This window comes from Stegodyphus dumicola, chromosome 8, assembly GCF_044657685.1.
Source record: "Stegodyphus dumicola isolate Sdum_Otavi_A_Nest chromosome 8, ASM4465768v1".
NCBI classification, from domain to species: Eukaryota; Metazoa; Arthropoda; class Arachnida; order Araneae; family Eresidae; genus Stegodyphus; species Stegodyphus dumicola.
The window spans coordinates 35,330,576-35,474,754 of record NC_140775.1 but is presented as its reverse complement, the minus strand read 5'-3'; the positions used below and the strand labels follow the sequence as shown (position 1 = coordinate 35,474,754).

At 33.7% G+C, this 144,179-nt stretch overlaps 1 protein-coding gene across 1 annotated transcript; it reads left to right on the top strand.

Moving 5' to 3' along the window:
- The first annotated feature begins 25,700 nt into the window (after window positions 1-25,700).
- Window positions 25,701-130,231, top strand: LOC118200504 (uncharacterized). Its single transcript, XM_085821736.1, has 6 exons — window positions 25,701-25,865; window positions 59,971-60,062; window positions 78,885-78,990; window positions 90,528-90,632; window positions 99,994-100,196; window positions 126,299-130,231. Exons 1-6 carry the CDS (start codon window positions 25,724-25,726, stop codon window positions 126,470-126,472), a joined length of 822 nt encoding a protein of 273 aa, XP_085677862.1. The 5' UTR covers window positions 25,701-25,723; the 3' UTR covers window positions 126,473-130,231.
- Window positions 130,232-144,179: the final 13,948 nt, after the last annotated feature.

Sequence of the window (144,179 nt, the reverse complement as noted above, 5' to 3'; positions counted from 1 at the left end):
AAACAGAGCAGCAGCAAGGTATTTTGGTCCACTACCTACCGAAAAAATGATACATACTTGGCGACTGCAGGAAGATCAACTGAAGACTGCTAAAAAACAAAAACATAACCTTCAATGTCCAGCTCCATCTTGGCCTGAACTTGAAAATGCCGTAAAAATGTGGGTGATAGATAAGAGGAAATCTGGGATAAGTGTTTCAACCAAAAGATAATCAATGAGGCCAAAGGATTTGCAAAAAAACATGGGAATCAGAACTTTTCATGGTCTGAGTGCTGGTGCTACAGGTTCATGAAAAGGCAAGGCTTATCAATGCGAACAAAAACAACTATTGCACAGAAAATGGCAGCAGATTATGAAGAAAAAACACTAGCATTTCATAGGTTTGTTATAAATGCATACAAGAATCTTTTGAGCTTCGTCAAATAGGAAATATGGATGAATTCCACTCACATTTGATGTACCATCCAACAAGACTGAGTATTAAAGGGTCTAAATCAATAACCATAAAAACCACAGGTCATGAAAAACCCAATATACGGTAGTTGTAACATGTTGTGCTAAAGGCACAAAGCTACCGCTGTTTTTCATATTCAAAAGAAAAACCCATCCGAAAGAAAAACTTCCAATGGGTGTAATTATTCATGTTCATCCAAAAGGCTAGATGGACGAAGCTGGAATCAAACTGTGGTTACAGAACGTATGGGCAAAGCGACCTAGTGGAATGTTAAGAAAACCCTCTCCTTTGGTTTTGGATCAGTTCAGTGCCCATAGAATTGAAACCATAAAGAATAAAGCGAAAAAATTAAAAACCCAGATAGCTGTCATTCCTGGTGGACTGACTATCCAATTGCAGCCTTTAGATGTATCCGTGAATAAGCCATTTAAGGAAAAAGTACCAGAACGATGGAACAAGTGGATAGGAGAGCCACATCACGCCCTCACACCCTCAGGTAGAATGAAGCGGCCCTCTATTTCAAAAGTGTGCGAGTGGGTAAAAAGATCTTGGGAGGACGTAAAGGCTGAAGTAATTGTTAAGTCCTTTAAGAAATGCGGAATTAGAAATGCTCTTGACGGAACAGAAGACGACGCATTATTCGAAGAAGGTGATACTAGCAAACTAATAAACCATTGCAGGAGTTTATCATAGTCCCACTTTCATTTTTAAACATTTAGTTATTTATTTTATTTTATTAATAATTTACAGGGCATACAGTAAGGGATGCAAGCTCTTGAGTTGACCCAGGGCACTGAAAACTCTAGCTACGCCTATGACCCCAGGGCCCATATTTTGAAGATCACTGCTTTACATCATAAGTTACGCTCTAGACTGCACCCCATCAAAATATTAATATCACTCTTAAGTTAGTATTTTTTCATCCTAATTTTTTACTTCTTTAGACTAATGCAGTTGGATGGATAAGACCATTGAATATATAGTTCATTCCAAGTTCTGTATATAGAAAATGCATAGATAGTCGTTTTTTTTTTTTTCCCCCATACATAATGTGGATACATAATATTTTCATTAGCTCTCGAGTTCTTTGCTGTATTAAGTTACATTACGTATTCTATCCATTTGTTATCTGTCAAAATAACGAATTCAGATTAATTAAAAAAAGATTGCTGATTTAACATACGTGCAACATGCATTACCGATAGATAAGATATGTTGGTCTTAACCGAGAACTGTTCCTTTCATACTGCTGTTGGTAATATATTGCTGAAAAATATATTTATTTACAAATGGCTAGCATTTGACTCTTAAGTTATTAGCTGTCATGCCTCTCAATATTTCTTCTTAGAGAATTGACACTGTTAAGTTCAGAGCAGATGTTTAAATGTTCATCTGTATATTGTCCATAGTCACAAAGAGAACATATTGGAGAATTCCATAGTCTTATCTAAAATAAGTAAACACTAAGGCAATTATATGTAATCAAAATGTGGAATAGTACCACAACTATAGTCCCAGAAGAATCTTGGACATTATATGCATTGTTTAGGGGACATGGAAGACATTTACAAGCTTTTCTCTTAGCTTTTATGTACAAATCCGAGTCATGAATTTTCCTAAATTACATGTTTGCCAAAAAAAAATATGTGCCATATATAAATGTATTGAATTAATAGCAAATAAGTGATATGGTAGTAGCTCTTTTCATTTATCTAAAGGGTTGTTTTGCTTATTAATGTTATATTTTCGCAACATACTGTTGCGTACGTACGGGTTCACAATGGATTGAATGTACGAGTCTGATGAAAAGTGAATAAAATTTATTATTATCCCAAGAATAAATACAAAATGTTTAAATTTCCTCAGAGATATTCGTACAATACAGTCAAAAGTCTTTAATCCGGACTCAACGGGACTTCGGCGATTCCGGATTATAGATCATCTGTTTAAATCTGGTAAGATGGCATGCAGAAATTATAAAATTAAAAATATGAAACTGTAATTTATAAAATAATGAGCAATTATGATCTAAAGGGTATCAAAATTTACAAAAGAAGAAGCTTAATATTTATTTGTTTACTTTATTAAACATTTCTTTCAACACACGCATGCATAAGACATACATTACACGCATTGCCGAAATTAGAAAATTGCAACCAGAAAACTATTTGATTTGTATTCGGGATATTTATAATGACGAGAAATTTGATTTAAATCATATCAAAAATAGAGTACATCGAGATGAAATACAGCATTTAGTAAGGAATTATAAGCCGAATGAAATAAAAACATCTGCCCTGAAGATAACGATAGTGCTGACAGATCAACTTCCAGTACATTGCGCGCCACGACTTCCCTCCCCCCGCGCAGAGCAGCGTAAAATTGATAAACAGGTTTCGGAACGGTTAAATAAACAAAGGATATGCCTTTATCCATTTTTTGTAGCAATTCCACTTTTTGTTTGATGGACATCGAAACATACTTTCGTTTTCTAGATCCTTTGGGAGCTCCAGCATCGGAAATTCTATTTGAAATAATCGAAAGTTCAAGCTTACTTTTATAAAATTGCTCTTACAGTCTGCAAAAAATAATAAGCCGGATCCAATTCGAAGATTAAGGAACAACGCAATCATCAACATTAACTGAAACAGATAATTAGATAATTTTAGCTTATACCGTCCGTTATACATTAAACGTGCACGCAAAAACGTATTCTGTGCTTGCGCAGACGCATATGCGCAGTCGTAAAGGTCTTGCGCGCACGCGTAAACGCCTATGGGCAGATAGACTTTACCTTTGAGGTCCGGATTATAGATCATTCCGGATTATGGGTGTCCGAATTAACGACTTTTGACTGTATCACAATATCTCACAGTATTTATATTTTAAACTACTAAAATGTTTAACAGAACTCAATTCAAAATAGAGAAAACCAATCCGATCTCACTACGAATTCGCTACAATAAACCACAAAAATTAAGTAAACAACAGAATTGAGATGTTTTCCTCCGGCTTTTATAACCATTTTTTAAATCAAGCACGAAAATATTCTGGTATTTTCTCAGTTTTTCCAGAAAGCAAATGCGTACAATTACGAGATATCTATTTATTAAATGCGCATGCACCTGTATTTTTAATTTTTTGGCATAGCTTTCTCTTCAAATAAGTGTCGTGCTGCATTGCACGTGGATATAAAGCAATTTTAATTGATTCTACTAAAATTAGCTAAATAAATACAAAACCCGGAACAATAAATTGAGTGATTTATAATTCCATCAAATGGCAATTTTTATCCTTCCATTTCCTTTATAATGCAGCATGATATTGAAAAAAATTAATAGCTTCTATTTTCATGATTTACTCATTAAAAAAATTCATAGTTATGAAAAAGAGCTAGGAGGAAGTAAATAGAGCAAGATCAAATATGGAATTAGCAGAAAGATAGCTATATTTATACATAGCTGTAACAGCTGTTTGTATACCGTATTTACTCACATACAACCTTGTGCTTATTTAAGTGGTCACATAATTTTCCCTTTCCTCAAGAACTTCATTAAATTTTGAAGTGGATTCCTCTGCTAAGTGGTTGCTTTTGTTTATTAATTGATTTGCTCAAGGATTTTGGGTATGTGGGCTCTGGTTGATAAGTAGTAATAGTGAAGAGCTTCTAGAAAATGAGAATATCTAATGCTTTTGGTGGCAACGGTAAAGATGGCAATGACTTGGAAGTTGTAGCAGATGACAAAGACAAAAAGCAATTCCAGCAACATTAAATATTTGAGATCTAAGAAATAACAGTTAACAATAATAAGAGCAACTGTGATTTAGGACACATAGAAGTAGAAATGAAAATATCTTATTGATATTGTAATATTAAAGTTACTATTTATTCTTAGTGGATTGTAAACTAAAAATATTATGATAGTTACTGACAGTTTATTCATGAGTATTTTTCATTTTTTATGTTCTTACCATAACCACATCCTTTGGAAATTAAAATATTTGCACAGTTTTTCACTCTCGAATTTGTACACTAAAAGTTTTGAAAAACAAAGGGAAAATATGCGAGTAAATATGATATTTATTATTTAGTTATTGCTGATCATAATGTAGCAGCTTCATTATTGGCTAGTTATCACTTAAAAATTGATAATACCAGTTAATACTTAAATGTATAAAATTTCGATACTTTCCAATTATCCACTTCCCTTCCTGAAAAGTCACTAGCTGTTGCTGACAAATTTTTCACCAAGCTAAAATGTAGAAGACAATAAGTATTTTAAAAATTGGTAATTATGTAAAACAGTAATCAGTACAGTCAAAAGTCGTTAATTCGGACACCCATAATCCGGAATGATCTATAATCCGGACCTCAAAGCTACAAACTTTCTGCCAAGCGTCGCGTTGGACCTTTACAGCTGCGAATATGCGTGTGCACGTGCGCAAAATACGTTTACAATGGACGGTATAAGCTAAGCTAAAATTATCTAATTCAGTTAATGTTGCAGATTGCGTTGTTCCATAATCTTTGAATTGGATCCGGCTTATTATTTTTTGCAGACTGTTAGAGCAATTTTATAAAGGTAAGCTTGAACTTTCGATTATGTCAAATAGAATTTCCGATATATATTTACTAATATGTAAAGGATCTACAAAGCAAAAGTATGTTTCGAAGTCCATTAAACAAAAAGTGGAATTGCTGCAAAAAATGGATAAAGGCATATCTTTTGTTTACCTAACCATTCCGAAGTCTGTTTATCAATTTCACGCTGCTCTGCGGGGCGCTGTGAATTGGAAGTTTATCTGTCAGCACTATCCTTATCTTCAGGGCAGATGTTTTTATTTTATTTGGCTTATAATTCCTTACTAAATGTAGTATTTCATCTCGATGTACTCCGTCTTTGATATGATTAAAATCAAATTCCTCTTCACTATAATTTGTTTCCGATAGCGAAGAAGGTAAAGTAAACAAATAAATATTAAGCTCTTTTTTCGTAAATTTTGATACCCTTTAGATCATAATTGTTCATTATTTCATAAATTACTGTTTCATATTTTTAATTTTATAATTTCTGCATGCCATCTTACCAGATTTAAACTGATGATCTATAATATGGAAAAATCGATAATCCGGAATCGCCGAAGTCCCGACGAGTCCGGATTAACGACTTTTAACTGTAGTAATAACTAAGAATTATGTAAAACAGTAATCAATTAACAAAGTTAAAAATGCAAGAAATACCGTATTTGACGGCACACTTTTTTTCCTAAATTTTTTCTAAAAAAAGTTATCTGCGTCTTATATGTGAAGGACACAGCTTAACTTTCAATACGGAATGCTATTTTTAGCCCGGATAAAGGTCTAGACACACATAACGTTTTCTACATCTGCCATAATTATTTTGCGCATGCGTGGAATATCTGTCGCCAAAAAGCGCCAAAGCTCGAAGCTGATGTTGAAGTTCGAACAGGTTCGACGGTCACATTACGCCTATGGAGCCTTTCCTTCTTTACATAGACTTTCTTTGACTCAGCCAACACACGTGTCGGTATCGGTGCTTAAAACTATTTGTTAAAAAAAATACTCTGGAAAATATGACTACAGGAAACAAGAGATTAAGCTATACAATTCAGTATAAACTAGGAGTGTTAAACTATGCCAAAGTACATGGAAACAGAGCAGCAGCAAGGTATTTTGGTCCACTACCTACCGAAAAAATGATACATACTTGGCGACTGCAGGAAGATCAACTGAAGACTGCTAAAAAACAAAAACATAACCTTCAATGTCCAGCTCCATCTTGGCCTGAACTTGAAAATGCCGTAAAAATGTGGGTGATAGATAAGAGGAAATCTGGGATAAGTGTTTCAACCAAAAGATAATCAATGAGGCCAAAGGATTTGCAAAAAAACATGGGAATCAGAAGTTTTCATGGTCTGAGTGCTGGTGCTACAGGTTCATGAAAAGGCAAGGCTTATCAATGCGAACAAAAACAACTATTGCACAGAAAATGGCAGCAGATTATGAAGAAAAAACACTAGCATTTCATAGGTTTGTTATAAATGCATACAAGAATCTTTTGAGCTTCGTCAAATAGGAAATATGGATGAATTCCACTCACATTTGATGTACCATCCAACAAGACTGAGTATTAAAGGGTCTAAATCAATAACCATAAAAACCACAGGTCATGAAAAACCCAATATACGGTAGTTGTAACATGTTGTGCTAAAGGCACAAAGCTACCGCTGTTTTTCATATTCAAAAGAAAAACCCATCCGAAAGAAAAACTTCCAATGGGTGTAATTATTCATGTTCATCCAAAAGGCTAGATGGACGAAGCTGGAATCAAACTGTGGTTACAGAACGTATGGGCAAAGCGACCTAGTGGAATGTTAAGAAAACCCTCTCCTTTGGTTTTGGATCAGTTCAGTGCCCATAGAACTGAAACCATAAAGAATAAAGCGAAAAAATTAAAAACCCAGATAGCTGTCATTCCTGGTGGACTGACTATCCAATTGCAGCCTTTAGATGTATCCGTGAATAAGCCATTTAAGGAAAAAGTACCAGAACGATGGAACAAGTGGATAGGAGAGCCACATCACGCCCTCACACCCTCAGGTAGAATGAAGCGGCCCTCTATTTCAAAAGTGTGCGAGTGGGTAAAAAGATCTTGGGAGGACGTAAAGGCTGAAGTAATTGTTAAGTCCTTTAAGAAATGCGGAATTAGAAATGCTCTTGACGGAACAGAAGACGACGCATTATTCGAAGAAGGTGATACTAGCAAACTAATAAACCATTGCAGGAGTTTATCATAGTCCCACTTTCATTTTTAAACATTTAGTTATTTAATGTATTTTATTAATAATTTACAGGGCATACAGTAAGGGATGCAAGCTCTTGAGTTGACCCAGGGCACTGAAAACTCTAGCTACGCCTATGACCCCAGGGCCCATATTTTGAAGATCACTGCTTTACATCATAAGTTACGCTCTAGACTGCACCCCATCAAAATATTAATATCACTCTTAAGTTAGTATTTTTTCATCCTAATTTTTTACTTCTTTAGACTAATGCAGTTGGATGGATAAGACCATTGAATATATAGTTCATTCCAAGTTCTGTATATAGAAAATGCATAGATAGTCGTTTTTTTTTTTTCCCCCATACATAATGTGGATACATAATATTTTCATTAGCTCTCGAGTTCTTTGCTGTATTAAGTTACATTACGTATTCTATCCATTTGTTATCTGTCAAAATAATGAATTCAGATTAATTAAAAAAAGATTGCTGATTTAACATACGTGCAACATGCATTACCGATAGATAAGATATGTTGGTCTTAACCGAGAACTGTTCCTTTCATACTGCTGTTGGTAATATATTGCTGAAAAATATATTTATTTACAAATGGCTAGCATTTGACTCTTAAGTTATTAGCTGTCATGCCTCTCAATATTTCTTCTTAGAGAATTGACACTGTTAAGTTCAGAGCAGATGTTTAAATGTTCATCTGTATATTGTCCATAGTCACAAAGAGAACATATTGGAGAATTCCATAGTCTTATCTAAAATAAGTAAACACTAAGGCAATTATATGTAATCAAAATGTGGAATAGTACCACAACTATAGTCCCAGAAGAATCTTGGACATTATATGCATTGTTTAGGGGACATGGAAGACATTTACAAGCTTTTCTCTTAGCTTTTATGTACAAATCCGAGTCATGAATTTTCCTAAATTACATGTTTGCCAAAAAAAAATATGTGCCATATATAAATGTATTGAATTAATAGCAAATAAGTGATATGGTAGTAGCTCTTTTCATTTATCTAAAGGGTTGTTTTGCTTATTAATGTTATATTTTCGCAACATACTGTTGCGTACGTACGGGTTCACAATGGATTGAATGTACGAGTCTGATGAAAAGTGAATAAAATTTATTATTATCCCAAGAATAAATACAAAATGTTTAAATTTCCTCAGAGATATTCGTACAATACAGTCAAAAGTCTTTAATCCGGACTCAACGGGACTTCGGCGATTCCGGATTATAGATCATCTGTTTAAATCTGGTAAGATGGCATGCAGAAATTATAAAATTAAAAATATGAAACTGTAATTTATAAAATAATGAGCAATTATGATCTAAAGGGTATCAAAATTTACAAAAGAAGAAGCTTAATATTTATTTGTTTACTTTATTAAACATTTCTTTCAACACACGCATGCATAAGACATACATTACACGCATTGCCGAAATTAGAAAATTGCAACCAGAAAACTATTTGATTTGTATTCGGGATATTTATAATGACGAGAAATTTGATTTAAATCATATCAAAAATAGAGTACATCGAGATGAAATACAGCATTTAGTAAGGAATTATAAGCCGAATGAAATAAAAACATCTGCCCTGAAGATAACGATAGTGCTGACAGATCAACTTCCAGTACATTGCGCGCCACGACTTCCCCCCCCCCCCGCGCAGAGCAGCGTAAAATTGATAAACAGGTTTCGGAACGGTTAAATAAACAAAGGATATGCCTTTATCCATTTTTTGTAGCAATTCCACTTTTTGTTTGATGGACATCGAAACATACTTTCGTTTTCTAGATCCTTTGGGAGCTCCAGCATCGGAAATTCTATTTGAAATAATCGAAAGTTCAAGCTTACTTTTATAAAATTGCTCTTACAGTCTGCAAAAAATAATAAGCCGGATCCAATTCGAAGATTAAGGAACAACGCAATCATCAACATTAACTGAAACAGATAATTAGATAATTTTAGCTTATACCGTCCGTTATACATTAAACGTGCACGCAAAAACGTATTCTGTGCTTGCGCAGACGCATATGCGCAGTCGTAAAGGTCTTGCGCGCACGCGTAAACGCCTATGGGCAGATAGACTTTACCTTTGAGGTCCGGATTATAGATCATTCCGGATTATGGGTGTCCGAATTAACGACTTTTGACTGTATCACAATATCTCACAGTATTTATATTTTAAACTACTAAAATGTTTAACAGAACTCAATTCAAAATAGAGAAAACCAATCCGATCTCACTACGAATTCGCTACAATAAACCACAAAAATTAAGTAAACAACTGAATTGAGATGTTTTCCTCCGGCTTTTATAACCATTTTTTAAATCAAGCACGAAAATATTCTGGTATTTTCTCAGTTTTTCCAGAAAGCAAATGCGTACAATTACGAGATATCTATTTATTAAATGCGCATGCACCTGTATTTTTAATTTTTTGGCATAGCTTTCTCTTCAAATAAGTGTCGTGCTGCATTGCACGTGGATATAAAGCAATTTTAATTGATTCTACTAAAATTAGCTAAATAAATACAAAACCCGGAACAATAAATTGAGTGATTTATAATTCCATCAAATGGCAATTTTTATCCTTCCATTTCCTTTATAATGCAGCATGATATTGAAAAAAATTAATAGCTTCTATTTTCATGATTTACTCATTAAAAAAATTCATAGTTATGAAAAAGAGCTAGGAGGAAGTAAATAGAGCAAGATCAAATATGGAATTAGCAGAAAGATAGCTATATTTATACATAGCTGTAACAGCTGTTTGTATACCGTATTTACTCACATACAACCTTGTGCTTATTTAAGTGGTCACATAATTTTCCCTTTCCTCAAGAACTTCATTAAATTTTGAAGTGGATTCCTCTGCTAAGTGGTTGCTTTTGTTTATTAATTGATTTGCTCAAGGATTTTGGGTATGTGGGCTCTGGTTGATAAGTAGTAATAGTGAAGAGCTTCTAGAAAATATGAATATCTAATGCTTTTGGTGGCAACGGTAAAGATGGCAATGACTTGGAAGTTGTAGCAGATGACAAAGACAAAAAGCAATTCCAGCAACATTAAATATTTGAGATCTAAGAAATAACAGTTAACAATAATAAGAGCAACTGTGATTTAGGACACATAGAAGTAGAAATGAAAATATCTTATTGATATTGTAATATTAAAGTTACTATTTATTCTTAGTGGATTGTAAACTAAAAATATTATGATAGTTACTGACAGTTTATTCATGAGTATTTTTCATTTTTTATGTTCTTACCATAACCACATCCTTTGGAAATTAAAATATTTGCACAGTTTTTCACTCTCGAATTTGTACACTAAAAGTTTTGAAAAACAAAGGGAAAATATGCGAGTAAATATGATATTTATTATTTAGTTATTGCTGATCATAATGTAGCAGCTTCATTATTGGCTAGTTATCACTTAAAAATTGATAATACCAGTTAATACTTAAATGTATAAAATTTCGATACTTTCCAATTATCCACTTCCCTTCCTGAAAAGTCACTAGCTGTTGCTGACAAATTTTTCACCAAGCTAAAATGTAGAAGACAATAAGTATTTTAAAAATTGGTAATTATGTAAAACAGTAATCAGTACAGTCAAAAGTCGTTAATTCGGACACCCATAATCCGGAATGATCTATAATCCGGACCTCAAAGCTACAAACTTTCTGCCAAGCGTCGCGTTGGACCTTTACAGCTGCGAATATGCGTGTGCACGTGCGCAAAATACGTTTACAATGGACGGTATAAGCTAAGCTAAAATTATCTAATTCAGTTAATGTTGCAGATTGCGTTGTTCCATAATCTTTGAATTGGATCCGGCTTATTATTTTTTGCAGACTGTTAGAGCAATTTTATAAAGGTAAGCTTGAACTTTCGATTATGTCAAATAGAATTTCCGATATATATTTACTAATATGTAAAGGATCTACAAAGCAAAAGTATGTTTCGAAGTCCATTAAACAAAAAGTGGAATTGCTGCAAAAAATGGATAAAGGCATATCTTTTGTTTACCTAACCATTCCGAAGTCTGTTTATCAATTTCACGCTGCTCTGCGGGGCGCTGTGAATTGGAAGTTTATCTGTCAGCACTATCCTTATCTTCAGGGCAGATGTTTTTATTTTATTTGGCTTATAATTCCTTACTAAATGTAGTATTTCATCTCGATGTACTCCGTCTTTGATATGATTAAAATCAAATTCCTCTTCACTATAATTTGTTTCCGATAGCGAAGAAGGTAAAGTAAACAAATAAATATTAAGCTCTTTTTTCGTAAATTTTGATACCCTTTAGATCATAATTGTTCTTTATTTCATAAATTACTGTTTCATATTTTTAATTTTATAATTTCTGCATGCCATCTTACCAGATTTAAACTGATGATCTATAATATGGAAAAATCGATAATCCGGAATCGCCGAAGTCCCGACGAGTCCGGATTAACGACTTTTAACTGTAGTAATAACTAAGAATTATGTAAAACAGTAATCAATTAACAAAGTTAAAAATGCAAGAAATACCGTATTTGACGGCGCACTTTTTTTCCTAAATTTTTTCTAAAAAAAGTTATCTGCGTCTTATATGTGAAGGACACAGCTTAACTTTCAATACGGAATGCTATTTTTAGCCCGGATAAAGGTCTAGACACACATAACGTTTTCTACATCTGCCATAATTATTTTGCGCATGCGTGGAATATCTGTCGCCAAAAAGCGCCAAAGCTCGAAGCTGATGTTGAAGTTCGAACAGGTTCGACGGTCACATTACGCCTATGGAGCCTTTCCTTCTTTACATAGACTTTCTTTGACTCAGCCAACACACGTGTCGGTATCGGTGCTTAAAACTATTTGTTAAAAAAAATACTCTGGAAAATATGACTACAGGAAACAAGAGATTAAGCTATACAATTCAGTATGAACTAGGAGTGTTAAACTATGCCAAAGTACATGGAAACAGAGCAGCAGCAAGGTATTTTGGTCCACTACCTACCGAAAAAATGATACATACTTGGCGACTGCAGGAAGATCAACTGAAGACTGCTAAAAAACAAAAACATAACCTTCAATGTCCAGCTCCATCTTGGCCTGAACTTGAAAATGCCGTAAAAATGTGGGTGATAGATAAGAGGAAATCTGGGATAAGTGTTTCAACCAAAAGATAATCAATGAGGCCAAAGGATTTGCAAAAAAACATGGGAATCAGAACTTTTCATGGTCTGAGTGCTGGTGCTACAGGTTCATGAAAAGGCAAGGCTTATCAATGCGCACAAAAACAACTATTGCACAGAAAATGGCAGCAGATTATGAAGAAAAAACACTAGCATTTCATAGGTTTGTTATAAATGCATACAAGAATCTTTTGAGCTTCGTCAAATAGGAAATATGGATGAATTCCACTCACATTTGATTTACCATCCAACAAGACTGAGTATTAAAGGGTCTAAATCAATAACCATAAAAACCACAGGTCATGAAAAACCCGATATACGGTAGTTCTAACATGTTGTGCTAATGGCACAAAGCTACCGCTGTTTTTCATATTCAAAAGAAAAACTCATCCGAAAGAAAAACTTCCAATGGGTGTAATTATTCATGTTCATCCAAAAGGCTAGATGGACGAAGCTGGAATCAAACTGTGGTTACAGAACGTATGGGCAAAGCGACCTAATGGAATGTTAAGAAAACCCTCTCCTTTGGTTTTGGATCAGTTTAGTGCCCATAGAACTGAAACCATAAAGAATAAAGCGAAAAAATTAAAAACCCAGATAGCTGTCATTCCTGGTGGACTGACTAGCCAATTGCAGCCTTTAGATGTATCCGTGAATAAGCCATTTAAGGAAAAAGTACCAGAACGATGGAACAAGTTGATAGGAGAGCCACATCACGCCCTCACACCCTCAGGTAGAATGAAGCGGCCCTCTATTTCAAAAGTGTGCGAGTGGGTAAAAAGATCTTGGGAGGATGTAAAGGCTGAAGTAATTGTTAAGTCCTTTAAGAAATGCGGAATCAGAAATGCTCTTGACGGAACAGAAGACGACGCATTATTCGAAGAAGGTGATACTAGCAAACTAATAAACCATTGCAGGAGTTTATCATAGTCCCACTTTCATTTTTAAACATTTAGTTATTTATTTTATTTTATTAATAATTTACAGGGCATACAGTAAGGGATGCAAGCTCTTGAGTTGACCCAGGGCACTAAAAACTCTAGCTACGCCTATGACCCCAGGGCCCATATTTTGAAGATCACTGCTTTACATCATAAGTTACGCTCTAGACTGCACCCCATCAAAATATTAATATCACTCTTAAGTTAGTATTTTTTCATCCTAATTTTTTACTTCTTTAGACTAATGCAGTTGGATGGATAAGACCATTGAATATATAGTTCATTCCAAGTTCTGTATATAGAAAATGCATAGATAGTCGTTTTTTTTTTTTTTCCCCATACATAATGTGGATACATAATATTTTCATTAGCTCTCGAGTTCTTTGCTGTATTAAGTTACATTACGTATTCTATCCATTTGTTATCTGTCAAAATAATGAATTCAGATTAATTAAAAAAAAGATTGCTGATTTAACATACGTGCAACATGCATTACCGATAGATAAGATATGTTGGTCTTAACCGAGAACTGTTCCTTTCATGCTGCTGTTGGTAATAAATTGCTGAAAAATATATTTATTTACAAATGGCTAGCATTTGACTCTTAAGTTATTAGCTGTCATGCCTCTCAATATTTCTTCTTAGAGAATTGACACTGTTAAGTTCAGAGCAGATGTTTAAATGTTCATCTGTATATTGTCCATAGTCACAAAGAGAACATATTGGAGAATTCCATAGTCTTATCTAAAATAAGTAAACACTAAGGCAATTATATGTAATCAAAATGTGGAATAGTACCACAACTATAGTCCCAGAAGAATCTTGGACATTATATGCATTGTTTAGGGGACATGGAAGACATTTACAAGCTTTTCTCTTAGCTTTTATGTACAAATCCGGGTCATGAATTTTCCTAAATTACATGTTTGCCAAAAAAAAATATGTGCCATATATAAATGTATTGAATTAATAGCAAATAAGTGATATGGTAGTAGCTCTTTTCATTTATCTAAAGGGTTGTTTTGCTTATTAATGTTATATTTTCGCAACATACTGTTGCGTACGTACGGGTTCACAATGGATTGAATGTACGAGTCTGATGAAAAGTGAATAAAATTTATTATTATCCCAAGAATAAATACAAAATGTTTAAATTTCCTCAGAGATATTCGTACAATACAGTCAAAAGTCTTTAATCCGGACTCAACGGGACTTCGGCGATTCCGGATTATAGATCATCTGTTTAAATCTGGTAAGATGGCATGCAGAAATTATAAAATTAAAAATATGAAACTGTAATTTATAAAATAATGAGCAATTATGATCTAAAGGGTATCAAAATTTACAAAAGAAGAAGCTTAATATTTATTTGTTTACTTTATTAAACATTTCTTTCAACACACGCATGCATAAGACATACATTACACGCATTGCCGAAATTAGAAAATTGCAACCAGAAAACTATTTGATTTGTATTCGGGATATTTATAATGACGAGAAATTTGATTTAAATCATATCAAAAATAGAGTACATCGAGATGAAATACAGCATTTAGTAAGGAATTATAAGCCGAATGAAATAAAAACATCTGCCCTGAAGATAACGATAGTGCTGACAGATCAACTTCCAGTACATTGCGCGCCACGACTTCCCCCCCCGCGCAGAGCAGCGTAAAATTGATAAACAGGTTTCGGAACGGTTAAATAAACAAAGGATATGCCTTTATCCATTTTTTGTAGCAATTCCACTTTTTGTTTGATGGACATCGAAACATACTTTCGTTTTCTAGATCCTTTGGGAGCTCCAGCATCGGAAATTCTATTTGAAATAATCGAAAGTTCAAGCTTACTTTTATAAAATTGCTCTTACAGTCTGCAAAAAATAATAAGCCGGATCCAATTCGAAGATTAAGGAACAACGCAATCATCAACATTAACTGAAACAGATAATTAGATAATTTTAGCTTATACCGTCCGTTATACATTAAACGTGCACGCAAAAACGTATTCTGTGCTTGCGCAGACGCATATGCGCAGTCGTAAAGGTCTTGCGCGCACGCGTAAACGCCTATGGGCAGATAGACTTTACCTTTGAGGTCCGGATTATAGATCATTCCGGATTATGGGTGTCCGAATTAACGACTTTTGACTGTATCACAATATCTCACAGTATTTATATTTTAAACTACTAAAATGTTTAACAGAACTCAATTCAAAATAGAGAAAACCAATCCGATCTCACTACGAATTCGCTACAATAAACCACAAAAATTAAGTAAACAACTGAATTGAGATGTTTTCCTCCGGCTTTTATAACCATTTTTTAAATCAAGCACGAAAATATTCTGGTATTTTCTCAGTTTTTCCAGAAAGCAAATGCGTACAATTACGAGATATCTATTTATTAAATGCGCATGCACCTGTATTTTTAATTTTTTGGCATAGCTTTCTCTTCAAATAAGTCTCGTGCTGCATTGCACGTGGATATAAAGCAATTTTAATTGATTCTACTAAAATTAGCTAAATAAATACAAAACCCGGAACAATAAATTGAGTGATTTATAATTCCATCAAATGGCAATTTTTATCCTTCCATTTCCTTTATAATGCAGCATGATATTGAAAAAAATTAATAGCTTCTATTTTCATGATTTACTCATTAAAAAAATTCATAGTTATGAAAAAGAGCTAGGAGGAAGTAAATAGAGCAAGATCAAATATGGAATTAGCAGAAAGATAGCTATATTTATACATAGCTGTAACAGCTGTTTGTATACCGTATTTACTCACATACAACCTTGTGCTTATTTAAGTGGTCACATAATTTTCCCTTTCCTCAAGAACTTCATTAAATTTTGAAGTGGATTCCTCTGCTAAGTGGTTGCTTTTGTTTATTAATTGATTTGCTCAAGGATTTTGGGTATGTGGGCTCTGGTTGATAAGTAGTAATAGTGAAGAGCTTCTAGAAAATGAGAATATCTAATGCTTTTGGTGGCAACGGTAAAGATGGCAATGACTTGGAAGTTGTAGCAGATGACAAAGACAAAAAGCAATTCCAGCAACATTAAATATTTGAGATCTAAGAAATAACAGTTAACAATAATAAGAGCAACTGTGATTTAGGACACATAGAAGTAGAAATGAAAATATCTTATTGATATTGTAATATTAAAGTTACTATTTATTCTTAGTGGATTGTAAACTAAAAATATTATGATAGTTACTGACAGTTTATTCATGAGTATTTTTCATTTTTTATGTTCTTACCATAACCACATCCTTTGGAAATTAAAATATTTGCACAGTTTTTCACTCTCGAATTTGTACACTAAAAGTTTTGAAAAACAAAGGGAAAATATGCGAGTAAATATGATATTTATTATTTAGTTATTGCTGATCATAATGTAGCAGCTTCATTATTGGCTAGTTATCACTTAAAAATTGATAATACCAGTTAATACTTAAATGTATAAAATTTCGATACTTTCCAATTATCCACTTCCCTTCCTGAAAAGTCACTAGCTGTTGCTGACAAATTTTTCACCAAGCTAAAATGTAGAAGACAATAAGTATTTTAAAAATTGGTAATTATGTAAAACAGTAATCAGTACAGTCAAAAGTCGTTAATTCGGACACCCATAATCCGGAATGATCTATAATCCGGACCTCAAAGCTACAAACTTTCTGCCAAGCGTCGCGTTGGACCTTTACAGCTGCGAATATGCGTGTGCACGTGCGCAAAATACGTTTACAATGGACGGTATAAGCTAAGCTAAAATTATCTAATTCAGTTAATGTTGCAGATTGCGTTGTTCCATAATCTTTGAATTGGATCCGGCTTATTATTTTTTGCAGACTGTTAGAGCAATTTTATAAAGGTAAGCTTGAACTTTCGATTATGTCAAATAGAATTTCCGATATATATTTACTAATATGTAAAGGATCTACAAAGCAAAAGTATGTTTCGAAGTCCATTAAACAAAAAGTGGAATTGCTGCAAAAAATGGATAAAGGCATATCTTTTGTTTACCTAACCATTCCGAAGTCTGTTTATCAATTTCACGCTGCTCTGCGGGGCGCTGTGAATTGGAAGTTTATCTGTCAGCACTATCCTTATCTTCAGGGCAGATGTTTTTATTTTATTTGGCTTATAATTCCTTACTAAATGTAGTATTTCATCTCGATGTACTCCGTCTTTGATATGATTAAAATCAAATTCCTCTTCACTATAATTTGTTTCCGATAGCGAAGAAGGTAAAGTAAACAAATAAATATTAAGCTCTTTTTTCGTAAATTTTGATACCCTTTAGATCATAATTGTTCTTTATTTCATAAATTACTGTTTCATATTTTTAATTTTATAATTTCTGCATGCCATCTTACCAGATTTAAACTGATGATCTATAATATGGAAAAATCGATAATCCGGAATCGCCGAAGTCCCGACGAGTCCGGATTAACGACTTTTAACTGTAGTAATAACTAAGAATTATGTAAAACAGTAATCAATTAACAAAGTTAAAAATGCAAGAAATACCGTATTTGACGGCACACTTTTTTTCCTAAATTTTTTCTAAAAAACGTTATCTGCGTCTTATATGTGAAGGACACAGCTTAACTTTCAATACGGAATGCTATTTTTAGCCCGGATAAAGGTCTAGACACACATAACGTTTTCTACATCTGCCATAATTATTTTGCGCATGCGTGCAATATCTGTCGCCAAAAAGCGCCAAAGCTCGAAGCTGATGTTGAAGTTCGAACAGGTTCGACGGTCACATTACGCCTATGGAGCCTTTCCTTCTTTACATAGACTTTCTTTGACTCAGCCAACACACGTGTCGGTATCGGTGCTTAAAACTATTTGTTAAAAAAAAATACTCTGGAAAATATGACTACAGGAAACAAGAGATTAAGCTATACAATTCAGTATAAACTAGGAGTGTTAAACTATGCCAAAGTACATGGAAACAGAGCAGCAGCAAGGTATTTTGGTCCACTACCTACCGAAAAAATGATACATACTTGGCGACTGCAGGAAGATCAACTGAAGACTGCTAAAAAACAAAAACATAACCTTCAATGTCCAGCTCCATCTTGGCCTGAACTTGAAAATGCCGTAAAAATGTGGGTGATAGATAAGAGGAAATCTGGGATAAGTGTTTCAACCAAAAGATAATCAATGAGGCCAAAGGATTTGCAAAAAAACATGGGAATCAGAACTTTTCATGGTCTGAGTGCTGGTGCTACAGGTTCATGAAAAGGCAAGGCTTATCAATGCGCACAAAAACAACTATTGCACAGAAAATGGCAGCAGATTATGAAGAAAAAACACTAGCATTTCATAGGTTTGTTATAAATGCATACAAGAATCTTTTGAGCTTCGTCAAATAGGAAATATGGATGAATTCCACTCACATTTGATTTACCATCCAACAAGACTGAGTATTAAAGGGTCTAAATCAATAACCATAAAAACCACAGGTCATGAAAAACCCGATATACGGTAGTTCTAACATGTTGTGCTAATGGCACAAAGCTACCGCTGTTTTTCATATTCAAAAGAAAAACTCATCCGAAAGAAAAACTTCCAATGGGTGTAATTATTCATGTTCATCCAAAAGGCTAGATGGACGAAGCTGGAATCAAACTGTGGTTACAGAACGTATGGGCAAAGCGACCTAGTGGAATGTTAAGAAAACCCTCTCCTTTGGTTTTGGATCAGTTTAGTGCCCATAGAACTGAAACCATAAAGAATAAAGCGAAAAAATTAAAAACCCAGATAGCTGTCATTCCTGGTGGACTGACTAGCCAATTGCAGCCTTTAGATGTATCCGTGAATAAGCCATTTAAGGAAAAAGTACCAGAACGATGGAACAAGTTGATAGGAGAGCCACATCACGCCCTCACACCCTCAGGTAGAATGAAGCGGCCCTCTATTTCAAAAGTGTGCGAGTGGGTAAAAAGATCTTGGGAGGATGTAAAGGCTGAAGTAATTGTTAAGTCCTTTAAGAAATGCGGAATCAGAAATGCTCTTGACGGAACAGAAGACGACGCATTATTCGAAGAAGGTGATACTAGCAAACTAATAAACCATTGCAGGAGTTTATCATAGTCCCACTTTCATTTTTAAACATTTAGTTATTTATTTTATTTTATTAATAATTTACAGGGCATACAGTAAGGGATGCAAGCTCTTGAGTTGACCCAGGGCACTGAAAACTCTAGCTACGCCTATGACCCCAGGGCCCATATTTTGAAGATCACTGCTTTACATCATAAGTTACGCTCTAGACTGCACCCCATCAAAATATTAATATCAGTCTTAAGTTAGTATTTTTTCATCCTAATTTTTTACTTCTTTAGACTAATGCAGTTGGATGGATAAGACCATTGAATATATAGTTCATTCCAAGTTCTGTATATAGAAAATGCATAGATAGTCGTTTTTTTTTGTTTCCCCCATACATAATGTGGATACATAATATTTTCATTAGCTCTCGAGTTCTTTGCTGTATTAAGTTACATTACGTATTCTATCCATTTGTTATCTGTCAAAATAATGAATTCAGATTAATTAAAAAAAAGATTGCTGATTTAACATACGTGCAACATGCATTACCGATAGATAAGATATGTTGGTCTTAACCGAGAACTGTTCCTTTCATGCTGCTGTTGGTAATAAATTGCTGAAAAATATATTTATTTACAAATGGCTAGCATTTGACTCTTAAGTTATTAGCTGTCATGCCTCTCAATATTTCTTCTTAGAGAATTGACACTGTTAAGTTCAGAGCAGATGTTTAAATGTTCATCTGTATATTGTCCATAGTCACAAAGAGAACATATTGGAGAATTCCATAGTCTTATCTAAAATAAGTAAACACTAAGGCAATTATATGTAATCAAAATGTGGAATAGTACCACAACTATAGTCCCAGAAGAATCTTGGACATTATATGCATTGTTTAGGGGACATGGAAGACATTTACAAGCTTTTCTCTTAGCTTTTATGTACAAATCCGAGTCATGAATTTTCCTAAATTACATGTTTGCCAAAAAAAATATGTGCCATATATAAATGTATTGAATTAATAGCAAATAAGTGATATGGTAGTAGCTCTTTTCATTTATCTAAAGGGTTGTTTTGCTTATTAATGTTATATTTTCGCAACATACTGTTGCGTACGTACGGGTTCACAATGGATTGAATGTACGAGTCTGATGAAAAGTGAATAAAATTTATTATTATCCCAAGAATAAATACAAAATGTTTAAATTTCCTCAGAGATATTCGTACAATACAGTCAAAAGTCTTTAATCCGGACTCAACGGGACTTCGGCGATTCCGGATTATAGATCATCTGTTTAAATCTGGTAAGATGGCATGCAGAAATTATAAAATTAAAAATATGAAACTGTAATTTATAAAATAATGAGCAATTATGATCTAAAGGGTATCAAAATTTACAAAAGAAGAAGCTTAATATTTATTTGTTTACTTTATTAAACATTTCTTTCAACACACGCATGCATAAGACATACATTACACGCATTGCCGAAATTAGAAAATTGCAACCAGAAAACTATTTGATTTGTATTCGTGATATTTATAATGACGAGAAATTTGATTTAAATCATATCAAAAATAGAGTACATCGAGATGAAATACAGCATTTAGTAAGGAATTATAAGCCGAATAAAATAAAAACATCTGCCCTGAAGATAACGATAGTGCTGACAGATCAACTTCCAGTACATTGCGCGCCACGACTTCCCCCCCCCCGCGCAGAGCAGCGTAAAATTGATAAACAGGTTTCGGAACGGTTAAATAAACAAAGGATATGCCTTTATCCATTTTTTGTAGCAATTCCACTTTTTGTTTGATGGACATCGAAACATACTTTCGTTTTCTAGATCCTTTGGGAGCTCCAGCATCGGAAATTCTATTTGAAATAATCGAAAGTTCAAGCTTACTTTTATAAAATTGCTCTTACAGTCTGCAAAAAATAATAAGTCGGATCCAATTCGAAGATTAAGGAACAACGCAATCATCAACATTAACTGAAACAGATAATTAGATAATTTTAGCTTATACCGTCCGTTATACATTAAACGTGCACGCAAAAACGTATTCTGTGCTTGCGCAGACGCATATGCGCAGTCGTAAAGGTCTTGCGCGCACGCGTAAACGCCTATGGGCAGATAGACTTTACCTTTGAGGTCCGGATTATAGATCATTCCGGATTATGGGTGTCCGAATTAACGACTTTTGACTGTATCACAATATCTCACAGTATTTATATTTTAAACTACTAAAATGTTTAACAGAACTCAATTCAAAATAGAGAAAACCAATCCGATCTCACTACGAATTCGCTACAATAAACCACAAAAATTAAGTAAACAACTGAATTGAGATGTTTTCCTCCGGCTTTTATAACCATTTTTTAAATCAAGCACGAAAATATTCTGGTATTTTCTCAGTTTTTCCAGAAAGCAAATGCGTACAATTACGAGATATCTATTTATTAAATGCGCATGCACCTGTATTTTTAATTTTTTGGCATAGCTTTCTCTTCAAATAAGTGTCGTGCTGCATTGCACGTGGATATAAAGCAATTTTAATTGATTCTACTAAAATTAGCTAAATAAATACAAAACCCGGAACAATAAATTGAGTGATTTATAATTCCATCAAATGGCAATTTTTATCCTTCCATTTCCTTTATAATGCAGCATGATATTGAAAAAAATTAATAGCTTCTATTTTCATGATTTACTCATTAAAAAAATTCATAGTTATGAAAAAGAGCTAGGAGGAAGTAAATAGAGCAAGATCAAATATGGAATTAGCAGAAAGATAGCTATATTTATACATAGCTGTAACAGCTGTTTGTATACCGTATTTACTCACATACAACCTTGTGCTTATTTAAGTGGTCACATAATTTTCCCTTTCCTCAAGAACTTCATTAAATTTTGAAGTGGATTCCTCTGCTAAGTGGTTGCTTTTGTTTATTAATTGATTTGCTCAAGGATTTTGGGTATGTGGGCTCTGGTTGATAAGTAGTAATAGTGAAGAGCTTCTAGAAAATGAGAATATCTAATGCTTTTGGTGGCAACGGTAAAGATGGCAATGACTTGGAAGTTGTAGCAGATGACAAAGACAAAAAGCAATTCCAGCAACATTAAATATTTGAGATCTAAGAAATAACAGTTAACAATAATAAGAGCAACTGTGATTTAGGACACATAGAAGTAGAAATGAAAATATCTTATTGATATTGTAATATTAAAGTTACTATTTATTCTTAGTGGATTGTAAACTAAAAATATTATGATAGTTACTGACAGTTTATTCATGAGTATTTTTCATTTTTTATGTTCTTACCATAACCACATCCTTTGGAAATTAAAATATTTGCACAGTTTTTCACTCTCGAATTTGTACACTAAAAGTTTTGAAAAACAAAGGGAAAATATGCGAGTAAATATGATATTTATTATTTAGTTATTGCTGATCATAATGTAGCAGCTTCATTATTGGCTAGTTATCACTTAAAAATTGATAATACCAGTTAATACTTAAATGTATAAAATTTCGATACTTTCCAATTATCCACTTCCCTTCCTGAAAAGTCACTAGCTGTTGCTGACAAATTTTTCACCAAGCTAAAATGTAGAAGACAATAAGTATTTTAAAAATTGGTATTTATGTAAAACAGTAATCAGTACAGTCAAAAGTCGTTAATTCGGACACCCATAATCCGGAATGATCTATAATCCGGACCTCAAAGCTACAAACTTTCTGCCAAGCGTCGCGTTGGACCTTTACAGCTGCGAATATGCGTGTGCACGTGCGCAAAATACGTTTACAATGGACGGTATAAGCTAAGCTAAAATTATCTAATTCAGTTAATGTTGCAGATTGCGTTGTTCCATAATCTTTGAATTGGATCCGGGTTATTATTTTTTGCAGACTGTTAGAGCAATTTTATAAAGGTAAGCTTGAACTTTCGATTATGTCAAATAGAATTTCCGATATATATTTACTAATATGTAAAGGATCTACAAAGCAAAAGTATGTTTCGAAGTCCATTAAACAAAAAGTGGAATTGCTGCAAAAAATGGATAAAGGCATATCTTTTGTTTACCTAACCATTCCGAAGTCTGTTTATCAATTTCACGCTGCTCTGCGGGGCGCTGTGAATTGGAAGTTTATCTGTCAGCACTATCCTTATCTTCAGGGCAGATGTTTTTATTTTATTTGGCTTATAATTCCTTACTAAATGTAGTATTTCATCTCGATGTACTCCGTCTTTGATATGATTAAAATCAAATTCCTCTTCATTATAATTTGTTTCCGATAGCGAAGAAGGTAAAGTAAACAAATAAATATTAAGCTCTTTTTTCGTAAATTTTGATACCCTTTAGATCATAATTGTTCTTTATTTCATAAATTACTGTATCATATTTTTAATTTTATAATTTCTGCATGCCATCTTACCAGATTTAAACTGATGATCTATAATATGGAAAAATCGATAATCCGGAATCGCCGAAGTCCCGACGAGTCCGGATTAACGACTTTTAACTGTAGTAATAACTAAGAATTATGTAAAACAGTAATCAATTAACAAAGTTAAAAATGCAAGAAATACCGTATTTGACGGCACACTTTTTTTCCTAAATTTTTCTAAAAAAAGTTATCTGCGTCTTATATGTGAAGGACACAGCTTAACTTTCAATACGGAATGCTATTTTTAGCCCGGATAAAGGTCTAGACACACATAACGTTTTCTACATCTGCCATAATTATTTTGCGCATGCGTGCAATATCTGTCGCCAAAAAGCGCCAAAGCTCGAAGCTGATGTTGAAGTTCGAACAGGTTCGACGGTCACATTACGCCTATGGAGCCTTTCCTTCTTTACATAGACTTTCTTTGACTCAGCCAACACACGTGTCGGTATCGGTGCTTAAAACTATTTGTTAAAAAAAATACTCTGGAAAATATGACTACAGGAAACAAGAGATTAAGCTATACAATTCAGTATAAACTAGGAGTGTTAAACTATGCCAAAGTACATGGAAACAGAGCAGCAGCAAGGTATTTTGGTCCACTACCTACCGAAAAAATGATACATACTTGGCGACTGCAGGAAGATCAACTGAAGACTGCTAAAAAACAAAAACATAACCTTCAATGTCCAGCTCCATCTTGGCCTGAACTTGAAAATGCCGTAAAAATGTGGGTGATAGATAAGAGGAAATCTGGGATAAGTGTTTCAACCAAAAGATAATCAATGAGGCCAAAGGATTTGCAAAAAAACATGGGAATCAGAACTTTTCATGGTCTGAGTGCTGGTGCTACAGGTTCATGAAAAGGCAAGGCTTATCAATGCGCACAAAAACAACTATTGCACAGAAAATGGCAGCAGATTATGAAGAAAAAACACTAGCATTTCATAGGTTTGTTATAAATGCATACAAGAATCTTTTGAGCTTCGTCAAATAGGAAATATGGATGAATTCCACTCACATTTGATTTACCATCCAACAAGACTGAGTATTAAAGGGTCTAAATCAATAACCATAAAAACCACAGGTCATGAAAAACCCGATATACGGTAGTTCTAACATGTTGTGCTAATGGCACAAAGCTACCGCTGTTTTTCATATTCAAAAGAAAAACTCATCCGAAAGAAAAACTTCCAATGGGTGTAATTATTCATGTTCATCCAAAAGGCTAGATGGACGAAGCTGGAATCAAACTGTGGTTACAGAACGTATGGGCAAAGCGACCTAGTGGAATGTTAAGAAAACCCTCTCCTTTGGTTTTGGATCAGTTTAGTGCCCATAGAACTGAAACCATAAAGAATAAAGCGAAAAAATTAAAAACCCAGATAGCTGTCATTCATGGTGGACTGACTAGCCAATTGCAGCCTTTAGATGTATCCGTGAATAAGCCATTTAAGGAAAAAGTACCAGAACGATGGAACAAGTTGATAGGAGAGCCACATCACGCCCTCACACCCTCAGGTAGAATGAAGCGGCCCTCTATTTCAAAAGTGTGCGAGTGGGTAAAAAGATCTTGGGAGGATGTAAAGGCTGAAGTAATTGTTAAGTCCTTTAAGAAATGCGGAATCAGAAATGCTCTTGACGGAACAGAAGACGACGCATTATTCGAAGAAGGTGATACTAGCAAACTAATAAACCATTGCAGGAGTTTATCATAGTCCCACTTTCATTTTTAAACATTTAGTTATTTATTTTATTTTATTAATAATTTACAGGGCATACAGTAAGGGATGCAAGCTCTTGAGTTGACCCAGGGCACTGAAAACTCTAGCTACGCCTATGACCCCAGGGCCCATATTTTGAAGATCACTGCTTTACATCATAAGTTACGCTCTAGACTGCACCCCATCAAAATATTAATATCACTCTTAAGTTAGTATTTTTTCATCCTAATTTTTTACTTCTTTAGACTAATGCAGTTGGATGGATAAGACCATTGAATATATAGTTCATTCCAAGTTCTGTATATAGAAAATGCATAGATAGTCGTTTTTTTTTTTTTTTCCCCCATACATAATGTGGATACATAATATTTTCATTAGCTCTCGAGTTCTTTGCTGTATTAAGTTACATTACGTATTCTATCCATTTGTTATCTGTCAAAATAATGAATTCAGATTAATTAAAAAAAGATTGCTGATTTAACATACGTGCAACATGCATTACCGAAAGATAAGATATGTTGGTCTTAACCGAGAACTGTTCCTTTCATGCTGCTGTTGGTAATAAATTGCTGAAAAATATATTTATTTACAAATGGCTAGCATTTGACTCTTAAGTTATTAGCTGTCATGCCTCTCAATATTTCTTCTTAGAGAATTGACACTGTTAAGTTCAGAGCAGATGTTTAAATGTTCATCTGTATATTGTCCATAGTCACAAAGAGAACATATTGGAGAATTCCATAGTCTTATCTAAAATAAGTAAACACTAAGGCAATTATATGTAATCAAAATGTGGAATAGTACCACAACTATAGTCCCAGAAGAATCTTGGACATTATATGCATTGTTTAGGGGACATGGAAGAGATTTACAAGCTTTTCTCTTAGCTTTTATGTACAAATCCGAGTCATGAATTTTCCTAAATTACATGTTTGCCAAAAAAAATATGTGCCATATATAAATGTATTGAATTAATAGCAAATAAGTGATATGGTAGTAGCTCTTTTCATTTATCTAAAGGGTTGTTTTGCTTATTAATGTTATATTTTCGCAACATACTGTTGCGTACGTACGGGTTCACAATGGATTGAATGTACGAGTCTGATGAAAAGTGAATAAAATTTATTATTATCCCAAGAATATATACAAAATGTTTAAATTTCCTCAGAGATATTCGTACAATACAGTCAAAAGTCTTTAATCCGAACTCAACGGGACTTCGGCGATTCCGGATTATAGATCATCTGTTTAAATCTGGTAAGATGGCATGCAGAAATTATAAAATTAAAAATATGAAACTGTAATTTATAAAATAATGAGCAATTATGATCTAAAGGGTATCAAAATTTACAAAAGAAGAAGCTTAATATTTATTTGTTTACTTTATTAAACATTTCTTTCAACACACGCATGCATAAGACATACATTACACGCATTGCCGAAATTAGAAAATTGCAACCAGAAAACTATTTGATTTGTATTCGTGATATTTATAATGACGAGAAATTTGATTTAAATCATATCAAAAATAGAGTACATCGAGATGAAATACAGCATTTAGTAAGGAATTATAAGCCGAATAAAATAAAAACATCTGCCCTGAAGATAACGATAGTGCTGACAGATCAACTTCCAGTACATTGCGCGCCACGACTTCCCCCCCCCGCGCAGAGCAGCGTAAAATTGATAAACAGGTTTCGGAACGGTTAAATAAACAAAGGATATGCCTTTATCCATTTTTTGTAGCAATTCCACTTTTTGTTTGATGGACATCGAAACATACTTTCGTTTTCTAGATCCTTTGGGAGCTCCAGCATCGGAAATTCTATTTGAAATAATCGAAAGTTCAAGCTTACTTTTATAAAATTGCTCTTACAGTCTGCAAAAAATAATAAGCCGGATCCAATTCGAAGATTAAGGAACAACGCAATCATCAACATTAACTGAAACAGATAATTAGATAATTTTAGCTTATACCGTCCGTTATACATTAAACGTGCACGCAAAAACGTATTCTGTGCTTGCGCAGACGCATATGCGCAGTCGTAAAGGTCTTGCGCGCACGCGTAAACGCCTATGGGCAGATAGACTTTACCTTTGAGGTCCGGATTATAGATCATTCCGGATTATAGGTGTCCGAATTAACGACTTTTGACTGTATCACAATATCTCACAGTATTTATATTTTAAACTACTAAAATGTTTAACAGAACTCAATTCAAAATAGAGAAAACCAATCCGATCTCACTACGAATTCGCTACAATAAACCACAAAAATTAAGTAAACAACTGAATTGAGATGTTTTCCTCCGGCTTTTATAACCATTTTTTAAATCAAGCACGAAAATATTCTGGTATTTTCTCAGTTTTTCCAGAAAGCAAATGCGTACAATTACGAGATATCTATTTATTAAATGCGCATGCACCTGTATTTTTAATTTTTTGGCATAGCTTTCTCTTCAAATAAGTCTCGTGCTGCATTGCACGTGGATATAAAGCAATTTTAATTGATTCTACTAAAATTAGCTAAATAAATACAAAACCCGGAACAATAAATTGAGTGATTTATAATTCCATCAAATGGCAATTTTTATCCTTCCATTTCCTTTATAATGCAGCATGATATTGTTACGAATTTGGTATTTAAAAAGCTAATGTTAGTTCAATTAGAAATTAAATGGTTTTTTTTCTCGCGCAGTGCAGCGCGTGACGAATATTAAAAGAAAGCTAAGCCGGAAAATTGAAAATACAAGAGCGCGTGCATTAAATAAATAAATACCTCTTTTTGATTTCGAGAAAGTACTGGAAAATTCTAGCGCGTGATTTTAAAATCTTATAAAAGGAGGAAAACATCTCAGTTTGTAGTAGTTGCTTAGTTTGTTGTTGTTTAGAAAACTACTGTTGTTGATTGTAGCGAATTCGCGGATTAGCGTTCTTTAGCTGTTTTGAATTACGTTCTATTGACATTTGAGTAGTTAAAAGAAAACTACTGTGAGATATTGTAATACTGCATGATAATTTGAGAAAATTTAAGCATTTTTGTTGTGATAATAATAAATTTTTGTTCATTTTTCATCGGACTTGTGCATTCATTTCATAACGAACCCGTACGCACGCAACAATTTTTGGTGTCAGAAGTGGGATTTGAATGCCAATAACAAGAGCGATGGAAGAAGAATTGAGACAGCTCATTAGTGCTTTTGCTGCATTCCAAGAAAAGATGGAAGCTGGCCAAGCATCATTTAAGGAAGAAATGAAATTGGGCCAGGAATCCGTTAAGGACGAAATGAAAGCCGTTCAAGCTGGTCAAGAAGAAATGAAAAGAGAAATTACTTGCATAATAGAAAATAAATTTGAAGCTATGGAAGGCAGAATTGACGCAGTTGAAAATAAAGTTGGACATATTAAAGAAAGAGTTTCTTCGGTGAAAGAAGAAATAGAAGAAAGAGTTTCTTCTGTAAAAGAACAAATTGATGAGAGAGTTTCTGCAGTTGCCAAAGAAATGGATACTTTAAAGAAATTCGTAGCGTCGGCAGGGAGCAGGAGTGATGATTTTAAATTCTTACCAATGCCTGCTCGTCCACCTCTGAAGCTATCCACATATGATGGGAAGACCTCCTGGCAGGTGTATAAGACACAATTTTCTATCGTGGCGGATGCGAATGGATGGGATTCCCAAGCTAAGGCCTGTCATCTCGCCGCTTCTCTAAGAGCCGACGCAGCGGATATCCTTCAGACTCTTCCCGAAAACAAAAGGTTAGATTTCGAAGCTCTGTCCGGCGCCTTGGAGTTGCGCTTTGGGAAGAAGTGTTTAAAAGACTACAGCAGGCTCCAATTAAAATCTCGTCAACAGAAGCCTACCGAAACACTTCAGGAGCTCGCCGCGGATGTTGAAAGGCTGTCCCATCTCGCCTTTTCGGAATGCCCGACAGAAACAAGGGAAATCCTGTCCTTGCAATACTTTATCGACGGCATCCGAGATACTGAAATACAGAAAGCTCTACGAATGGCGGATGTAAAAGATTTAAAAAGTGCTCTAGGTTACGCCATGAAATTTGAGGCAGCCCAGCAAGCCACTCGTCGAGACTGCCACCCAGTCAGAGCTGCTCAAGTCCAGGAGCCAGGGGATCAAGTCACCGCTCGACTTGACGATTTAACTAGACAACTGAACGCCTTGAGACGGAATATTGGTGAGAAGAAACCGACCGTTAAGTGCTGGAACTGCGGTGCTGAAGGACACATACGACGAAACTGCAAAACACCCCAGGGTACTGATGTTAAGACCGCTTCTAACAAGCAGCAGGGAAACTAATTAGTGGCCATCTCGCAGGGCGGAGGTTGCCAGATAATGAAAAGCCCCCGTTTAAAGCGCTTCAGATTTCTGCAGTGAGAGGCGGCAGTAATGGAAGTTTCATAATAGGACATATTAATGGAGTTCCGTGCAATATGACTATAGATACAGGAGCCAACGTCACCATCATCCGAAAAGATTTGGCTCAACAACTAGGAAACAAACTTATCTGGACGCCGCCCTGCGTTACCCTCCAGACTGTGTCCGGTGAGAAGATCGACATCGACGGAAAAGTAAATGTTAACATCACGTTTGGAAGTGCCGCTTACCATCACACGGCATATGTAGCAGAAATCACTGATTCTTGCATACTCGGATTGGACTTTCTAAGGAAATACAATTTTTCCTTGGATTTTAAAAATAACGAATTGCATTCTACATCTGAGGACATAGCGTTATTTCTCGTTAATGATGAAGAAGTTAAATCTGTCCATAAAATCATAGCACAAGACTATATTACAATACCGGCAAGAACAGAAATTTTACTTCCTGGATCCATAGCCGAAAATAGAAATTTCCGCTACGGCATCATAGAATATCCCAATAACTGTAATATCCCAAAAGGAGTATTAGTAGCCTCAACACTCGTCGACCTATCCAGAACGGTTATCCCGGTGAGAGTCGCCAATGTAACTGAAAAGTCAAGAGTTATTAAGAAAGGTGAAGTGGTTGCAACATGTACTCCAGTAACCAGCGTTGAAAAAAAGAGTAACATCCCAGAATCCGTGTCCTCAGAGAGCATTACATCGGAGTTATTGCAGAATGCACAATTAAACGATAAAGAGAAAAATGCTGCCGATCGCGTCATTAAAGATCTTCAAGCTGTTTTCTCCCGCTCGTCTTCTGACGTGGGTCGAACTAGTTTGACACAACATAGAATAGATACTGGCGATCATCCCCCGATCAAGCAACATCCAAGACGTCTACCGTTTGCTAAACAGGAAGAGGTGCGAACACTGTTAAAAGATATGGAAGAAGGCGATGTCATCGAGCCTTCAGCGAGTCCATGGGCATCTCCCATCGTTCTCGTCAGAAAGAAAGACGGCTCAACAAGATTTTGCGTTGACTATCGCCGGTTGAATGAGGTTACGAAGAAAGACAGTTACCCTCTTCCTAGAATTGATGACATTCTAGACACTCTTTCTGGAAGCAAGTGGTTCTCAACACTTGATTTAAAGAGTGGGTATTGGCAGGTAGAAATCCATCCTGATGACCGAGAAAAGACGGCATTTACTACGGGACAAGGACTTTGGCAGTTCAAAGTGATGCCGTTTGGACTGTGTAATGCGCCGGCAACATTCGAACGTCTTATGGAGACTGTTTTGAAAGGCCTTTCTTACGAAGCCTGTCTGATATACCTGGACGATATCATCATCGTCGGAAAGAGTTTTGAAGAGCATCTAGAAAATCTTAGAAAGGTGCTTCAGAAACTGAAAGAGGCCAATCTGAAGCTGACTCCCGCTAAATGCAAATTGTTTCGAAAGGAAGTGACTTACCTGGGACATGTCATCTCTGCAGAAGGTGTGCGCACGGATCCTGAAAAGGTATCAGCGGTTAAATCCTGGACGCGTCCCGAAAATGTCCATCAGCTGAGAAGCTTCCTAGGGCTTTGCACCTACTATAGGAGATTCGTGAAGAACTTTTCTTCCATCGCAAGACCACTTCACAAGCTGACAGAGAGCAAGCAAAGATTCTTGTGGACAAAGGAATGCGAGGATGCATTTAACAACTTAAAGGAAGCTTTAACATCTGCTCCAATCCTGACGTATCCTCAGCTCGACAGACCATTTATTCTCGACATCGACGCGAGCAATGAAAGTGTCGGTGCTGTTTTGTCCCAAGAAATAGACGGCCAAGAACGTGTAGTAGCTTACTGGAGCAAGTGCCTGTCTAAACCGGAGAGGAATTACTGTGTCACAAGGAAAGAGTTGCTCGCCATAGTCAAAGCTGTAGAACATTTCCATCATTATCTATACGGGAGAAAATTCCTCCTCCGCACGGACCATGCCTCATTGGCGTGGCTTTTAAATTTCAAAAATCCTGAGGGTCAAATAGCCAGGTGGATACAGAGACTCCAAGAATATGACATCACTATCCGTCATCGTAAGGGATCATCACACGGAAACGCCGACGCCCTGTCTAGAAGACCTTGCCAAGAAAACTGCCGATATTGTTCCAGGGTGGAAGCGAAATACGAACTGCTGACTCCGGTCGCAAGACAAATTACAACATCAACATCGGCTGCTCGAGACCCGTGGAGTGATGATGAAGTCAGGAAAGACCAGCTGGAAGACCGCGACATTAAACCCATACTTGATTTAATAGAGTCATCAAACAGAAAACCTACATGGCAGGACATTTCTATCTGTAGTCCTACAACAAAACAATACTGGGCACTCTGGGATTCACTTCACATTCGAAACGGCGTCTTATACCGGAAATTCGAGTCGGATGATGGGAAGACGTTCCGATGGCAACTGATACTTCCGAGATCCCGGATTCCTGATGTCCTCAAAGAACTACATAACAGCCCTACAGGAGGTCACTTTGGAATTATGAAGACCTTACAGAGAGTTCGTGAGCGCTTTTACTGGAATAATGCAAAGAATGACGTGCAAAAGTGGTGCCGATCTTGCGATGCCTGTGCAGGTCGGAAAGGACCGAGGAAACGCAGCCGAGGCAGACTGCAACGTTACAACGAAGGTGCGCCTTTTGAACGTATCGCATTTGACATCCTGGGACCTCTGCCACGAACTGCTGATGGCAACAAATACATACTCGTTGTCATTGATTACTTCACCAAGTGGCCTGAAGCTTATCCTATTCCTGATCAAGAGGCAGTCACAGTAGCTGAGGTAATGATACAGCACTGGATTTCCAGGTTCGGAGTGCCTCTTCAGTTACATTCCGATCAGGGAAGGAATTTTGCCTCGGCAGTAATCAAAGAACTATGCAAACTACTTGGCATTGACAAAACTCAAACGACGCCATTGCATCCCCAGTCAGACGGCATGGTAGAGAGGTTCAATCGAACCATCCTTAATAACCTCTCATTAGTGATTTCCAGAAACCAACAGGACTGGGACAAGAAATTACCACTCTTTTTACTGGCTTACCGCAGTGCTGTCCACGAGACTACCGGCTATTCTCCATCACAGATGCTCTTCGGTCTTGACCTTCGTCTGCCTTGTGATCTATTGTTTGGCCGCCCTCCGGATGCTCCTTCATCGTCTGAGGAATATATTCAAGATCTCCAGGCCCGGTTTGAAGTGATGCACAATTTTGCACGAGAGCGAGTCAACTTGGCGACGGAGAAGATGAAGACCCGCTACGACACTAGAGCTACTGAACATCAGTTCCACGAAGGAGACAAAGTGTGGTTGTGGAATCCAACTCGACGAAAAGGACTTTGTCCGAAATTACAGTCACCTTGGGATGGCCCGTACACAGTCCTAAAAAGGCTGAATGACGTCGTGGTTCGGATTCGTAAGTCTTCGAACTCTAAACCTAAAGTCGTTCATTACGACAGGTTAGCTCATTACTATGGCCATAGTACATAATGTAAATAATTGTAAATAGTATAAGACCATGGTCCATTTTTGTTTTTAAATGTGTATTTGATTTGTATTTGATAGCATTTGATTTGTTTTATGTATTGCATTTATTGTTCATGTTGTTTATTATTGTAATGTAATGCTTATTAATGCATTTATGCCACAGTTGTAAGTTTTGCTTCCTGTCCAGGGATTGTACTGCCCGGGACGTGCAGTCCTTGGGAAGGGGGCAGTGTTACGAATTTGGTATTTAAAAAGCTAATGTTAGTTCAATTAGAAATTAAATGGTTTTATTTCTCGCGCAGTGCAGCGCGTGACGAATATTAAAAGAAAGCTAAGCCGGAAAATTGAAAATACAAGAGCGCGTGCATTAAATAAATAAATATCTCTTTTTGATTTCGAGAAAGTACTGGAAAATTCTAGCGCGTGATTTTAAAATCTTATAAAAGGAGGAAAACATCTCAGTTTGTAGTAGTTGCTTAGTTTGTTGTTGTTTAGAAAACTACTGTTGTTGATTGTAGCGAATTCGCGGATTAGCGTTCTTTAGTTGTTTTGAATTACGTTCTATTGACATTTGAGTAGTTAAAAGAAAACTACTGTGAGATATTGTAATACTGCATGATAATTTGAGAAAATTTAAGCATTTTTGTTGTGATAATAATAAATTTTTGTTCATTTTTCATCGGACTTGTGCATTCATTTCATAACGAACCCGTACGCACGCAACAATATTGAAAAAAATTAATAGCTTCTATTTTCATGATTTACTCATTAAAAAAATTCATAGTTATGAAAAAGAGCTAGGAGGAAGTAAATAGAGCAAGATCAAATATGGAATTAGCAGAAAGATAGCTATATTTATACATAGCTGTAACAGCTGTTTGTATACCGTATTTACTCACATACAACCTTGTGCTTATTTAAGTGGTCACATAATTTTCCCTTTCCTCAAGAACTTCATTAAATTTTGAAGTGGATTCCTCTGCTAAGTGGTTGCTTTTGTTTATTAATTGATTTGCTCAAGGATTTTGGGTATGTGGGCTCTGGTTGATAAGTAGTAATAGTGAAGAGCTTCTAGAAAATGAGAATATCTAATGCTTTTGGTGGCAACGGTAAAGATGGCAATGACTTGGAAGTTGTAGCAGATGACAAAGACAAAAAGCAATTCCAGCAACATTAAATATTTGAGATCTAAGAAATAACAGTTAACAATAATAAGAGCAACTGTGATTTAGGACACATAGAAGTAGAAATGAAAATATCTTATTGATATTGTAATATTAAAGTTACTATTTATTCTTAGTGGATTGTAAACTAAAAATATTATGATAGTTACTGACAGTTTATTCATGAGTATTTTTCATTTTTTATGTTCTTACCATAACCACATCCTTTGGAAATTAAAATATTTGCACAGTTTTTCACTCTCGAATTTGTACACTAAAAGTTTTGAAAAACAAAGGGAAAATATGCGAGTAAATATGATATTTATTATTTAGTTATTGCTGATCATAATGTAGCAGCTTCATTATTGGCTAGTTATCACTTAAAAATTGCAAATACCAGTTAATACTTAAATGTATAAAATTTCGATACTTTCTAATTATCCACTTCCCTTCCTGAAAAGTCACTAGCTGTTGCTGACAAATTTTTCACCAAGCTAAAATGTAGAAGACAATAAGTATTTGAAAAATTGGTAATTATGTAAAACAGTAATCAGTACAGTCAAAAGTCGTTACTTCGGACACCCATAATCCAGAATGATCTATAATCCGGACCTCAAAGCTACAAACTTTCTGCCAAGCGTCGCGTTGGACCTTTACAGCTGCGAATATGCGTGTGCACGTGCGCAAAATACGTTTACAATGGACGGTATAAGCTAAGCTAAAATTATCTAATTCAGTTAATGTTGCAGATTGCGTTGTTCCATAATCTTTGAATTGGATCCGGCTTATTATTTTTTGCAGACTGTTAGAGCAATTTTATAAAGGTAAGCTTGAACTTTCGATTATGTCAAATAGAATTTCCGATATATATTTACTAATATGTAAAGGATCTACAAAGCAAAAGTATGTTTCGAAGTCCATTAAATAAAAAGTGGAATTGCTGCAAAAAATGGTTAAAGGCATATCTTTGGTTTACCTAACCATTCCGAAGTCTGTTTATCAATTTCACGCTGCTCTGCGGGGCGCTGTGAATTGGAAGTTTATCTGTCAGCACTATCCTTATCTTCAGGGCAGATGTTTTTATTTTATTTGGCTTATAATTCCTTACTAAATGTAGTATTTCATCTCGATGTACTCCGTCTTTGATATGATTAAAATCAAATTCCTCTTCATTATAATTTGTTTCCGATAGCGAAGAAGGTAAAGTAAACAAATAAATATTAAGCTCTTTTTTCGTAAATTTTGATACCCTTTACATCATAATTGTTCTTTATTTCATAAATTACTGTTTCATATTTTTAATTTTATAATTTCTGCATGCCATCTTACCAGATTTAAACTGATGATCTATAATATGGAAAAATCGATAATCCGGAATCGCCGAAGTCCCGACGAGTCCGGATTAACGACTTTTAACTGTAGTAATAACTAAGAATTATGTAAAACAGTAATCAATTAACAAAGTTAAAAATGCAAGAAATACCGTATTTGACGGCACACTTTTTTTCCTAAATTTTTTCTAAAAAAAGTTATCTGCGTCTTATATGTGAAGGACACAGCTTAACTTTCAATACGGAATGCTATTTTTAGCCCGGATAAAGGTCTAGACACACATAACGTTTTCTACATCTGCCATAATTATTTTGCGCATGCGTGCAATATCTGTCGCCAAAAAGCGCCAAAGCTCGAAGCTGATGTTGAAGTTCGAACAGGTTCGACGGTCACATTACGCCTATCGAGCCTTTCCTTCTTTACATAGACTTTCTTTGACTCAGCCAACACACGTGTCGGTATCGGTGCTTAAAACTATTTGTTAAAAAAAAATACTCTGGAAAATATGACTACAGGAAACAAGAGATTAAGCTATACAATTCAGTATAAACTAGGAGTGTTAAACTATCCCAAAGTACATGGAAACAGAGCAGCAGAAGGTATTTTGGTCCACTACCTACCGAAAAAATGATACATACTTGGCGACTGCAGGAAGATCAACTGAAGACTGCTAAAAAACAAAAACATAACCTTCAATGTCCAGCTCCATCTTGGCCTGAACTTGAAAATGCCGTAAAAATGTGGGTGATAGATAAGAGGAAATCTGGGATAAGTGTTTCAACCAAAAGATAATCAATGAGGCCAAAGGATTTGCAAAAAAACATGGGAATCAGAACTTTTCATAGTCTGAGTGCTGGTGCTACAGGTTCATGAAAAGGCAAGGCTTATCAATGCGCACAAAAACAACTATTGCACAGAAAATGGCAGCAGGTTATGAAGAAAAAACACTAGTATTTCATAGGTTTGTTATAAATGCATGCAAGAATCTTTTGAGATTCGTCAAATAGGAAATATGGATGAATTCCACTCACATTTGATTTACCATCCAACAAGACTGAGTATTAAAGGGTCTAAATCAATAACCATAAAAACCACAGGTCATGAAAAACCCGATATACGGTAGTTCTAACATGTTGTGCTAATGGCACAAAGCTACCGCTGTTTTTCATATTCAAAAGAAAAACTCATCCGAAAGAAAAACTTCCAATGGGTGTAATTATTCATGTTCATCCAAAAGGCTAGATGGACGAAGCTGGAATCAAACTGTGGTTACAGAACGTATGGGCAAAGCGACCTAGTGGAATGTTAAGAAAACCCTCTCCTTTGGTTTTGGATCAGTTTAGTGCCCATAGAACTGAAACCATAAAGAATAAAGCGAAAAAATTAAAAACCCAGATAGCTGTCATTCCTGGTGGACTGACTAGCCAATTGCAGCCTTTAGATGTATCCGTGAATAAGCCATTTAAGGAAAAAGTACCAGAACGATGGAACAAGTGGATAGGAGAGCCACATCACGCCCTCACACCCTCAGGTAGAATGAAGCGGCGGTCTATTTCAAAAGTGTGCGAGTGGGTAAAAAGATCTTGGGAGGACGTAAAGGCTGAAGTAATTGTTAAGTCCTTTAAGAAATGCGGAATCAGAAATGCTCTTGACGGAACAGAAGACGACGCATTATTCGAAGAAGGTGATACTAGCGAAGAAGGTGATACTAGCAAACTAATAAACCATTGCAGGAGTTTATCATAGTCCCACTTTCATTTTTAAACATTTAGTTATTTATTTTATTTTATTAATAATTTACAGGGCATACAGTAAGGGATGCAAGCTCTTGAGTTGACCCAGGGCACTGAAAACTCTAGCTACGCCTATGACCCCAGGGCCCATATTTTGAAGATCACTGCTTTACATCATAAGTTACGCTCTAGACTGCACCCCATCAAAATACTAATATCACTCTTAAGTTAGTATTTTTTCATCCTAATTTTTTACTTCTTTAGACTAATGCAGTTGGATGGATAAAACCATTGAATATATAGTTCATTCCAAGTTCTGTATATAGAAAATGCATAGATAGTCGTTTTTTTTTTTTTTTTCCCCATACATAATGTGGATACATAATATTTTCATTAGCTCTCGAGTTCTTTGCTGTATTAAGTTACATTACGTATTCTATCCATTTGTTATCTGTCAAAATAATGAATTCAGATTAATTAAAAAAAGATTGCTGATTTAACATACGTGCAACATGCATTACCGATAGATAAGATATGTTGGTCTTAACCGAGAACTGTTCCTTTCATGCTGCTGTTGGTAATAAATTGCTGAAAAATATATTTATTTACAAATGGCTAGCATTTGACTCTTAAGTTATTAGCTGTCATGCCTCTCAATATTTCTTCTTAGAGAATTGACACTGTTAAGTTCAGAGCAGATGTTTAAATGTTCATCTGTATATTGTCCATAGTCACAAAGAGAACATATTGGAGAATTCCATAGTCTTATCTAAAATAAGTAAACACTAAGGCAATTATATGTAATCAAAATGTGGAATAGTACCACAACTATAGTCCCAGAAGAATCTTGGACATTATATCCATTGTTTAGGGGACATGGAAGACATTTACAAGCTTTTCTCTTAGCTTTTATGTACAAATCCGAGTCATGAATTTTCCTAAATTACATGTTTGCCAAAAAAAATATGTGCCATATATAAATGTATTGAATTAATAGCAAATAAGTGATATGGTAGTAGCTCTTTTCATTTATCTAAAGGGTTGTTTTGCTTATTAATGTTATATTTTCGCAACATACTGTTGCGTACGTACGGGTTCACAATGGATTGAATGTACGAGTCTGATGAAAAGTGAATAAAATTTATTATTATCCCAAGAATAAATACAAAATGTTTAAATTTCCTCAGAGATATTCGTACAATACAGTCAAAAGTCTTTAATCCGAACTCAACGGGACTTCGGCGATTCCGGATTATAGATCATCTGTTTAAATCTGGTAAGATGGCATGCAGAAATTATAAAATTAAAAATATGAAACTGTAATTTATAAAATAATGAGCAATTATGATCTAAAGGGTATCAAAATTTACAAAAGAAGAAGCTTAATATTTATTTGTTTACTTTATTAAACATTTCTTTCAACACACGCATGCATAAGACATACATTACACGCATTGCCGAAATTAGAAAATTGCAACCAGAAAACTATTTGATTTGTATTCGTGATATTTATAATGACGAGAAATTTGATTTAAATCATATCAAAAATAGAGTACATCGAGATGAAATACAGCATTTAGTAAGGAATTATAAGCCGAATAAAATAAAAACATCTGCCCTGAAGATAACGATAGTGCTGACAGATCAACTTCCAGTACATTGCGCGCCACGACTTCCCCCCCCCCCCCCGCGCAGAGCAGCGTAAAATTGATAAACAGGTTTCGGAACGGTTAAATAAACAAAGGATATGCCTTTATCCATTTTTTGTAGCAATTCCACTTTTTGTTTGATGGACATCGAAACATACTTTCGTTTTCTAGATCCTTTGGGAGCTCCAGCATCGGAAATTCTATTTGAAATAATCGAAAGTTCAAGCTTACTTTTATAAAATTGCTCTTACAGTCTGCAAAAAATAATAAGCCGGATCCAATTCGAAGATTAAGGAACAACGCAATCATCAACATTAACTGAAACAGATAATTAGATAATTTTAGCTTATACCGTCCGTTATACATTAAACGTGCACGCAAAAACGTATTCTGTGCTTGCGCAGACGCATATGCGCAGTCGTAAAGGTCTTGCGCGCACGCGTAAACGCCTATGGGCAGATAGACTTTACCTTTGAGGTCCGGATTATAGATCATTCCGGATTATGGGTGTCCGAATTAACGACTTTTGACTGTATCACAATATCTCACAGTATTTATATTTTAAACTACTAAAATGTTTAACAGAACTCAATTCAAAATAGAGAAAACCAATCCGATCTCACTACGAATTCGCTACAATAAACCACAAAAATTAAGTAAACAACTGAATTGAGATGTTTTCCTCCGGCTTTTATAACCATTTTTTAAATCAAGCACGAAAATATTCTGGTATTTTCTCAGTTTTTCCAGAAAGCAAATGCGTACAATTACGAGATATCTATTTATTAAATGCGCATGCACCTGTATTTTTAATTTTTTGGCATAGCTTTCTCTTCAAATAAGTGTCGTGCTGCATTGCACGTGGATATAAAGCAATTTTAATTGATTCTACTAAAATTAGCTAAATAAATACAAAACCCGGAACAATAAATTGAGTGATTTATAATTCCATCAAATGGCAATTTTTATCCTTCCATTTCCTTTATAATGCAGCATGATATTGAAAAAAATTAATAGCTTCTATTTTCATGATTTACTCATTAAAAAGATTCATAATTATGAAAAAGAGCTAGGAGGAAGTAAATAGAGCAAGATCAAATATGGAATTAGCAGAAAGATAGCTATATTTATACATAGCTGTAACAGCTGTTTGTATACCGTATTTACTCACATACAACCTTGTGCTTATTTAAGTGGTCACATAATTTTCCCTTTCCTCAAGAACTTCATTAAATTTTGAAGTGGATTCCTCTGCTAAGTGGTTGCTTTTGTTTATTAATTGATTTGCTCAAGGATTTTGGGTATGTGGGCTCTGGTTGATAAGTAGTAATAGTGAAGAGCTTCTAGAAAATGAGAATATCTAATGCTTTTGGTGGCAACGGTAAAGATGGCAATGACTTGGAAGTTGTAGCAGATGACAAAGACAAAAAGCAATTCCAGCAACATTAAATATTTGAGATCTAAGAAATAACAGTTAACAATAATAAGAGCAACTGTGATTTAGGACACATAGAAGTAGAAATGAAAATATCTTATTGATATTGTACTATTAAAGTTACTATTTATTCTTAGTGGATTGTAAACTAAAAATATTATGATAGTTACTGACAGTTTATTCATGAGTATTTTTCATTTTTTATGTTCTTACCATAACCACATCCTTTGGAAATTAAAATATTTGCACAGTTTTTCACTCTCGAATTTGTACACTAAAAGTTTTGAAAAACAAAGGGAAAATATGCGAGTAAATATGATATTTATTATTTAGTTATTGCTGATCATAATGTAGCAGCTTCATTATTGGCTAGTTATCACTTAAAAATTGCAAATACCAGTTAATACTTAAATGTATAAAATTTCGATACTTTCTAATTATCCACTTCCCTTCCTGAAAAGTCACTAGCTGTTGCTGACAAATTTTTCACCAAGCTAAAATGTAGAAGACAATAAGTATTTTAAAAATTGGTAATTATGTAAAACAGTAATCAGTACATTCAAAAGTCGTTAATTCGGACACCCATAATCTGGAATGATCTATAATCCGGACCTCAAAGCTACAAACTTTCTGCCAAGCGTCGCGTTGGACCTTTACAGCTGCGAATATGCGTGTGCACGTGCGCAAAATACGTTTACAATGGACGGTATAAGCTAAGCTAAAATTATGTAATTCAGTTAATGTTGCAGAGTGCGTTGTTCCATAATCTTTGAATTGGATCCGGCTTATTATTTTTTGCAGACTGTTATAGCAATTTTATAAAGGTAAGCTTGAACTTTCGATTATGTCAAATAGAATTTCCGATATATATTTACTAATATGTAAAGGATCTACAAAGCAAAAGTATGTTTCGAAGTCCATTAAACAAAAAGTGGAATTGCTGCAAAAAATGGATAAAGGCATATCTTTTGTTTACCTAACCATTCCGAAGTCTGTTTATCAATTTCACGCTGCTCTGCGGGGCGCTGTGAATTGGAAGTTTATCTGTCAGCACTATCCTTATCTTCAGGGCAGATGTTTTTATTTTATTTGGCTTATAATTCCTTACTAAATGTAGTATTTCATCTCGATGTACTCCGTCTTTGATATGATTAAAATCAAATTCCTCGTCATTATAATTTGTTTCCGATAGCGAAGAAGGTAAAGTAAACAAATAAATATTAAGCTCTTTTTTTCGTAAATTTTGATACCCTTTAGATCATAATTGTTCTTTATTTCATAAATTACTGTTTCATATTTTTAATTTTATAATTTCTGCATGCCATCTTACCAGATTTAAACTGATGATCTATAATATGGAAAAATCGATAATCCGGAATCGCCGAAGTCCCGACGAGTCCGGATTAACGACTTTTAACTGTAGTAATAACTAAGAATTATGTAAAACAGTAATCAATTAACAAAGTTAAAAATGCAAGAAATACCGTATTTGACGGCACACTTTTTTTCCTAAATTTTTTCTAAAAAACGTTATCTGCGTCTTATATGTGAAGGACACAGCTTAACTTTCAATACGGAATGCTATTTTTAGCCCGGATAAAGGTCTAGACACACATAACGTTTTCTACATCTGCCATAATTATTTTGCGCATGCGTGCAATATCTGTCGCCAAAAAGCGCCAAAGCTCGAAGCTGATGTTGAAGTTCGAACAGGTTCGACGGTCACATTACGCCTATGGAGCCTTTCCTTCTTTACATAGACTTTCTTTGACTCAGCCAACACACGTGTCGGTATCGGTGTTTAAAACTATTTGTTTTAAAAAAAATACTCTGGAAAATATGACTACAGGAAACAAGAGATTAAGCTATACAATTCAGTATAAACTAGGAGTGTTAAACTATGCCAAAGTACATGGAAACAGAGCAGCAGCAAGGTGTTTTGGTCTACCACCTATCGAAAAAATGATACATACTTGGCGACTGCAGGAAGATCAACTGAAGACTGCTAAAAAACAAAAACATAACCTTCAATGTCCAGCTCCATCTTGGCCTGAACTTTAAAATGCCGTAAAAATGTGGGTGATTGATAAGAGGAAATCTGGGATAAGTGTTTCAACCAAAAGATAATCAATGAGGCCAAAGGATTTGCAAGTAAACATGGGAATCAGAACTTTTCATAGTCTGAGTGCTGGTGCTACAGGTTCATGAAAAGGCAAGGCTTATCAATGCGCACAAAAACAACTATTGCACAGAAAATGGCAGCAGGTTATGAAGAAAAAACACTAGTATTTCATAGGTTTGTTATAAATGCATGCAAGAATCTTTTGAGCTTCGTCAAATAGGAAATATGGATGAATTCCACTCACATTTGATGTACCATCCAACAAGACTGAGTATTAAAGGATCTAAATCAATAACCATAAAAACCACAGGTCATGAAAAACCCGATATACGGTAGTTCTAACATGTTGTGCTAATGGCACAAAGCTACCGCTGTTTTTCATATTCAAAAGAAAAACTCATCCGAAAGAAAAACTTCCAATGGGTGTAATTATTCATGTTCATCCAAAAGGCTAGATGGACGAAGCTGGAATCAAACTGTGGTTACAGAACGTATGGGCAAAGCGACCTAATGGAATGTTAAGAAAACCCTCTCCTTTGGTTTTGGATCAGTTTAGTGCCCATAGAACTGAAACCATAAAGAATAAAGCGAAAAAAAAACCCCAGATAGCTGTCATTCCTGGTGGACTGACTAGCCAATTGCAGCCTTTAGATGTATCGGTGAATAAGCCATTTAAGAAAGGAAAAAGTACCAGAACGATGGAACAAGTGGATAGGAGAGCCACATCACGCCCTCACACCCTCAGGTAGAATGAAGCGGCCCTCTATTTCACAAGTGTGCGAGTGGGTAAAAAGATCTTGGGAGGACGTAAAGGCTGAAGTAATTGTTAAGTCCTTTAAGAAATGCGGAATCAGAAATGCTCTTGACGGAACAGAAGACGACGCATTATTCGAAGAAGGTGATACTAGCGATTATGGAAACAGTAGTGATGACGATATTCTCGTTTTCGATGATGATGATAGTGAAAAGGATTTTTATAGTTTTGAAAGTGATTAAAGTCTAATTTCATGATAGGCAACGTTTTCCTTGCATCTGTGTTTTTTGTTGTTTCTGCTTTATTTTGTATTATGTTTGATTGCTTGCCGTTCATTCATTTATTCATTATTGAAATTTACATGTCATGTTCAAAATAGCTTGCCGTTTATTAACTCTCCTTAATAAAAATATGTTCGGTAATTGCATTCAATGATTGTTTATTTGGCTTTTACGAAACGTGAAAACTAAAAGAAACCACATTTTAAGTTATTGTGGTACTGCGCTGTCGTGCGGACTATTGAAAATTTTTTTCCTTGTGTGTGGCCTTCTAAATAAGGGTGCATCTTATATGGCAGTGCGTCTTATATGCCGTCAAATACGGTATGTGCTTCTTGCCTTTTTTTGTTCTATTCTCACCATGCTATGTTTTTGCTTAACACTTTGACTGCCAATCACGCGCCAGGGCATGACATTTTGTTATCAGCAAAGAGCCAATCACGCGCCAGCGGGTGATGTGGGATGATGTCTCAGAAACCCGTCATGCGCTAGCGCGGGAAAATACTATACTTGTTATTCTTTCTCCAGTTCATTTGGCATTGCATGCAGGGCATTTCTTCTGGTATTGGCATGGAGTGAAAATTAGAAACTACATATAAATAATCGCGATTTCGAATTATTGTTTTATTTTTTTATTGAAAATATAATCTTTTAGTGTGAGATATAAAGATGATAGTGCAGGGCCTTCGCACTTGAAAAAAGAAAAGTTCAATATAAAAAGGCTCTTATGGATGATGAAATAGCAAATTTGTTGGCTGAGCTATCGGATGAGTACCCGAGCGATTTTAGTTATGAAAGTGATGATTCGTTCCTCTGACTGGTACCCGTGATATTTCGGATTCTGATGATGATGATGAACGGATCGTGCAAGAGGTTGCATGTCAGCAGGATGATTCAACAATGGCAGAAAACGTTATTTGGGAAAACGATTCAACATCAATGAAAAAATTTCCTTTCATAAAATCCGAGTGTTTGCTCCAACCTGTTTCAGGTAACAATCCTATAGATTTCTTTCGTCATTTTTTCACTGATTGTATCTTGGAAGAAATAGTTGCTGAAACTAATGATTATGCTTATAAAGTACTTTTCGCAAGGAAAAAAAGAAACATTCTCGCATCAATGCATGGAAGGGCACCACAAAAGAGGAACTCTTGGTATTTGTGGGATTGATCATACATATGGGAACTATACAAATCAACCGTATACAAGATTACTGGAAAACAGATTCAGGATATTTGTTTTCCATGTATTTTTAGAAAATATGAGCAGGAATCGGTTTTTGTTGTTACTGAGGGCATTGCACTTCACAAAAGTCCCAGATCAGAATACAGAGCTTCTAAAGGATTGACTGTGTAAAGTAAGAGATATGATGAATTTGTTCAACGCGCGAGTATCTGAAATATATTACCCAAGGCGTGAGATTAGTTTAGATGAATCGATGATATTGTGGCGTGGATGGCTTATATTCAGACAGTATATACCAAATAAATGTCACAAATATGATATCAAGTTGTACATGATCACAACACCTGATGGTATGGTTCTGAAATTTATGATATATGTTGGATGATTATGGTGGAAAAGAACATGCAAAAGTCATTATGAATTTACTCGAGGGAATGCTGGATGTAGGACATAGTATTTTTATCAACAATTATTGTAACAGCTATGAACTGTCAAAATGTCTTGCTGATAGGAAAACTCATTGCACTGGGACAATCAGAAAGACATTTCCGAAAGGGGTAAATGAAAAAAACTGAAGAAAGGGCAAACTGTAGCAAAGTATGCTAATGGTGGGATGATTGCAAAGTGGCAGGATAAGAGAGACGTCACTTACATTTTCAATGAATATAAAAAGGATATGGCGGAAATAAGAAAAAAAAAGAAGTGAAGAAATTAAATCGAAACCTCTACCTGTAATTCATTATAATAAATTTATGGCCGGTATTGATAAGCAAAATCAGATGCTTGCTTATTATCCTTGTAAGAGAAAAACAATTAGGTGGACCACAAAAATATTTGTGCATATTTTGTAAATAATGATGAACAATTCCCACTTTATCTAAAATAAGTATTCCAATGAAAATACATCACTGTATGACTACCGTTTATCCGTAATATGAAGTTTACTGAAACAGCCATCTGTTCTTCGTGCTCCTGTGTGTGATCAGTCTGAATCTGAACATGTGCTGAGTACACAGGAAGAAAAAAAAAGAGGGAAAAATCCTAAGAAAGCAATGCAAAAGTTGCTATTCCCAAGGGAACGTAAAGATATAATATATGTTTGCAAATTTTGTGAAGGATCTCCTGGGTACTGCTTGGATTTTTCAAAGATAATACACAAATAACATTCTAGATGTATCTGTATAATGTCTTTGTAATTTTCTTGTTATAAATTCCTTTGTAATATGTATAATTGTCTGTAATACATATTGATATCAAAATAATGCGTACTATCACTTATTTTTCTTATTTAAATTTATTTTTTACATTCCACGCGCCAGCGCGTGATATGGCATTTGGGGAAAATTTTGACATGTAGTGCCAATCATGCACTGGCGCGTAATTAAAATATTCTTTAATAAAAGGCTTAAATAATATGTAGGTATCACATAATTATCTTTTATTAATATTTTAAAATCGTATTTCTTATAGTAAGTATGTTGGCATCTGGATACGATTTACTTCCATATGGGTGGCAATGACTATCAATCTAACTCTAGTGACTGGTAGTCAATGTGTTAAGAAAAGTCAGAGAATGAACAAACTCGGCATCATTCACTACTTGGCATTGTACACATACTATAGTTCTTCCCATATACACAAAAAGCTGTTTTTACTTTAAAAACAATTAGAAAATTGCACAAATTTGGTGTTGCACACAAATTTTGATCCACAAAAGTAGATTGTTTATGAAGAGCAACTTCATAAAAGTGAATTTTTTCATTCTCTGCTATTGAACAAGATGCTATATTTCAAAGAAGTGCAGTGTTTTCTTTTTTATCAGCTAACAAACTCCAGAGTCCCATTGCAGTTCCTTAGCAGGGGGGAACACTCAAATTGAAGGGGAGAAACCTGATCAGAAAAGTAAATGTCAAATTTAGAGATGTTAAATCAGCTTTCATCTGTTGTATGCACACTTACCTGAATTGCTACATACAGTCAAAAGTCGTTAATTCGGACACCCATAACCCGGAATGATCTATAATCCAGACCTCAAAGCTAAAAATGTTCTGCGCATGCGCCGCGTTGACACATGTGCATAGGCGTTTACGCGTGCGTGTAAGACCTTTAGGACTGAGCATATGCGTGTGCGCAAGCGCAGAATACGTTTTCGCGTGCGTGTTTTATGTATAACGGACGGTATAAGCTAAAATTATCTAATTATCTATTTCAGTTAATGTTGATGATTGCGTTGTACCTTAATCTTCGAATTGGATCCGGCTTATTATTTTTTGCAGACTTTTAAGAGCAATTTTATAAAAGTAAACTTGAACTTTCGATTATGTCAAATAGAATTTCCAATGCTGGAGCTCCCAAAGGATCTAGAAAACGAAAGTATGTTTCGATGTCCATCAAACAAAAAGTGGAATTGCTGCAAAAAATGGATAAAGATATGAAGAAGGTAACAGAGAGGTTAGTGAAAACGAAAAAATTTCGATTGACAAGTTAGTCGGTATTCTCGGCACAGCAATTACGGAACTTGAACAGCGGAACTTTGTAACTGAACAAGAAATCATGTCTGTTTATAGAATTAAAGAGAAAGTGTTATCACATAAAACGAAGCAACTTAAACAACTTACATTGAAAGAAATGTTTAATAAAGTAAACAAATAAATATTAAGCTTTTTTTTTGTAAATTTTGATACCCTTTAGATCATAATTGTTCTTTATTTCACAAAATACAGTTTCATATTTTTAATTTTAGAATTTCTGCATGCCATCTTACGAGATTTAAACTGATGATCTATAATCCAGAAAAATCAATAATCCGGAATCGCCGAAGTCCCGACGAGTCCGGATTAATGACTTTTGACTGTACATGCATTTCAGCGATGTCATTATTTGCCTATTTTGGCAACATAGTGCATTGTTTGCCTCATGAAGGCTTTTTTAAAGGAAGGGGGGTGGCTAATCAAAAAGAACTAAAATTTCTTATTAAGTGTCTCTCATCTTAAACACCTATTAATTTAATTACCTTCATTTGATATTGCGAAATTATTCTATTTGATACAAATTCTCATTTTTAATACAGCTATATCTTATTAGTTTTTTATTTTAATTGTAATTACTCTGGTATTTTTTTATTGTTATGGTACCAAGAGTCCTGTTGTTATAATGGACTGTGCCAAAGTGATAACCCTATATAAATCTCTTCAGAAACCTATGCTAAATGGCCAACGGAGCTCTTGGTATAATTTAAATAATAGAACCATAATAATTCTTCTAAAAGTATTCATATAAAATGAAATTAAAATTTTCATTTCTTTGTAAAAAAGTATTTTATAAAAAGCGTGTGATTTTTGTAGAAATAATGAATTTATAACTAGATGAAGTTTAAATTTACAATTCAGTTTTATTGGTGATTGTGTACTGTGAACTCTTACTGAACACCATCGTTATATCATTAATACATTGCACATATGGCAAAATCGTGTTCTGCAAATTTAGCTTTCTGTCGAAAAAATGTGTTAGCTATAGTTCAGATTAAAAAAGAATATATAATTTAAATAAACTTAAATATCATTGTACTTAAAAGTAAAAAATTAATGTTAATTAAAATAATTTTTGTTATTCCTTAATAAGTACATAATAGATTTTTTTTTAAAGCTGGTGATTTTTGCTTTGGACTATGACTAATGCAACTTTTAAAAAGTTTCACTGGAAAGAGCACAGAATTTTTCAAGGCTTCTCATAAAATATCGTCTGCTTTCTTCATTTGGGTCAATGTCCATTGCAAAATCTGACAGTTCATGCTTTTTTTTTTTAACTATTTGTTTAAATTCTTGAAAATTAAAGGTGTTTTACCTTCTTTCATGTCACTGTCTACTTTCTTTCTTTTCATCATCGACGTAATAGCTGGCCCACTGGGTTAGGTGCTTTTCAGCCTGTTGGATTCCATTGATGGATTTAAAAATAAATTCGTGAATAAATATAAATAAGAAGCTTAGTACTGTGTCCTCCTGGGATTGGCCACGAAACAAGGAACATTGAAATGACCAGAACATGGAAAGAAGGTGCATTGTGGGGACTGGGGACTGCTGAGACTAAGCGGAACACTTTTCATTATTATCGTACATGTTAGGTATACAGTTATATTAAGGATGTGCTATAATAATCAGGTACAGATGTAAAGATGATCAAATACACTAGACTCTCGATTATCCGCGAGCGGATTATGCGCGCCTGCCACACAATTTTTTTTTTTAATAAGCAAAGAAAATAAAAATCTTCACAAAACTGAGCGAAATGTTAAATTTGCTAAACATCGTGCTTATTTATGGCAAAAATATCCCAGGCCTTCTCAGAACCTTCCCCTCTGATGAGTAAGTGATTTCTTGATTTCTTACTCACCCTTGCAGAGCCCGCTCCACCGCCCTCTCTCATCTTAATCTTACTGACACGTCCACTTCCTCCCACTCGTCATTGTTAGTTTAAGCCTGAGAGTGTTTGCGAACCGGTCGGAGTTAATTTCTTATCTCTTATTGTGTTCAGTGCTTGTGCTTTTTGGTTTTGCGTTTTTCATTACCTATTTAAAATGTCAGGAAAACGAAAGAAGGTTGTGTTGACGATTGCGCAAAAACTAGAATTAATTTCCAAAGTAGCGAACGGCGCTACAAGGCAGTAGATGGAATTGGATTACGGAATTGTGGAAACAACAGTGCGTGACATTCTAAGGCAAAAAGACAAACTGGTGAACTTTGCATCAATGTCGGACAGTGCTTCCGCAATGAAAACACGAAAAACTTATGAAGGTTTCTACCTTTGATGAGCTAGACACGGCACTGACAGAGTGGTTAGCTCAAGTTCGAAAAGAGGGTACGCCTGTAAATGGTCCTATCATTGCGGCGAAGGCAAAATCCATTTTTGAGTTGTTAGGCGTGAAAGAAATTTTCATGCGTCTTCTGGCTGGTTGACTCGTTTTAAGCAGTGACATGGAATTCGAGAAATTAGACTTCATGGGGAGAAACTTAGTAGTGACCAACAAGCAGTCGACGATTTCCACCATGAATTTGAAGGATTTATTTTAAAAGAAGAGCTATCTTTTGAACAAATTTACAGTGCCGACGAATCGGGACTTTTGTGAAAATGTCTTCCCACTCATGCTTTATCATCTGAAAGTGAAAGTAAAGCGGCAGGTCATAAAAACAGCAAGGAAAGGATCACTATCATGTCTTGCATTAACACTACCGGTGGACTTAAACTTAGACTTGTTGTCATTAGAAAGTAAAAAAAAAAAAAAAAAAAAAAAAAAAAAAAAAAAAAAAAAAAAAAACGAGATCTTTCAAAGGCACAAGGATAGAAAATTTGCCCGTTGATTACTTTAACCAAAAAAAAAAAAAAAAAGGATAAATGAACCGAAACATTTTTCACGACGGTTCGAAAAAATCTTTGTTCTTCAAGTGCGCAAACATCTTAAATCGTAAAACCTGCCTGAAAAAGCTCTGCTATTGATCGACAACACACCTTCTCACCCAGCAACAAGCTTGCTAAAGTCTTCTAATGGACAAATTTTTGCAAAGTTTCTTCTCCCAAACGTTACTAACCCCCTAATCCAACCCATGGACCAAAGAGTCATTGCAATAATGAAGAGAACATACGGAACCAAGCTGCTAATGATCTGAAAAGAGTTTTGGAAACACTACACAATCTTAGACAGCATCTACAATGTTGCATCTGCATGGGACTCAGTGAAACTGTCAACTCTCATAAAATCATGGTGAAAACTCATGCCTAATGTTGAAGCCAACAACAACATAACCCCTTTGAGTTGTGAAGAAGAGAATGAAGATGTAGACACGCCCATGGCAACTCTTGCTGATATGGTGAAAACAGTTCCGGACGGTGAGAACGTCGATGCTGAAAACATTAACGAGTGGTTGGAGTGTGACATCAACGAACTTGGCTTCGAACGCCTGACAGATGACGAAATTGTGAAGAAAACGAGGGAAGAGACTGAGAATGACCGAGATCCACAGTGTCAAGAGTGTGCCGAGAGTATCTAATTTCAGGCATAACATCCCACCATGGACAGCGCAGTGGCCGACCACCTGCACTTAACGACCGAGACCAGCGACGTCTGCGTAGAGTTGTCAATGTTCACAGACAAGCAACACTGCATCAAATAACCGCAGAAATCAATGTGGGACGTACGAGGGACGTGTCCGATAGGACAGTGCGGCGAAATTTGTCTTCCTTGGGCTATGCCAACAGAAGACCGACTCGAGTGTCGCTGCAGGCGATGACAGCACGATATCGCCTGCAGCGACTCTCGTGGGCTCGTGAGCATAGGAGAGCGAAGTGAAGGCAAAGGAGAGCCCACTGTGCAGATGCGGAAGACTCACAAAGCGGCTTTGCAACAATTCGACGGATCGCTGAGCTATTTGGAAGAACAAGACGACGCGGAATTGGCCGAGAAACTTATGCTACGAAAAATGCAATCTCGGATCAAGAGAAAATGCTTCCAAAGCAAGAAGCAAACTCAAATGACTGATTTCTTCTAAAAGGTGTAGTTTTACAGTTATGCTTTTGTAATTACATAATACATTAGAGTATTAAAGCAGTACATATGTTTTAATTTTCCTGTGTATCCTTGACGCCTCTCGTAAGTACAAATCACTTTTCTGTTTTCATTAACAAAATTCATTTTAAGTTAGTTTTGAGTGATATACTAAAATATTAAGCGTTAGCTAAACATTTCCTGCTGTTTATTTTACGTTTTATTGTACATAAAACGATTTTTCAAAGTTGGAATGACTGTTTTCTCTTTTGCTATACCCGTTTTTAGCTTTTTTCGGATTATCCGCGATTTTTGTTATCCGCGTCGGCCGCGCCACCCAATTCCGCGGATAATCGGGAGTGTACTGTACATTACAAATTGTGGAATACATTTAATGAGTTCTGGACATTAAGTAAATTAATATATGTAAGGAGCGGGCTGCTGACGGCACAGTGTCCAAGGAAAGAAGTCACTCCAGGCTGTCTCAGCAATGCTTTTAGCGATGGTAGTGCAGTCTCTAATGCGGCTGAACACATATTTATTCTTAATTGTGTTCTTAAAGCATGCCTGCATATTGATTGCAGTTGGTCTTTTTAAATGTGGATTTCAAGTGTGTGAGCAGTCAAACAGATAGTGATCTGGGTCACCAGTACTGTCACAAATAATGTACTATGGTCACTGTCTCTTAGGCAAAATCTGTGAAGATAAGACATATATGGGCCATTCCCTGTCAGATACTGTGTGAGGTGCTAAGAGCTGCTATTTAAATTGTGACTAACTTTTGCTTGGAAATCATACAGTCTTCTGCCTGTGGTGCTTGTCTCCCAGTAGTTTTGCCACTGCTTCATTAGTTCACATTTGAGGGTAGTTATCAGATATGAGGAGGAAGGGGGCACGCCAATGCTAGCTGGGGCCTCAGACTTGCAGGAATCGAAATTAATAGTTTTTGCATGTCTCTGACTGGTGTCTGACATGGGATGTCTGCTGCGGCCATCCTGGATGGCCTGCAAGCTTGACATTGAGTCTGTGTAAATTACTTTATACCTGCTATTGTTAGCAGTAAAGTCCAGAGCTGCCTTTAGGGCTGCCTGAAACACCGAGTTACTCGGATGAAGCTTCTTAGCCCAGGAAGGGATTATGTAGTCACCCTCCATTGCACACCAAGCACTGCCAGTCCCGAGTTCTCCTTTGGAGCCATCAGCATATACGGCTAAGGATTGTAATGCACTTGGAGGCTTACAGTTTGCTTCTGTATCGAAGTCTGCAGGGTGGCAAGGAGAGTGAGCCATGTGATTCTTGTAGTCCGAGGATACATAAGTCTTAATCCGAATAGTAACATCTTGTTTTAGTCTGATCACTCTCACCACAACTCTCTTGCTCTGTACTATCAAGTGCAAGGGTGGAATCCCAGCCAATACATTTCTACCAAACTTCGAATCTACCAAACTTTTCTGCGCTGTAGTGTCTTTATGGGGATCGTCATGCTGGAAAATCGTTTCCATATACACTGAAGTGACAAAAGTCATGGGATGGCAATATGCAAATATACAGATGGCAGTAGTATCGCGTAGAAAATGTATAAATACGAAGTGCTTTGGCAGGGCTTTCATTTGTGTTCAAGTTATTCATGTGAAGAGGCTTTGACGTGATTAAGGTCGCACGACGAGAATTAACAGACTTTGAACACGGAATGGTAGTTGGAGCTAGATGCATGGGTCATTCCATTTCGGATATCGTTAGGGAATTCAACATTCCGAGATCCACAGTGTCAAGAGTGTGCCGAGAGTATCTAATTTCAGGCATAACATCCCACCATGGACAGCGCAGTGGCCGACCACCTGCACTTAACGACCGAGACCAGCGACGTCTGCGTAGAGTTGTCAATGTTCACAGACAAGCAACACTGCATCAAATAACCGCAGAAATCAATGTGGGACGTACGAGGGACGTGTCCGATAGGACAGTGCGGCGAAATTTGTCTTCCTTGGGCTATGCCAACAGAAGACCGACTCGAGTGTCGCTGCAGGCGATGACAGCACGATATCGCCTGCAGCGACTCTCGTGGGCTCGTGAGCATATCGGTTGGTCCCTAAACGAATGGAAAACCGTGGCTTGGTCAGATGAGTCACGATTTCAGTTGGTAAGAGCTGATGGTAGGCTTTGAGTGTGGTGCAGACTCCACGAAGCCATGGACCCAAGTTGTCAACAAGGCACTGTTCAAGCTGGTGGTGGTACCATAATGGTCTGGCCTGTTTTTACATGGCATGGACTCGGTCCTTTGGTGCAACTGAACCGATCATTGACTGGAAATGGATACATTCAGCTACTTGGAGATCACTTACAGCCATTCATGGACTTCACGTACTCAAACAACGATGGGATTTTTATGGATGACAATGCGCCATGTCACCGGGCCACAATTGTTCGCGATTGGTTAGAAGAACATTCTGGATAATTCCAGCGAATAATCTTCCAGTGAATAATTCCACCTAGATCGCCCGACATTAATCCCATAGAACATTTATCGGACATCATCGAGAGGTCAGTTCGTGCCCCAAACCCTGCACCGTCAACACTTTCACAATTATGGACGTCTATAGAGGAAGCATGGCTCAATATTCCTGCAGGGGACTTCCAACGACTTGTTGAGTCCATGCCACGTCAAGTTGCTGCACTTCGCTGGGCAAAAGGAGGACCGACAAAATATTAGGAGGTATCCCATGACTTTTGTCACTTCAGTGTATGTGTCACTGTTTGGGAACTGGTGTTGGCACATTCTGACAGATTGACGTAGCTAGACTGGTAGGTTTGAAGACCTTATCATGAGCAACTTTGAATAGTCTACCAAACTTTTCTGTTGCGTTCATACAATATTTCTGCCAACATTCCAGTTTAGCCTTTGAAATCTTCCGTTTGTAGACTGCGTGGTTTTTCTTGAATATCATTTCCTGTGTCTCTCTTTCATTTGGATCATGGCAACCTTGAAAACGGCACCTAAGGGCCCAAACTCGACTCTGTTTGGCCACTAACATGGTATTCCATCATGGAGTTTTATTTGGAATAGAGTGACTTCGCCGTTTAAGTACTTTATCGCAGACCGTCTGCAATGTGTTTATTATCATATTGTAAGCCGTATCGAGCCTTTATCACTTACATTTTCAAAGGCTGCTGCTAAATGAGAAACATGAGGCACTAAAGAGCTGCCAAATTTCTGGGAATTTATATAATTTGTTTTCCATCTATTTTTAACTGCATATTGGTATTCTGAGTCAATGTCAAATCTAATAAAACGATGGTCACTTAATGATGGGCAATAACTCCAGACATTCCAATTGTTTGTTCTTGGGTAAATGGGAGTAGTTGCTGGTGTAATATCTGGCCATCCCTCTGCCTGTGTGCTCTAGAAAGTTGGAGGACTGTCAGTTGAATTAACTATCGTCAGGCCATGGGATGTTATAAAGTCCAGAACTGGCACTGCTCTTCTGTTTCCTTCTGGCGCGCCCCAAAGAAGGCTTGCGGCATTAAAGTCTCCTGCAACAATTTTGCTGTGAACTGGAAGTGCAACTACATATTCTAGTTCAGTCAGAGCTAATGTGATATCATGTGAGGGCGGAATATAGACACTTGTGAAAGCAATGTTCCCATTAGGGCTCTAAATCTGAATGGTGATTGAGTATTTACCTTTGTACATTAGTAATGGTCTGAGCGGATCATTGTACATTATTGCTGTTAGATTACTGGTTGACTGAAGTACTTTGAAAGAACTCATGCCTACAATTTTTCCATTTGCGGTGTAATATTCTTGCATTAGAGCCACTGGAAAGTTATTTTTCATTATAATTTGGGCTGCGTTGTTTGTTGCAGCCTGGCATCTCTGGAGATTCCTCTGTAAGACGGAGAAACCCTGAAGTATACTCTTGTGTACAAGACCTTGCATTTTGCTTAATGTTGATAAGCTGCTCTGAGGCGACTGAGGTCTGCTTGGTATGCTGGGCATATTCCTGCACTTGCCAAGTGTGTTACTTCGTAAGTTGTGCCTAGTTTCTTATTTGAATCTTCACAGTTAATACAGTGAGGTGTAGTTGTAGTACACTTGCCAACTGCTTGACCTTTACCACAGGTGGCATACGCGGGGGATGACCTGCAAGTGTGGCCGATGTGGCCTAGTTTTTGGCAGTTGTAACACCTCTTTACTTTGAAAAATTGTCTAAATGTGCATGAGCTAAAACCAATGAAAACACAGGGGGGGGGGTCTTTTACAAAGTCAAAACTGCTGTTGTGAATATCTACAATCCAATTGTTATCACCTGGGTACTTACGTACAGGTGTCCTTGGTATTATGTGAGACTGTGTAACTGACAGCGCCAGATTCACAAAAGCCTCACTTATACTGTCACAGGGTTCGTAGTTGTCCTTACAAGTGCTTATAAGTCCTTATATTTGAAAATGAAATATAAAAGCCCTTATAGATGCTTATTTTTTTCTTTAAAGCACTTACTTTTTGTTTTTAATGCTTATTTTTTGCTTTTAGTGCTTTTTTTTTTATAATGAACGTACATTTTTTCTCCGTACCAAAGCCGAAACTAAATAAACAACTTTACTTACTTATATGGAACGTCAGATGGTGAGTCATAATCCCAGAAATAGCTTTCCGCCCCTTTCTCTGCATTAACATAATGTGCATGTCGCTCTATTGGTCAAAGAATTGCGAAAGCGGTAGAAAATTCCGTTACATTCCGTATTCTTTTGCTCCCACCTAACACTACACACGTTTGAATTTCTATCAAGATTTTAATAATTTACATTCTCGTTCCGCGTGGTGAGTTCATATTCGCGTTTATTATGATCGGTATTCATATATTATGAATATATGTATGAATATTTATAATATTATATTTGCAGTAACTGCTGAAGTATAGATAAACTTCAAAAATGGGTAAGTGTGTTTTAACACAAATTAGTTTTCAAAGGAATAATATTCGGAATGGCATAAATAAAGTGAAAGTAATCGAATAGTCAAAATAATTTCTTTTTTTTTGCCAGAGTTCTCCCCAAAATCTCGAATATTGAAACCGTTACAGTTCGCAGCAAAGTAAGCAACGGACTTTTTTTGGGGGGTTCACTTTCCCATCTGGATTGAATAGGACTAAATGTTCTGCGGTGTACCAAACCAAGCGAAGAATGATTCTATTCCGGAAATTTAACGCAGTCTGTTCAAAATTAGAATGACAAGCACCCCAGATTGGTAAATCTCTTTATATATGAGTACAGCAGCGATATCGCGCGGAGCGCGACGTGTCCTGCTCAATGATAAATATGCCACATGGGCGCATGTCGGTGAAAACCACACGAAGCAAAGGACCATTTTCCTCTATTTAGTTTTTTATTCTCCGAATACCGGCAGCTTGTTTATTCCGATTGCGTAATATCACGTGCAGAAGAATTAAGGCGCATATATTCGCAATAACGTTTGCGATATTTTGCAGAGATGAAAGAGTTTTACTGCGCTTGCTAAGCAGATTAATTTTCAGTTCCACTGGACTATTTTTTATATGATGCACATATCGAAATGTAAAGAGCATTATTTAGCTGAAAAATCTAAAGAATGGCTACAACCTACCCCCCCTTTCCACTTTTACCAGTTATGCTTGACTATTCAGAATTTTCAGATATTCAGAAATTTCCGAGTATGCCGTTTAGTTAAGCTTTTACCGTTAAAGGATGACTGCATGAAGAAATTTCCCATCTTTTGATTTCAGAAAAGCTCCTTTTTACTTCCTTGTATGAAGTAAAAAGAAAGTATTTTAATCGCGAAAAGTTTCAGGCAGCATATTTCAGCGAAAATATTCATTTTGACTGCTATCGAATGTAATTTAACTATGTTTTTGCGTGATATCTGTACGTAAGAACAGAATAAAAGACTCGTTTCAACCAAAAAAAAATTATAAAACTGCTTTAAAATTAATTCTGAAGACAATTTTTCGTGGCAATTTTTTCTGTATGAACGTATGTACGTATCTAGCATAACTCAAAAACGAGTAGCCTCAGAACGTTGAAATTTTGTATATAGGACTACTATAACATGAAGATGTGCACCTCGTATTTTGGTTGCAATCGGCCGCACCAAACGTATATAAATATAATTATATATATATCTGTTACCCGGCTCAGTGATCTCAGTTTCTTTATTCTTATATGCTTGTAAATTGTACATTTTTTGCTTTAAAAATGATTGAATTATGCTGTTTTTATCTTCCGGTTAAGGTTTTTATGCCTTTAGTAAATCTGTATGCAATAGTTTTAGAATTATCAACAATTTTAAAGTTGTTTAAGTGCCGCTAAGCCCTTTTTTGTGGCGGCCTTTGATTGTTTACATTTGAAACAGCAGACCAGTGGATTTGTTGCCAATCTAGAGAAACTTACCTTCGCAACAACAAAGATAAAGCTTTCATTTATTATTGCCAATTAAATCATGCTTAATCTTTTCTGGAATTTTTTTCGAGGAAATAAGTGTTAAAGATTAACTTCGTAACTTTTAATATAGATATTCTGAATTTTTATGTATTTTTGCCTTCTCGCGAAGAGAGAACTGAATTAATGGAATGAGAAATACTCAATCGTCTGTGAAAAACTGTTCCTTTTTTGTTTTTTGCTTTTGCTTAATTTCTTTATACATCATTCTAGCTTTATTATAGTATTTGAATAGAACATGTGGCAACGATTAGATAATTCTATTCTTTAAATGATATAAATTTTGTGCATTAAGAGTTATAATATGAACGAAATATAATACTGTTAAGTGAATCTAGCGCCAGAGTGTCACTATGGTAAGCAAATACTAGAGTGAATTTTAAAAAATGCATTTATTCTATTGTGGTTTATGCGCTGTCAGCGAAGTAGATTTAATTTAATCCAATAAGTTTAAATGAAATGCAAGAAAAAATGCGTATAATTTAATATTCCGTACAAGGAAGTCATGTGGTGTACACATCAGATTTTTTTACTTATTTTCACTTAAATTACTTTGTCTGCAATATCTGTTAAAGGAAAACTGTTATACAATGAAAATTTAGAAAATGTTCAGAATTTTGATTTAAGCTATTTAAATATTAATAAGATTGGAAAAATAAATTGTACTTATTTTAGGTGCCAAGTGAATATAATAAATATGGTTTATTTTTATTTATTTTCTCTATTTTGAACAGAAATTTCGTCATTAAATCTTGTAATATGATTTAGTTCTGCATATTTGTTTTCTCTTATTGTAAACTAGTTCTGTGAATTGAACTGTTATTTAAAATTTAAAAAAATAATGTAATTGTTTTCCATGGTTGGGTAATACTCATTCTCTCTTAATTAATACTGAATTTCTCATATTTTAAATTACAAGTCTAATTTTTCTTTTAAGATCATGCAGTTGTGTATAATGTAATTAGACAGGTGCTTATTTTTTTTCCTAAAATGTGCTTGAAAACTGCTTATAAGTGCTTATTTTTTAACTAATATGTGGCTGCGAACCCTCAGTTGTGGCTGAGGCTGGCACACCGTAAACTATCACTGAAGTTTGTCTACTGGTATTATATTATAATTTCATTCATTTCTTTATTCATCATTTCTGGATTAGTTCTCTGACTTCTACTTCTTCTGTACCTGCAAATCTTTTGCCACCAGTTGTTTTTACAATTTTTACAGTTTTTTGGCTTCATTTTCAATCAATGGAAATCTCTTAAAGCTTTTGATAACTTCTGGCCACAGCTGATGAAAACATTCTTTGTTAAAGAATGAACAATGAGCTGCATATAAATGAAATTTTAGGGTTGTTCAGCTGCTTATATTGAACTGCGTATAAATGAAATTCTAGTGTTCTAAGGTTAAGAACAATTAAAAAAGCGTGCGTGTGAAATTTTGTTCCACAACTCCGCATTTAGTAAGGTTTACTTTAATTGAAATAATATATTATTTAATAATATTATTTAGTGGAATATACTCTGGACTTGTATTAAATGTAGCACTTGTACAAACTGTAAATTATGAGGAAACATATAAATTCTAAATTCACTGTTCTTAATGTACAAAATAAAGAAGTATGAGAATGAGATCACAAAATCATGACCATAAAACAGTGATTGAAGTTAATGATTTTGTAGAAGTTTTATATATATTGAAGAAATAGTTTTGTTAGATTTTTTTTTAATCAATATTTTTTTCCCTTTTCTTAGTGTCTCTCGGAGACTGGATTAAAAATGGCATCAGAGGCGTGTGGTTTAAGGTGAACATTGCAAATGCATCATACATTCCTATTTTGGTCAAGGTAATCTTTGCAAGTATGTCATAAATGTAGACAAACATAGTTACTAAAACTTGAAATAATGATTTTCCTTGTTATGCAGCATTATTATTTTCTCTGTGTGAATAAGAAAGAGGTAAATATGCTAAAAATCTCACATTTCTCTCATATATATAGCCAGTATAACACTAAAAATTACTATAGATAAAAGAAATTTGCTTAATTTTCTATTATCTTTCATTTCATTAATGTATTTAGGTAGTATTATTCTTTTTCCCCCTTTCCTATATAGATACAATTTTCTGTAATGTGAACATTATATATCTTTTTATCAGTAGGACTTTACAAATTTTAGGATAAACTGTAAACGTTTAGAAATTTTTATGTGATTAATGAGTAAAGTAAATTTTTGTTCATGTATTGAAAAAATCAGCATTTATATAAATTTAATTTAAGATTTTTGTACTTAAAAATGAAAGGCAAGAAAAATATTCTGGGTGTTACAAAAAATATCAGTGTGTAACTTTTGTTTTGTTTTAATATATTTAATTTAATTACTCTATTAACACTAATTACTCTATAAACACTCTTGTTACACATTATTATGTGAGTGTTTATAGAGTGTTTATCCATCTTAATTAAAAAAATTTTTAAAATGTGGCATATACAAAAATTAGTTTTTAAAAAAAAAAAAAAAAAAAAAAAAAAAAAGATTTTCTCTGTGTTTTCCTCATGACTAGTTTTTTCTAAAATATATATGAAGATAGCAGAAAAAAAAACTCTTTTTTACTTTAATCCTTACTAAAATTATAAATGCGAATGTGAGTTTGCTTGTTTGTTTGTTGCGCTTTCACGCCTTAATTACTTAACCGATCATCATGAAATTTTCAAGAAATATTTTTTATATATTAGAAAACGTTATAGGCTATAAAATATTTTTGTACGACTTTAATTAGCCGAGATATTAATTAAAAACTCCCCTACATTTTCACTTACTTTGTTCAGTTTTTCCCTATTAACCAGTTCACGACGGTCCGAAGCGTTGTCTTGGGACAACCGAAGCGTTGTCTTGGGACGGCTATTTAATAGGATGCGTTATCTTGTGGGGATGGGCGCTGCTAAGCCTAACTTGGAAAAAAATTCGTATAAATTAAATTTTTCATCCAATTGTTCCAATTTTTGGTACATTATTAGAAGAATATTCAGGTAGTTGTCAGAATTAATTTTAAAGCTTTATTATTATATTTCTTTAAGAATTTTATAAAATACTCATTCTAGAATAATATAATTTTCCCCTTATCCCACAAATAAATATATATAGAAAAATATCCAAACAATCACAGATTTTATTTAACACAACACACAATTAAAATTTAAAAATATTAAAACTGTCTTTTATAAAAATTCAACGAACAAACAACGAAAAGTAAGCAATATTTCAAAATGAGACAGTGTATGATATTCTTTGAAACATGGGTGTGTGCAAAGTCCAACATTGCATATGTCATAGGAATATAATATCTGCTTCTATTTTACTCAGCAAATTTGACTCATTTTTCTGCATTTAGATATTGCTTTCATTTGCCATTTAAAAAAAAATACATTTCACTGACGATAAAAAATACATTGACATTACATTGCTCAACACCCACCCGCGAATCTCGCTCTCATTCCGAAACAAAATACTAAAAATATAAAACATTGCGGAGGAATTAAGGTACTTAACTTTCAATATATTTCACCATAACAGACATACAGCTACATCTAGTGGCAATAAAAAATACTAATTAAATGGTCTATCTAAAAAGTCAAATGTGGTACGCCGGCCATAGAGTGAACTAAATGGCGATTCAAATATGACACACCCGGCCGCGAGATGTTTGATGCTGATGCATATATTTTCACGGGTTAAAGGGATTATATGCATATATGTTCACGGGTTAAAGGGATTTGGCTACACACCAATTAATTTTTTCACAAATATCTATGGAAGGGCGGTTAGTTGAATTTCGAGACACATAATCCCCAATTCCAAAAATTCGTGAGAATCCATTGATACCATTCTCATCTTTGTACGACTTTAATCAGCTGAAATATTAGTATAAAAACTCTGAAACTCTTAAAAACTCTGAAAACGCTAATTTGAATGAGACTCAATAGTGAAATTAGGGATTTTTTCTTAGGTCTTCCCGTGTGGGTCCAATAAATTGGTGATGAAAATTATAACTTTTGATCTAATTATCTAAATTTCTCGAAATTTAGAAATTTGTGTTGCACTCTGAATGATTGGTGGTGGAACTGTTTTTGTCGCTTAATTATTTTGAGCTTAATCGCAGATGAAACAATACTCTTCTTGCTATAGTTAACTCTTTGTTCACAGGCTGAGATTCGAAAGCGATGGAAGGGGTCAACTGTTGGGTTCGCGAAAAGGTCAAAGTTCACGGATTTACGCACAGAAAATCATTTAAAAATTAATAACTTGATTTTTCTAATTAACTTACTTGAAACTATTATCAACATTTCGACTTTTGTGATATATTTAATGTTTTGTTTCGTATTTATTAAAGATCTATACATTTGTTTGATATATTTCTGTTATTATTGCTTGAAAAATTGCATTTACATTTTATATGTTTTACTGTGTGCGATAACAACTATTGTTTTATCATTTTAAGGCACTCGAACGTTCTTTATTTTTAAAAATAACCCTTTGGTTAGTTGTAAATACAAAATATCCACAGCCTATAGGTATCGAAGAAGAGCAGTATTTACTGAAATCTTATGCGGAGTGTATTTTTAAAATTCACGTGGAGCTGTAACTTATTTAAGGACATCAACGTGAGCGAAGCCTCGGGTAAAGCTAGTCTTGTATAAAAGGCCAATTTCTTTATGTCTTGTAAATAGTTTTTTTTTTTTACCTTTATTTTGCTACACAATGTTTACAGAACTTATTTTGCATATTTCTCATTCCTGAAACTTTGTCTCTGATAATATATTTCTTAATTGTGGATATGGAATGTAATTATCAGTTTTTCTTCATTTATGTGCATAAGGTACATTATGTACGTTAAAAGTGAGCTGAAATATGCTTTCTTTATAAGTAATTATTTAACATGAATTTGATTTGATATCTACAATGACATCAGTTTTGTTTGTTAAAAATAATTTTTGAAATAATAAAGCGTGTTTATGTTAATGTCCAAAATGGACCAAAGCTCACACATCTGCAGTTTTGAAGATTTTCTTATACGGTACAAAGTCCGTAATCCGGACGTCCATTATCCGGAATGTTCTATAATCCGGACCTTAAAGCCGCAAACTTTTTTTTTCGTATGCTTTACGCATGCATGTTTAATGTATAACGGACGGTATAAGCTAGGCTAAAATTATCTTTACTGATTCTAAGGAATTTCAGTTATGCAGATTGCGCTGTTCCTTAATCTTCTAATTGGATCTGGCTTATTATTTTTTGCAGACTGTTAGAGCAATTTTATAAAAATTAAGCTTGAACTTTCGATTATATCAAAAAGAGTTTCCAAAAGTCGGCACTGGGCGGATTCATTGAACCCATTACTAGTGAACAATTATCTCCAGAATAAATTTACAACGCTGATTAAACTGGTTTTTTCTGTCAATATGTACTTTGAAATACCTTGGCAACCTCTACAGAAAAGGCTCCAACTGGTGTCAAAGATTCGAAAGCGAACTAAAAATTTTAGCGTGCGCAAATGCTGCAGGAACATACAAGTGCAAACTTTTCATAATAGGAAAGCTGCACGACCTCAAGCATTTAAAGGACTAATGATTTTCCCTGTTATATATCGTGCAAATAAAAGAGCATGGATGACACAAGCATTGATGAATGATTGGTTCGAAAATCATTTTATACCCGAGGCTTGGTGACATGTGAATTCGGTTGGTTTACCTGATGACTCAAAAAATAGTCCTGATTGTTGACAACTGTTCCGTGCATACTTCATTTAAAGTTTTAGTGTCCATATTATTCTTCCCTTCAAATTGTATGTCTATCATTCAGCCTATGGATATGGGAATAGGGCATGCGCTGAAATGCAAATATAGAGTAGCATTTTTAAAATCTATGTTAAATTTCTTAAACAATGGCAAGACTATTCAAAGCTTTTTGAAATTTTTTAGCATAAAATCTGCTGTGTGGAGCATCATAACATCGTGAGAGGATGGGTCTCCAGATACGTTAAAAAATGCTTGGCATAATTAATGGCCAGCTACCATATTTCATGACAATGAATATTAATTGCCAGCTACCATTTTAGGCCATAATTAATGGCCAGCTACCATTTTAGGACAATGAAAATGATAGCTACGAATTTGAAGGTTTTTGGACATCGCAAACTAAAGATGAAATTTTCCAGTTATTAGATCTTGTAAAGAAATACGGAGAAGTGGTAATAAATGAAGAGGATGTAACAGAAGTTTTTCATTGTGACGACAATGGCCCAATCATCAATCAATTAATGGACGGCGAAATCTGTAGTATGGTTCTAAACCCAGAAAATGCCACTACCGATAGTGAAGAAAGTGACAGAGAAGTTACTGAAAACGAAAAAAGCAATTACAGGACTTGAACAGTGGAACTTTATAACTGAACAAGAAATTATGTCTCTTCAAAGAGAAAGTATTAGCACAAAATCGAAGCATCTTAAACAACTTACATTGAAAGAAATGTTTAATAAAGTAAACAAATACATATTAAGCTTTTTTTATGAATATTGATACTCTTTAGATCATAATTGCTCTTTATTTCATAAATTACGGTTTCATATTTTTAATTGTATAATTTCTGCATGCGATCTTACCAGATTTAAATTGATGATCTATAATCCAGAAAAACCCTTAATCTGAATCGCCAAAGTCCTGACGAGTCTGGAATGATCAAAAATACGAACCTCAAAGCCACAAACTTTTTTTTTTTTGTGTGTGTGCTTTACGCATGCACGTTTGAGTTTTCCTTCCATAATAAAACATATCGAGATTTTCACATAAAAATTCCGATTTTTAATTTCACTTAGGCACTAAAATAAAATACCTCATTATGGAAAAACAATCATGTAAGCATAAATTTGTCAGATTAATAATTTGGCTCCGTAGCTGAGTGTCTACTTGGCATATATCTCAAACCGAAACATTCATCTATTTTATATCTGACACCGACCTGGTGAGTCATTATTTATTATATTTTGCTTTCATCACTGCATGTTTATCAGTACATGAAAGCTTCAGTAATAACTCATGCAGAGATGTCTAAACCTTTCTTTTTATATTAGTAATTAAATAGCAAGAGTATGGCAACCTTTTATGCTAACATTACTCTTATCTATGATTATAGATTTTTAAAGGCTCTAAGAAATGTTGGTGAAGAAAAATTCAACAAAAATTTCTTTTCATATGCTAAAAATAGATTTTGTTAATGAAACTCGTAGGCCAAAAGATTACATTTAGTGCTATTTTAACTAAAAATAACTGATATGTTATTCACCATAAACCCAGAAGCGGCGGCAGAATATGTCGGCACTGGGCGGCAGAATTTAGGGAAGACAAAATTTTTGGAATTTGGAGAAGCACCAAGCGGCAAAATTAAGGGATGAGAAGTTTTTTATGATTTAGGGAAAGCACTGGAATCTAAAGTTTTGGCGCGGTGAAAATTTAGAACTTAGGCAGGTGCTTTGTAGCAGAATTTAGGACCTGTACAGACTGCACCAGGCGGTATCTAGCGCCGGCCCTAGATAAAGCCTTAAGTATATGTGGGAGTTTATTTATTCAGGAATCGGATTAGTTTTAAGCATATGCAAGACATAAACGTAGGTATAGTAAATAACTAAACTAATACAATTCAGGCTTAATTTAGTACACAATAGGAGCTAAATTTAGGGAAACAACTGGGCTTTCTTCGCCAATCTTGTGATACACAGCCAATAACGTATAACAGACACTATAAAGCTAGGCTAAATTTATCTTTACTGATTGTAAGGCATTTCAGTTAATGTAGCAGACTGCGCTGCTCCCTAATCTTCTACTTTGATCCAGCTTATTATTATTTGCAGACTGTTATTACGGAAATTTTATAAAAACTAAGCTTGAACTTTCGATTATGTTGAAAAGAGTTTCCAATTCTGGAGCTGCCAAAGGATCTACAAAGCGAAACCATGTTTCAATGTCCATTAAAAAAAAAAAAAAAAGTTGAATTGCTACAAAAAAATGGATAAAGGTTTTGAATTTTTTGTGGAAGCAACTTAAACAACTTACATTGAAAGAAATGTTTAACCCTCTCAGCATTACGGCTGGAAAATTCCGTACAGAAGGTTGCCTTCCACATTCATTATACAGTCAAAAGTCGTTAATCCGGACTCGTCGGGACTTCGGCGATAACGGATTATCGATTTTTCCGGATTATAGATCATCAGTTTAAATCTGGTAAGATAGCAGGCAGAAATTATAAAATTAAAAATAATATGAAACCGTAATTTATGAAATAAAGAACAATTATGATCTAAAGGGTATCAAAATTTACAAAAAGAAAAAAAAAAAAAAAAAAAAAGCTTAATATTTATTTGTTTACTTTATTAAACATTTCTTTCAGTGTAAGTTGTTTAAGTTGCTTCATTTTATGTGATAATACTTTCTCTTTAATTCTATAAACAGACATAATTTCTTCTTCAGTTACAAAGTTCCGCTGTTGAAGTCCAATAATTGCTGTGTTGAGAATACCGACTAATTTGTCAATTGAAATTTTTTCGTTTTTAATAACCTCTGTGTCACTTTCTTCACTATCGGAAGCGAATTATATTGATGAGGAATTTGATTTAAATCATATCAAAGACGGAGTACATCGAGAGGAAATTCTACATTTAGTAAGGAATTATAAGCCAAATAAAATAAAAACATCTGCCCTGAAGATAAGGATAGTGCTGACAAATCAACTTCCAATTCATTGTGCGCCCCCCCCACCGCAGAGCAGCGTGAAATTGATAAACAGATTTCGGAATGGTTAGATAAACAAAGGATTATGCCTTTCTTTATCCATTTTTTTGCAACAATTCCACTTTATGTTTAATGGACTTCGAAACATACTTTCGCTTTGTAGATCCTTTACATATTAGTAAGTATATCGGAAATTCTATTTGACATAATCGAAAGTTCAAGCTTACTTTTATAAAATTGCTCTAACAGTGTGCAAAAAATAATAAGCCAGATCCAATTCGAAGATTAAGGAACAACGCAATCTGCAACATTAACTGAATTAGATAATTTTAGCTTAGCTTATACCGTCCGTTATACATTAAACGCACATGCATAAACGTATTATGTGCATGCGCACACGCATATTCGCAGCCGTAAAGGTCTTATGCGCATGCGCAGAATGTTTGTAGCTTTGAGGTCTGGATTATAGATCTTTCCAGATTATGGGTGTCCGAATTAACGACTTTTGACTGTACATGAAAATTTCTGCTAGCTTTTAATGTATCTGATTTCAGTTTGGATGTATATTGGAAGAAAAGGAACCAAGGTACAAAATGAAAGAGTCATTTTTTTAATTAAAATAAAAAAAAAATATCACTTATTCATGACATTTTGAGGAACTTTGAAATTTCAGGGCTAAACCTGTAACGCTCAGAGGGTTAATAAAGCAAACAAATAAAGATTAAGCTTTTTTTTTTTTTTGTAAATTTTGATACCCTTTAAATCCTAATTGCTCTTTATTTGATAAATTACGGTTTCATATTTTTAATTTTATAATTTCTGCATGCCATCTTACCAGATTTAAATTGATGATCTATAATCCGGAAAAGCCCCTAATCCGGAATTGCCGAAGTCCTGGCGAGTCCGGATTTCAGACTTTGTACTGTATTTATGTTCTGATTCATCAAATATAAAGTATCTGTAGGTGAAAAAAAAAAAAAAAAAAACTTAAAACTTTCAGATTGTACATTATGCCTGAAGGGGCGTTTTTTTTTAATGTTTCATGTGTTACCTTTATTTATTAAACATCATGTTCTTCGCATTTAGACTATAAAATTGAGTTCAACAGCAACAATTCAAAATAATTTTAAAATGAGCATATCCTTTGAATTTCCGATACACAGTCTTGCACACTGGAGATATTTTTTTTCCTCTCGTACAGTGTTGACATTACTCGAATAGAAATCATTGAGTTTGTTAATCAATTTATTTGAATATTTGTTAATAAATATCGTTGTATATCAATCTTTGAGTTTTTTAATCAATATTTTACAAAATATGAAATAGATAATAAAACAAATTCCAAATTTGGGCTTCCAGAAGCCCATATTCACGTGGAAATGTACGTTATTCCAAATTTGATGTCTCTATGTACCATTGTTTTTTCACAGTACAAGAAACATACATACATTCATGTAGATTCTTCATTATTTAATTTCTTTAACTACAATGCAGGGCTGTAATATTTGGAGGCAACAATTTGAAAAGTGAACCAACATTTATAGTAAATCAACGCAAAATGCCAAAACGAAATTAATAGACTTCTGGGCAAATTGCCTCTTTTTTTTTTAGGACGTAAAGCTGTAGCAAGATAATCCAGGCATCAATTAACACTTTTTTTTTGCCTACATGTAAATTTCACCAACTTGAGTTTTTCAGGGGTTGAGAGTGCACATTTAAACTTAATCTATTAGTTATATTACTTCATTATCCTAAACTCTGCAAGTTCTTTTTAACAGATTCCATCTTAATCTGACAGTGTTTGAGCCCATTTCCTTTGCCTCTTGCCTAATCTTTTAGCAGAGGATGTAATAAATCTGCTGCAAAATGGCATCGTAAAACTGAAAAAAGTTTCAGTAAGGTATGTCTGGGGAACATTTGGTACTTTATCATGTTTAATGAAAACAGCTATACTGTATTTTATGAATTATTCAATTGGTTTTTGTTGTTGTTGTTGTTACAATTACATGTAACTCATTATGACATAAGATTATATAATTAGCTTTATGTTTTTCTTCTTTAAGTATAGCCAACTGAAGCAAAGTGGCATAACCAATGTTGTTCATTGTTTTTCTCTTTTTCTTCACCAATAAGAGACTGAAAAGTGCTATTTTAGAACTTTTAGTAATGTTTGATAATATAAATTTTCTTAACATCTTCCAAATCATTGTGAAGTTTTCCTTTATGTTTCAGAAATTGCTGTTATTTGAAACATAAATTATTTTGCTGATTTTTGCAGACCTTGTTTTCATCGGTTTCTTGGTTTCTGAATCATATTGCTTCATGAATAAATTGTACTCCAGTCTTGAATTCAAAAATAATAAAGCAGATCTGATCTTAGTAGGTTTACATGGACCACCTACAAGTGACAAAGGAAACTAAATCTGATTCTCATGCTAATGTGTAAAGAAAAGAAACTTACTAAAAATAGAGATATGAAACTAATAGGTTAACCTTAATTGTGCATGAACAATCTCAAAGTTTTGAAATAATGGAATGAGCAAAGAAATATTTAGTTTTGAATAAATTAAATTTATGCCACTTTACTTTGTCTCATTTAATTTGTTACAGATGTTATTCTTCCTGTATGTATAATTTATTTTAAAAATAAAAGTGGGAAGAAGTCTTCAATTTCTTTCTTCTAGCATTTTTCTGTTCACATGAAAAAGCTCATTTAGTATATTGTTTAATAGCATAAAAAGTCAGGGGTAAATTAATTAAATGATATGTGTGTTAACCACTGTTGGAAACTGTCACTTCTGCCAAAAGATGATAACTTACCAATAAAGGTCCATCATAAACTTGTTGCAGTCATATCTCTCTATCAAGAACATACTGATTCTTTATTTTTTCTTATTTCAGATTTATTTTCTTTATGGGTCTCTGCAGTTTAAGATATAACATAATGAGAAATATGAGTTTTTCTCAGAATCATGTTATTCTGCTGAAAATTTGAGAATACTCCAATTCTCATGGATTATAAAAGAAAATATGTACTTGAAGTACAGTATTGAAATAGGTTTTAATGAAACCAGATTAGATTTCCTGGGGATATATTGTTTGTTTATGTTTGTTGCAAGGCGTGGATTTCAATCATATTTTATCAAGACAAATTGTATGTGAGGAATAGTTATAGATTGAAATAATAATTTTTGAGCTTACATTATCCATAATGAAAAACAGCAATCTAAATTTGATGATAGCTAACGTTTCTAGGTATGCCAAGTCAAAAAAAAAAAAAAAAAAAAAAAAAAAAAAAACAGTTCTATATCTATTGTTCTACTTGGCTGATTGGCGAAATTCAACTTGTGTTTTTCTTATATTAAAAATGGGATTTAGGGTAATATATAGTGTCGCTATATACCTCCCAATACACTAACTTCTCTAATACACCTACTTTGACACAAAATCAGAAGACTTTTTCGTAAATGACATATCGAGTTTTTTCCATATTTCAATTTTATGACCCCAAATTATGCTTAAATACCAAATTCTGTAAGTTTTGGTGTAAAATTTGAGAGTAATTAAAAATTTTTGCTTGGTCAAATTTTTCCCTTTGTGCCAAGAATAATTCATTTAATGCATTTCTCAATTTATAGCAACATGTTTTGTTTTCCCTTTCATTCTGAATATGTGCAACAAACAACTTGCTTCTTCTTTCTTGGAAATATTTTTATTTTATAGTTTTCTAATCACAGCGGTTATTTTTAGATTTTTTTTTTCCTTTTTAGAATTTCATTTTAATTATTTGAGCTGCATGGTTGCGTTATATTTTTTTTAAAAATAATTCTTTTGAAACTTTCTAATTATTTATTCAAACTCTGTACTTTAAGTATATTTAAAGTACAGAGTATATTTAAGTATACTTTAAGAATATTATGTTTATGATTTTATTTATTTGAACTGCATTTCTTTCAGAATATTTTATGACCTAATATATGTTACAATACATATGAAAACTGCATATATTAAAAGAGGAAGTATTATAAAGCACAGTTAATATGCCTTTCAATAGTCCATTTAGAAGGGGTATATGAATGAGAAAGATTTATAATCAACATTTTAATTCAGGAGATGCAGATATTGTTTATGCAGTTTTCTATCACTTTACATAGTTTTATCGTTATGCCATTGCTTTACATATCATTACATTTGATCATCTTACTTTACATTTGTTAAAATGTTATTCATATTTCTAAATATAATTAAATATTTCATTTTTATATCAGGAGAATCAAATAGTATAGCATTAAAAAATTATGCCAAAAGTTATTTTTAGCTTTTTAATACCTTGCTGATTTTTTTAGGCATTTTGCAAATAACATCCACTATTATTCACATGTGTTCATTTGCTGTATATCATAAACACTTTTGAAACATCTTGCTTTTTGTAACATTCTTATGAGTGAAGGTATTGCTTTACATTTCATCAATATTTGTTCAGCATAAAGTACTGAAGTGATTTTGACCATGATACTGAAGATCTTCAGAGTCATTTACACTGAAAATGTGTTTAGCTGATATCCATATACTTCTTTGTTTAAATTCTTAAACCTTCACCAAATTCAGCTAACACGTCTTTGGATTATCTGTTTATGGTACGATATAATATTCTATAAAGTAATATGGATTTATAACAGTTCAGTGAAAAAATAGTTGCCTTTTACATTCATCCCCAGTGTTATTTCTTATGTCATTTTCATTAATTTACACTTAATTGCTGGAACAGTTGAAGCACATAATTAAGTCAAAGTTTTAGCTTTAACATCCAGATCTTTTTCCTTAAACATGCAACTTCTATGAAGCAGATTTTTCACAAACTGTTGTTCTTTTTTATAATTTCCTTCTTTCAGAAATATTTGTTTTCAGTGTGGACTCAAGAATATTCTTGACTCAAGAAATATTTTCGATAGTTATATAAATTTTATATTCTTGTTGAATTCTCTTAAAATTTCAGTTCTGTCTTTTAAGGAGAACTGCTTTTCATTTTCTAGACATTTTTAGTTGCAATTTAAATTTAATGTAAAGCTCGGAGTGTAAATAGTTGAGTTAAAACTTGTTTACCAAATAATAGAGGCATTTTCCAAACATTTCTGATCAATGAAACCTGTGTTTATTCTATCTGAGATTGGGTGCAAATAATCTAAATAATATAATATTGACAATTTTTAAAACCAATAATAGCCATATTAAAGGGCATATTTTTTAAATTAACTGTAATGGTATGAGGAAATACTAGCTGTTTGAAACATTTTTTAGGGAAGTTAATATAAAAATTTATATTTAATAGATTTTTACTGAAAGATGGGATATGACCCAAAACTGTCAAACTCTTAAAGCTTAGTTTATTGTTAAATATTTAATTTGAAACCGTGCTCTATGTAATAAGCATATCGTGCATAAAATTTTGCTTTTATGCTAAAAAGTGAAGAATCAATCCAAGTAGAAACAAGTTTTAATAAGCCAAACCTAAAGAGACACACTACTTGAAAAACAAATTCAATGTTAAAGTAGTATCAGCTTGGATTGATATTCTCTTTGATTTACCACATTCCTAGTTCTGAAAAACCATTCCATTGAAAATATTGAGTTAGTGAAGTTCAAGTAATTAAAAGTTTTCATACATTGTTGCAGCTTTCTGTCTTAGCGAACGTGACAGGTATTTAAAAAGAAGGATTGTTGAGGTTTGTTTCTGGCACAGCTCTTAAGAGTAAATATCACATTCCTTTAATCTCAATCATATCATAAAAAACTTTTCTTTTAAGAGTAACTGTAGTTTTAAGGAAGCAAAAATAATTGCAAGAAGGCAGATCTGGAGAACATGAAACATGACTGACTACACAAACTTGTTTTCAGGCAGAAGCAGATCTAGGAACTGGTAATTGAGCGGCGGGAAGATACATTGTCGTGCAGTACAATGCATTTAGAAAAACTGTTTCTGACTGAATAATGTAAGATTTAGAATTGTGTGTTTAACTGTCAGCTGTTTAAGCCAGCTACTCAACCACATGTTTAAATTGCAGAATTGTTTTGACACCTCATTTTGTAAGATAAACCCAATGTCATTAGTCTAAAAGTTTATCTCCCATTTAATCTTTCCACAACACAGAGAAATTACTGTCTGATCTTTAGCTTAGATTCCAGAAACATTAAAGAAATAGAATAACAGCAAATGTAATTGAACACTCATTTGCATGACATCTTGGTAGTTTACATAGTAATGTGTTAACAAAACTTAAACTCTGCTTTTTGTGCTAGTGAATATAATGTTGGGTGCATGCTGGATCAAAGTAGATTGAATGCACACAGAACTAACTGATCATAGCTTGATAAAATTTCTTTTACCAAAAGGAACACTTCACAGTTTTGTAACTGTCCATAAAAATAATCATACAACTCTTACAATCAATAATTGCACTTCGAACTACTGAGATCATTAAATACAGCACAGTGCAAAGTGTGTCTAAAGTAGTAGCTCACACAAAAATGTCTCAATACTTCGAACTTATGCTAAACTAAACAACTAACAACTGAGAAACTGATGCTATTTCTGGTCTTATATAGTTTTCCCTCAGCCACGAAGAAATCTCTAGTACTTTCTTGCTTCTCAAAATTACTGGTAAGCATATGAGGGTTGGATATGGTTACAGTGAAATATAGGAATCAATTCCAGTGTCCATTACAGTTATACAGGAACTGCACCAAAATATCGCCAATTGGGTGCCAAGTTTGGTAAAATAGTTGTCAAAACGTTGCCAGCTTTATGACGTCACATCAAATTAGGGAGATAGCCATTTACTCAATGTTAAATAGACTTGTTCCTGTATTCTTATTTTTCTGGCAGAGCATCGTTTCTCTTAAGCTTTTCATGTTACATTATACAGAGAAATAAAACAATTTTACATATTGTTTTACTAAAATTATATATCTGTGATTAAAATTCGCAACAATATTTTAAATATCGGGAGTAACGAAAGTTCCCCGCCACTGCAAATGTCGTCTGCGCAAACAGTTTGCGTTAGCATCTATAATCACACTTTGTCAAATGATTTTGGGCTTTTGAAAGAGATTTTCTTTAGAACACTGTGTTGTGAAATTTGTAAAAAAATATCGTTATCAGTATGTACAAGATGTCTGAAATGGAACTATCGTGCTACCAGATTAGACCATCATTTACTTCCAGTTCTGTTGCAAAATGTTAGCTACAGATTGTCACCTAATCATGTGTATAGCTTTAAGTACTAATGTTGTATCATGTGACACTGTGAAGATTTGGTACCAAAAGTTCAAAAACAAGGACTATGACATTCAAGAAGCAGAGCCCTCTGGCCAGCCTACTGATGTTGATGAAGCCTGGTTGCATGAACTTGCGGAAGAAGATCAGTATGCAACCACTTGAGAGCTTGCAAAGGCATTAGACATTAGTGTTATGTCCATTAGTCACACTATGCATCTCATAAACTTGATGTACAAATTCAATTGAGCTGACTTAAGCAGATAATGGCAGACTTATTTGTGCCCCTGCACTAATCTGCCCGAATATCAACTCAAGGACAAAATTCTGGCCTGCATCATCACTTGTGAGGAAAAGTGGATTTATTTCAACAACACAGCCTGAAAAGGAGGAGGTTTGCACCTGGTGAGCCCATCGGCAGCGTTGCAAAACATAGTTTGACTAACAAAAAGGTCATGATTAATTTAGAAGTCAAACAACAAAAATCAGCATTATATTTTAAAATTTTCCTAGGACTAGTTTCGATAGTTTTATTGAACCATCATCCTCAGCTGCAAAAGTGCAAATGACTTTGGAACAAATAGCTACATTTGCGCTTTTGCAGCTGAGGATGATGGTTCGGTATAACCATCAAAACTAGTCCTATGAAAATTTGAAAATATAACGCTGATTTTTGTTGTTTGACTTCTAAATTAATACTTGTTTGTCATGTAATTGTATCATAATTAAAAAGTTCATGCTTTGTATTTGGTGGGGTTGCCATAAAGAATATCTGGAAAAAGGCGTACAGCGAGATGCTAGTCCATTTTGATGCTGCTATCAAGGAAAGTTATCAAAGTGATAATAGTTCAACAAGATAAAAAAAGACCACATGTATCTTCATTCACCGGCTGACCTCTGTATGGACTCGAATGGGATCTTTTGCCACACCCACCACATAGCCCCGACATCGCTCCTTTATACTACTATAGCTGCATCTTGCTATTGCTATTTTCCATTATCCACAGGGTGTCCAAAATGAGGTAGATCGGTTTTTGGACTAGCAGACCTCAAGTTTCTTGGCTCAAGGCTTTGAAAAATTACCAAAATGTTGACAGAAAATCATAGGTTTCACTGGTGATTACTACCCGCACTAAAGGTACTGTTTTCATGATTTTTTTTTTTTTTTAAATTTATTGAGAACGTTTTTTTGGCAGAAAACTTTTGTTATAACCAGATATTTACAAATGTAATAGTAAACTAGAAACTAATAACTTCACTCCTAATTTAAGTGACCAGCCAGTTAAAGAAAACTGGACACGGATAGTTTGACAGTTTGAACCCAGGTGAATAGACTGGCTGCATTTTTTTAAAGTTTTCTGTATGTGTAATATGAATGCAAAAGAATTTCCCTTAAAAACGTCATCCACGAAAGCATCCTTTCCCTAGGCAGGTAGCTCTTGCGTGTTTTGCCATATTCAAATAACCTAACCTAATGTAAGATAATATAACAAGATTATTGAAAAGACGGAATCATAAATTTTGAAGAATTTAATTTAGTTTAAAATTAAAACAATGTCAGATTTAATAATTTAAGTTCAAGCTTGGATTTCTAAAATATTGCAGATTTGAGTATTATTAATTTGTGTCTTAATGAAACATCTATACACATGTAAACCATAAAAAGATATTACAGTTTCTGACTTTTCTTGCACTTGCATGTAATGTTTAATATGTATTCATATTTAGACTTGTGTATTTCATTCTTGAAGAATCATTGCTGCAAATAGATATTTTTATGCCCTGAAGAGTTATCTGAAATCCAGCTTTCTTAAATTAAGAACTAAATTGCTTCTTAACAAAAGTCTTATAAGATCTGTCTTGACATCATTAGAGCATTAGAGACTTGGGCATTGACTTTATGTTATGAAGAAGCTCTGCAAAATTTTGAGTGAAAGATCTTGCTTTGTCTTCTTTGTAGGGTCTGAATGAATGGATCATGGGGTAGAAGATCTAATTTAGAACTCTATAAAATTTACAAACAACCTGATATTGTAAATTTTGTTAAATTACAGAGACTTAAATGGGCTGGCCATTTGGCTAGAATGAATGAAGATCGTTGCTATAAGATCTTCCTGGCAAAGCCCATGGGAAATGAACCTCGGGGCAGACCCCCGCTAAGATGGATTGATTGTGTTGAAAAAGATCTTAATATTTTAAGGGTTAAAAACTGGAAAACAATTGCCAAGAGTAAAGATGCCTGGAGACGACTTCTGAAGAAGGCCAAGACCCACCCAAGGCTGTCGAGCCATTGAAAAAGAATTTCATTCTTGAGTATTGATTCAGGAATTGACACTTGTTAAAAATGTTGCATATTTCAGAATATCTACTGTTATAAGTTCTTCTACATGTAGTAATGTTTTGAGGTAACAATAATAATTTGCTATTTATTTTAAATTTTATTTGAATTATACAATAAGGCTGTTAAATTAATTATGTAATAAAACAAGTTTAATTCACTTATTAATAGATATTATTTTTCAGCTTATAAAATACCAGTGTTTTTTTTTTTTTTTTTTGAGTCAGTATGCTTTTAGTACAGTACATTTTCTATTTTAAAAAACTGAATCATTTTAATTAATCAATTATTATTTAAAATTTTGTTGTCAAAATCAATTTTTTCAGTTTTAGAAAATTCGATGTTAATGAATTCAAAGTAAAAACAGCAGAAAATAGCATGGCGAAAAATTTACTTCTACAAACAGAAAAAAATATATTAAAAATTTGATTAATATTCCTTGTAATTTAAAATAAAACACTCTTCATATATTATTAATAAATGTTTATTATGCATCATTAATAAAAATGAGAATAAAATCCATATGAATAATTCTCAGTAAAATTTACTGTAAAATAACTGTGGAAATTTGTTGAATTGTAAAAAAATGTGCAAACCTCATTTAGTTATATTATCACTTATGATAGCGATGCTAAATTTCAAAACCAGCCATTATATAATTTCACATATATCTTAGGATTTTTTTTGAATAAAAATCTTTTGCACATATGCCTAGAAATGTATCTGCTTTAATACAATATTAAAAATTTTATAGGTTTTTAAGTTAATTTTTTTTTGTAAAATTTATTAATATTATTTAAAAATACAAATTTTTGGTATTCTCCCAATAGGTGATGTACCTTACTTAACTGCGTAGTTACTTTATGGATCGATAGGAGGCACCACTAAAATTGTTGTTTTTACTTTCAGATTTGCATGATCAGATTTATTATTATTTAATATTAATAATTTTTTATGTTTCGCAAAATATTTATTTCTTTTACTGTGTTTTATGGTACGTATAAGGAAACTTAGTGCAGGAATAAAAGGTTGAATTTTTTTAAATTAAATTAGCTGGTTTAAGTATTTTGATACTGTTCTGTTATCAGGACAGAGTCCAGAAATGTATGTATGTATGCATGTATGGATGGATGTGTTCATATATGCATGTATATATGTACATATGTATCTGTGTATGCACATACATACATACACTTCTAAATCCGGTTCTGATAACAGAAGAGTACCTATATTTCAATGATTTACATGATATTAATAATAACTGAAAGTGAGTTCCTAAATGTTATGGTTATAGATTTATATCAAGAATTCCTCTCATATACTGAATGAAACTGATAAGAGGTAAGACAAAATACACCCGATTTTGTACTGTTATATTTAGTTGTTTCAAAATCTATTTACAAACAATTTGTTGTTAGCACAGTATTAAAAAACATGAGATAATGAATTTAAGAGAGATAAAATTAAACACTCCTGTCACTTAAGATAACAGTTATTTCATTTGCTTCTTATTTCAACTCTTTGTAATATAAACGTGAAATTTATTTGAGAGTAAATTGATAACTAACATTCCAAGACAGCATTTTAAAAGCATTTCACGAGAAAAATTGCGTGTGAGAGCAACATAAGCATAAACATTGTTTTCACAAACTAGTCTGAAAAAGAGGTGGCGCCATCTATTATAAAACTAGTTAACTAACAAAATTATGTAAATCGCCTATTGGGAGAATACCAAATTTTTAAAATAAATGAGATAAAATGGGTAAATTTTATTTGGATTGTACCTAAATTCGAAGCATGAAAGGAGAAATCAGGTAAGTCATGTTAAAAAAAAAAAAAAAAAAAAAAAAAAAAAAAAAAAAAAAAGATAATACTAAATATTTACCAAATTCAATTAACGTTGTAGAGTTAAAGTTTTGAGTTCTAATTTAAAAAGAGAACTGATGCAATTTTTACAAAATTTTGTACTTTGGCATAATTTAAGTTGTGAAACTGAAATATGGAAAAAAAAATCAACGTGTCATTTCAGAAAAAGTCTGATTTTGGGGCAAAACATGTATGTTAAAGTAACACTGTATTTATATCTAATATATATCTAAAGTTGTGATTTAAAACATGAAAATTTCATGATGAATTTCATCGATCGGCCAAGTACAACAGGAAGTATAGAACTGTTCCCCCTTTTTATTGACTCAGTGTATATTATTAGCAAAAATGTTAAGCGTAGTTTCTGTTAATGCATTTTCTTTATTGTGCTGATTCTGTTTTCTTTTTACAGCATGGATTTCTTTTTCATCATGCTAAAACATCGTATGTTATGCTTACAAGATGGTTACCAGCAAATCAACCAAACTTACTTCCTCAGTTTCCACATACACATATTGGTATTTTATTTTATTAATGTACAGTTTGTTCTTATTTTATATATGTAAGTTTTATAATTTGACATTCCAAATTTCAAATATTGAAACAGTATCTCACACACAGATTTATACAAGGTGTGAGCAAAAGGTAGCTACAGCCTTTAACCAAAATATTGATTCTAGGCGTGTAGTTCTAATGCCAGAACTTCCCAAAATTGCTAGCAGGATTCGACGAGTATAAAATATAACTTGTACATGATTCCTGTAAAATGAAGTTCGATATTTATTTATTTGCATTATTAAACATTTCTTTCAGTGTAAGTCGCTTCATTTTTTTTTTTTTTTTTGTGCTAATGCTTTCTGTTTAATTTTATAGATAGACATGATTTCTTCATTTACAAAGTTCAGGTCTTGTAATTACTGTGTCAAGAATTCCCACTTGTCAACTGAGATTTTTTCATACTCAACACCCTTTTTGTCACTTTCTTCACTAGGCATTTTTCAATCAAAACTTAGTTTACTCAATTTAATTATTGACAGTAAAGGTGTACAGTTACGGTTTGACCTGGTTCTAGCACTTCAAACTGGATTATGCCCCAAGTATTCCACCAAACAGATGATTATATCTTTTTAAGGTATAAACCTGGCTTTGGAATAACTAATAGAGTTTGAATGGGAAAGAATAATTGTCTTTAATGTTTGGGATTATCATAAAAGACCCATTTCGGATCTCCAGTCATCCCACAATCAAGAAATGCTTTTATGTCTTGTTGTTGCTAGAACAAATTGCAGATGATTGTGCAATTGGCTTTGTTTTGTTCGGAGAGTGTGTATGAAACCCAAACATTATTTCATTTGACTGAAGGAATCTGCTTCTTAATGTTCTTGAATGGTTGATAGAGGTGTGTTAAGCTTGTCCAATAACTCTTCATTTGTTTGACAAAGATTTGCTTCCACTTCTGATCATAAACATATTATCATCAAGAGACACTTATGTTTATAAGTAAGGCAAGCAATGAAGATCAGAATTACTGGATCTGAACATAACAAATCACCTTTGCCATAAACATTGCAAACATTTTTATTTGGGGGGGGCTTGACATTTCAAAAACGTATGTTATAAAAAGAAAATTTGCTTATAAAACAAAAGAAAGGAAGTTACTTTCACATGCAAAAATATCTTGCATTACTTCACCACATGCAGTCAACTGATTTGTATTAAACAAATGTTGAAATATGCAAGTATGACTTTACTTTCCTATCCCCTAGCTCTTTTACATTTAAACCTAAATGTAATTATTTTACATTTATGTGTTTCATTTATTACTTCACACATGATAGTTCAAAATTTTACATAAATATTAAAATTTCCTAATATTTAAAAGAGAAAAGCATTTGTGTTGAGTCATATTCTTAGTCTTTTAAGAAATGAAATGTTTAAAAAACTGATAAACATACCCTTTAGGAGAAATTCTGTGCATTTAATATGTATAACTTTAACAGTTTAAACAATATTATATTTTATAAATAAATACATTTTTAGGTAATTATATATTATAAATAAATACATTTTTAGGTAATTATATTTTCATATTAATTAGAATTAATTAATATGAAACCTCAAATGAATGTTTTTTATGTAAGTTCTTGGCTATTGTATTGCATTGGAATATTAGAATGTGAACTTTTATGCTTTATTGCCATGTTATTATGCACTGTAATTAGATTATATCTAATAAAGATGACTAAAATGTAAATTATTATAAGAGAAAAATAAAAATTGAAATTTTAACTTTGGAAAAAAAAAAAAAAAAAAAAAAAAAAAGAGTGTCAGGATGGGTTAGAGTAATATTGAAGAATAGGAATTGTACTGTTCAAGATCAGCATTAAAATATTACAGAAATAAAATTAGTAAGAATATACCATAGGTTCCCAACGAGGTTAGTACCATCACTCAGTGGGTACTGGAATCTTCCATGAGGGCATTGGAGAGTCCAGAGGCAAATGGGAGGCATTAAGATGGTCAAGAGGGAAGGCTATATCATGCCTAGCTATTTAGGAAATTAATGTAATAAAATGCTTTGAAAATGCCTACTGCTTTCATAAATAAACATTTTATCTAGTTATCTAAAATTTTTATCTTATTGTTAATGGATAAATAAGCAATAAAAAATTTTTAATTAGCATTAGGTATGCATATAACCTAATTTCGTTTAGCATTGTCAGTGACAAATCTTTACAAGTTGGTAAGCAAAAATGTGATTCATATGATGAAGCATGTTTCAGCAAAAATATGGGAGCTTGTAATGACATGTTTGCAAAGCAAGTGCACAGGCATCACAAACAAACAGAAACATGCAAGTGAATGTATACGCAAAGTCAAATCGCAAAAGGCAGAGTTACCTCTGGGAATGTCTTACCAACATCACTATGGCAGCCACCAAGAATTCCGGCTCCCTGTGGGTCAACAGGTGTGTAGTAGTGAACTAACTTCTGCAAATATCCAGACTGGCTCAGTAAAACATGTGAGCAGCTCACCTCAGATCTTCATGCCTAACGAACAACTTCTATTTCCTTAAGGTGGCCCACAATTCAACGAAAGAGGACTTGCACCATTTCTCTCGTGGAGCCTTGATGCAAGTGGCAAACAGTCATTCCCCTTTCCCCTCTATTGTATCCACGAAGGAGGGAATGGAAAAAGATGTCTTCCTTCCACAATGCCTGTAGCAGTACTGGCAAGCTTTGATAATTTAAGGGGGTTGGCACTTTTTGTATCCAAAGAATATTACCTTAACAGTGGTTTAGTGGTACTTATGATAATTTCTCTCAAATCGAAAAAGAGGAACACTTCCGCATGATTGGTAAAATTGTGTTATGCATGATAATTTAGTTATATGTGTAATATTGGTATCTGTAGAAATATCTTATTGTTTTTTTATGCTTCACCAATAATCCCTATTTGTGTATGGAAGTGATAGAATGTAGTCATTATTTTTATAACTCTTTACAAATCTGTTGAAAAGTTAATTTATTTAAACTGTGGCAAGTTTTGCATTTCAGAATATCTGAATCTGAGTAGAAATGTTGGCAGTACAGCACTGAGTATTTAAAATGTGGATTTGTATACTTTTTTACAAACTAATCAGGTATGTTTGAATTGGAAAAACATTTTTTTTTTTTTTTTTCAAATGAAGCCATGAAGCCTTCTAGACTGTTTGAGTAAAATGATACTGATAAAAGGACAAAGAAATTACTCACTGTACATTGTGTTATTTGTCATCAGCATTTGGTTGCAAAAAATCTGAATGAATGTATGCATATGCTGTTTTGTTATGTTTTTAGAGCAATTAATAAGATTAGAAAGAATTCATTGCCGACAGAATATTTGGCCAACTTTGTAGGGAAAATGGTGAAGATTACTGTCATTTGCAGCTGCATTCAGAAGCTCATTGGCTGTCAAAAGGCATTTATTTGAGTTGTTTTTTTAATTTGTTTAATTTGGTATACTGGACTTACATGAAAACAGAGATGAAAAATTGCACTGAGTTGAATTTAATTAAGAAAAAGTTATTATCTGCTTTTGTGGGAAAACTTCTTTTCCAACGGAATTTAGATGAAGCTGAATACAGTCACTTTTCTAAGCTATCAGCAGTCTCTGCAGACCAGGAAGATTTACGTAGGCTATTCAGAAAGTAAGGAACGTTTCTGTCTGATGTCACTAGGCGCATGCTGATCACATATATTTTGGTGTCTGCATGCTTGGCATGTCAGTCGAAGTCCAGCCATCACAATGGGAACATTTCCATGCTGCCGTTTTTTCGATATTCAAATTTAAAATGTGCACTGCAATTGAAAATCCCACCAGTTGTGAGGTGCAGTCTGTGATACGGTTTTTGTTGGCAAAAACCCTATGGAAATTTATCGGCAAGTGTGTGAAGTGTACGGAAACAGCGTAATGAATGAAAGTTCAATCCAGAAATGGTGCATTCAGTTTCAAAATGGCTGAACTAACATTCACAATGAAGAGAAGAGTGGACGTCCTAGCATTGTGACTGACGAACTGGTGGCTAAAGTTAATGAAAAGATTCGTGAAAACTGCCATTTCACAATAATGGAGCTTTCGCCTAGTTTCCCACAAGTTTCACGGACTTTGTTGTTTGAAATTATCACACAAAAGCTAGGCTACCACAAATTTTGTGCAAGATGGGTGCCGAAGTTGCTTACAGACCACCATGAAGGTCAGTGAATGGGGGCAGCTTTGACATTTCTGGAGGCCTATGACAGACATGGTGATTCATTACTGGATCGAATCGTAACTGGTGACGAGACGTGGGTGAGACACGTGAATTGCGAGACAAAATTACAGTCCATGCAGTGGGAGCATACAAGTTCTCCCAAAAGACCAAGAAAATATTTGAAAACCTTGTCACCAAAGAGGATTATGGCGACTGTGTTTTGGGATAGGCAAGGTGTGCTTCTGATTGATTTTCTTGAACGTGGTGCCACAATAAACTCTGAGCAGTACTGTCAAACTTTGTGCAACCTTAGGAGAGCAGTTCAAAACAAGCACCGAGTCTTGTCAATAAGTACCAAGGAAAGTTGACGTCCAAAGTTTTGTTTTTGCATGACAATGCCCGACCTCACACGGCAAACCGCACTCAAGAACTCCTTAATTCATTCAAATGGGAGGTTTTTCCTCATCCGCCCTATAGTCCCAATCTTGCACCTAGTGATTTTCACTTGTTTCCAAGAATGAAGAACTGGCTAGCAACACAGCGCTTTGACGACGACAAAGAGCTGCGGGTGCGTGTCACTGAGTGGCTGAGATTGCAGGCGGCAGAATTCCATGACGAAGAAATTTCAAAGCTTGTCCACCGCTATGATAAGTGCTTCAGTTTATTTGGTGACTATGTAGAAAAGTAGAATTTTAGTCGCTTTTTCTGATGCATATAATAATTTTTTTTCTTCTTGTACTTGGTTTCTTTTTAATTCCAAAACGTTCCTTACTTTCTGAATACTCCTCGTACTTATTGACAAGACTTTGTCTTTCTTCAAGCTGATTTTATGCAGTGATTCCAGGACCTTTTAAATATTCTGAGTTTGGGTTTTGAATCCTTTCGCAAATGCAGATACAGCAGAAACTCAAAAATAACGAAGAGGTAAAAGTAAATTTTAGAAATGATACAAAAAGTTCTGGCTTCAAAAATCAGTAGTACCAATTTTCTACTCTGGATTGTGAAATCACTGTGAAGTATAGAAATTTTTAATTATTTTTCTTTCATCTTATTTAGTTATAGGTTCAGTGCACTAGCTAATTTAACTGTCTAAAAAAAAGAAGAGACTGCATGTCACTCACTGAATGTGGCAATCGGCAGCTGATATGAACGAAATTGAAATCTATCATTAACATATTCTTAAAACTTAACAACCTCAACCATCTCATTAATTTTTTTTGTTTCTAATTGATTTTTTGCTTATTTTAAAATTTGTAATATGTAGTTTTATTACATTTTATGGTCATTTTAATTAATTTTTACTTTGTGATTCTTAATAAATAGACAGACAGATAAAAATAGTAATAGATAGTAAGCAACAATATTTTACTAACAGTACAAAGTCCGTAATCCAGACTCGTCAGGACTTCGGCGATTCTGGATTAGGGGATTTGCCGAATTTAGATCATCAATTTAAATCTGGTAAGATGACATGCAGAAATTATACAATTAAAAATATGAAACCATAATTTATGAAATAAAGAGCAATTATGATCTAAAAGGTATCAAAATTTTAAAAAAAAAGCTTAATATTTATTTGTTTACTGTATTAAACATTTCTTTCAATGTAAGTTGTTTAAGTTGCTTTGTTTTTTGTGCTAATACTTTCTCTTTAATTCTATGAACAGACATGATTTCTTGTTCAGTTGCTATAATAAATTCCGCTGTTCAAGACCTGTAATTGCTGTTTCGAGAATTCCGACTAACTTGTCAATCGAAATTTTCTCATTTTCAGTAACTTCTCTGTCACTTTCTTCACTAGTAGGCATTTTCTGAGTTTAGAACCATACTACATATTTCACCGTCCATTAATTGATTGATGATTGGGGAATTGTCATCGCAATGAAAAACTTCTGTTGTATCATCTTCATTTATTACCGCTTCTCCACATTTCTTTACAAAATCCAATAACTAGAAAATTTCACCTTTAGTTTGCGATGTCCGAAAACCTTCAAATTTACGGCTATCATTTTCATCATCCTTACCATGAAATATGGTAGCTGACCATAAGTTATGCCAAGCATTTTTTAACGTATCTGGAGACACATCCTCCCACGATCTTGTGATGCTCCACACAGCAGATTTTATGCTAAAAAATTTCAAAAAGCCTTGAATAGTCTTGCCATTGTTCAAGAAATTTAACATAGATTTTAAAAATGCTACTGTATATTTGCATTTCAGCATGTGCACTATTCCCATATCCATAGGCTGAATGATAGACATACAATTTGAAGGGAAGAATAATATGGACACTAAAACTTTAAATGAAGTATGCACTGAACAATTGTCAACAATCAGGACTATTTTTTGAGTCATCAGGTAAACCAACCGAATTCAAATGTCACCAAGCCTCGGGTATAAAATGATTTTCGAACCAATCATTCATCAATGCTTGTGTCATCCATGCTCTTTTATTTGCACGATATATAACAGGGAAAATCATTACTCCTTTAAATGCTTGAGGTCGTGCAGCTTTCCTATTATGAAAAGTTTGCACTTGTATGTTCCTGCAGCATTTGCGCACGCTAAAATTTTTAGTTCGCTTTCGAATCTTTGACACCAGTTGGAGCCTTTTCTGTAGAGGTTGCCAAGGTATTTCAAAGTACATATTGACAGAAAAAACCAGTTTAATCAGCGTTGTAAATTTATTCTGGAGATAATTGTTCACTAGTAATGGGTTCAATGAATTCATCTGCAAATTGTTCAGCAGCTTCAGTATCAGCTGAAGCTTTTTCACCTGAAATTTTTAATTGTTTTATACCATGGGGATTTTTTAATTTGATTAAACAACTTGTCAAATATGTGCAATGTTTAAGTTCATTTCTTCAGGAAATATTTTGTCTTGGGCCATTAGCATTGGACCCGTCAATGGTACACCCTCGCTGCAATGCTGTCTGACCCATTCAATAATCACTTTTAGCATAACGAACCCTTTTTATGTTATTCATTGCAAGTAGGGTGTCAGAATCCACAAAACATTCAAAAAGTTCCTTTTTCTTTTTGCTTATATCATATACAGTTGACTTTCCAATGTCATACTCCTCTCATAATTTTGAAACGGATATGCCTTTTTCCATTTTTTGCAGCAATTCCACTTTTTGTTTGATGCACATTGAAACATGCTTTCGCTTTGTGGATCCTTTGGCAGCTCCAGAATTAAAAACTCTTTTTGACACAATCGTAAGCTTAATTTTTATAAAATTTCTCTCACAGTCTGCAAAAAATAATAAGCCGAATCCAATGAGAAGGTTAAGGAACAGCGCAATTCGGAACATTAACTGAAATGCCTTAGAATCAGCAAAGATAATTTTAGCTACATTATACTATCCATTATACATTAAACGTGCATGCGTCAATGCATGCACGTTTAATACACAAAAAAATATTCGTGGCTTTGAGGTCCGAATTATAGATCATTCTGGATAATGGACGTCCGGATTATGGACTTTGTACTGTATTTGGTAAAATAATTAGTATGAAAGGGGGGATTTTCCCCCCTGTAATGAAGGAGGTATTGGTCCAGGAAAGGTTGGGAATCTCTGAAATATACATTCTTTTGAAGAAGGGGAAGGCACCGTGAAGAAATTTATTGTTTTTATTGAAATAAATATTGCCAATATATAGAGCTTATACACAGCTTATATGCAGGTAATGAAATGATTAAAAAACCTAAGCCCTATTAGTGGCTAGTAATTGCACACTGAATGTTCAAATCAGTAATTATTGAAACCCTCCCTGGTGGTGATGCATGCTTGTAAACATTGAGGTATGGAGGGATAAAGGTTCCTAATCTCATCTTGTGATACATTCTACCAGGTATTCCTCAATTGTTGCTTTAGATCTGTGATATTTCAAGGTGCCCAAATCTGACAGCCTATTACACTCATGTCCATAAATTACGGATAATGCAAAATCAGGCAAAGGAAGAGTTATAAGCAAAACAAATTTGACTTATTTGTAAAGCTTATTTATTAAACAAAAGGTAAAGAGCAAAAAAAGATGCTATATGTTTGATATTATTAAAAAAATTAGCGATTTTTCTCCCTGGAGCAAATGACAAAAAACACCTATTTACAAAAAACCAATATTACATGGTTGGTATGATTGTTAATACATTGTATGTCTCCCAGACGATGCAATACAGTCCGTACAACACCTAGGCATGCTGAGTATCAAATTATCGATCTGATCTTGGGGGATATTAGACCACCCAAAAAGCAATGCTCTCCGAAGTTCCGGTATCCGGTAGACATGTAGGAGGAGGTTGACGGGCTGCAACTCGTTGGCCAAGCATGTCCCACACGTGCTCTACTGGATTCAAGTCTGGTGAGAATGCTGGCCAGTACATACGGGCGATATCCTCCGATTGAAGGCATTCGCTTACGATGTTTGCACGGTGAGGACGGCCGTTGTCATCCATAAACACAAATTGTGCGCCCGTGGCGCCCCGAAACAAACGTACATGTTGTTCCAGAATGACGTCACGATAGATTTGGCTTGTCATGGTTCCAATTTGAACATGCAGGTCAGTTCTGGAACCCAGAATAATTCCACCCCAAACGAGCACTCCTGCACCACCGTAACGGTGTCGTTCAATGATGTTTTCGTGGTGGTAACGGGTACCTGGAGCTCTCCATATGAAAGTCCGTCGAGAATCAGACTGCAAGCTAAACCTGGACTCGTCGGAAAACATCACACAAGCCCACTGTTGCGGTGTCCACAATGCATGCTCTCTACTCCAGGCTAACCGCAGGCGACAGTGATTTGCAGTAAGTGGAATGCATCTGACAGGTCTACGAGCATATAGACCAATCTGCCCTAAGCGTCTGTACACGGTCTGCCTTGAAATTGTCGTACCAGTGGCTGAAGAGAGCTGACGAGACAGGTCTGAGGCTGTGCTCCGCCTGGTTCTTTTGGCAGTAACTGCCAAATACCGGTCCTCATTCGGCGTTGTATCTCTGGGGCGACCTGTGTTGTAACGTCTACTCACATTACCATCATCTTGGAATCGTTGCCAAAGCCTGGAGATGACACTCTGGGCAATTCCAAGTTCGTCTGATGCTTCCAGTTGGGTACGCACACATTCCAGACGGCCGATAATTCTACCACGTAAAAAATCATCCAAATGCGTCTTTGTGTCATAACTATTCGGTTACTGCACTGAAATTTTTATAAAGCGCCTGCGAACAATTTTATTTCTTTGCCTGTATTCCTTATATATCACTCTCTTACACTCTCATCATTGTGACCTACCATCGGTGTCATCTGGTTACTTCATGAAATTTGCATATGATTCTTGAAGATGTGTGTAGTGATTTTACAGGTGATATATTTATTTTAGAGTTCGATTTCTGTGTGACTCCGAATTATCCTTAATTTATGGACATGAGTGTATATCCCATATGTGTTTGATTGGCAAAAGGTCTGGTGACCTTACTGTCCAAGGGAGAATATCAATAGCTTAGAGACCGTACAAAGATATGCGAGCCATATGGGGTCTAGGATTATCCATTTGGAAAATGGCTGCAGCATGATGTACTGTAAAGAATAATGCAAATGGCCACAGAATGTCAGCATATCATTGATCATCTAAAGTTGTATGCGGGATACTGGGGTTGACCTATTGTCATAAGAAATAACATCCCACACCATCACTTCAGTGAGAATGGCTATATGCCTTTGTAAAACAAAGGTTGACTGGAACCGCTGGCCCTCACCCCTTCACAGACAGGTCCGATGGTCATCTCTTTTAAGACTGAAGTGGAATTCATCGCTGAAAACTATGCAGTGCTAGTTGGCTGACAGCCATGATGATTGGCTACAACACCACTCCAGACTATTGTGTCGATGTTATGGGGTTAAAGGAAAATCTTAAAGGCCACTCTGAGCACAACTATGCCTCAGCTAAGGACCATGAGATGGTGGAAGGTACCATGGTTAGTATAGAAGAGGCTGTAGCATGTTGGATAGCAGAAAATGATGCTGTTAGGGCAGTTTGGGCCTGTCAACACAGTCATCCGATTTTACCTCACATTTGGCTTTCAGAGCCTTGATTCTTGCCAATGAGTACCTTGCAAAAACCACTGTTGCCAGCACCTTCGTGCAGCTGTGTCTGTAAGGTGCAGGTAGTAAACTATTGCTCAGATCATGACATTGCTTCACACATCTGCACTATGCAACAACATTCAAAGTTGTCTAGTTGTCTGTAAAGTCTTATGTCATAATTAGATGTGTTTTCAGGGAATTGTAATGCTGACAATGAGAAAAGATAAACCGTCTACAGTTGTTTTATATGATGCTAGTTATGGAGCAGAAAAGTGGGTTATGATTGTAGTTAACACTTATTACCCTTAAAAATTTAATCACTTGCATACTCGATATGAAGGAATTTACATACAAAATTTCAAGATAATCAGAGTATTTTTTCTAAAAAAGCCTTTTTTTTTTTTTTTTTAAATTTTCCAAGTTTTAATGACAAAAGTTATGCTGGTGTAATAATTACGGGCATTTTAAAATTAAAATACATGATAATTTACCTTGAAATTTCATGTGCATAAATATTTTTTTTACATTAATAGATGGTTTAAATTAACATTAATAATGAATGTGATGTTAAAATGCTAGTATCAAGAATGAAAGATTAATGAACTCGTATGTAAAGATTTAATGCTGCACTAAGAATTCATATATTTTCCTCATGTCAGATTAATTGTGGGAAAAAAAAGGTCTTCACAAATGCTAGAAAAAATTTTCTATTTTTCAAATTCTATCCATTTGTTTTATTTATTTATTTAAAAATTGCTTGAAAGAATTTGACAATGTAAACATTCTATATTTTTAATAATATCCATTTAATTACATTTAATTATGAATTTATGCACATTTTAATCTATCGTAAAACTATTCAGTTGGTATTGTTAAATTTTATGATAAAAACAGTCTAGAAAGTTTACTAAATTAGTTGCAGATTTGATGTTTTGCAATTTTATTCTAAACAATTATAATATAGTTAGAAATGAAAATTGAACAAGCATGTGTATACAAACTGCTAAAAACTGAATAAGCATATGTATACAAATTAAGATAAGAGCTTGAGAAAAAATAGCTTTTAAATGTTCTTGGTAACTAAAAAGTGCTTTATCTACCCTCCCATCCCCCCAAAAAAAACTGCTTCATACTTTTCTGCAAATATAAATATTTAAACATATTTTTTTCTGGAATTTTGCATGTATAAGATTTGTTTTTTAAGCTTTTTTGTTGATGATATTTTAAATTTTTATTCAGGTGTTGGTGGAATGGTCATAAATGAAAAAAATCAAGTTCTAACAATTCAAGAAAAATACCATACAAAACCTCACTGGAAATTGCCTGGAGGTTATAGTAATCCAGGTGTGTATTTGCCTTACAACTTAAAAATTGAATTTCAAATCTCTCCTTACCTATATGTTCAAGAATGTATTGCTAGTAAATAAAATTGGAAAAGCAAATTAAATTTACTGGCTGATAAAAAAGTAAATTCAACATGTAATAATTAATGCAAAAGTGCAGTTTTCAACTGTGTACTAAGTGTTGGATTGAAAGATTGTTTATAACTAGGAATCAATTTACTATACTGGAGGCTTGGAACAAAACCTTCATAGATGCCCCCCTTTCTTTTTCAAGGCATTATTGAGTAAGTACATAAATCATGGAAAAAATCTAGTAATATTTTTTTTTTTCTTCATTTAAGATGATTTAAGCAAAACACATTTTAGTTTTTATACATTTTATTTATTTTGAGTTGTGCAAAATATAAGCTGATCTATTTAAACCTCGAGTCTTCATATATCAAAAGGAAAAATTAGAAAAATAAAGGAGAACCTAAAGAGTTCTTTTTGATTTTGTTTTAAATATTTATTTAATTACATTACAGAGGTTAATGTAATGTAATTAATAATATTCGTAAATTTAATAATCAGAAATATTAAAATGTAGAATTGAAAAGTTAGTTTCCCTGAAAATTTAGTTTCACATTGTAGCTTATTGAATAACATAACTTGCCATCAAAAGTGAGAGACAGTGGCTTAATATTTAATTTCTGAAGAAATAATTTAAAAAGCTAAAATTTTATTTCTGCCTAATTTTATATTTTTAAATTTAGCATTGAAAAAATTACATAAAACTTGACATAATTTAAATACTGCAGTTGGATTTAGAGCCATCACCTCCCGAAATGGAGGTGTAGGGTGCATGATATGTTTACGCTAGTGGAAACTGGTTTCTAATGGTGTCTAAGTGTCTGCTTTTTATGGAAAATTCAACATTATTCACATTGTCTGTATGCTTACAGAAACTTTAAATTCTTTTAGAATTTTTAATGATACACATACTTTGAACCTAGGCACTTTTCTGTTAAAATACATTTGTAAATTTCAAGCACAAAGAAAATTTTAAATTCTTTTATTTTACTGATTATTATCTGTTCATTATGAGCATGGCATACACATACTCATAATTATCTGTTATCATTTTACTACATTTTTTATTTGTTTAGATGAGATATCTAACACAAGGACTGTTAAAAATTTTTCCAAAATTTTTTTATATTTATTCCGATTTGATTTCATTATCACAATAATGTCTGATAAGTTGCATTACATTCCCGTGACTTTCTTAAGATTCATCTCATCTGTGAAATATTTAATTTGTGATTAGTCCATATGTTATCCCATTTTGTGCAAGCCTTTGTTGTATTTATTTTGTAATTTTAAAAATAGGTCAATTTCATAAAAAAGTGTGCTGAAAGAAAGTTTGCATTAAACTTGGAAAAATTTTAAGAGCCCCATTAAATGTTGGAACAAGAGTATGATGATCTCTACTTAAATTATATGTATAGTGTTATAAACAGTTTAACTTGTTAAAAGATGACTGAGCAATCAACTGACAATGATTTCCATTGTGGGTGTCCTTGGATGTCAAATGATAAAATTCATTTGGCTCAGTTTCATGAAATTGTTTGGGCAAATCATCAAATGATTGTAAAGAAAATTGTTGATAGCTGTAACATCAATTGGATCCTCCATCAAACTTTTACTTTTGATCCACTGGGTTGTGTGCTCATCAGCCTGTTGGATCCCATCAATGAAACTGGGGGGGGGAGAATTTCAGCTTAGTGCAGCGTTCTCCAAGATTTGATTGTTTTGTGTGAGCAATATTGTAAGAAGGATGGAAACAGAGGAAGTGTGCTATTACACTATTATTGTATAAGTTGGAAGTGCACATATAATAAGGGTGCAGATATAAAGACGTTTTTGCCAGAATAAAGACAACTGTACTTTTCCAGTCGTTGTAATCTCCTGACCTTGTTTCAAAGATTTTTTTGTTTTTCCAAAACTAAAATTTACTATGAAAAGACAAATGTTCAAAACAGTTCGCAAGCTAAAAGAAAATATGCAAAAAGAGAACATGCATTTCTGGGAAACTGCTGCATGAATTGCAAATGACATTGGCAGCTATGCATCAGTCAAAAATGAGCATGTATTTTGAAGATAATAAGGTTAAGATCTAGTATAAGTGTGCATAAAAATATGAAAAGTAAAAGTTAAAATTTCTGACGAGACCTTATGTACTATTTCATGCTGAACTCGTATGTGTTTAATGCCTTTGCATTAAACACATATATACACTGTGATATCACTGTGATATATACATTGTGATATCACTGTGATATATACACTGTGATATCATATATATACATATACACTGTGATATCATATCATACATATACACTGTGATATAGCTTTTTTTGTGGAGCCAAAAAGAGACAATGACTGCAAAATTCAATGTACATTTCATTGTGTCTATCCAAAAGTAGTTCACCACAAACATGAATAAGACACATCCTTCATGGTGATCAGAGAATTCTTGGCCACAGCTGACACATGTTAGGTGAAAGCATAATACTAATTTCACTTCATTGCTTTTATCAGTCGTTCCTTTGGTCAGATTCTTTTATGTATGAACAAACAACATCCTGATCAGCTTCCATTACAATGTCTTTAAATGAAAGAACAGAATGCAGTGTTCTCCAAGTATGATAAAATATTAAAAAATTATATAATAATAATTTTTAAATGATTAAAATTGAACATGTTGTAAGTGTATGTTATTAAATAATTAAATAAATACAGACTATTTTTATAAAAAATAATTTTACACTGTGATTTTAAATTTCTTTCTGCTGTTTGACGTTGAATTTACTTAACTAAAAGCTTATTATTTTCAATTTTTTTGCATTATGTTTATCGTCTATCGCATGGTTAAGTAAATGTATTTATTTAAGTATCATCATGCAGACTTAGTGTAAGAAAAATTTGTGTTTTTAATGAATATTGCTGTTTGAAGGTTTTAAATTTTTTTATTTATTTAAATTCATTTTTTAAAATTAGAATGAAAGTAAGCATAATACAGAGTTGCAAACTCTCTTGTTCTCCCAGTAGATCTCTGAATCTCATGGTTTTCAATTTTTAGTCTTTAATAAAGCAAATGGTTCCCAGAAATATTTGATATTTATTGATTAATGAAACTTTAATTGTGCAAATTCCATTTCTTCACCTCTAATGATTTTCAGCTTAATATTTTTTTTTTTTGTATTAAATATTATTTGATTTGAATTAAGCTGATGTGGATATCTGTAGAACTTTTTAAAAGATTCAGACATTTAATCAGTTAATATTTGTGTTTATTTTATTTTGAATCAATAAATTGTTGCATGATTAAGTTTATCCACACAATAGGACTTATATTAATTATTGATTTTGTTTTCATTACATTTAAAAGTACTTTTCTTTCTGATCAGCTGGATGGGATAAATAAAAGCTTTTCTTCCCTATTCATTATTTTCCTGGCATAGAAAAAAAACTTACCAGCGCCGAGCAGTAAAATTGCTAAAACTGGTAGTTCGAACTGGTATCGCTGAAACTAGTAATTGCTAAACTGGCAATTCAATTCCTGACATACGGTTGGCTGCATGAGCATTTTAATGGTTTCTCCTATGTGTAACATGTATACGAGCAGTTCCCTATCAAAGTTCTCCACAAAGACATCCCTTCTCCTAGGAAGATGCCCTAGTGTGCTTTGCAGTAATCAGCTAAATCAAAACCATCCTAGTATAAAAGTGAGAAAATTACCAAATGACATTAGCAAAATAGCATAAAATGTATCTGATTAAATATTAATATATTTTACATCAGAATCATATTATAAATAATTCTGTAATCTGAATCATTTTTATAATGAAAAATGAAATTTGAGTCAATTTATTCTTTTGAAATGTCATTGCTGTGCAGCATGAATCTCCTGGGGACTCAATGTTTTTCAATGGAGTACCTCTCAATTTTTCCTCTTACATGGTTGGCAGCTATGATAATGATATTGCACATAAATTACAACATCTAACTAAAATTAAAATGATTGTGCAATGAAAATACAGGGTGTTTATAAAGTCCCAGACCCATTTTGATTTTTAATAACTCATAAAATAATAAAGATAGATTAAAATTAATAACATAAATGGTTAGATAGACTCAAAAAGTTTCATGACCCTTGTCAATGAACTTCCATGTGTGCCTCCTTCGTCGCATGGAGAATATCAAGTCGATATTCAATTTCACGCCAGGTTCCAGCAAGCATGTGTTGTGGTGTATGCATTCTTAATATCCAGTCGAATAAAACATCACATACAAAAATACTAGAACAAGCACATGAAAAGTAAACATAACATTGCCATAGTTGCCAAAAACAAAAGAGAGAAAAATGCAATTAATAAGCAGACGATATTTAGAAAAGTACGGATATTTAGACTGGAAAATGAAATTATCTGAAATTAACCACATATGCAGACGATATTTACAAAAGTAAAGATATTCAAACCTGAAAAGGAAAATATGCAAGTTATTCCATCAATAAATGCCATAAGTTTGTTTATATCTTCATTATTTTATGAGTTATTAAACATCAAAATGGGTCCGGTATCAGGTTCAACTGTTCCTTCTTACCTTCTTCGGGAACATGCAAGGACCTGACTCGGAACAGAGAGCTTACTAAAGCTATGTTCAAAACTGTGGGAAGTAAACAGGATACACAAGAAGGGTATACAAAACCCTTTATTTTCTCTATTTACAATGACTTCCGTACTTCGGAATACACCGACCCGCTACTTGGGGTCAAAACGTAAAAGTATAAAAATAAAACTAAACTCTTATTTAACTTTAGAATAATAAATGTGGAAGAATATGAAACCTTATATTAACAGGAAGTGTATGTAGTACAGAGAACTGTGAACACTACAATACGTTTAAAATTTATCAAGAGGATTAAAACCTCTGGCCTGGAAGGCAACAAGCAACTGCGTAACTTCTAAGGTGAGCGGCCTGCTTCGACTCACTGCTTCCTCTCTCTCGCTTGGCAAAAAGCCACAACTTAAATACTTGGCGTTCGCCAGACAAACTTTGCATAAAAACCTTAACGCTTATAATTCTGGCCGGAAGTAGAAAATAAGAAGTGATAGTAAAGATTTAAAATAAAATAAATGTTAGTAAAACTTAAGATCCTTACATACTTCCCGCCAGAGTTAATTAGTTTGAAACTGAGGTCTAAAACGACCTTGTTGAAAACTTTTAGCTCTAGAATCTAACGCAAGGCCAATCTTTTACAAATATTTTTCACTAGAAACTAGAAATTTAAAAGAAAGAAATTTGTTTTTACAATAGCAGCTCCCCAGGATACACAATTTTTTTCATCTGTACTGCATCTAAACAGGAGCTTTTATTCAATTCTGGTTCCTTCCAGAGATCTGGAAGGAAAACTAGTTTAATGAAATGTTACACAATGAAATGGCAAGTAACATGTATAATTATATTTCACTTAACATTCTTATTTCATTCATGACTATTTTAATTATCTCTCCCCGTGCTCTCTGACATGTGTTGTAAAAGAACACCAAACACGAATGTGTTTCTGTCTACGTGTTCCACACTTCCTCCTACAATCAAAACACTAACGTGTTAAAATTCAACATAACAAGATCTCTTAACACACCCTAATTTCAACTCTAAACCCTGAGGTACTATTCTGAAAGTGTCTAACTCTGAAGTGTAGCGTCAGAGAGCCTAACTACATCATTCAACCTTTAACACATATTCGCCATGCTTTAGTCTTTTTACAGTCACACGAATAAAAAAAAATTTTAACATTCACTTTTACCATATCACGGTATTTCTTAACGTTTAAAATAACAGTTCACATGTATATAAGAACATATCAACATGCCGTTAATTTTACACATTTGAAAACATAAATTAGTAATTCATTGTTAACTTCTATTCTTTTCAAAGCAAGTGCCAATTCTTTCTACATTCGATCACACATTTAACAACTGTCTCAAACAGTAGTTCTGTTGAATAGCATTCAAAAGGAAATATTATTCATGCTTTTTCATACATTAGTAGTCTGGAACCTTAGTTGATTTTACTTCATCTCACAAAATAAACTCAGTTCTTCTCTACGCTCCCCATTTCTTTATATCTTTCAAAATTTTTCTTCGATTGTTCCTTCTTCCTTATCACAAAACACAGCCAGCTCACCCTTTTATTTTTTCTGCTCCTTTATTCCCCCCCCGTACCCTTTATTTCAACAATATTTTTGCTATTATTCTCTATTCTTAATTACCAATCAAAACTGACATTTGGCATAACCATGCTTTACCTCATCTTGCATTGGTCAAAGGGTATGTTACACCGCACTACCTAAGACGTAGGGAGAAAATAAGATTATGCTGCTGAGATTTTTCTTTTTTGCCCTCAAAAAGTCGTAACTTTTCCTGCCATTTGCACATTGTGCAGCAGATCAAAGGCATTAGATGAAATGATTGTTATGAAACAGTAAGTCATGTAGATAATCTGCTTATTATTATTTTCCTAAATCCAAGGGCAATTTTAAAATAAGTGTCACTAAACATATAAAGGAACATTTTCTTTCAAAGCTACCACTTGTAGTACCACCCTTAGTGTACTTTTCCTATTTTATTAAAATTCCTTAATTTCAGAATCACTGGCTTTTAACATCTCTACATATAATAAAACAAAGAGTCTGTCTGTGTGTGTCTTTCGTTTGCGCTGCACGTAAGCTAATAGACCCACGGCTACGAAATTTGTACATAGGTACATCTATAGACAAGAGCCAGTGTTTTTTTCGAAGAATCGATTTTTTCGAAATTCGAATCCGATTTTTTTTTATTTTATGTTTTGTGATGAAATTGCGTCATTTTGAGACAGAATGGGCTATAGGAAAGCGAGATTTTACTCTACACACTCCATATTCACATCTTCATGAAACGTTGGCACTTAGCTATTTTACAAACTTAAAATAAATTCCGTGTTTCAGTAAATCGATTAAATACAAACTTATTTAACAAAGGGAGCTTAACACCTTTTCAATGGGATTTTTTCTAAAAAAGTTTATTTTTAAAAAAGTACAGTTTGTTTTTCTTTGATTTTTGGACACGTTAAACTTTCATCCTTGCGACTGCTTTTACAAAAAGAATTTTGGAAAAATTATAATATTTTGTATTTTTAAAAGATTTTTAAATGAAGCTTCTGAGTACACTTCTCACATCTCACATCTTTAAAAATGTGATTTTGGCAGCAATAGATTTTTGATGAAATCGCATCATTTTGAATAGTTACATTCTTTTAGAAATATGGGTTTGGCAACAATTTTTCATCGTATTTCTTATGTCACTGTTTTTAAGAGATTGGCAGATTTCATTGTCATTTTTATATATGTATAATACGTTTTTTTTTTTTTTTTTTTTTTTTTTTTTTTTTTTTGGTAAAGTTGTTCTGCAGAGTAAAATTCTGCGCAGAATTTTATGTTTTTTGAGTTGCTTTCATGTTATTTTTTGCTTATTTCACTGTTTGTAAGATATTGGAAAGTTTTGCATGATTTTTTTTTTCTTCAACGGAAAAGTTGGTTGATTTTTTTATTAGGATAATTAATATTTGTATTAAGGGATATAGCTTATTTCATTGTAATTTTTTTCTCTTGAAAATATAAGATAAAATATCATTAATTATACTTTGCTTTTCAGAATTTTTTGCATTTTTTTATGTTATTTATTGCTCATTTCACCATTAAGATATTGAAAAGTTTTGAGGTATTTTTTTTAGGAAACAAACTTCTTAACCTCCTTTATACCATTTGAGTTCTTAAGATTTTGCAAAGGGAAGTTGGTTAATTTATTTATTAGGATAATTAATATTTGTATTAAGGGATATTGCTTACTTCATAGTAGTTTTGTTATACGTAATAACTTTTTTTTTATGAAGTTGTTCTGCAGAGTAAAATTCTACGTAGTTTTTAAATTTGAGGTTTGGTGTTCCCTTCAGCCATTTTTCTGGTACATTTAAAAGCCAGAGGAAGGCTGGCAGCGAAGCTGCTAGTTCATGCATAAAAAAAGGCATTCGCCCCCAAGCAATGCCCATTCTTTTGTACCTCAACAGGCTCTTATTAGAACCACAGAAAATGCCCTTTATTACGCTACGAGAAACTAAAAGGTAAAAAAATTAAGGATCCTTTATTCTGAATCTTTTGTCTATCTTTTTCTCTGGTGCTTGCAAGATCCACTATCACACCAAAATTATCCACATTTCCATTCAAGGAACTGAAAGCAAAGAAGTTAATATTGTTGCATGTGTACATGTTTGTAACAGATTGAATGCACACACAACTGATGATAGCTTGATAAAATTTATTTTACCAAAAGGAACATTCTTGAACTTTCCACAAAAATAATCATTAAACTCTTCACAAAGTACAATCAATAATTATGCTTCAAATTACTAAGGGTTACCATTAAATACAACGCAATGCAAAGCACATCTAAAGTGAGGTTCATGCAGAAGTATCTCAATACTTAAACTTATGCTGAACTAAACAACTAACAACTGCTAGTCTTATACAATTTTCCCTTGGCTGCCAAGAAATCTCTAGTACTTTTTGCATCTCAAAATTACTGGTAGGCATATGAGGTCAAGGTATGGCTATAGCTAATAAAGGAATAAATTGCTATTTATTCACTTACAATATCATTAGAGTTATACAGGGACGAACCAAAATGTTGCCACACTTTGTTGCCAAAAACATTCTCAGCTCTGCGATATCTCGCCAAATTAGCAAGATAGCCATTTACTCAATGTTAAATAGACTTGCTTCTGTATTCTTATTTTTCCGGCAGAGCATCCTTTTTTTTTTTTTTTTTTTTTTTCAAGCTTTTCATGTTACATTATACCCAAAAATACAATTTCACATATAATTTCACTAAAATTATCTATCTATGTACAAAATTAATAACAATATTATTTGACCTTCCCTGAAATTTTACTATTGTGTAAACACAACTGATTTACGCAAGTATGGATTAAAATTTTTTTTTTTAAATAAATATCAAGTAGTTGCATTTTCTAAGTTTTAAAATTAGTTCATTAGCTTATAAACTGCATTTTAAGGGGTTCTGTTATAATAAATAAATTATGTAATTTATATTTCCACGCCCAATGTTGTAAACATACAAGAAATTTTTCCACAGTGTATTCATGCATCATATTATTATCACCATTAAAAATTATATAAATTTATGAATGCAGTATCATATTTATAAAATGTATATTTATGTCACAGGAAGTTAAATTTTAGTTATTAACATCTTTTGCAGGGGAAGACTTTGCTGACACTGCTAAAAGAGAGGTTTTTGAGGAAACTGGTATCGAAACAGAATTTATATCTGTAGTGGCTCTTCGGCATCATCATCAACATATTTTCAATTGTAGTGATATATATGTTGTTTGTCATCTGAAACCAATTAATGAAATAATTCAAAAAAGCAAAGAGGAAATTTCCTTCTGTGAATGGATGGATGTAAGTATCATTTTGTGTTTTTGTGTATTATGTTTGTATATGTATTTAATATCATCATTAAAAATTATATAAATTTATGAATGCAGTATCATATTTTTTAAAATATGTATTAATGTTTTAGGCAGTTTAATTTTAGGTATTAAAATTTTTTGGGGAAGATTTTCTCTGTAAATGCAGATATCATTTGCATATATATATGCAAGAAAAATAAAGAATATGTTAAAGATTAAATGGGTAAAGTAAAAAATATGAAAGCAAACTTCTAAATTTAATTCACTGTAACCTCTTTTATTTTTTATATCATTTGGGAACTTCATCTGTCTGTCCTAAAAATAGTGCTTAGGTCTAAACTGTGTCATTCAAATTAATCAAGCGATCTTACGTAACCGTGCAAGACAGGTTACTATTTTTATAATAGAGAAGGGAAATTTACATTGCTAATTTAATCTTTAACATATTCTTTATTTTTCTTGCATATATATATTGTAATGTATTTTGCAGTAATTTACAAAGCAGACAATCTTCTTAGTAGAACATAAATTTTATTTCTAGTTCTCGGTGATAGACAAATTTTATACAATTCTTAAGTGGCAAAATTTTAATACTACTCCTAGCTGTAAAATCTTCAGAATACAAAATCTTTTTAAAACAATATCTCTCGTTGCTGAGTAATGGTTTGATACAAATATGGCGTTGCCACTTCAACAATAATTATATTTATTTATTAAATAACAAGATATTACAACCTCTCCCCCCTCCAGATAAACTTTAATTTATAACTACTTCTTTATAAATTTAAGTTTATCTATCTAAAGCAGGGGTCGCCAAAGTGGTCTATATAGACCCCTAGGGGTCTATTTCACAACAGTAGGGGTCTATCTGACCCAAGGGGTTGAATGGGGGTCTATTGGGACTCAAAGGAAAAACAGTTCTTAATACGCAAATCACACATATCTAACTACGTACGTAAAAATTTAAAATATTTTTATAATTGACTTAATATTATATTCTTTATAGAAAATAAAATAATAAATCAGAAAACAATCTGCCCCCTTTTTCCTTATGGGTTTTCGTATGTATACCGTGACGTCACAACTTGACCTTGTGACCAGTTTGTAATTTGCACGACTCATAGTATGTAGCCAGAAGAGCGATTGAGGCTTATCCGTGTCTCTTGCTGGCGAACCCATCAATCAATTAGGAGCCTTTGGCGCAGACTTGGGGAGCGACGACACTGCCGTTGGCTTTCTATGCATTAAGCGCGAAGGGAATCTTCAGTACTCCGTTTTCTTTCTTCTTATGTGTGTGGTTTTAGTTCTTTTAGTTTTTTTCTTTTTTATACGGCAGTTACGCATTGTGTCGTTGGTTCGCCCTTTGTCTCCATCGCAAACCATACGAGCCTTGCATATGAGTCAGATGCATATGTGCGCTTGTCCAATTCTACACTGGATGCTACAAACGCAAATATCATATGCATTTTCAGCTATCTTTGTGAACTTTGAACAAACAGTATTAAATGCTTGTAGTGTCATTATTACTACTATTATATCAACCATTGGATAATGAATTATTGTTTCTATAAAACTATTCGTTTAGTTTTGATATCAATTTTAATTATTGTTACTTGTGAAAAGGTAAGCTTTAATAATGTTAGTATAATATACCAACTTAGTTTTAACTTATTTACAGAACCCTAATTTAAAAATGACAACTTCAGTATCTAAAAAGAAATGTTGGTATTATTCATTGGATTACTTAAAATTTGGATTTATTTGTTCACCGACAAATGAAACTATTCCTATCTGTCTTATATGCGAAAAAACTTTTGGAAATGAATACATGAAACCGTCAAAAATGAAAGATCATCTTGAAAGGCTTCATTCAGATAAAAAAAAAAAAAAAATGAAGAATTAGAATTTTTCAAAAAACTCAAAGAAAAATTCACATGTCGACCAACTCTAAAACGTTTTATGAAACAGTCTACTGAAACTGAAAATGAAGGAGGATTAATTGCTTCGTACAAGATTTCACCTAATATAGCAAAGAGGGGAAAACCCCACACAATCGCAGAAGAAATTGTAGTACCTGCAATTAAAGACGTCATTGAGAATGTGATGAAAAAAGACTCTACTAATGTTTTAAAGTCTTTGCCATTAAGTGCAAATTCTGTAAAACGGCGTATTGACGAAATGGCCGAAGAAATAGAAAACACAGTAGTTTCGGAGCTAAAAAATTGCAAGTTCTCTATACAAATTGATGAATCTGTTTTTGGCGTTTCTGCTATTCTTATGGCGTATGTTAGATATTTCAGTAAAATTAAAGGAGAAGTCATTGATGAATTTTTATTTGCTAAATATCTTAAAACCGATGGGAAGGGAGTGACAATTTTTAGATGTTTACAAGAATATTTAAATAAATATGACATTCCGCTTGAAATTATAATAGCAGTAGCCATAGATGGCGCACCTTCTATGGTAGGGAGTTACCGAGGTTTTGCTACATGCCTCAAAGAAAAAGTGCCCGGTATTCGTACTATTCATTGTGTGTTGCATAGACACAACACAACTTAGTAGCACAATATCTGAGTTCAGAGTTACATGAAGCTTTACAGTTTTGTATTAAATCTATTAATCAAATTAAAGCTCAACCTCTTAAATCAAGATTATTTGCCAAACTTTGTGAGGAAAACAATGAGTTATTTAACCAATTACTTCTGCACACCGAGGTTAGATGGTTGTCTAGAGGTGTATGTTTGCAACGGCTCGTCAATTTATTTGACTCCACGACAGAATTTCTGAACGAAATAAATCCTGTTCTAAGCAATGAACTCCAAAACAATAAGAACCATATTTTTTATTTAGCAGACTTATTTGGAAAATTTAATGACGTTCAAACAAAACTGCAAGGAAAAGATGTAACAATTATCCAAGCTCGGACAATATTGTTAGGCTTCCAAGTAAAATTAAATTTATTTAGATCTTCATTGCTACGTAAGGATTACAAGTATTTTTCAAATCTGCAACAATTAAAAATAAAAGAAGAAGACTTGGACATATATACAAATCATCTTCAAAAATTAAGCGACGATTTTAAACTGTGCTTTGTTGATTTGGAAAACATCGACATCCCTGATTGGATTATTGCGCCACTTTTGGCGCAAATTGATAACGTCGACATCAACATACAAGATGAGCTTGCTGAACTATTGTCTGATCTTGAAGCAAAAACGCTTATTAAAAATTTGACAATACATAAATTTTGGACTAATATAAATATAAAGCAAAAATATGTGAAACTTTACGAAATGGCTCAGCCATTTATGCTGGCGTTTCCAAGTTCGTATATGGTTGAAGCCGGTTTCAGTCACGTTAATTCAATTTTAACTAAAAACAGAAATAAATTAAATGTGGAGCTTCGAGAGGATTTACGGTTAAAATTGACTAATTTCGAACCCAATATAGCGAACCTTGCCAAGAAACACCAGGCACACTCATCTCATTAAGAAGTAAAAAATCTGTAGCTACTTTACTTACTGTTTCTGATTTATTAAATATTTAGACTAATATATAGTTTTATTTTAATTACCTGAAAATTACCTTAGTGGGGTTCTATGGAGATTTCGAAAAATTATATAGGGGGCGATGATCAAAAAAGTTTGGCGACCCCTGATCTAAAGTTTACGGTTTTTAAAACAATAATATCAGCACAACACAATTAAAATACAAGCATTTAAAGCAGAATTAAACAAGAAATAACATAATAACGTACACTGAAGAAGAGAGGAAGGAACAAAATATTTTTTTTTTATCTATATAGAGAAACAAATTATTTAATCAGGCCAGGGAGTACAACTTAATGCGTCTACATTTTTATGGTTTTTACCACTTCGATGAACGATCGTGTAATTGTAGGGTTGTAGTACCAGTGCCCATCTCATAAGTCGTGGATTTAGACTCACATTATTTTTGAGCCAAACTAAGGGATTATGATCGGTCATGATGAGGAATTTAGTATGCCTGTCTAAATAACATTGAAGTTAATGTTAGCATTTAATTAGTTTCTTTATTAAAAACACATTCCGTCAAACATTAATTGTTAAATACTTGCTTTATTCAGAAACATTACCGTCAACATTACTGCTAAAAAACTTACAGTTCAAAAATATTATCGTTCTAAAAAAAACTGTTGTTGCCAATCAGGAAAATACATTTAAAAAAAATTAATACGTTGCGTTTACATTCGGGCATCCTGACTTAGTTACGACCTCGGAACATTAAGAACTTATATTTAAAAAAATTAAATCTGTAATATTAGTGTTTATAGTTCGAAAGTCTTTAGCTGTCATATAGATTCACCGTCGTTTTCTATTCTTTTTCCGTGTCCTAGTTTTAGTAATATGCGGCGTGTTGTTATCGTTATCCTCAGTAACACTAATGTCATCACCATCATCATCGTCTTCTTCTGATTCAGCTTGACACTGCCATGACTTTAATTGGCTCACATGAGCTGTCGTACTAAAGAAATGTCCTTTCACCTTCTCTTCTAATTGAGTCACTCTATAGGTATCACTTGGTAAAACTTCTCTGTAACTACCAAAGGTCCTCGATACTTTTGTTGTGTTTTGGTTGATTCTCCAGTTGATTTTATTAGAAATCCCAAATACTCAACTTCATTTTTTCCAAATTCGCATTTTGTCAGTTTCAATGTCAGCATTGCTTCTCTCAATCTATCAAACACTTATCTATGTTTTTCCATCATTTCTTCCCAAGATTTAGCCGGAATTAATATGTCGTCCAAATAGCACAATACTTCTTTATTAAGCAATGGACCTAAAACTTGATTCATAAGTCTCTGAAATTCTGCAGGTGCATTAGCTAACCCAAAGATCATATGTTCAAATTGACCAGTATCATCTGGAGTGATGAAATCTGTTTTCAGTTTCGCTTCTTCAGTTAAAGGAATCTGCAAATATCCATGAGCTAAGTCCAATGTAGTGAAAACTTTACACTCACTAAGACATTCAAGAAGATCATCTATCCTAGGGAGTGGAAATTTATCTTTAACAGTTTGCGAATTCAACTTCCTATAATCTGTCATTAATTGTAATTCACCTGTTTTTTTCTTTATGAGTAAAACTGGACTAGCATACGGAGATCTTGTTTCAGTAACAATGCCATATTTCTTCCATTCATTTATTATTTTCTTTATAGAAGCACGCTCTTCGGCATTGGTTTTATACGACTTCATGCAAATAGGCTTACTCCCTTCAATTTCTTTAATATCCATTTTTGTTAAGTTTGTACACCCTAATTCCTCCATATTTAATGCAAAACAATCTCGATACTCATTTATCAAATGTAAAACTTCCTGTTTTCTTTCTGGCGTAGTATTGTTATTAACTTTAATTTCTTCTAAAGTAATAGGTCTCTTAAACTTCTTAATTTCATTTATTATCAGTATTTCCTTTTGACTTGAATTTTCAGTTTTCTGATCTGAACTTGGTTCAACTAATTCTGCTACTTCCGCTCTACCGATACATTGATTCTCTTTCAAAATTAGTTTTCGATCGCTGTAGTTAGTGACTGGTATCACTGTTTCTCCCTGTATTACTTCCAATAATGAGCCCAACTCATCTTCCGATCCACTTATTAAAACATAACCGTTATTTATTTCATCAGTTTTAACTTTCACGAAATTAACCGTATTACTTTCGATTTGAGTTTCTTGGGAAGCCTTCAGTTTAATTCGTGGAGTGTTGCTATCATTTTGCAACTGTGAAAATGGGCAGTCATTAGCATAGCGTATGTGCAAGGTATTACCTATCTTGGCGTATGCAATATGCGGTAAATCTATCCATGTTCGACCAACTAATAAGTCGCATGGTTGCGTTTCATCTCCTACAATTAGAACTGTAATGTCCTTTCCTTCCACATTATCAATCTCTAAGTTAACAGTTACTTTTCCCAATGTTCTAGCGGCTGGTTTATTCTGGTTCCCAAAGCTAAACAATTCCTCCACATCAGGTTTTACAATAAGATTCAGTCTCTTAGCCGCAGACTGTTTCAATAAACACGAACTAGAACCCGTATCTATGATTGCAGTAATTTCTTCTCCATTATTGATGCGAGCATACTTTAAATATACAGCTGGTGAAACACCTGAATTCTGGTCCACGGATAAATAATTTTTAACATTTGTCAAGTCTGGATTCTTAGACGTACACTTTTTAAAAGTATGACCCTTTTCATTACATTTCCTGCAAATAATTTCTTTTTTAGGCTGTGGACAATCCGTCGCTATATGTCTATAATCATTACAATTGAAGCATTTCGGCTCACTCTTTTCATTGCGGATGCCAGAATTATATTCCCTTTTCCTTTCATCTGTTTTATAAAATTTATCTCTCAGATTGTATTTATTATCAAAACTGTTTTTAAAACCCACTTTGAAATTACCATCTGTCTGCATGGAATCGTTAACATTTCTTTGTCTTGAATACTGATTATAGGATCCTTCATAAAATTTAGAACCAGATTTGGGCTTTGAATTATGCCTAAAAGTTTTGTTTTCTACTTGAAATACTTTTATCCCTGCCCGAATATTTTCATATTCATCTAGTTTTTCAGCCAACTCTTCAGGATTAATGAATTTAGACAAATCATCAATGAAATGGTCTCGGATAGCAGCGGGGAATCTTTTCTTTAATTGATCAGTAATAATAAGTTGTTTTAAAGAGTCAAAATCTGTTACATTTAATTTAGCAAGCCACTCTCCAAAATAATTTTTAATTCAAACGTGAAGTCCTTCCACGTATTACGCAATGTTTTAACATGATCAACGAACTTTTGCCGAAACTGTTCAGGGCTTAACTTAAGTTTTCTCAGTAGCAGTTGCTTAACGTGCTTATAGTCGTTAGCTTTCTTTTCTGATTCACGGGCAATTAATTGAGTTATTTCATAAGGCAATAGACCCAACAGCTGAGAAACCCAGTTTTGTTCTTCTAACCCAATACGTCATGCCTGTCTGTCAAATAAAACTAAATAAAAACTTATATCACCTTCATTCAAATCATACTTATGCATTAATTTACTCATATCACAAATATTACTTCTTCTAACATTAGAAGAAACAGAATCATTTACATTACTATTCCGCTTCTATTTTCAATTTTTCAAATTCAAAAGTTCTTTGCTTATCTCTTTCTATAATTTCCATTTCAAATGCTCTTTGCTTATCTTTTTCTATAATTTCCATTTCAAATGCTCTTTGCTTATCTTTTTCTATAATTTCCATTTCAAATGCTCTTTGCTTATCTTTTTCTAAAATTCCTAACTTTTCCCTGTCTAAACAATCATTTATAATTCTATCTAGCATTTGTTTAGTAAAGTCTTCGTTATAATTCTTACTATTCAAAAACATATCTCTTAAGCCTACAATTTTAATATCAGAAAGGACATCTACATCAAGTTCCAAAGCAAGTTCTTTTAAATCACATTTTTTGCCTCTTGCCAAATAAGCCATCTTAGACTTCAATTTTCAAATACTAATACAATAATTATACTTAAGTTCTTTCCGTTTAATACTTAGACATAACATAAACAATTTATAAATTCACGTACCTTTCTACTTTCAGTTTTGGCGAGTTTCCACATTCAGTTTAGGCTTAGCGTACATTGTTAAATCTAGATAATAATTCTAGTTTATCCCACTTCTGAAATGTTAGCATTTAATTAGTTTCTTTATTAAAAACACATTCCGTCAAACATTAATTGTTAAATACTTGCTTTATTCAGAAACATTACCGTCAACATTACTGCTCAAAAACTTACAGTTCAAAAATATTATCGTTCTAAAAAAAACTGTTGTTGCCAATCGGGAAAATACATTTAAAAAAATTAATACGTTGTGTTTACATTTCTTTACAGCAAATATTATGGCGGCGCATTCCTTTTCTGTGGTACAGTACTTTTTTTCAGTTTCTGTAAACTTCTTACTGAGGTATAATACTGGATGTTCATTGTCTCGTTCATCTTTTTGAGCTAAAATGACACCCATATCAGAGTTTGACGCATCAGTTTGCAAAATAAACTCCTTATTGAAATCAGGTGCATGTAGTATAGGCCTTTGAGACAGTTTCTCCTTTAGCTCTTCAAATGCTTTTGTGCACTCTTCTGTCCAATTTATTTTCCCTTTCTTTAAGTTTCCTTTCAAAGTTTCTGTGCAAGGGGAAGAATTGTGTTTTAGTCAATTTATTCAATTTCCTATAGTCGATACAAGGTCTTGAATCCCTCCCTGTTACTTCTACTAAAATCATAGGAGAAGTGTAATCTGAATCTCCGATTTCAATTATTTTATGCTGAAGCATTTTATCGATTTCTGTTTTTAATATATCCGTTTGTCTAGGAGACATTCTGTATGGTTTACAGTGGATTGGGGTGTTTTCTGTCAATTGAATATCATGCATTATTAAATGAGTTTTTCCAGGTTTATTAGAAAAGATTTTTGAAAACTTCAGCAGCATATCATGCAATTCTTGAATCTGTTGTTCATTTAGCTTATCACTTAAGGAGCTGTTTTCTTTGATGTCCTCAAAATCGGACAATGTTGGTTCAGATTCAATTGTTGGGAAATTTTCCTCCATATCATCAATTTCAGACTGATCTTCTGTAATCATAAGTTAACCAATTCTGCTTGTCTATGATAGGGTTTTAGCATGTTAACATGGTAGACTTGGTTAAAGTCATTTTTTTTTCTTCGAAACTCACAACATAATTAGTTTTGGATAATTTCTTCTCAACCTTCCCAGGACCTTTCCATTCAACTGCTAGTCTGTTTGGTTTATTCGTTGATACAACTAATACTAAATCCCCTTTGGAGAATTCTCTTTTTATAGCTTTACGATCGTACCACACCTTTCTTTTGGTTTGCATTTCCAGCATTTTGTCTGTAGCCAGCTCTTTGCATCCTTTTAACCTATTTATCAATTGAAAAACGTATTCAACAACATTATTTCCTTCGTCTTCAGGATTCATTCATTGTTCATATAATAATGTTACAGGTGTTCTAAGATTTCGACCATATACTAATTCTGCAGGTGTAAATCCCGTACTCTCGTGCGTTATTGTTCTTAAAGCAAATAGAGCTGCGGGAACTTGCTTCTCCCACTCAGGGGCTGCTTCGATACATAAAACTTTTAAAATTCGTTTGATTGTTCGGTGAAATCTTTCAACAGGTTTGCTCTGCGGATGGTGTACTGAGCTTCTAGTTACTTTTATTCCAAATTTTTCTACAAATTCTATGGCTAGATTGCTCATAAAGGAGGTACCTTGATCAGTTTGTATTTCTTTCGGGAAACCCACTCTACTAAATATTTGTAACATGGCTTCAATTACTGACGTTGTGCCAATATTAGGAACAGGTACAGCATCCGGATATTTTGAAGCTAAACAAATAGCTGTAATTAAATATCTATTGCCATTCGGTGTTATTGGTAAAGGACTGCATGCGTCAAAGTTAATTTTTGAAAATACTTCTACAATAATTGGTACTAAAGTCAAAGGTGCTTTGGTTTTATCATTAGATTTTCCCACTCTTTGACATGGATCGCAAGTTTTAACATACTCTTCTATTTCTTTATAGCAATTAGGCCAGTAAAAGTATCTTGTTAATCTATCTTTAGTTTTGACGCCGCCTAAATGTCCAGATGTGCTATCATGACATAATGGCTTTATTTGATCCCTATATTTTTCAGGAATAACAATTAATTCCCTTTCATTTCCATTTTTATCTATTTTCCTTTTCACCAACAATCCATTTTCTTTTACTTTGAAATTATTTGTCTTGCTGGAATTTTCATTTTTAGCTTCGTTAAGCAATGACGCTAGATCTCTGTTTTGACGCCGAGATTCAATTAATTCCTTTGAATTAACATTAATCACTTTCTTAAGTTCCTTGTCTTCCTCATCAGCTTGAGGTAAAATATCTTCGTCAGTTTCAATAAACTTCAGTTCTTCTAGTTTCTCCATTTCAATTTCTCTGCTTCGATCATCTTCATGAGATCTTTATACTTGAGATCGTGTCAAAACTGCATTTATTTTTTCTAAATTTAAGAATGATTTACTTTTGAACAATTGGGCAGTTTTGTTACCCAATACATATCTGCCTGGATCATTTGTAACAACAGCTGCCTTTGTCTTTATATGACCAAGTTCACAATTAATTTCAACTTCCGCTAACGGTAGACACACTAAATGGTCATTTAAAAGATATTGTACTCAGACATGTTCTCCAGTCATTTTTGCGTTATCTATGTATTTCCGAGAAATAACATCAACAGTGGCTCCTGTGTCTCGAAGAATAGGCATTTCATGCCCATTAACTAAACCGTTAATTGTATATGTCTCTAACAAATCATCATTCGAAGATACGCAATTTATCTTTTCATTTGGTTTTAAGCGAGGACACTGAGGCTTAAAATGTTCATATGATCCACACTCGAAACAACGTGGTCGATACCTTTTGTCATATAAATTTTCTTGGTTCTTGTTTTGAAATTGACTTCTTTGTCAGTGATCTTTCTGGTATTTTGAATCGTCCCATTTATCAGAATGCTTAAAATGAGGCGGATGCTCTATTTTTTTCACAAAATTATCATAATGCAGTTTAAATGATCCTTTGTTAATTTTCTCAGTCTGATTGACAGAAAATTTCGGTTTTATTGTTTTCCTCACATCTTCAAAATATTCAATTTTCTTAACTATTTCAGTAGGTGAAATGATGGTTGTCCATTGATCCATAAAATGTTCTTTGAAATCAGGAGAGGTACACTTTTTTATTTGATCAACCAGCATGAGATCTTTTAGCTGTTCAAAAGTTTTAATGTTTAATCCGTTAAGCCATCCTTCTAAATAATTCTTTAATTCATAGTAGAAATCATACCAAGTACTTTCAGTAGATTTTTGGTGTTTATTAAATAGTTGTCGAAATTTTTCTGCACTTTATTTAAATCGTTGTAACGGTAAAGTTTTTACATATTCATACTTTTTCGCGTCCTCTTCTGGTTCTCTAGCAATAAGCTGAACAATGTCGGGAAGCAGCAATGAAATAAGTTGAGTCACTTGATTTTCAGCAGGTATATTGATTATTTTAGCTTGACGCTCAAATAACACCAGAAATAAACTTATTTCATCTTCTTTAGGGTTGAAACGTGGCATGACGTCGTGAATTCTGATCTTTAAAGGCTGCTCAGGTAACTGCGTAGTTTCTACCGGCTGTGCTGTGGCAGCCATTGCTTCCAGTTGAAGTTTCTGTAGCTCAAAGGCTCTAATCCGCTCTTCTCTTTCAAGCTCTTCTTTTCTTTCTTCTCTTTCACGTTCTTCTCTTCTTTCTCTTTCTTCTCTTTCACGTTCTTCTCTTCTTTCTCTTTCTTCCCTTTTGCGTTCTTCTCTTCTTTCTCTTTCTTCTCTTTCGCGTTCTTTTTCTCTTTCTTCTCTTTTGCGTTCTTTTTCTCTTTCTTCTCTTTCGCGTTCTTTTTCTCTTCTCTTTCGCGTTCCTTTTCTCTTTCTCCTCTTTCGCATTCTTCTTTTCGTTCCCTTTCTTCTCTAATTGCAGCCAGTAGTTCTCGAGTAAACTCCTCATCATAATCGGGACTTTCAGTAAACAGTTTATGCAATTGAGCAATCTTAAATTCAGGTTTCACGGTTAAACCTAACTCTTCTGCTAGTACTTTTAAATCCTGTTTTTTACTCCTAGCTAAGAATGACATGTTGACACAAGTTACTTTTAATAGGCTTCCTTTTGAAATTCAATCTAAAAGCTTGTATTTGTATTAAAAATATATAATTTCTGGCGAGATTTAATTTCTTGAATACGAAATTCACACTAACCAATTGGAGAGAATTATTTAAACAACTTTGCCAGGTTGGCACAAAATAATTTAATACTACGTCGGGTTGACGTTTGAACTCACTATTCACAAGCCTCGTTAGCTATAACTATATAAACACCTTTGCCAGTTAGGCAATACAATGGAATTTTACCAACGTCAGTTTGACGATTTTACTACCTATCTCACGCCTGGTTGGCGATAACAAAAACAATTTTTGCCAGTTTGGCAATACAACTTTTAGAATATACAATCTGTAATATGTTGGGATGACGTTACTATCTACCACACGCCTGGATGGCGAGAACTTAGACTTTGCCAATTCTGCAGTATAATCAATTCACTCTAAGTCAGTTTGACGTTATTACTTATTTTCACGCGCCTGCTTGGCAACAAATTCAAAAACTCAGATAGCAGTTCTTTTATATATATATAAATGCCGGGATGGCTTACACATATCAATTATCAACATAAAATTTCAATACAAATAAAAGTAAAGCATAAATAATAATTTCAAAATACTTCTTTACCACGAATATCAATTATAATAATAATTATTATATTATATTATATTAAGCTGAATAATTTTGGGGTCAGTTATTTTAAACAAAATCTTACACAATAAACTATAATTCTGAAATAAAGTATTAAAATTCAATAAAAGCTTTTTTAAGAAAACCAAAAGTTAATCTTATCTTCAGAGATCAGCAGTATCCTATTTTTGACAGTTTTTGCTCGGACACAAGTTACAGAAGCACAGAAGATAACCTTTGAATGATCCGCTTCAAATCTGGCTTTATAATGGCAGACTTCTTACATCCATTTCTCCTTGAAATAAAAAAAAACTTGGCAATTGGTATTAGCAAACTTGTTCTAAAAAATTCAGTAAATTTCTGGGATTAGGAGACCAGCACCATCGAAATTGATAATTGCACTCCTAATTTCCAGTATCTCGGTGGATCCTCCAATTTATTAAGACTGTAATGTATTTTGCAGTAATTTACAAAACAGACAATCTTCTTAGTAGAACATAAATTTTATTTCTAGTTCTTGGTGATAGACAAATTTTATACAATTCTTAAGTGGCAAAATTTTAATACTACTCCTAACTGTAAAATCTTCAGAATACAAAATCTTTTTAAAACAATATCTCTCGTTGCTGAGTAACGGTTTGATACAAATATGGCGTTGCCACTTCAACAATAATTATATTTATTTATTAAATAACAAGATATTACAATATATAAACATCACTAATAATCATCACTAAAACTAAATTGAATTATGACTAAACTACGATTTATTTATATAACTTAAAATGAAAAGAGAACAGAATGTTACATCACACATCCTCATTCGTCATTGTTAATGTCTCGTCTGCGTGCTCATCTAAATGGCCCGTGAAAGTTGCATCATACAGTTACAGTTGCATGGCCATTTCCCTCATATATATATATATATACAAATGATATAAAATTAGAATTTTTTTATAATAATTTTCAGTCCATACTTCTCAGAATTGCAATCCTTTCTTTCAGTTTTGTTTTTAAATTACAGTATAAAGTCCAAAATCCGGATGTCCATTATCTGGAATGATCTAAAATCTGGACCTCAAAGCCACAAACTTTTTTTGGGGGGGTATGCTTTACGCATGCACATTTGATTCCAAAATCCGGATGTCCATTATCCGGAATAATCTAAAATCCGGACCTCAAAGCCACAAACTTTTTTGGGGGGGGGGTATGCTTTATGCATGCACATTTGATTTTTCCTTCCACCATAAAACGTAAACAAAAATTCCTTCCATCATAATTCTCACTTAAAAATTCCGATTCTTAATTTCACTTAGGCACTAAATAAAATACAGTCAAAAATCGTTAATCCGGACTCGTCGGGACTTCGGTGATTCCGGATTATCGATTTTTCCGGATTATAGATCATCAGTTTAAATCTGGTAAGATGGCATGAAGAAATTATAAAATTAAAAATATGAAACCGTAATTTATGAAATAAAGAACAATTATGATCTAAAAGGTATCAAAATTTACAAAAAAAAAAAGCGTAATATTTATTTGTTTACTTTATTAAACATTTCTTTCAATGTAAGTTGTTTAAGTTGCTTTGTTTTATGTGCTAATACTTTCTCTTTAATTCTATATAAACAGACATAATTTCTTGTTCAGTTACAAAGTTCCGCTGTTCAAGTCCTGTAATTGCTGTGCCAAGAATACCGACTAACTTGTCAATCGAAATTTTTTCGTTTTCACTAACCTCTCTGTCACTTTCTTCATGCATTTATCCATTTTTTGCAGCAATTCCACTTTTTGTTTGATGGGCATCGAAACATACTTTCGCTTTGTAGGTCCTTTGGGAGCTCCAGCATAGGAAATTCTATTTTACATAATCGAAAGTTCAAGCTTACTTTTATAAAATTGCTCTAACAGTCTGCAAAAAATAATAAGCCGGATCGAATTCGAAGATTAAGGAACAATGCAATGTGCAACATTAACTGAAATAGATAATTAGATAGTTTTAGCTTATACCGTCCGTTATACATTAAATGTGAATGCGTAAACGTCTTATGTGTTGGCTTTAGTTTTCCACATGCAAATTTTGATCGGAGGTCAATCGGCGGTAAGCTAACGTGGTTGCCGCTGATTGGCCGATGATGTCAAGATCGGCGAGTTGGCTGAGTATTATATATCTGTACGCCGGTATCGGCGAATGTCTTGTTCTCTTGTGTTATTATGAGTTAGCATAATGCTAGTTTGCTTTGAATGAAATGATTTTAAATGTAAAGGCTACAGTGTTAGCTCTTTTAGTTTAATTTATGGAATAAAGCATGAATTTTATTTAGATTAGTCTTAGCTTTATTTAAGGGAAGCAAAATATGCTTTGCCTTTATCAACTCTGCCAACAGGGTTATGGGCCCAGCGCCAACAGTTAATCGGTCATCCAGTTCCACTCAGCATTGAAGGAATGTAGGTGAAGAGGGCCATTTTCCACGAAAAGAAGCTGACCTGTCTTAGAAGTTTGTTCAAGTCGTTGTGCTCACACTTAATTGAAGATGTCATTACTACCTGAAGGTTTTGAGCTGTTAAACCATGACAACTGGGATCGATGGAAAGTCGACATGAAAATGCTGTTACTAGATCGAAATTGTTGGAGCTTCATAGAGGACAAAGAAGAAGAATTAGATAAAAGTGCAACAAGGCGTGAAAAGCAGGAGTTCACACTGAGAGAGAACAGAGCCTTCACTACATTATATTATGGAATTAAAACTGAGTTCAGGCCCTGATACAAAAATGTTCAAGTGGTAAAGAAGCATGGGAAGGGGAAGTTCTACAGAAGCAATTCGAACTCAAAACAAGAGCAAGGATAATTCAGTTACTGGATGAATTTTTTAGTATTAGATATACACCAAATGAAGAAATGGGATTATTCATCGCGAGGATAAGAATGACTGCGAAGAAGTTGGCTGAAGCTGGTCACAACTTGGCATATCTTTTTAAAGGATTTCAGGCAATAAGGAGATTACCCCCGGAATACTTCGGCATTGTACAGTTGATCTGTAGGTGGAAGGACGAAGATTTTATGCTGGAAAGAATTGCTGAAGAACAGGTAAGGGAAGAAAGCTGACTTCGCCAGGTAAATGCCGATTTAGAAGACAGCAAGGTAAGCGTGTTTAATACTATTGATTCAAATTCAGGGAAAGTTGAAAATAAATCTAAATCTAAGAAAAAGATGGGGAATATGAGAATAGGACCTTGTTTCAGATGTCATAAATTTTGGGCACTTAATTGCTCAGTGTAAAGAAAATGTAAGTAAAAATCAGAAGTTTAAAATAGACGATAAAATTGGACAGTTTAAAGATAAAGAATCAATGTTAGTAGAAAATTATGTAACAACTACAGATAAAGGATGTAATGCAGATAAATTTAATTGGGTCGTAGATACTACAGTTACAACTAATTTCTGTAATAATAGAAATTTAATGACAAATTTCGAAGAAATAAACGATATACGTATGTCTTTAGCTGTAGAAAATTGTGAAAGTAAAGTACTAGGAAAGGGTACCATTAAATTTGCAGTAAAAGTAGGCAATCGAATAAATTGGATTGAGTTAGATAATGTGTTATATAATCCAAATCTAAGATTAACCAAATCTAAATTTAATATCGGGAGCAAGGTTAGAAAAGGCAGGTGCTCATTTTGTGATTTCAAAAGGGAACATGTGGATATACTTTAATAATTGGGATAGATTATGCTACGCTAAATGATATGATGAACTTTATCATGTAAAACCATTTAGATATGCAAGAGATAAAAAAGAGGTTGGTTATGGTACAGAAATCGGAAGGTTAAATAAAGTAGACGATGCTATGCTATGGCATCGGAGATTTAGCCATGTAAATTTTGATTATATTAAGAAAACTAGTAAGAATCAAAGTGTGAAAGGGTTACCAGAAATTGGAAAACCAATAGAGAGGTGTGAATCGTGTATTATTGCTAAATCTAGTAGAATATCTTTTAAAACTGTTCCGAAGAGATCGGATAAACCATTGCAGTTGGTTTATTTAGATGTCTGTGGCCCACTACCAGTTCCATCTAAGGGTGGGAGTAAATATTTTCTTGCTATTGTGGCTGACCATAGTAGATTAGTAACAGTGTATTGTATGAAAAATAAAAATGAATCGTTCTACAACTTTAAGAACTATCATAGGCAAATGGAAAGACTGACGAATAGAAAAATAATAAGTTTACGCACCGATAACGGTGCGGAGTTCTGTAACAGGCAATTCGAAGGGTACTTAGCCGAAAATGGAATTAGTGTTGAACGCACAAATGCGTACACCCCAGAAGAGAATGGTGTGTGTGAACATTTTAACCGAATGGCATTAGACGCAGTTAAAGCTATGCTTAATGATGGTAAAATGGGAAAAGAATGGTGGGCAGAAGCTCTTGGCTGTTTCGTACATACGTGGAACAGAGTATGTCATAAAAGCAACCGAACCCTTTATGAAATGTTCCTAAACAGAAAACCCAGTGTTTTTTATTTAAAAATATTTGGTTGTAAAGCCTATGTTGGCATGCCAAAACAGATTAGAAATAAATTACAAATGAAGTGCAAAGAAGGAATCATGGTAGGATATGCGAAGGAAACTAGGGGTTATAGGATATGGCTGCCAGAAGAACACAGATTAATAGAAACCTGTAATGTGAAGTTTTATGAAAAACTTTATGCAGCAAACGGCATCCAGGAACAGAAATCAAAACCTAAATTTAAAAGACTAGAGGAATCTGAGCTATTAGCAGAATCAGATGAAGACCAGGAAATTTCTAGAGAAGAAATAAAGTTGTCAGATGACAAATCTACTCTGAAAGAAGTATCAGATTTAAACTGGCAAAGAAAAGCAGTTAAAAGGCCAGATGGAACACGTACAGACATATATTATTATGTAGAGGGAACAGACACCCATTTTAGATCCTATAATGATATTGAAAAGTATTGTGAGGAAAGAAATATTAAATTTGAAAAAGATAAGTTCGATTTTAGTGGAAAAAACGAATACTCGGGGAAAGTTAATTTTGTAGAACAGGAGACTAGCTCCGTGTCTGAAGAGGCAAATTCCGTAGAAATTATTATCAAACAAAATTTTAAAGAAGCACGAAAATCAGTAAATGCCGAAGAATGGGATAAGGCAATGAAAGAAGAAATTGACACAATGAAGAAAAGGAAGGTTTGGGAATTAGTCGAAAAGCCAGAAAATAAAACTGTGATAGGAAACAAATGGGTCTATACGCTAAAAAGAAATGAAAACAATCAAGTGGTTAGATACAAAGCACGTTTAGTAGCACAAGGGATTCAGGCAGAAAAGAGGTGAAGATTTTGATGATGTTTACAGTCCTGTAGTAAATTTTTCAATCATAAGAATATTTTTCACTATCCTAGTATGTTTATATGGATGGACTAATTGTCAGTTAGATGTAAAGAACGCATATTTATATGCAAGCCTAAATGAGAAAATATATATGACCCAACCAGAGGGATTTATCGAAGAGGAAAATAAAGTGTGTTTATTACACAAGGCCATTTACGGTCTACATCAAAGCGGCCGTGAATGGTTTTGTGAATTTGTAATTGTGTTTATAAGAGTTCAAATGTTATATGTAGATGATATTGTGATTTTTAGTAAAGATCAATATAGTATAGATAAAGTAATTTCACAGCTGAGTAAGTTTTTTTATCTTAAAGTATTAGGCAAAACTAAAACGTTACTTGGAATTGAATTCTTAGAGAATGAGAATGGGGTTTTTATACATCAGCAAAAATATATCGAAGAAATTTTTGAAAAATTTAAACATTTCCAGATACCAATAACTTCACTTCCCATAGCTAAAGGTGCTATTCTTACAAAATTAGATTGTCCATCTACAAGTGCAGAAATTGCGGAAATGCATACATTACCCTTTAGAAATCTGTTAGGATGTTTAATGTTTGTAGCTAACAGGACAAGACCTGATATTACATATGCAGTTAATATCTTATCACAATTTCAGGAGAATCCTGGAATTAGGCATTGGGAAGCATTGTTGAAATTGCTTGGTTATCTCAATAGTACTAAATTATATATGTTAAATTTATCGAAAATTAAACATATAAATTTATATTGTTATTCAGATGCTGATTATGCAAGTAATAGAGATGACCGTGTGTCCATGGGAGGATTTATATTATATTTAGATGAAGTACCGGTAATCTGGAAAACTGTTAAACAAAAATGTGTAAGTTTATCAACCATGGAAGCAGAGTATATCGCCTTATCTGAAGCAGTGAAGGAATTAATGTGGACAAAAAATGTCTTACAAGATGAAATTTTAATTTAAGACAGTGTAAACTATTTTGTGATAACAAGTCTGCCATTGATTTTTCTAGATCGCCAATAGAAAATCGCCGAACTAAGCACATAGACGTAAAATATCACTTTGTTAGAAGACTAGTAAATGATGGAGTGTTTGACCTTGAATTCATCACCAGTAAATTAAATACTGCGGACTTATTTACAAAAGCAGCGACTGCTGTTAATTTAAGAAAGTTTTGTTTAGTTGTTTTCAGTGTTTAAAGACAATAAGTATTTTCATATAATAGAATTGAACTATGAACTTCTGTCTAAGCTTTGTTTTGTCTTTGCATGAGGAAAAGAGGTCCGTTTGTTGACTTTAGTTTTCCACATGCAAATTTTGATCGGAGGTCAATTGGCGGTAAGCTAACGTGGTTGCCGCTGATTGGCCGATGACGTCAAGATCGGCGGGTTGGCCGAGTATTATATATATGTACGCCGGTATTGGCGAATGTCTTGTTCTCTTGTGTTATTATGAGTTAGCATAATGCTAGTTTGCTTTCAATCAAATGATTTTAAATGTAAAGGCTACAGTGTTAGCTCTTTTATTTTAATTTACGGAATAAAGCTTGAATTTTATTTAGATTAGTCTTAGCTTTATTTAAGAGAAGCAAAATATGCTTTGCCTTTATCACCACTGCCAACATTATGCGCTTGCGCACACGCATATGCACAGCCGTAAAGGTCTTACGCGCATGCATAAATGCCTATGCGCATGCGTAAGCGCAGAAAGTTTGTAGCTTTGAGGTCCAGATTATGGGTGTCCGAATTAACAACTTTTGACTGTACCCCGTAATGGAAAAACAATCATGTAAGCATAAATTTGTGAGATTAATAAGTTGGCTCCGTAGCTGAGTATCTACTTAGCATATATCTCAAACCAAACGTTTACCTATTTTATACCCCTGACGCCGACCTGGCAAGTCATTATTTATTATATTTTGCATTCATCACCGCATGTTTATCAGTACATGAAAGCTTCAGTAATAACTCATGCAGAGATGTCTAAACCTTTCTTTTTTATATTAGTAATTGAATAACAATAGTGTGGCAACCTTTTATGCTAACATTACTCTTGGTGATGATTATAGATTTTTTAAATGTTCTAAGAAATGTTGACGAAGAAAAATTCAACAAAAATTTTTTTTCATATGCTAAAAATAGATTTTGTTAATGAAACTCATAGTCTAAAAGATTACATTTAGTGCTATTGTAATTAAGAATGAGGCCCGGCGGCGCAGTGGCTAGCGCATCCCGCAGCAGCACCACATTTTTGGGGCGCCAACCCCAGGCTGGGCAAGGTCGACTCAGCCTTTCATCCCTTGATTTCCATCCCTTGGGTCGATAAAATGAGCACCAAGTTTGCTTGGGGACACTGGGGGTCCTTGCGACCAAGCTGACCACTTGTTCAAGGCATATGCTTACGCACCCCGGGGCCCACGTTAAGACAGCAGATTTCGGGGCACTGCAGAAGGGCTGTTTGCGCCACTGAGTTCAGTTATTAAGGATAACTGATATGTTATTCACCATAAGCCCAGAAGCGGCGGCAGAATTTAGGGAAGACGAAATTTTTGGAATTTGGGAAAGCACCAGGCGGAAAAATTAAGGGATAAGAAGTTTCTTATGATTTAGGGAAAGCACCTGGGATCCAAAGTTTAGGCGCGGTGAAAATTTAGAACTTAGGAAAGTGCTTTGTAGCAGAATTTAAGACTTGTAGAGACTGCATCAGGCGGTATCTGACGCCGGCCATAGATAAAGCCTTAAGTATATGTGGGAGTTTATTTATTCAGGACAAAGGTTAGTTTTCAGCATGTGCAAGAAATAAATGTAGGTATAGTACATTTACAATTCTACTAAACTAATACAATTCTGGCTTAATTCAGTGCTCATTAGGAGCAAGACAATTAGTGAAACAACTGGGCTTTCGTCGCCAATCTTGTGATACATAGCCAATAATGTATAATGGGCGCTATTAACATTTTGAGGATGGAATGGCCATTATAGTAGCCATAGAGTCCTCTGTTTGAAAGGATAGGGTTGTCCACTTTAGTGGCCATGTCCTTTTTCCCCCATTTTCCAGGCTGAAAGAGTAGGGTGAAATGTCAAATTTGACGTCCCTGGCGTTTTAACCACTTATCTCTTTCAAAGATCTTTGTGTTAAGATTCCGGTTTTTCCCAATTTTTCCCTTTTAGTTCTTGTAGCTACATAGCTACAAAATTCACGATAACTGCGTTTGTAAATTGCAAACAGAGCCTTGCGTTGCTTTAGAATGTTGCATATTTTCGTAAGTTTTTTTTTTTTTTTAATTATTTTGACATTTTTCTAGCAATATGCTGAAAAGGAAAAGAGGTCTGACCGAAGAAGAAATACGAAAACTTCTTCAAGGGCTTAGTGATGAAGTTTGTACATGTATGCATAAATCCACACGCAAGACACATATGTATAAATGCATATGTGTGCCTGTGTGTGTACATGTACGTGTCTGTATATACGTTATTCCCATTTAAGGGTACACATGCTTTCCGCTTTATGTGTGCATATATGCACTTATACCATATTATATCAATGCAAACATGCATCATACTACATGGATATGTAGGTATACATTTCAATAAACAAATATAAATTCCCACGTACTTGTATACATGTATGAGCACTTTTTCTTACATTCTTATCAGTTAATTCTTAACAGGTGTGTCTGTCTTTATTTCCATATATATCTGTTTATGCTGAAGTGACCTTCACACACGAAAGTTTACTGTGATGGTACTGTTATTCAAACAAATCACAAGAACATAAATATAAGTTTTGTGTCAAAGAAACAGCAATATTTTTACAATTTCAGTCTGCAACCTGGAAATCGTAGATACACTAAAACTAGTCAATCAGTTTGAAAGGTCATCTCTAGCCATTAGATTCTAGATGTATTGATGTAGTGTTATTTTAAAAGGTACTTCCGTATCAGTGTCTCGATTTTACGACGGTCAAATAATTTTGAAGTAAGATGTTCAGAATGGATTACAGTAGCATTTGTGAAATTTCACTGTCCGTTGAGCTCCTAGAATACAAACAGGATGTAAAAGCTCTCAAATAATCTACAAATCATTGTTCTAAGACTACACATGTTCCCCATCTGAATTTCTGAACCTTGAGTGTTTAAGTGATTGAATGCCTTTGACAGCCATTAGACATGTATCTCAGCAACTATGTTCAAGGTCAAATTTCTGAGGGCATACCTTGGGTACTCAGTTATGAAATAGTTTCGATACGACTGCATAATGACCGAGGTGTTAATGAAACCAATGAATAGCTGCCAAATTTTCAATAAAAAAGAGAAAAACAGTTAGTTCAACTGTGTCAGTATAGATTTCGCATGACCTGACAATGAAGATTTTTTTGAGTAACTGCAAGTAAAGATACTTGCTAACATATCGTAGAATTTAAATTTCACCATACAAAATATGCTGCCATGGTTGATGTCAAAGCTGCTACAAAGACAGTCTGAAGTTGAAACGAACTGGTTTAAACAATAGAGGAAATAGAAAAATTCACATGCAACGACAATTTCAAACAGGAGGAATTTGCTGACCAGGCACCTGAAATTATCTGGAAATTTCTCTTAATGTGCTAAGTTATGTAGCATAATATAGAATAACATAATACAGTTAAAAATCGTTAATCCGGACTCGTCGGGACTTCGGCGATTCCGGATTATCGATTTTTCCGGATTATAGATCATCAGTTTAAATCTCGTAAGATGGCATGCAGAAATTCTAAAATTAAAAATATGAAACCGTAATTTATGAAATAAAGAACAATTATGATCTAAAGGGTATCAAAATTTGCAAAAAGAAAAAGCTTAATATTTATTTGTTTACTTTATTAAACATTTCTTTCAATGTAAGTTGTTTAAGTTTTGCTTCATTTCATGTGATAATACTTTCTCTTTAATTCTATTAAACAGACATGATTTCTTTTTCAGTTACAAAGTTCCGCTGTTCAAGTCCTATAATTGCTGTGTCAAGAACACCAACTAATTTGTCAATCGAAATTTTTTCGTTTTCAATAACCTCTGTCACTTTTCTTCGCTATCGGAAGCGAATTATAATGACGAGGAACTTGTTTTAAATCATATCAAAGATGGAGCATATCGAGATGAAATACTACATTTGGTAAGGAATTATAAGCCAAATAAAATAAAAACATCTGCGCTGAAGATAAGGATAGTGCTGACAGATCAACTTCCAATTCATTACGCGCCCCCCCGCGGCGTTCCCCCCGCCGACCAGCGTGAAATTTACTAAACAGATTTCGGATTTCAAAACATACTTTCGTATTAGATCCTTTACATATTAACAAATATATATCGGAAATTCTATTTGATATAATCGAAAGTTTAAGCTTACTTTTATAAAATTGCTCTTACAGTCTGCAAAAAATAATAAGCCGGATCCAATTCGAAAATTAAGGAACAACGCAGTCATCAACATTAACTGAAATAGATAATTATTTAGCTTATACGTCCATTATACATAAAACGCGCACGCGAAAACGTATTCTGCACTTACGCACACTCATATGCGCAGTCGTAAAAGGTCTGACGCGCACGCGTAAACGCCTATGCGCATGTGCAGAAAGTTTTTAGTTTTGAGGTCCGGATTATAGATCATTCCGAATTATGGGTGTCCGAATTAACGACTTTTGACTGTACAGTATTGAAGACAACTAATTATTATGTAACTTTTGTCCCACAGTTTTTGCAGACACTATGCATAACAAACAATTTTCCCTTCAATTTGAAAAACTCTTTGCACTAAGAAATTTACCTAAATTTTCATACCCAAGTGAACACGTTCCCTTTGTGAGGCTGGGAATTTAGTTTTAGACAAATAGAAAAAAAAAAGACAAATGGAATTTACATTTTGAATTATGGGTTTGATACTAAATAATTTGACATTTTTAATGACTTAAATTCATTCTATTATTAATACTTGAAATATATCACTTTCTAATTTTCAATAAACAGTATAAAATGGTACATGATTAAATAATTTTTTTTTTTTTTTTTTTTAATTTTTAAAACTAAAATATTCTAAAAAGGTTTTTGAGCTTCTGTTTTATTATGCATTAATTTTGGAAAAGAACTGAATTTTAATCAGTAGCACTTATGTAGTTGGACATTGCAGTACTAACAGTCTACAATAAAATTAAATTATTTTTAATTAAACCAGTTATATTCTAATTTGTTGAAAGTTTCGTCCTTAAATAGTATGTTATCAAACAGATTTTGAACAATTATGTAAAATTAAAATTTCATTACACCTAAAGAGCATAATTTTAACAGTTCCACTGAACTTTAATCATTTCTATAGCTTTAAGGGTTTATTTTTTAATTATTCCCTGTATGGAAGAAAGTTCAAAGATATAGCTATATTTGATAATATATACCAAAACAAATTAAAAATTACAAGGACATTTAACAGAAAAAAAGACGGAGATGAAGACTGGTTAAATTTTAAATTGTTCAAGGAAATAATCAAATAGTTGAAAAATTTTTGGACATAACATTAATATAAAGGTATGATAGAAATAATTATTGTAAACACTTAGTAAAGACACATAGTTTTGCAGTGTAATTTAAAACGAAAGTAACGTCCTATAATATAAAGAATGGCATTTTCTTCAACGGAGGTTTACACATTTCCCAGTAGTCTAAATCCAGAACAACTGTAATATGAAATTTTCCCTCAGTGTCAAAAAGCATCTTGAAGTCTGGTCACTAATCCCTACACTTCCCTTCCTTTTTCGACATAGATGCACCCCTCTGAGAATCCATTAAACTACACACAAGAATCTTTGTTGCAAATAGGAGGTGATTTCTTAAAGGGGGAAAGCATTCAGTTCAAGATTCCCTGTCCTTTCAAGGCTTTTACTGCTACCAAAGCCCCGGCCTGAAAAGGCTCAGCTAGGCTAAAATTATCTTTCCAATTCTGGAGCTGCCTAAGGATCTACAAAGCAAAACCATGTTTCGATGTCCATTAACCAAAAAGGGGAATTGCTGCAGAAAATGGATAAAGGCATATTCGTCTCAAAATTCTGCGAGGAGTATGGCATTAGAAAGTCAACTGTATATGACATAAGAAAAAGGAACTTTTTGAATTTTTTATGGAAGCAACTTAAACAACTTACATTGAATGAAATGTTTAATAAAGTAAACAAATAAATATTAAGCTTTTTTTTTTTGTAAATTTGGATACCTTTTAGATCATAATTGTTCTTTATTTCATGAATTACAATTTCATATTTTTAAATTGTATAATTTCTGCATGCCATCTTACCAGATTTAAATTGATGATCTAATATCCGGAAAAATCCCAAATCCGGAATCGCCAAAGTCCCGACAAGTCCGAATTTCGGATTTTGTACTGTATTAAATACATTCAATGCCTCATCTAGTTAATAAAGTTTCAAAATCTTGGGTATGTTAATTGCTAGTGCCTAGATTTTAAAAACTTGATATTATGATTGAAAATATATTTGAAAAATACAATCTTACTTGTTACCATGAAGTGATTTATAAGAAGTAATAAAAATTTCATCAGCAGTTTCTCCAGAATCGTACTTTCAAATTATATCATTGAATAAATTTCAAAGTAGGCACTTTTAAAAATTCTGAAAATAGACAATGTGCCAAGAGAGCATAGTAGACATGAGCACTTGGATGTCATATTTTTTGTCTTTTGCCCATTTAATTAGTAATTATTTAGAATCGGTGAATCTAATTTAAAATTTATTGGATATGATTATTTGTCCTAAAAAAATAAGAGTAAAGAAAAAAAAAATTATTACGTATTTTTGAAACTTTCTTTTGATGTATTATTAAAAAATATTAGTGTTTTAAGGTATAAAATTTGTTATTTTTATCAGCTTGGAAAAAAAAAGAATGTAATCCATTATTATTTTATAAAAATTATTATTCTCTGACTCTGCTTGATTATGTATAGAATATAATCATCATATGCTCTCTTTTGGATATGCAATAAAATATTCTGTTATTAAAAAAAAAAGTGGCATGGCATGAGTTCAGTTATAGCGCTTATATAATCAGTGGTTTGTAGTCAATTTTTTCAAGTGATACACTTTCCAAAAAAAGGTACAAAAATATATGCTTCAGGAATTTTCATGAATATGATAAATTCAGTTTTATATTTTGATAATATTTATAAGATTTTCCATTTTATATAGCATATAATTTTCTGATGTCTTATTGCATTTCAGTGCCATTTATTTTCATGTGTTTTTTTTTATCTTTCAGATTGAGACTTACAAAAATCATCCTCAAGTAACAGATTTTAATAAATTTATCATGAATGCCTTTTTAGAAAGTCAGCAATTGAAAACTGCTATAAAGACATCACCTGTTTTATCTTATACAAAAGATTGTTACCATAAAGTTTATCATGTACAAAGTATACAAGATGAAAGCTAATAAAATGCTTAACGCACTCTTTTACAAAAAAAAAATCAAAGCACCATGAAGTATGTGGTCATTTTTGATGAAATTGAATATGTGTATAGCTCATACACAAATAATAAAATGATTAAAAAAATCAAGGTCATAGTACCTCTTCTTGGCTCACTATCACCCATTGAGTGTTCAAATTAGTAGTTGGTCGAACCGCCCCTGGCGGCAATGCATGCTTGAATTCGTCGAGGCAAGGAATGGTAGAGGTTCTTAATGTCATTCTACCAGGCATTTATCAGTTGTCGCTCCAGATCTGCGATATTTTGTGGTGCCTGAATCTGGCGGTCTACTATGTCTCAGACATGCTCAATTGGTGAAATGTCTGGTGACCTTGCTGGCCAAGGAAGAGTATCAACCACACAAAGACGGTCCAGAGATATGAGAGTGGTATGTGGCCTGGCATTATCTTGTTGGAAAATGACCCCAGGATGACATGCCATGAAGGGTAATGCAACCAGCCGCAGGATGGTATCAGCATATTGTTGAGCTGTTAAAGATATACGGAGGCTGACAATGGTGACCTGCTGTCATAAGAAATAGAATCCGACACCATCACACCTGGGGTTATGGCTGTATGATTTTGTAAAACAAAGGCTGATTGGGACTGCTGGTCCAGTCCTCTCCAGACATGAACACAATGGTTCATGTATCGCTTCAAGAGTGAAGAGTTTCTCACTTCAAGAGTGAAGCGAGATTCATTGCTGAACACTATACATCCCAGTCTTATGGCAACCATGATGATCGGCACCACTCCAGACGCCTCCGCCGATGCTGTGGGATCAGGCTGATTGGAACTGCTGGCCCCGTCCTCTCCAGACATGGACACGATGGTTCATGTATCGCTTCAAAAGAACAATCATCCTATCTTGCCTCGTGTCTGTGCTCCTTGGCCTTCTAGAGCCTTCATTTCATTGACAATTTCCTTGTGTCAACCATTGCTGCCAACATCTTTGCACAACAGTGTCTGTACGCTGCAGGTGGCGGGCTATTGCTTGGTATGACCACCTAGCTTCACGCAACCCTACAATGCGACTACATTCGAAGTCATTTAGTTGTCTTTAAGATCTTCGATATCCTCGCAATGGCATCTTTAGTTGCTTCTTTATGGAATTACAATGGCAGCAACAAAAAAAAGAAAAATTTCCCGCCTCTGTTAATGGTTTTATACTTTGCAAATTAGACGCTATGATCGCAATTCCTGTTCATTTGCCTTGAAACTTTGATCATTTATATGTTCAACAAGATGTTTCTGCATACCAAATTTCGTCAGAAAAGTCCTTCTTGGTGCTTCGATTTTTTTGCAAAAGAGTACATATTAAAAAATTATATTTATGTTATTATAATATAGTTGCAAGTTTATGATAAATTTTTTATAAGAAGTGTTGGTGATGTTATTATTATTTTTGTTAATTTTTAAAATATAATATTGTTATTTTTATGATATATTGTTATGGAACGATGTTATATCCCCGATTTTTATATACAATGAGCAGATTTATGATGCATAAGTAATACAGCAAAAGCCACATTCCTTGAAATGATTTCAAAATTGAAAGTGATTAATAGTAGATGTAATGCATAATAAAAAACTAAAAATTATCATTTAGATAACATAGATTAATTGGAAGATAATAGGAAGTTTATTGCATAGAAATATTTCCATCAATGGGAGTTCTGACCTTTCATTTCATCAGTGACAATGTCATAATGGAAAGATTTGTCTCATCTGTAATCCAAGATTTAAACTTTTTAGTTCAGTGTTTATTAACAAAAATAGTGATTCATATAAACAGTGAGATGAAAATCTGTTTTATTCTTTATATCATCTTTTTTAGAGATGGTCACTTTTCTTTGTCAAACAAATTCCAAAAATTCACATATTGCATGTGATCATTTATAAGATCCGCATTATCTATCATCACATATACATGCACAGACATTTGTGAAAAAGGTTGGACTTGGTTTATGATAAAAATAAATCCTTCAAAATTGCTTATATTATATAAGTAATGAAAGTCAATATTTGAGATCAAGTGCAGTTCATTATTATATTGAAACAGATATGTTTATATGTGTGTTTTAATCAAATCTACAAGTATAATATACTTTAAAAAAATTATGTGATTTTCTGATCTAATTACGAATATTAACGAAGCAAATTATAGTATATGCAGGACATTTCAGGAGGGCATTGGTTCTGCAAGATGCTATTTCTCGTTAGTTTATGGGAATAATTTTTATCTGTTCTGTAATCAGGTCTAGAATTAAATAAAAATAATAATAATAAAAAAAGCATAAAAACTTTCTAAAATGTTAATAACTTCACAAATGTTAGAAATACTAGTAATACAGTTGTTACGAAATGTATTTACATACACCATGTATGTAAATACATTTCGTATATACGTTATAATATGTATATACGTTCATAGTTTTTAAGGTCAATTTAGGGTTATATATTTATCATCTGTTAGAGAGGTAGAGGACTGAATTATCTTTGATCATCTTCTGCATCTGTTAATTTGTGATCGACATTTCAGGAAGATGCTTAAACTGATTTGCTTTCCTCTCCTCAGGATAGTCTTCAGAAAGTGCATGGTATTGTTATTGAAAATTTCAATCAACTTTGTTCACATCAGTTTGACCGAGATGACATTGCTTAGCTGGGAGATCTTTTTCGATTTCATTAAAGGATCTTTGATCTCTCCAACAGTACAAACCAGGCACTAGACTCTTTCTGTTTTCCTCTGCCTCATCTAAAGAAATTTCCTTTCTTGTTTTCTCATATTTCATCCAAACAGAGCTTACAACAATTTTTAATTGGTAATTTAGTGTTAGAAGTATATTTACTTTCCTGTTGTTTTGCTTTTTATGTATTATTATATGAAAATGCATTTTTGTAGCTATGCATTGCTTAACATAAACAGTTTTCATTTGGGATTTAATATGTTACTGTATTCACATGCATTTCATAATGGGAGACATTTTTTATCCATGTCCATATTTGTTTAGCAGAACATTTGCTGTATGAGACACCTCTGAATTAGTATGTGTATATACATATTTTATTAGATGCTTAATGTGTGATCGTAGTTTTCAAGTCTTTTTTTTTTTTTTTTTTCAAAGCAAATGCTTTTTTGTAGCTGCTTATATATATTTGAGGCTTGCAGGTGAAGAAATTATTATGTACATTGCTACTTTTAAAGCAAAAATTGTCTTCACAAATTCTTTATTGTGAAATGTAAAAGGCAGTTACGATGAGTACAATTACTTGTAACAGTGTTTTCTTAATGAAAAGAATATTTTTTTTGGGAGGGGGAGAGGACAGTATTTCATTTTATTGAGGTGATTGAAAATTTCTATTCCCTAGTATATAAATCAGTTGTAAATGTTAACCAGCCATTGTTGAAATATAACAAGATTTTATATATTCAAGATTCATTATCATAAGCTTTTACATAAATGTTTTAAAATGTATTTTTGTAGTGTTTGCTACTGTTAAATACTGATAATAACCGATTCATTGTGATGAATAAGTGAAGTTTGTGCTGGGAGGAAAATGCAAGTCTGAAAGTCTGAAAAGTTAGTTTGATAAATAGGAAAGCATACTTTTATTACGTATCCCATTTTCCTCCATTAAGCCAAAACAAAGCTGATAAACTGTCTTTATAAGGATGCATTGATATTTTCATACCTTGCTTTTAATTAAATCTCAATCTCTCACTACTGTATTAAACTTCATTTTTAATTTATTACAAATGTTTTCTTCAAATGAAATATAACATTTTTCAACATTTTAGAACTAAATTATTTTTAGTTCACAGGCTTATTTGCTGCTGCTTATAGAGCTTGTAGCAGAGTTTAATTTCTAAAATTAGAAGTGCTGGAGGAAGTGAAGCCTGTCAAGAAAAACAAATATAAATAAAAAATAATTAATAAAATATTAAAAATACAGTAAATTATTAAATGAAGAATAAATAGTTAATTAAATAATAAAATACAAGACTTCATCCTATTTTGGGCTCCAGCTGGAACAGTTTCATTCAAAAATGAAGAAATAGCTCTGGCTAAATAAAACTTGCAGTGTACAGTATAAAGTAATACCTAAAGGGATGACAGAAACAAAGACCATCCTTTTTTAGGGGAGACGTCAATCAAAAAGGTAAAATAGTTAAAGTGTACTAATGAAAATAGAGAGAATGCTAGAAACAGTTATAAGTGTATTGAAATAAATTTTAATGGAGGATGTTGTAGGTATGAAAAAAAAAGAGCCTAATACATGCTGTCCACCATTGCATACCAGTTTAATTGTGTCAAGCAGAATGTGACAGTAAAAAAACATTGCAACCAAATTCGAAGGTTTCTGATCAACCTTCAAACAACCTTCAGGGACAATTTTCGTGCCCCGTGTATTTGATTGCATTATTCCGAAAATTGGCTGCAGCTGCTGTTTAGTCCAAAGGGAATAGTCCCTGAAGGACTATTGTTTTTGTTTTGCGATTTTTCATCGAATAACTATAAATGGCGTATCACTTTTCAAATTGTCGCCACCAAATACGATCGCCCTAAATTATATTTGAAGAAATTAAATAATAAAGAATCTGCATAAATGTATGTATGTTTCTCGCATTGTGATAAAACAGCGGTACCTGGAGCCATTCATTTTTGAATGATGTAATCCTACTGCGGATATGGGCATCTGAAATCCCAAATTTGAAATTAGGAATTTGTTTTATTATCGATTTCATATTTTGTAAAACTTTAAGGAATTTTTCATTAACAAACTCAACGATTTAAAAGCGAGCAATGGCAACACTCTAAGGCAACGGTTCTCAACCTTTTGACAAATGCGTACCATCTAAACAAAAATTGAAAACCTTTAGTACACCATTACAAAGTACTACTACTACCACCACTCTTGAACAAAGCTCAGATCACATAAATTTATGAGTGTTAGAAAAAAAAACTCAATCAGGATGTTGGAGTTTAAATTTTTGAATTTAATAGTTAAAAATACTTTACTTCTTTGCATACTACTGGTTGAGAACCCCTGCTCTACGGGCGAAAAAAAACTTTTTATCTCCAGCACGCGGAACTGTGTATCCGAAATTCTAAAGATATGCTCTCATTTTAAAATTATTTTGTGACATTGCTGTTGAACTAAATTTTATGGTTTAAGTGCAAAGAACATGATATTTAATAAGGTATCACACAAAACGTTAAGAAATGCCCTTTTGGACGTTTTTCTAAATTTATTTATTTATTTTGTGGTAAGTAATTAGCATTGGACATGTTTGACCAGAGTGATCACTTCTAATACTCTTAGGAATGAAAAATTTATTTGGTCTCCATAATCCATTGCACTTCGGGGTGCTAAAGTGTAAGATTTTTTTACCATGTCTGTTGTATATTCAAATAATTATGTTTTCATTTTTAATGGTTTGATCCTAGTTGAGTATGGAATGATTTTAAATGTTTAATTTTTATTTTAGTATATTACATTACAAAGTACGTAATCCGGACGTCCATTATCCGGAATGATCTATAATCCGGACCTCAAAGCCACAAACTTACACATGCGCGTAATGCGTTTATGTATGCATCTAATGATAATCTAAATTTTAGAAGAAAAACCCATCTGTGCTTCTGATAGTGAAGAAAGTGACAGAGAAATTATTGAAAACGAAAAAATTGTTTCGATTGACAAGTTAGTCGGTATTCTCGACACGGCAGTTACAGGACTTGAACGGTGGAACTTTTTAACTGAACAAGAAATTATGTCTGTTTATAGAATTAAAGAGAAAGTATTAGCACAAAAAATGAAGCAACTTAAACAACTTATATTGAAAGAAATGTTTAATAAAGTAAACAAATAAATATTAAGCTTTTTTTTTTTTTTTGTAAATTTTGATACCCTTTAGATCATAATTGCTCTTTATTTCATAAATTAGGGTTTCATATTTTTAATTGTATAATTTCTGCATGCCATCTTACCAGATTTAAATTGATGATCTATAATCCGGAATCACCAAAGTCCCGACAAGTCCGGATTACGGACTTTGTACTACCAGTTGTTGCAACTATCAGTGGATAACTGATTAGGTTTTGAATTGTTTTTTGCATTGTGCTTAGTCATTATATATGTGTAAGATAAATATAAATTATGATTTAAATTATTAATGGCTCCTTAATGCTTAGTTTTAATTTGGTATTTCCACTGTCTATTCTAAAAACAGTTATCTTTTCCCACTTCGTCATTTTGAGACTAATCCATGTCGTATGACTTTTACATAATGCTGGTGTAGTAAATGGAACTAAAAGTCAAACAGCCAATAATAATTTTACAGTAGTATTAATTATCCTATCAAATACATTGAGAACCGAAACTAGTTCATTCTGAATTAAGATTTCATACTGAACACTATTTGCTTGCTTTCTGCATGTCAGCCTACCTTGATTGCTGCTTGCTTCTTGCTGCAAAGCTGTTGAATTTTGAAATGAGTACGTGTAGTGTGCCAAGTTGTTTATGGCCACAATATTTTTTTTTAATAAAGATGAATATCACTGGCAAACAATTTGTAACACAATTTCTGTTGAGTCCAATTTTTGAGTTAAATAGACATGCTGATTTTGAAACTGTAGTTTTCTTCTACCACGTCAAGCCTTTTTTTTCTCACTTTATATCAGTGTGATCACTCTCCATGGCATCCATCATGGATCTTAGGAAGCGCTACTGCTGTCTTGTTGGCTGACATAAACCCTTCAACTGGCACCGGTAAATGATGCCATAGGAGACCAGCGGCAGGTGCATACTTGTCTAGATTAGTTCCGCCATGCTTGAGATACTATAATGAGATGATGTGTGTTGCTCTGATATAGTGAAGTGCACTCCGGTGGGGAGTCTGAATTCTCGTTTATATACAAGATTAGCAGTGTTTAAAATTTATTAATATATGAACTGAAATTTTTCCTTACGTCTACTTCTGCTAGTTCTCATTGTAAGTTCTTAAACAGCTCCAATTCTTTTTGTTATGTATATGGTAGTTTTACCATTCCCAGTCAAAGCATAAACATCAGTACATTTCTCAGGCAAGCCTATTTTGCGTATTTTAAAGTGAAAATATGTGATCAAAATAAATCATGGGCATTCAAATAGTGTGTCGAGAGTTTCCGGATGTGAATGAAGGGAACATGTTCTAAAGTTCCTTTCATAATCATAGGTATCCTTTTGGTATACCTATGATTTGGCAAAAGCTCAAAAGTCACTCAAGTGATTGTGTTTCGGCCACCAGAGCTCTCTGCCTGTCTGTTAAGATATTTTTTCGCAATGCGCAGATTGTATGCGTAGCTCGCATTTTGTTCTTGCATTCTTAAAACCGCTCATTGTAACTCTGTCATTTTACTTTGTGCTGTGTTGTGTTCGAAAGTTCAAACCGCGAATAAAGGTTAATTTTACAGTCCACTCGCAGTGATGTATTCTTAGGTTTATTAATTTAAAGTTAAGATACCGCTTCGCTACATTATTTGGTCCGTCGAGCCGGAGTTTCGAGAAAAACCCGCGCTTGTGAATAAGAATTCTACGTGTCCGTAATGGTGGTGATAATGCAATTTCGATTTAGAATTCTCAAGAGTTACGGAATGGATACAGTGTTCGAGGTGAGTGAACGCATTTTAATTGCATTTGAGATTTCCTTATTGCTACTATTGTTGTGTTTAAAGTATTAGTAAAATCGTGAATTTAGAATATTTTCAAAATGTCAGATATAGAAAAAAAGCGAAAGAAAATTTTGAAAACACAGTTAACTAAATTCATTGAGAGAATAGATTATGATAACTTAGATAATGCTGAAGCTGAATTAATCTTATAAAAATGTAAAATCTTTAAGGAAGATTTTAATTCTCTATTTAGAGAAATTTATACAAATTATGATGATGAAAAAATAGACACTTTCGTTGAGGAAGAACAGTCGATTTTAGAGAAAATTGAGGAGGTTCACTTAAAAATTATTCGTAAGTTAAAGATTTACAAGGTCGTAAATGCAAATGGCGACAAACCTGTCGTACCTGAATCAATCTCTGAAAGTTTAAAGTTACCGAAATTATCTTTACCCACATTTAGCGGAAATTTAACTGAATGGATAACATTTAAAGATTTATTTAACGCTAGTGTTCGCAACAATCCAAATCTTTCTGGAGCTCAAAAATTACAATATTTAAAGAGTTCTTTGAAAAATGATGCTTATCGCATTATTCAGTAATTATCGCATTATTCAATTCCCATAGCTGATCAAAATTTCAGTATTACTTGGAATTTACTAGAAGAGAGATTTTCTAATAAGAGAGAACAGATATTTGCTTTTATTAAAAGAATTCTTAACGTTTCACAAATACAAAAGGAATCTGCATCCTCGATATTAAGTTTAGTAGATAACGTAAACGAAATAACTCGCTCATTGGAAATATTAGATCAAAGGATAGATAATTTTAGTGATACTTTGTTGTTGTATATTATTTTGCAAAAACTTGACGTTTCGACAAAGTTGTGGTGGGAGCGTCAATTAAAAAAAGACGAAATACCAAAGTTGAATGACTTAATAGAATTTTTGAAGAATTACGCTAGAACATTACAGAACAGTAAACCTTTAATTAGTAAAACGCATAAACCAGTGTATAATAGGGTTAATTCTCTGATTACTAATTCTACCTGCTTATTTTGTAAAGAAGATCATTTTTTATACATGTGTTCTAATTTTTTAAATTTACCAGTGCAAAAACGAATAGAGTTTCTTAAGACTAATAAACTTTGTTTTAATTGCTTGTCTAATGTCCATAAAGTTAAAATGTCTAAGAGTGCAAACACCTGCAAGCATTGTTTTAAGCATCATCATAGCATTTTGCATTTAGAAAATAATTTCAAACCAAAAAATGCATCTAGATTCCCTTCACCGGAAGCACAAGTGTTTGTTCCGAAATCGCAAATTAAACCAGAAAACAACTTGAGTGAGGTTTCTCCAACTGTTTGTGCAAACAACTATGAAAATAAACATTTTGGAGCTCATGCTAATGGTAAACGTAGTCATGTACTTTTGTGTACTGCTTTAATTAAGGTTCAAAACTCAAAAAATGAATTCATAAATTGTAGATGTTTACTAGATTCAGGTAGTGAAAAATCATTCATTCGTCGGAAAACAGCTATCAATTTAGGATTGAGCATAAAGGATTCGAAGATATTAGTGTCATGCTTAGGTACTTTCAATACAACTACTACTGGAGAAGTTGAGTTGTTGTTTACACCTCATTTTAATACTAATTACAGAATTTCAACGTCCGCATACATAATAGACAAAATTACAGGAAACATTCCAAGTGTAACATTACCTTTGAATTTATATGAAAATTTCCAGGATTTAACTTTAGCAGATCCTACATTTCATGAATCGGGAGAAATTGATATTTTACTTGGAGTTAATGTATTCCTTACTTTAATCAATGGCGAGGTAATTAAAAGGGGCAAAAATCTTCCATTTGCATGTTGTTCTAAGTTAGGATGGATAATTGCTGGAACTACACATTTTGAATTCCCAAACCGTAAGCAGGTTTCAGTCAATACGCTAAACGTAAACACGGAGGAATTAGTTAAATCATTTTGGGATTTGGAACAAATTCCCACATCGAAACCTTTAACTAAAGAGGAAAGATTGTGTGAAAATCATTTCGTGGAAAATCACGTGCGTAGTGAAAAGGGTCGTTACTCAGTAAAACTGCCATTCAAGCCTAAGAGAAATGAGTTGGGTAATTCCAGACCATCAGCCTTTCGCAACTTTCTTAATCTGGAACAAAAATTAATAAAAACTCCTGAAGTATATCAACAGTATAAAGACTTCATGTCCGAATATTTATCACTTGGACACATGGAAGAATTATCCGATGATAATCCAGATAAAGTAAATTTTCATTATTATATACCTCATCATCACGTGCTAAAAGAATCCAGTCTTACCACAAAACTACGCGTCGTTTTCAATGCTAGTGCCAAAACTACATCAGGGATATCGCTTAATGACACGCTAATGAATGGTCCCAAGGTACAAGACGACTTATTTACTATTCTTTTGAGGTTTAGATGCTATCCCATAGCCATTACTAGCGACTTATTGAAAATGTATCGACAAGTTCAAATTCATGATGAAGATCGCGATTACCAAAAAATATTTTGGAGAGATGATCCATCGAAGCCGATTAAAACTTACAGGTTGTGCACAGTTACGTACGGCACTACTTCCGCTTCATACCTGGCTACTCGCGTACTCAAACAACTAACAATTGACGAAGGAACTAAATTCCCAAAGGCAGCTGAAATAATATTACACAATTGTTATATTGATGATGTCCTATTTGGTTCAGACACAGTAGAAGACGCAGTAGAGTTAATTTCACAACTGAGTGAACTTTTACAAAAAGGTGGCTTTCAATTGCATAAATAGTGTACAAATGATCGCTCGATTTTGGAAACTGCTTTGAGTGCTCGGAATTCAAATTCTGCATGTGCAGTAGTTGATACTAAATCAATAAAATTATTGGGTTTGGAGTGGTATCCAACGCAAGACGAGTTTACTTGTCACTTTGGATATACTAAGTATGCCTGTTTTTTGCATATGTGGGATAGCAGAGCTCATGAGAAGCACTGAGTGCAGTGGAACTAGCCACCAAAATCTGACCTGTATTTGGTGGTCCAAACATTCTACATCAACCATTTGTTGACAGAAAGAACATTGTATTTCCATCTCTACAAATGAAACTGGGTCTCGTGAAGCAACTTGTTAAAGCTTTGCCTGTGGAAGGAGGCTGTTTCAAGTATCTCATTTCAGTATTTCCTAACCTGTCATTTGAAAAGATAAAAGCCATGTGTGTTTGATGGTCCACAGATTCAGCAGCTGCTTTACGATGAACATTTCATCAGAACAACGGCAAATCTTCAAAAGAATGCTTGGTTGGCATTCAAAAACATTTAAAAAAACTTTATGGAAATGCACGAGCATAGAGTTGTAACAAAATTGTGCATCAACTTTTGGATGCTTGGTTGAAACATAAGCATCAGGTTGAGTTTTTTACATAACCATCTTAATAATTTCCCGAAAAATCTTGGCCCAATCAGTGATTACACCATCCATTTGAAAGTCATGAAGGCATGACACTAAGGTAAATGGGTATACATATGATGGCTGACTATTGCTGGAGCATCAAGCGAGAATGTCCACAGATTAAAAATTCCAGAAAAAGCCAGAAGCGAAAACTTTTCTCATAATATGCATGTTAATCATTTTATTAGAAAAACTTTACTATTTGTATGAACCAAATTTGACTTTTTTAGTTTTTGTATGAATAAATCTATTCTTTGTAAACAGTGTATTTGGTAAGTTTTCCATTTATTTTCTTTTATATGTATAGTTTCTATGACTTTTGAGACAATGAGAGGATATCCTGTAGCTTAAAAAAGTGACATGATAGACAAAAACTGAGGTTATTTTGGGGTTCAGAGGCTAAAAACTTGTCGAAAACAAGTGACAAATCTAAGACAATAAAATTGCTGCTGCCCAGTGTATATAACCTGCCTCGGATGCCAATTTGCTCTTCATAATCAGGGCTTAATTTCTAAGATTAGAAGTGCCGGAGCCCTATGGAAGACCATCAGCAAAGAGGAAAAAGAGTAAATAAGTAAATAAAATTACTATTAAACTCATTAATAATTTTAAAATGATGCAATTATTTATTATCAAATTAATTAATAGCTATTTAATTAATGTTTATAAATTGTTATTTAATCAATAATTATTATATAATTAATTATAACTTATTACTTGATAATTATGAGATAATTATAATTTAATTGATAGTTATTAGATAATTAACTTATTTAATGAAATAATTTAAGATTGAAGTAATTAAGTAATTAAAGTTAAATAAAATGTAAAGAGATAAATTGAAATTTAATAAGTGATTTTTAATATAATTTTATTGTTAAAATAAAATTTTCGAGATAAAATTTCTACTGAAATTGTTACTCAGTTACATAAAAGAAGTGCCGCAGCCTTCTTATTCAGGGCTCCAGTGCGTTCCGGCTAGAATTATGATTTATTAAAGAAACTAAGAAGCACCGGCCCAACTTAAGCTCAGATCGTAGGGGGGTCAAAAAAATTCTTTTATCATCACAAAAATTAAATATACTTAAAGTATAGCTGAGGAAGTACTTATTATAAAAAGAAGTACCGGAGTTCATCTTATTTAGGGCTCCGGTGCGCTCTGGCTAAAATTGTAATTTATCTTTAAAATTGAGAAGTACTGGAGCCGGGCTCCGGTGAGCTCCGGCGCAATTTAAGCAATGTTCATAATGGATTAACATTTGTGCATAACACGTTTTCAGCATCATTATATATATATCTTGATCATCAGTATGAGTAATTCTTTGCTCCTGAACTCTCTCTCTCTCTCTCTATCTTTTTTTTTTTCCCTCCCCATTTGGAATTTGATGCGCCAGTGACTTTTTTTATCATGATGTTGCAAACTCAGCCGTTAGGGGGCGATACTTTTAACCCTTTAACTGCTTAAGACGTGTTTAAACATTTTCAGAGTTTCTTTTAAAAATGCTTTAGACGTCTTTACACGAATTTAAAATCGCTCGAAAAATGTTTAAGTCGTGTATACACAAAGCTCATATTTTGCCAAAATTTCTTAAGACGTGTTCAGACGATGCGCTCTGATGTTCTTTCCCCTACCTTTCTGCAGGCGGTTGTCAGTTGACACAAAGCGTTTATTGGGGTGTGAAGTCTCTTTGAAAAGAGCACTTTACGAAAGCGTCCTGAGAGTGAAGTATCATTGTCAGACAACAGGTATGTATTATCTGTGTGGCGACTAACAATGTCAATGATTTGCAATTTTCGGAGTGCCTATGGTTCAAAACCATGTACCTCCACATCAGAATTACTAAAAGTGAGCAGAAATAGGAAAAATTTGGCATAAGTGATTTACTTGATGCTCAATAGAGGGAGCCACAGGCTCGAGAAAGTTTAGGGCAAGGAGGTTAGAATAGAAGGAGGGAGGGTTCGCAGTTTCCTCCACTATCCGGGAATGAAGCTCCACGGAACAAGCGGCGTCTATATTTGTAATTTCAAAACATTTGCCATACGGTAGTGAAACGTACGTGTTTCTCAGCTGTTAAATGCAGGGATTTTCCAGTAAAAATATCTTAAATTTATAATGAAATGCTTCGCTATTGTTAGTTTTTTGTTTTAAAGTTATAAAGATGATATCCGTAATTTACTAAGTACAGAAAATCATTAAGAAATAGTTCGAAATCTAAATGATGTTTCTGCATAACTTCAAGAATTTGTATAGGTTTTATTATCAACTTGTTGGGTATACTTTCCAATTGTTTCTTTAAGAAGTGATATTTCTGATTTATTCGCAATATTATTACAATTTATTAAAGAATCACTTAGAATAATTTTTACCTGAAATTAATAGCAGATAATTATCTAAAAAAATGGTAACATGTTGCTTTTTTTTTTTAAATGAATGTTTTAAATAGCTTTTTTCCACAACCAACAACCTTATATTAACAAGCAAATAAATATTAATAAAATAAACCATATTTATGTGAATTCAATGATTTCAGTTTATGCGCGTTTCATATTTATAAATCTCAAAGAAATTACCTTGAATTAAGCTGAATTACAGAAATATACCTATATAAATTTTTGGATACATCTTTTCACATGTTCAATTGTGTAAATATTTTACTTACGTTTATCGCAATACTGCCCAGAAATTTGTAAGCTTATGCAAAAACATTTTAACAACTGAACAGTTTATCTCGATCAAATGCACAAATTATATTCGTAACAGTTCACAAAACTTAAAAATGAATAATAATTAATGCATAAAGAAAGCGTTGCTTTATTTAACACCTTTACAATTCATAAAAATAGTAACAATTGATTTCTTACTTTTCATGAAAATTATAAAACTATTTACCTAAGCGTTCAAATCATACAGTTTAATTACTAGCACATATCATTGTATGTTAAGGAACGAAGATACCAGCTGTAAGCAAAAACATTAAAATGTATTTAACATGTTTCGATTATTATTAAGTCTTTTTTTTTTTTCACATCTGGAAAGAAAGCAACATGACATTGTGATATTTTTTAACATATTTATGAAATTACACACACACACAAAAAAAGAAAATCAATACTTATGAGTGAACAGTAATCCCAGGAATATTTTTTGAAAATCTATTTGTGCATCCATATGCAATATAAGCTGACATGCTTCAAAAAGAAAAGGGAGGAAAAATGTTACAATTACAGACTTCCTTGCACAAGTCAAGTGATAACAGTAACATGGCCGCCAAGCTTCACCGTTTGAGTTGAACCTTCCCTCCTTCTATTCTAACCTCCTTGGTTTAGGGATAGAGATAAGATAATAAAAACTTAAGTATCATAATCTTTTCATATGTTTTTAGGTTTTTATAATTTTTTTGTATTTTATACTTTTTTTGGTTTTTATAATTTTTTTATACACAATACAAACACTAAAGCAAAAAGCGGATAGGAAAGAGTTTACGATTAATAGGCTTATTGGCATGTGGCTATGTGTAGGAGAGTGCAAATAATAAATGGGAACGCGATGAAAATATTCTTAGGCAGATTTTAGAATCTGCGGGAGATGTGATTCTTAAGTAAACAGATTGATAACTTTGCTTGAAGATCTTGGATTGCAGTTGTAGTAGATGAATAAGCAATTATATGGCAGCTCGCTGAAGAGACGTCCTTCCTTCATGGCGCGTGGGCTGGAACTGATGTTGAGAGGGCGTGTCTTGCCCTTTTGGATGGCGGATAAATGCCGAACTCTCGCCCAATCACGGCTCTCGGTCTCTTCTGTGAGCTGCGAATAGCAGGATCGTATGCTGGTATCTGCTGGAGTGCTCGGTTATCAATCTGTTCAATTTTGAGGAATAAATTTTGACTAAGTTTTTTAATATAGTAATCAACAGGTTTAATGTTAAGGTCCGAATGAATCACATCTGTACGGACGTACCAGGCTGCATTCAGGGCCATACGTAAGGTCTTACTTTGAAAAGATTGAAGTTTTTTCACATGAGTTTTTGCAGCAGTACCCCAGACTGTACATGCATACATGAAGACAGGTCTTATAATTGATGTATAGAGAAGAATTTTGTTTTTAATTGACAGATGGCTCTTTCGAGCTAAAAGAGGGTAAAGTTGGGCTCTAGCACCTTTTGCTTTATTGAGAACATTTTCAATGTGAAGGTGCCAGCGTAATTTTGAATGAAGTACAACTCCTAGGTACTTGTAAGAATTTGACCAGGGAACATAATCGTCGAAAAACTTTTAAATTAATGGAAGGGTACGGGAGGGGGCTACGTTTGAATATCATAGCAGCACATTTAGCAACATTAATTTTAATTTTCCAAGTGATGAGCCAGTGCTCAAGGCTGGAGAGATATCTCTGAATGGTGTGAACCAAGTTTTCAAGGCGTTTGTGTTGAGCTTGGATGGCCGTATCATCTGCATAAAGAGCAAGAGTGATACTAGGTGATTTTGGTATGTCATTTATGAGAATGTTGAACAAAATTGGGCCTAAAAGTGACCCTTGGGGGACGCCGCTTAGTATAGGACGGGGTGCCGAAATGAAAGAATTAACTCGTACAGAAAAAGATCTATTAGTGAGGTACGAGTTAATTATATGAATTAAATGGGCCGAAACGTCAAGTCGTATGAGCTTGATAATGATTCCTATATGCCAAGTCCTATCAAATGCTTTGGCTATGTCAAGAAATAGAGCGCCAGTAAGCATATTGTTACGAAACCCTTCGTGAATGAACTCCACTGTCCTCAGCAGCTGGTGCGTAGTGCAGTGTTTTGCTCGAAATCCAAATTGTTCATCAATCAGAACGTTGTGATTTCGGAGAAAATCATTCGGGCGTTTAAGTAACACCACAAATTCGTATATCTTTGATAACGATGATAGGAGGCTGATAGGTCTATAATTTTGAGGATTAGAAAGGCTTTGGCCTGGTTTTGGAATAGGCACAATGAGTGCTTGTTTCCAGCTTTGAGGAAAATAGCAATGCTGTATCATAAAATTTATAAGCATTACTAAGAAAAATAGATAGCTGGTGGGTAAATTTTTAATCATACGATTAGAGATAGGTCCATACCAGGGGCGTTTTTGGGTTTGAGCTTGGTAATGTATTCACTTACCTCGCTCATGGATGTGTATTGTATTTCTCTCGCGAAAGGCGAGGAGAGGAAACGTTCAACATCTTGTGGGAAAGAACTTGCGTTGTTCGCAAAAATTCCTTCATTATGTGGTGTAAATTGAGTTTGAAGAGAATCCGCAATTAATTCGGATTTCTCAGCGTCTGTGTGAGCCACCGCTGCGTCCGTAGCTAAGGACGGAATGTGAGATTTGTGTTTGCGTAGGCGGGATGATGCGCGCCAAAGACTGTTATCATTGGTCGTTAGGGACTGAATGTAATTCGTGTATTGTGATTGGAAGAACTGGTCACATGATGCCTTGATCTCATTTTGGAGAGTACGGAGTTGAATTTTTCATCATCATCATCATCGATATTGCCGGCATATTGCTGTTTTTACGCAATGTTTCCGGCTCATGACACATAGGCCCAAAGGGCGCATGACGGTAGAAAGCAATGACGATTGAAAGGAGGCGTCAGTAGTACGAAGAGGGGGTGACAGCATGACTTCACAAGTCCAGTGAAACACACAGATGAAGCTCAGAACCAGGAGAGGCAAAGACAGGGTGAAAATCAGACTTGTTCTGTTGTTCGTGATAGGTACATGTCATAATAAAGTTATACGAATAAACTGAAACAATACAATTTATTAGAATAATAAAATACATGCAAATAAAATGAAAAGAGTATGAAATAAAATACGGCAAAAAAAGTCTATATACATATATACAGCGACGTTGCACTCGTGATAAAGTTATGTACGGAAGTTCGAATCTCGAGCGGTGAAGGCCGCAAGTGGTCGAATACGTGCGTCTTCTGCAAAAATCTGGTAATCGAATACTTTGAAGTGTTTCATGTGAGAACAATTTTTTGCTTTTTCAAAGAATTTTCTATTAGCTTTATGAAGGAACTCTTCAACTCTGTCTATACGTAGGTCTGTATGTAAGGTCTCATTTGAAACATAAAAGTGCGCATTAGTAATAATTCTGAGAAGTTTGTTTTGCGTAATTTGGAGTTTTTTCATGTCACTTTGAGTGTAGGTCGCCCAGGCAGGTGATGCGTAACAGAAAATTGGTCTGATAATTGCTGTATAGATGTGTCTTTTCCTTTTGAGATCAAGTCTAGAGTTTTTACCTATCAGTGGGAGGAGATTTTTGATAGTATAGGAGGTCTTCCATTTAATACTGTGAATATGGTCTTTCCAGGTAAATCTGTGATTCAAAACTACTCCAAGATAAGTAGCCTTTTTAACAAGTGGCACTTCTTCATTAAAGATATTAATTTTTCTGTCCAAAGGGATTCTGGAATGTTTTTTACCGATGATTATCAATTGGGATTTTTGTCCGTTAATCGCAATTCTCCATTTAGCGCACCATTCCTCTATGGCTG

Bases quoted from the DNA above. Each gene is read 5' to 3' on its own strand.
- LOC118200504 (XM_085821736.1), top strand. From the start codon at position 25,724: ATGCAAGCTCTTGAGTTGACCCAGGGCACTGAAAACTCTAGCTACGCC. The intron at 90,633-99,993 runs GTGTGTATTTGC...CATCTTTTGCAG, and splicing joins TGGAGGTTATAGTAATCCAG to GGGAAGACTTTGCTGACACT. The intron at 100,197-126,298 runs GTAAGTATCATT...TTTATCTTTCAG, and splicing joins CCTTCTGTGAATGGATGGAT to ATTGAGACTTACAAAAATCA.